Here is a 121,896-nt window from a genome sequence, read left to right as displayed (position 1 = left end):
GGACATCTGCTGGGGGACTGTCACCACCACCAAATACTGTTGTCCCCACCCGTCACACCATGGTCTGTTGCTCTCCTGCCCACAAGCATCCTCCCTGTCAACATGACATAGGCTGGGTGATGAAAAGAACAGTGGATGGCTTTCCACCATCCAGCTGTTTTATTCTCCTCTCTTTCAACAGACCTACTGGCTTGTGGTTAGGATAGATGGTTAAAAAAAAACAACCCAGGGCTCTATTAACAGAATTAGGAACCAGGGGCAGGGGTTAGAGGATGTATTTCCCAACCTCCAAGGTCAAAAAGTGAGACCAAAATTCACTTCAGCAGCATACAATCTTTCACTCCTCTACCTGGGTCTGACAGCAGATTGCCAAAGCTGAGATGAGCAGTGGCAGGAATGTTGCAGCTTAGAACTACCCCAAAAGTGAAATGGCTACTAGCCCTATTCCCAGAAGCCTGCTACAAAGGGTGAAGCAGCTATGTGTATGACTTCATCAAGCACCAACCCAGGCATGAGAGTACAACAGCCCTCACCGGCCTTCGGTCTGCTGCAGCTCTCCTGGCTCCACGTGAAGAATCTGCCATCCTATGTTACAAGTAACAGGAGAACAGAAACCAGAAAAGGAGCCTGAGCAGCATCCATGGCTCCTACGGTACGTATTGCTCCTGTAGTGATGGATTTCAGGTTAACTGCTCACTTTTGCTGTAGACAGACAGGACCCAGGTCTCTACAAACCACCCTGAGGGTTTCTTCTCCACCCAGCCTCATGCTGTGAAGCCTCTATACCCTCTTCCTTCCCCGCATCTGACAGCCAACATTCACCAAGCGCCAACATCCTCTGGATGGGAAGATAATCCAACTGAGCAGAGTGGTCTGTGGGATGTCTCTGCTATACAAATGGAAGCAACAAGGCCAAAGCTATCAGAGTTTGGGGTTCTCCAGTGCTGTGTGTGACATGAGGGGCAAAACTCAGAAGTCATGAGCAAGAGTTAGCCAAGATCATCCACAGAAAGGAGAAACTGAGGAGCTAATACTGTGTGTGCCCTGCAGGAAGCAAAAGCCTAGAAACAGATAACCTGTATTGTCCAAAAAAGGCAAGGCCAAGTCAAACTGACTGGTTTAAAAGGAGCAGCCTTTCAACAGAGGAAGTGGGGATGCAGGATAAAGGCAGGGCTGGAGTGGCCAAGGATGCAAGGCAGTGAGGAAGGTGGAAAGCCTACCCCCAAGCTTTATTTTTGTCTTCCCTAACTTGGTGGGTTTTCCAATTGCATTCACAAGATATATCTGAGCAGAGAGGCTCGAGGTGGAAAAGAGAGGGAGGAGGAGAGGAAGAGAGACTGTAAAGGGCACCACAGTGCCAAAGTGCAACAACATAAAAGAAAAGAAAAGAAAAGGAAAGACAGGACACTCATTCTGCACTCAGGGCTCATACCATGCAGTAAGAGGGGCGGCCGGGGCTGCTCCCCACCAGTAAACAGGGAGTTCGCTCGCTTTAGTAGATTGGTTTTTCAGCCCACAGAGTAGGGTTGCCAATGAGCAGTGATGTTCTTCAGTGAGACTGGCCGGTTGGGGAATGTGCTGCTACAGAACGGGCCTGTTAGCAGGAGCACCCGCTCTCCGTTACTGGCTGCTCAGGAGGTTTCTCTAGTTTGATATCAATCACTGCAGGAGACAAGTGAAGGAAAACCCCCAGTTCAAGGAAAAACAAGAAATAAAGAACACAGAAAAGTATCAGTATCTGAAAAGCCTGTTAGGTGGCCCTTCTTAATAGGGGCAGGGGGTTAGCAGAGCATATCCTGCCTACAGGATTAACTGCAAAACCCACAGACTGTATATCAAAACTACTCAGAGGTTAGAGCTGAGTCAGGCAGGTCTGCACACAAGACAGCCCTGTGTAAAAAAAGTATGGTGTTTTAAATCCATGCGAATTTCTATCCTAAGCTTAAGTGGAGAAAACAAAACTTGTGCTTGCCATTATAAATAGCTGTGTATGTTTATACACAGACAATCAGGATACTCAATTTATGACCACAGGTAAGCACCACACTACAGTGGCAGTTCTAGCCCCATCTCTGCAAAACTCCAGTAAGGCTCACCCCCACAATGTGCCAAAAAGTCAGTTAGCCCAACCTATCAAATGATAATTGTAAAATTCTACAAGAACAGGGTAAGTTACTGCTGAGAAGCAAGGATACTGTCTTCTTTGCTCTTCTCTGGTGTGCTGTCCATCCCAGGTAAGGCAGCAGCCACACGACGGAAAAGCTGAAAAGTGGCAACAGGAAAGTTGAAGGCTTGTCAGAAATAAAAATTCATGTTAAAACACACTGCTCTGCAGCACGTCTTGGAACCAGAGTTGTACAAACTTGTTAAGTGGGTACTTTAGCAAGCAAAGCAATGATTGACAAACGCCACAAGAATTTTACCTAAGAAATTTACTCAGTAGCGGCTTTATTAAAGCAGTTATTCAATTCCTACAAAACAGTTTTATTTTACCCGTTTCTGCTTGGACAGAAAATGAAATTAATTAGTAGCAGTTCTTGAAGGGACATGCAGAACAATTCCCTCCTGCTCTAAGCAAGAATATCATTTGCCATTTCCAGCCTCAGCTTCTTTTGCACACAGCAATGTCACAAAGCCAGCTCAGGACTTCTGATGGCCTATCTCAAAAGAGACCAAAGTTTTAAGAAGTCTATGGAATACCTGAGGTTTTACAGCCCATCTTTTCAGTTCACTCCTGCTGTGAACCAGCCATTTCTGAGGAGGACAGTTGGCTCAAGTGAACTGGTTTGAGCTATGAAGGATGCGCTAAGGGCTGGGAAGGGCTATCACAACCCCCCATAAAAAAACAAAAACCCCACAAAAAAGAAACACAGAAAAAGGTTTTGCATAATTGTTCAAGTCAATGCTTAGAGCTCCTCCTGCTGACACGAATGCAGCAGCTAACACACTACGCACACTACCAGGCAGCTAGGTGAGAAGTGCTCCACATAGCACAAGAGGAATCATCTGCTAATGATTATTTTCTCACAGTAGCTAGGCAGGGATTCCTCATCTATGCCTCCAAATTGTGTTATTTGGAAAATCCAGCTGCTGAGGTACCACCGAGGTGCTGCAGTCAGCATCCTTTTGCTCACTGCAAACACCCGCCAGGCAAATAAAGCAGCTAAGTTAGAACCAAAGACTAAAGTGGTTCCTTGGTCTTCAATCCAGAACAGCCAAAAGAAACAAACCCAAAGCTTCCTAATACCATTGCGAGGTGCTCTTAACCAGTTGATGTACAACAAACTGGTATGTTTCCCAGTACACCAACAGTACTCATGACCCCTGCAGACCCCTGCACCTTACAGCTGCCTTACTCCCAGTGTTCTGTCACACTTCAGAACGACTGCTGAACTAGTTTCTAGTTCAGGAACTATAAGATCACAAGCTTGTAGCAAGAAGCTATGGATGCAAACTGAAGCACAAGAAATCCGGATTAATGGCAAGGAGCAAGACGCATTTCAGTTCACTGTTCATTCATATTGTTCAGCTGACACTGAACAATACAAGCAAATATCCAGTGGAGCATGAACCCCAAGCAGAAGCATATGCGTAGAGAGCAGTGAAGTACAGATTTCCTGACTTTAGAACAGAACATTGATCTACCTGTTTCACATTGTATCCAGTCTTTGCACTGGTCTCAATAAACATCACATTCAGCTCTTTGGCTCTCTGTTCACCTTCTTCTGTGGTGATTTGCCTGGAAAAAGATGCAAACAAGCAGAAAGACAGAAAGAACAGACAGGAAGAGTTAGAGATATCTGTGACTGAGCTGCTCTTCAGCAGTGGCCTGCTTCACCACTCTTCCACTCTTACAGGAGTGCACAGTGCACCAAGGGAGGCCTCAGGACCTCCGTGTCTTTAAGAGCCCAGATCCTGCAGCTACAAATTAATCAACCTCAGGTCATTTACCCAGGGAATACCTGGACTTATGACTATTAATGACAGATGACCAGCACAGGATGAAGTTTGTGCAGTACATTTGAGCCTCATTCACAGTATTCTCAAGGGAAGGAAGAAGCCCCACACACTGCACCAGACACAAAAAGCAGTTTCCAAATAGAAAGGAGCTCCGTGAGATTACAGAAAGGTTTCAGAAAGGCTCTAGCAGCGAGTACAGGGCAGCAGCAAGTGCCAGGCTGCTGGTTGTGAGCAAGCACCTGCAATTGCATCTCCAATCAACACCCTGTACATACCTGTTTCACATTATATCCTGCTTTAGCACTGGTTTCAATATACATCATATTCAGTTCGTGGGCTTTTCTCTCACCCTCCTCTATAGAAACCTGTCTACAGTAATGAGAACAAATCACAGAAAAGAAAAACCAGAACAAAGAAAAATAGTCCAAAAATGATAAAAAGAAAACTGCAGGAAAAAAAACCCAGCCACCAACTGGAGCAACATTAACAGGGAAGTAAAATTTAACAGACTGTACCAAATAAGAACAGTGCTATTTTTAGCTCAGCTTTTTGGGCTCCGAACTTAACTCACATCATCACTTTACCATAGGATGAATGGCTTCCAACACACTATTCTGTTTCAAAAAATGTGACTAGGCTCAGGCTGACACTGTGGCTTTGTCCAGCCTTAAAAGCCCCAGTATTTCAGCCTCACAGAAATCTAACTCCCTTTTAAAAGAAGAGCGAGGCAGCTTCTTTCATTGGTACCTGCATACAGACTGTAATTCCAAATTCTAGCCTAGACCAGGACTACTGTTACTTACATGAAACTTTTAAAATCAGAATTTCTAGTGCTACATGAATTCCAACTGTAGCTACGATTCAACATTCTGTTATTTTTAATCCTTATGGCAGTGCTGGACCACACTACTTCATTTATGGACTACCAGGAAATACTCCAAGGCTGAAATGATCCTGTTTGGTTTTCCAGTTACACACGAAACTGGATTTGTATAGAAATTAGAAAACCTCAAATCTAAATGCCAGCTTATTCAGTTAGGGAGCTGCAGTTATTTCATGCTCCCAGGAGGGCATAAGAGATACTAACTGGTTAACATCCAGAACTGGCTCAAGTAGAACATGCTGGATTTTGCTCTTCTGCAAGCTGGTTTCAGAGATTAGACTGAGGTGAGGTCTTGCCACCTGAATTCAATCCAAATCAGCTGTACACATTTTTATCATAGTTCTGAAGCTCTGAGCACCAGGTTTTACCACTACTTCTAAAGTGAAAGGCACTGAGAACGGCCTCCCACTGGAAGTGGGGAAAAGCCAAATAATTGTCAAGACTAAGGTGGTCTGCGTGGAGGACACAGAACACATTTCTGTAAGAACCACTGGTACAAAGCCCATACACAGTGGCCAGTCAGAGCCTAAGTTTATCCTTTTCCCCACTGACTCAAACCCCTTGCTGTATTAGAATTGGCTATACTTTTCCTGCTAGGCATTGCAAACTGAAAACTAACTAACAGCATGACTTGGGCAGGGACAAAGGGCAAAACACATCTCCTGACCCCAGTTTGTGCAGCCAGGGATGCTGGGTATTGTCTCACATGAGCATTTGGACAACACCAAAACCACAAGGCAAAAAAACCCACATCACAATACATTCTAAAGCAATATATGTACACTGCAGGAGTGAACAAAACAAGGGTTAGAATTTAAAACATGGCAGCATCAACGAATTAAACAGTCATTCTGATGTGCCTATCAGGCACATCATCCCAAGAAACAGAGGAAACAAACAGGCAGTTCAAATAATAGTGCAAGGTTGGTCTGAGAAAACATTAATGTTCCACCTGTAAGGCTTTTCAAGCTGCTAGCTTTTGATCAGAAATGTCTCATGAAAAGCCAAAGGATAATGGTCTGATTTGTAAGACCTCACTTCACTGTGAGATCCAGATCTTCCCCAGTCCTACCTTCTTGAGATGCTTTCTTTTGCATCAGATAAAGTTTCCCCATCATTTCAGTACTTCCCATGTCCTATGATACATGAAGCACACATTTCAGAGTGCCCAGTGTACACAAAGATGTTTCAGTTTAAAGTACTGGGACTGTAAGGAACTGCACAGCTTACTCCATCTTCCCTTTGCCAATTACTACTGACACTAATCATTCAAATAAAAACCTTTCCTTATCTACACTCTGATGTCTTCAGAAAGAATGAAAATCTCCAAAAACATTAAAATTTTTACGAGATCAAGAGAAGAATTTGAAATAGAAACACAGACTTCTAAAGAAGCCATTACATTGATTACATTGCTTGAAGTGGTGTTGTAGGAATGAACTTTAAAAGCCAAATGCTTTACTATGTCCAATGTGTCCCAAAACATTCAGTCCATGTGATTTTAAGAGACCAATTAACTTTCTATGTCTCTTGGGGAAATCTGCTTTTGCTAATTTAGTTTCCTCACACATCCACAACAACAGTTTCTGTTAGGTATGACATGAAATTTATATGTAAAGGGAAACCTTTTATACTGACACTGTAAAGTTCATGCTGCCTCTTGTAGCAAGAAGAGGCTGTACTGTGAACTTACAGCTGCACACACAGAGTCATGTAAATAGAATCATTGAAAAAAGGCACATTTACTAGCTTTTGCAAGACACCTTTCTGTCTTTATCTCAGCATGGACATAAAAAAATCAGACAAAATACACTATTGGGAAACACGGTATAAAGATACTTCAAGGATTTTTTTTTTCAGGTTGGTTTGTTTTAACCAGAACTATTTGTAGAACAGCAAAAGGAAGTAACTTTGCATATGCTGAAGCCAGAAATGGGAATTTCATGACAAGCTTTTTATGCTTCACTTAAATCCATGACTGTTTTGAAGACAGACTAGTTGGACACTTCGTTGCTTTTACTGGTCAGGGCAGCAAGGCTGCCAGCCTCCATTACCTCTTGTCTGCCAGGTCAGTTTTGTTCCCCACCAACATGATGATGACATCGCTCCCTCTCTCTGTCCGAACGTCATCAATCCACTTGGAGGTTTGCTGGAAAGAATTCAAGTCTGTAGGGAAGAAATAAAAGGAGTGTTGAGGATAAAACTTCTTTTCAGAGAGGGAGAATGCTATGCCTGTACTCGGGTGCTTCTCCAAATCTCCCCACACCACATAGAAATCACCCATAAATTGTTTTCTGCTCAAGACAGAAAAACAGGGCTGGGGAGAAAGGGGGGAACATTCCTAATGTTAATCATCCTTTTTGCAGAACTTCTGGTTGTAACTTATTCATTCTGCTAACATGTAGTATTTCAAATAATGAGACACCAAAGCATCACTCACTTGTAATGTCATAGACTACCACAGCAATAGTAGAGTCGCGGATGTAGCTGGGAATGAGACTGCGGAAACGCTCCTGGCCTGCCGTGTCCCAAAGCTGCAGCCGAACCTGCTGGTACCAGGCCAGAGAGAGCACAAAGAAAGAGAGAGACAGCAAGAGAGAAGAGAAAGGAGGAAACTGTCCTTTAGAGAAAAGGCCATTTCTGGAATTAACTGTATGCAGCCCCATGCGAGAAGCCGAAGGCTGACCTTGTAGTCTTGCCCCAAATATCCAAACATCACAGAAGTTGGCTTTTCTGACTCTGTGTGTAGATAATTTGCTTTAATGACCTCCTTTGTCCAGATGTTCTGCTATTCCCAAAGAGGTTAAGTCTACTACCTCATTACTGACAGAAGTAGCTAGTAAGTCATACAGAGCTGGTCTTCCTGGTTCACCCAAGGTTAAGCATGGGGTCTCCACAGGACTCCTAGGCTAAAGCATCAAGACTTTTTGAGGCAACTCCCACGACAGACATGCAATTCCCTCAGCCCATACACCATGTGGTAAACCAGCACCCATTCTACAGTATCAAGAATTCAGAAGATGGCAATGGGATTTTTATGCAAGATTAGGGCAATCAGTAACTTAAGTTCCAGCAGATAAAATGCTATACACCATAGGCTTCATGTGACAGAGGGCATCAGGTTCTCCCTTTTCAGATAAGCACAAGAGTCAGAAACAAGCACAAATGCTGTGAGAGGTACAGCTTGTTCTCAAGAGCTGTGCCTGAACACAAACTGATCTACCACATACAATAGCTCTAAGATCTGGTACCTGCCTATTTGAAAGAGCAATGGTCAAAACATGCCCAACTACCACAGTGAAGGCTAAACAAAAGCTTTTCACAACTAGGAGTGATACCATTTCCTTCCAAGTCATCACCCCAGGCAACTAGCTCTACAAACAGTGCTACACTGCCAGAAAACAAGATTGCTGTTGGCATTCTCAACAGGCAGGAGTTTCATGGAAGGGCAGACACTAGTTCCCAGCTCAATGACACAAATTGGTCAGATGTGCCCACAAAGCCACTTGTTCAGCAGTGAGGGAGAGCAGCTGAGCAGCACAGAACAGCAGTTAATAAGGCAGCTTTTAGGAGACTGGCTACACAGGGGAACACAGTCTCAGACGGACTGGTAATTGCTTTGTTCAGAAGAAAAACAGAAGCTGGACAGAGTAACATCTGCAAAGTATCTTGCTACCAGCAAATTCAAAACAACATCCTATGTACATCAGGGTATGTAGATCCAATGCCCTGGGGCTTAAGGAAGATTAGGGCTTATAGTTAAAGCAATTAGCTCATGCTTCGTTTTGAAGGTAGCCTCGATTACAGTAGCAAAAGTCAAGGCTCTTTCCTACCCCAAGCAACTCAGGGTGACAAACTCCGATACTGGACAATACTACACTTGTGCTGGAAGATCAGACTGATAATGACAGCTTCTGGCTCTTGTTTCTGGACTTTACAACAAGCTTCCACACAGTCCCCCCAAGACATTGCTGCTACACTAGACTATGCAGCCAGAAAGTTTATCAAGGTGGCGACTTAAATACTCCAACCTTCAGTTGCCTTCAAAAAGGCAACCAGAAGAAGTACCGCAGAGCCAGCTCTGGTAATCTTCTTGTAGTGAAGGGTAACACTATCTGAGGCCTTCAGCTATGCAGGTACCATGCAGGCACCCCTGAGGTGACCTGAGAAAACTGCAGTATTTCTGTGGCTTCTCATTTCTAGAAGTCAAAGTTTACATGCACCCATTTTGGAGCGGAAGGAAACCCACTCAAACACGACAGTGTGCCAATGACCCCACCAGCCTGGAAAGGTAAGTCCTCAACCAACGAGAATTAACCCAGCCCATCTTAGAAACTAGGCAGCTTTGTTCAGAAAGGGGCCTGAGATGCAGTATGGGCTTTCCTCATGGATCTCTCCACAGGCTAGCTGTGTATTTATTGTTAAGCTGTTGGGCAACTTGAAATGCTGTTTGTTTTTTAGTTCTCAGCTCCCCACATGCTAGGTAACAGTTTTTCTCCATTAGTTAAGAGTACCTTGGCTGGTACTTAAGTATGTCCCATGGGACTGTCCCTATTTTACACTTCTATGACCAGCAATGACTTACAGGAGGCTGTTCGAGGTTCCCAAACAGTTAGCACTAAAGACAATGCAAACATATAGCTCTTTCAGAGTGGTAAAGGAAACTGTGTTTTCCTAATTGCACTATAGTGCTTACCATCATCATGCAATCAGAAGTACATGAGCATGTTCTTTCAGTAACACAAGAAAACCAAAAGCCTCTCAGTCACTAAGAACAGAACAAAGAGCAGTAACAAGAAAAAAAATGAAATTATCTGAAAAGATCAGACCATTACCAAAGTATGAGATTAGATAGCACTTGATTGTTTTTGACATCTGGAAGCTGTTTAAGACTGGCAGGATTCTTCCATGTGTGTGGATAAACAATACCTGTCACAACAGTGGGGAGAAAAGATGCCAAGCTCTGAAGCCTGCCACAGTGCCTCCCCTTGGTGAGTTCCCAGCATCAGCCATCACATGCACATCTCAGCACTCCCTAAACAGATCACTTTAGTTTTAGATTAGTTTGCATGAAACCAGGAATCCTGCCAGAGTTAACCACTTAAGCTACAGGACTGAGAGAAAGACAATGTAATTATCTGCTCACAGTATGCAAGATAAATCCTAACAGAAGTCTTATTACTTGTTAAGCACTTTAGTTAATCAAAGGGAAACAAATCCCTGGGTCCATAAAGCCTAATGATAACCTAGAATTTGTGACAGAATAAAGGTGGGCCAGAGGATTTCATCTGCACTATGTTCTTTACTTAATCCACATGGTGTTGGCTCAAAGGTGTAAATCCTGTCTAAATAATTCTGCTGATACTGTAGCTTAAAGGAAAAAGCCAGATAAAGTGGAGTCAATAACAAGAAGTTATAATGAAATAACTGTATTCATATCTTCATATCTTATATTAAAACATTCATGCCAAGATTTACACAGTATTTCCCTTCTAAGCTCATTTATTCCTTAGAAATTATGGCAGTTACGTCTTTCAAGAGCTCTGTTGTGAGAGAACAAGAACTCACATGAATCACCAGCTCTTTTCTTGAATGAAATGGGAATCTTGAATCGTCCTAAGCTGCTACTTAGCTTTTCTTTAAATGATTGTTGTACTATTTTACCTACCCTGACAGTGTTCCTTTGCTTTGGCATCTGAAGTTGTTACTTGTATTACCCCTCTAGTTATCCAGAAAGGAAAATTCTCATTCTGAGGGCTTTTTTAAAACAAACAACAATAATAAATACACAAACCCCAAACCAAACCCCCAAGCCAAAACAAAACCCCCAAGTCCCCCACACAGACCAGAAAAACAAGAAAGCTTTTCAAAGGCTATCAATCACCTGACATTACCATCAGCACAGACATAGGAGAAATTACAGTCTCTACTCACCTACCTCCAGTTCCCCAGTTTCTGGATTATGGGACGGAGTTACCATTGGTTGTGGGGGAAGATGCTCAGCTACGTTCCCTCAGCCCATGAAACACTTACAGTCCTAGGGCCAATGGCCTATCTAAGCTCTTTTCAGACAACACCACCACTTCCAAACATAAAAGGTACATGTAAAAAGCAAGGTCCCTGCAGTCACTCCAGCTCAATACCTACTTGTAATGTCAAAGACAATGACAGCCACAGCAGAGTCACGGATGTAGCTGGGAATGAGGCTGCGGAACCTCTCCTGCCCGGCTGTATCCCACAGCTGCAGCCTGATCTGGGAAATGGAAAAGCGTAGGGGAAGAGGAAAGGGGGAAGAGCAGGAAAATGGAAAACAAAAACCAAACCTCAAGTGAAATAAAAATTAAAATAAAAAAAAAAGCAAGGCAAAAATAATGCAACAAAAGAAAAGTCAAAATGGAACAGAAATGTGAAAAGAGCCAACAACACTCCTATCCACATTCTCACAGCAGCCTCAGCCCAGCACGTCTGAGAAATCTCCCTCCCTCCACAGATCCATTTATAACTCACACATGCAAACACATTCTTCCACTTAATCATAAACCCAAGACATCCCTAAGAAAGTACCTTCTCACACCATCTGTTAACGGGGGAAATAAGCATACATACCTCGGTGCATCCTGCCATGCCAGAGCTCTGGCTATACTGGCCACACAAGCAGACTGCAGCCTACAGCTAGCTAGATGTGGTCACTTCCAACCATAAGGACATCACCCAGATACCGATTAACTCACTGGAGAGCCTGACGTGGTGGTATACAGTAGTGGGGTATAAGCCAGAAGAGCAAACACCTTCTAGACTGGCTTATCTTGTGCTGAAATTCGACAAGCCTGGGAAGATACTGAGTCACAGAAAAGGAAATACCAGGTCTTTTAAGAATGAGGTTGCAGCTGTAACATGGGACTGGCAGCCCGACAGCCAGGACTGAGGACAAGGTGTCTCGTGGCCTCAGTTGACTTAATGCCACAGGTTCCACTGCACTGGCAATGTGCTGGAAACAGCACACTTAGAGCTGCCCTCTGCGGGAGGCTGCTGGAGGCAGTTTTGAAGAACCAAATTCCAGTGTATTTCCCCTTCTTCTGGCTAGTACATGCTACACAGGCCATTGTTAGAGCTGAATGATCTAGCACAGGTATGTCTTCAGGATATATTCTTTGGTGTAAGGACATATCAAGTATGGCAAAGCACACACTGCAGTTAGAGGCTCAGCGTTCTTAATTTCCAGCCGAGCAGTGCAAGCCTATTGCAGAACACAGCATTAGCCATAGCTGAGAAATTATTTCAATGTCTGAATCTTCCCAGCTTGTGTGCTTGTATTTGTCCCTCCTTTTATCTTCATTCAACACCTCTCCTTTGTTTATACAGGCTTTATGAGCTGTGGACCACTTACGTAATCAAGAAACTAGCAGTATGCCCAATGAATATGGTATTTTTGGGATAGCAGGCCAGCAGGTGAATGACATCCTGACCTACACAGCCACAAGAAATCAAGACTACACTGCTGGAAACCAAATACAGGCATTCCAAGTTGCTTTCACAGGTGTCAAGCAGCATTTCCAGGATCTTTTTCTTCTGCTACTGCCAGTACCATTGAAGAATGTTATCCAAGCAGTTTCTCCCAAAGATTAAGCCAAGGTCTTTCCTAACAGTGAATCACTGGCAAGATGGCAGAGAAGCACTTGGGAAACTCACCACACACACTGGGCTGAGACTTCCTCAGAAGCAACAGACCCAAAGCAACACAAACGACTTCTACTGCACCACTGGTCCCTTCCTTCCCGCACCAGCATCACACTTCTTAGCCAGTAGTAAAACTAGCAAAAAAGGCAAGTACCAGCAAAACATAAATTAATGAAAAGACAAATACTGAAAGACAGGAAAGGGATGTGAGGGATCTCTTTATGCAAAGAGGAATCTCATGCAAGCTAAATCCAAAACTGTTTTATTAACAGTACATTAGAACTGTATTACAAAAGGAGCCTTCCTACAAGAAGAAACTACACCACTGCTGGTAATCATGAAAGACTTCAGCCCTGTAACTGCCTCAGCTCTGCTCAGACCCATTTATACAGACAATTCCAGAGGCAGAGCTGCAAATTCTAGAGGCAAACTATGCTTAAAGTACATATAACAGACAGCCCACTCCTCGGGATTTGGACATTAGCTTGCCCCAGTTTTGCATGAAAGATTTTTACTTCATTCTAGAGGTATCGGATATGAACAAATATTGGAAACAAGGAAAGCTGGCCAGTGACAAAGGCTGTCCCTCTGAAGGCTGCTGTGGGATTTTAGCAGCTGTTGGAGGAACGGCCAGTGGAACAGCGTGCACAGTAACCACTGCTCCCAGGACTGCAGTTGCCATGTTATCACAGAGATGCCTCACTTACCGTGCGGTCTTCCAGATACATCGTTTTTGACAGGAAATCAATTCCAATGGTTGCCTGGAAAGAAGAAAAGCATTAGGAACTGCAAGCTTCCTTCCAGCATCTGCAAATCAGAGCTGTCTTCAAAAACTCTCAGGAATGTTCACCAACTTAGAATTAAGCTGCTGAAGTCATCTGCCTTCAATGCAGCTGATAACAACAAAGCAACCTGGATACCTGCACCACTGTCATTTCATATCATTCTTCCAGCACTTCTCAACTGCAAAGAACCTCCGAGTCTTGATTTTAGCCTCAGACATTCATGCATCTTAACACAGATCGCATCTGAACTGGGATCACCTGCTCTTCTGGTGTACCACAATTCAGCCTGGTAAGAATTATCTCACTAGGAATATCTAAGAGGTAAAGCAAATTACAGATGTAAATTGCGGGCAACGGTGCTGAAAGCTTAAAAGCAATGTTTATTCAGGCTTTCCATTTCAGAATGTGCTTCCTTTCCAGTGACATTCAGACGCTTCATTTCACAGCTCCTTCCAGTCACGTTTCTATTGCTGCACAGCAATTCTGGTACAAAGACATTTAAAGTAATTTACCAAGCTAGCTGTGCTCCCAGGCACTTAAATCAAGCAGATGTCCTATCATAACCCCGGGAACCAGGAGTCAGGTTACTGATGTAACAGATTTTTGTATTTTAGACAGACTAGCTCCGGTCCTAACAAACACAGGGAGCATTTAACATGTTCTGGAAGATCTCCATCAGAATGTGAACCACTTAACATTAGAAGAGACCACAACATTCAATTTCTGTAGCTAGCAGCAGCCAGGACACAGTTTGTAACAACTATAATAAGCAGATAAATCTACAAGAGCACCTTTCCAAAGACAGTTCCAGTGAATGACTTGCCACCAAGAAAACAATCTTCTCTTCCTTTTTCAACTTAAAATAACCCAAATCTAAACCAGTAACTCTTTCTGACCCTAACTACAAGATAACACCCTAGTCTTATCTTCTTTAAAGATATTTGGTATTTCCTTGAAATACTGACAAGTGCTTTTGACATAACTAATTCTTCCTGAAATCTTCAGGCCTCTTACACATTTTCAGATTTCCATCTGCACCTCTTCATCTCTACCACACTCCTTCCCTGTTGAGACTTCATCAGCTCCCTCTACAGCCTTTTAGTTAAAAAAAAGTAGTAATAATAAAGAAAAAAAAAGAAAGAATATGCCATGCTCGCTTCTTGCGGATCTATCTACACACTTTGGATTCAACCATTCCTATTTAAATGGAAAGCTTCTAAAGACGCCAGAGACCAAGAACAATCATAAGCATGTTTGTACCTTATTCATTGTGTTTCCTGAGACTCCCATATGCATTGTAAGGCATCCTGACCCTTGTCTTCCCTGTTCACCACCCCATAAACCAATGTTTATCCCCCTTTTCCTCAAGGCTTCTCACACACATACAGGATCTAAACCTTGCTTCTTTTCTGTACACTGCACTTCCTGGCATCGTATTAGATGCTTGGCCTTAATTGTGAAGTCTCATCTGCATTTCAAGGCACATTCCACCCTTACAAATGATACTGAACTGACAGCTCATGGGGAAATGTGCTTGGCCCTAACAGGTCTCACAGGCACAAATACTAATAGAGGGGGATAGATTTATACACACACACATATACATATATATCAATACCAAAACAAAACCCAAACAAATCAAAACCAAAAAGCCACGCTCAAAACCACATACCTGGTAAGTATTGTCAAAACTGTCATACATAAACCTGGTGATCAGAGAGGTCTTCCCAACTACAAAAGAAGAGAAAAATTACTTTCAAGCAGCAGTGGGAAAAAAACCCAAACCACCACTGCTTTGGGAGGAATGAATCAGAACGAAGCTGCCAATCTAAGGCCATTTCCCAGCCACCCCCTCCTGCGAAATAACCACCTAAGAAAGTCATTCACAAAATGACAGAACTATGTTAAACCAAATCAATCTCAGTAGGTCAAAAATAAATCATGACAATCACTTGATCCTCAAATTAGATATGTTGTGATGCATCTGACAAAGAGCTATTGGTTTGCTTTAAGCAAGCAATAATCTGCTTTGTTACTCATATTTTGCTACTTATGTAATCACCAGGTCTAGGACTTACAGGCATAAACATCAAACCAATACACACTGATGTCCTGGACACTGTTCAGCTGCCTCTGGCTGGATGGAAAAGCAACATTCAAAACTTACATCCTTTCCTCACAATGAGATTTTAGATAGAAGGTAAATTTTGGTGGCTTGATTAAAAACTTTACATTTGCGTTGCCAAATATTATCAAAAGACAAAGTGCAGAAGGGACAAGAAACAGGAACTAAAGATAAGAGCTCAGATTCTCTCTCAGGAAGCTGGAGGAAGCCAAGAAAAATTCAAAGGCCATGGATAAAAGAAGAGGGTAAATCACCCAGAAAGGTTGTGAAATTGTAACCACTAGGGAAGGTTAAAAACGGGTCAGTCAAACGTCTATCCGCATACCCCTGATCCCACCTTGGTAAGGCAGGGGAATTAAGACAACTTCTGGAAATTCCTCCAAGACCTACAGTTCTGGGACCGAGAAGGGGGGAAGCAATTAAAGATCTAAAGAGAACAATGCAGCAAATACCACCATTTCAAGAAAATGATACAACTCACCCATATATTATGACGGCAGGGGTACAAAAGAGAGTCAACTTCAGGTAAAACAAAACAAAACAAAACAAACGAAGCTCTAGGCAGCAGCCACACTGCACAACCACCGTTTTGCCATGTACTCTCCCTCCGGTATTTGCCACGCGGCCGGCGTGGACACAGCCAGAGATACAACACCCGGGGCGGAACAGAAGCAGCCCGAGAGCCCCCCCCCACGACTCCTCCCCGCCCCGCCAAACCCCGCTGCGGGCGCACTGCGGGCCGGGCCCTGTAGAAGGCCCAGTCCCGGCCAGCGGGAAGCCAGGCCCGAGGGGAGCCAGCGCGGTAAAGACGGGAGCCCCGGGTGCTCCCCAGGCCCTCGCCTTCCCCCAGCGGAGGCGCAAGGCCGGAGCACGGCGAGGCCGCCTCTCCCTGGGGCGGGCGCCCTCTGGCCGCCGCCTCCCGCGTGGGCCCCGGGCGGCTCGCTGCCGCCTCCCTCCTCAGCAGAGAAATGCGCTTGACGGTTCTGCCGCTGCCAGACCCTCACGGGTCCCCACCCAGCGGCCCTCGACGGATCCTCACCCCCCCCAACCCCCTTCCCGGAGCGCCTTTAGCGCTTTCTGCCCCCAACACACGCTCCGAGCCTTTAACGGGCGCTCGCCGCCCCCCGCAGCGGAAGGCCCGTGACGGCTCCTCACCCCCCCCAAGCCCGGCGCCAGGCCGCAGCCGCCCGCCGCGCCCCCGCGCCGCTCACCGCTCTGCTCGCCCAGGAAGACGAGCTTGAACTTCCTCAGCGGGTTCCCGAACTCGCCGCCGCTGCTGGGCGCGGACATGGCGGCGCGGGGGGGCCGAGCCGGAGCCGTGACTGAGGAGAAGGAGACACCGCCGAGCACACACCGGCACCACCGCCGCCCCGCGCGTCACGTTCACGGCGTCACCGCCACGTCACCGCGCACCGCCTTCCCGGGGCGGGCGGTTGCCACGGCGACGGGAGCGGTCGCCCCTGAGGCCTGCGTGTGGGGCCCGGCCTAGGGCCGCGTCCTGCAGCTGCCCCCCTGCCCTCCTTCCTCCGCTTCGAGGAACCGCCCGCTCGCTTCAGGCTCGTCCGAGGCCCCGGTACCACCACACGGAGCCTGCACCGGGCCACTGGGGCGGGTTTATTGATAACTGTGTCACAGAGTATTGCAGCACGCAGGCAAACGACAAACACGCTGATGCCGGTGGGCTCCGGCCCACCCTCCTCGTCCCTTCGCTGGCGCCTATGGGTGAAGGAGGTGCGGGCATCGTCCTGCACGCAGTCGGGCTTTTCCAGGGTTCCGGGAGGAGATGCAGCGGCTCCTACCGCCCCAGCCAGGGCTTGGTGTCAGGGAAGGAGGTGCAGCTAGGGGAACACATGGCGGGGTGTGCACCGCGTGTGGTACAGCGGGGAAAATGCTATGGGCATCTATGCCCCAAACCAGGGCGGGTGAGACGGGTGGCTGTATGTGCGAGCAGGCAGCAGCTTAGCTTTCCTCTTTGTCAGCCTCCTCCTTCTCATCTTCATCGTCTTTCTCCCCCTTGAGTTTGTGGCGAGCGAATTCCTCGATGACGATGTCCTCCTCGCTGGAAGGGAGAGCAGAGTGTGGTGAGCATGGAAGGGTGGCCATGGGGAGCCCACTGGCTGGCTGCCTGGACACACCACAGTGAAGAGGGCAAAATCTTAGAAGACTGAGACTCCCTTTTTACAAGGTGTCACATGGAAAAGACAAGGAGTAATGGGCACAAGTTAATCCTGGGGAGATTGAGATGGACACAAGGGGAAAAATATTCCCAGCGAGAGCAACCAGCCATTGGAATAATCACCCCTGGAAGTGGTAGATTCCCCAGCACTGGACACTGGTAAGATTTGCCTGGCCAGTGTTGGGATATCTAGACTAGGTCATTTTTTGCTTAGAAAGTTGGACCAGATGATCCTTGAGGTCCCTTCCAACCTGGAATTCTATGAAAACCCTGCCGACACCCAAACACCCACATCCTAACTCTGCTCCTACTAGGGGATAATGCAGTGCTCACCTTGCCCTGTCACCCCACACACTTCGGGGGACAGCAGGGTCACTGCGCCCCACAGCCTGACCTGAGTACACAAACCCAGGGCAGATCACTGGCTTGACTGTGAGCATGTGCGACTGGAGGAGCTGGGCTGCTGCCTGTGACTTTCACCAGTTTTTAAGGACAATATTATGTATTGTCAAGGGAAAAAAGAGAAGGAAAAGAAATTGAAGTGGAGACAAAGAGATTAGTTACCTTCTTGCGAAAGGCAAGCAGCAGATGACATCAAGGAAGAGCCGCATAATGAGAAGTGGGCAAAGAAAACAGAAAAAAAAACAGTCAGCAAAACTGATTCCAAAAGCTTGAGAATGTGAAACCTCTTGACAAAAGTTTACAGGGAGTGATGGTGGGGACAGGCCAAGAGACTTCCTCCTCTGGAAGTTTAAATATCCTCGCTGAGCTGGGAAACCGATAGGCTTTGGTGTGAAAGCCTTGCAGTTGCAGTCTGAGTTTCCAGGCCCCAAATCCCAGTGCTCATGTCCCATTGCAGGGTGTAACCAGACACTAAAGCAGCCTTTGGGGGCTTTGCAGGCCAGGGCCGGCTGTGGGGCTGGTTGGTGGCTGTGGCTGCCAGGCATGGCTGCCAGGAATGGGTTTGGCATGCTGTAGTTTCCCAGAGGGAAGCAATCCCAGCTGTGGCTTCAGCTGGAATAAGCTCGTGTAGTGGGAGGAGGACTCTGGCAGTGAGGAGTGCATGAGGCCATAACCAGTCCCGCTTCCAGCAGCCCAGGGACCTCAGCATGGGGAGGATGGGGACCAAGGCCATAGGGGACATAATGTCCACTGGTGGCACTTGTGAATGGGAGACACAGCACTGCCAGCTGCTTCCAAAGGACAAGGCAAGGCTGGGCTTGCTGCAGAAGATGCTGCGTGTTTGGAGCAGGGAGAGTTGCAAAATAAGCACTGCCTGAACATTTGCAGAGCATGTGCCAAGCCCAGCATTTGAGTCCTCCTAGACTGTGACGATGCTCCTGCTGCTGTGGGGGCTGTCATCCTGTCTGCTGTTGCATGGGGCCTGGATGATTTAATCCAAGGATGTAACCTCAAACTGGAATGAGGCGTCACATCTATTTGTGATGGGTCTCTGTGGTTTATGTGTTAGAGGAAACACTGGCCTGAGTTATAAATGTTTCTTTACCTTGGCTTATCTGTACTCCATTGATAAGCACAGCACAGGGAGGCAAGGATTGGAAGAGAGACAGATGTTAGTTAGTACAGAAAGGACATTTCAACTGACATCTCTTCTTAATGCTCAGGTGTGTTTCTGGAAAGAGCTGTTGGGATGGGTGGCAGCTGCTCCCACACTGGTCCTGGACAGAGGCTGCCACACAGCCAGAGGAGCTCTGCCTGTCACACAGCCACAGTCACACAGTCCCATTGCACAGATGCACTGCTTTTACAAATCCGCCTCCAAATGGGGACTGCCTTTTCCTCCCGAGTGTCAGCAGCATCCAGGCACTACTTACCATCCTCAGGCTTTGGGTGCATCAGGATGACAGGCATCTCGACACCAACATCGCTGGAAGGGAAAACGCTTGTTTCAATAAACCTACCTGGTGCCACATCGTGCTCAGACCCACGGGCAGCTCTCCCCTTACCTGGAAGTGAGATCCCCCAGGATGCTGTGGCAGCAGGAGAGAAGGAACAGAAATCAGCCAAGGCAGAGGAGGGGAGTGTTAGACTTTGCTTTATAATAACGTAGAAGATGATGTATAATAGGGGTGAAGGGCAGAGATGACGGGGCTGGAGGAGTGGGAGTCAGAGGACAGCGCAGTGCCCAGCTGCTCCATGGCCCAGGGAGGAGGGGAGGGGCCAATGGCGTGAGTCCCTTTGCCATCTGCCCAGTGGTAGAAAATTCCACAGCACAGCCCAAGAGGATACTCCCTGACCTCACGCCCGCAGAGTCTCACCCTCCTCGGGACACCACCAGGTTGACCTTCACTTTGTAGGACACCAGGATGCCCAGCACCTCCTTGTCCATGCCAGGTCTCAGGCTAGGAAAAAGGCAGAGTGGGGTGGTGAGGTGGGCAGTGCTGCCCGCGTACCCTGTCTGCTCCCCTCCCCAGCAGCTCCCAGGGCTGTCTCTGTGCCCTGTTTCATGTGGGTGCACTGGGGTATAGCACAAGAGGACAGCACAATGTAGTAGGAAAAGAGAGGTGAGGGCAGGTCATTTGGCTGAAGCCACAGAGCAGTTTCTGGAGGTCACTTGAGATGTGTGAGCTAGGATTTACTCCTGAAACAAGACCTGATGCAACTGTGTAGAGGGACAATGGTTGGGACTGGGAGGCTACGCCTCTTCTACAAGATGAAAAGGTGGGTCTGTGGTCATGTCACGAAATCCCTACATTTTCCAGCTGGGTGGGCTGGGTTCAGTCACAGGAGGTGTGGGGGATCCTTGGTGGGAGCCCAGAGCATCCTGAGAAGCGGGAAGCTGCCACTCAAGGCAAGGCACAGGTCCAGCTGTGGTGGGGAGCAGAGGGAGCCCACCTGGCTCTTACATGGTACTGGAGGCCAGGTTGGTGTCCTCATGCTTGAGCTTGCCATCGAGAGCCAGGCCTCTCTTCTCACGGTTGGCCGAGAGCAAGGGGGTGACGGAGTATGTTTTGGAGAAGGTGGAGTTAGCTGCCACGTTCTCACTGGAAGGGGTTGGAAAGGAGAGCTCAGAGCCTGCACCAGCCTGATGGGTGCTCAGCACTCACTGGGGATACTCAAACATCGTGCCAGGCATGCAGGCAGAGCCAGACATCCCACCCTGTCCTCCCCACGCAGCTGCCTGGGCCTGTTTCCTCCTTTCATTCCCATGTACAACCACTTTTTCCTGTCCCCCACCTCTGCCCTGGCCCTCCTCGCCCTCAGAGGTGCAGAGGCTGTGGCTGGCCTCAGACATGCAAAGTGAGGAGAGGAAGTAGCCAGGGGACAGCTGTGCACTGTCCCCCAGGGACCTGCCCAGCCCAGCTTATGCTGGGGGCACAGTGTCCACAGCCTTCCCTCTCCTCTGCTTCCTCTGCATCTGCACTGCTAACCCTGATATTTCTGCTGCCTGATGTAAAACCATCACTCTCCCCTCCTCCTCCTCCTTTCTCTTCCTCCCTCTGGCTGTGATACTGCACCATCCCCAGCCCCTTTTTACTTACTTTATCTCCTCAGCGCACACAGTCTTCGTGTACTTATCCAGAGAATAGAGGACGACGTCTGTGATCTGCTCAACTGAGGAAAGACAAGTGGGAGCAATTTTGGTGATGTGGCAGAGGTCCCCATCTCTGACAGGGAGGCCAGGATGTGGTGGGTGCTGTGCCCCTCCTGCCCCTCTCACCTGAGATCTTAATTTTTTTCACAATCTTGTTGGTGGTGTTGTTGATATTGACGGTCACGTTGATGGGGTCTCCATGGTAATAGATCTGCAGTAGGAAGAAGCTTGGTTGTGTGATCAGGCACCCTGGTCACCATCCCTGGGGATGCACATGGTGGCACGAGCCAGGGGATAGGCTCTGTACGGACCTCCTTATCCAGGGAAGCTTCGAGGTGCAGGGGCTTGTCAGACATCATGAACTGCCGGGTGGTCTCCGACTTTGGGGCTGGCCCCATCTTCAGGGGTGCAAACTGGATCTTGCGGATGATGAGGCGCACCGAGTTCCTGCAGGACAAAAAGCAGTCACCCCCAGTCTCCTTGGCAGGGGCATGTCAATACAGCCTTCTAGGGGGGCACTTTGGCCATCTTTGGGGACATCACAGTGTATCCAGCCAAAGGATGCAAGCTGCAGCCTGCTCTTAGAACATGTTGGGTGTTGACATGGGGATCACTGCTGCTCCTTCAGGTGAAGTGCCTCGCCCAAGCACGGCACAGGCTGACAGCACGTCCTTGGCCCAACTCCTGAGATGGTTACCCCAGAATGATCCCATGGTTTGGTTTTAGGGTCATGGGGCAGGAAAGGGATCCCCTGCAAATACCTCTTGTGAATTTTCTCCTCCAGATTTTCAGCGCAAAATCCTTTGACCTCAAAGTCCACACCACAGGCCTGTGGGGACATGTATGGTCACTAAGCAGGGGGAGCTCAGAGCTACTCCTCCTTTCTCCACTGCATCCCTGGAGATGCTGGTCCCAAGTCCATTCATCCTTCCTCCCCAACCCTCACCCATGGGCCATATTGCCATGGAAGAGAATCAGCTCTCATTTTTTGCACCCCACAACTTAACCTTCTGCCAGGGGGAATGGGTCCAGGGACACGGGTCAGGGACAGCAGCTCACCTTTCCCACATCATCCGGTCCTGGCTGGAGGGTGACCGAGCAGGGCAGGTTGGTGGCAATCTGGGCAGAACAGGGAAAGAGAGAAAAAAGTGAATAAAGAATGTGCCCAGCGATGAGCCCTGGTGCACACCATGGGGGGGGGGGGGGTGATCAGGAAGGGTAGAGCATCCCCTACCTCAAAGGTGAAGGGGTAGGCATTCTCCCCAAGCTTCTTCATCAGCTTCTCCTGCAAAGGAGTGAGGGTTTTGGGTGTCTGGTCCGGCACTGGTGGGAAGATCTGGGTGGTGAGGACATAGAGGTCCTTCCTGAAGGTCAGTCCGATAACGTCAAGGTCGTCTCGGCCATAGCGAAACGCGCAGGTCAGTGTCACGTACACTGAAGTGGGATGGAAACAGAGAGGAGAAGGGTTAGGAAGAAGGTAGGATAAAGGGGAGGCATGGGGAAAGCGTTAAATAAAGAGGAAAGAAAGAAAAACTAATATCTCTTCAGCAGACACAGGACTGTTTTGAGGACCTGGACCTCAAGCGCTAAGTTTACAGATTCACTTCATTTACAGATTAACTTGATGAAGTTAACACATCTTTCTGCAAGGCACAAGTAGCTTCAGAGCCGGTGCCCCATGCAGAAGAGATGAGAAGAAAGAGGCAGCCTTCCCCTCCAGGTCACCTTCTAGGACCCTGATGGACAAGCAGCTGTATATAAACCCTTTAGACATGGCAGCTTTAACCTGACTCCAATCCCAGGTTGCTGAGGAGCTTTGCACTGGTTTCCATTTCTTCCCCTTAAAACACGGTGTTTCTGTATTAATACCTTTTCTGTCCTTTAGGTACTCCGGGTCAATCAGGCAGACACCATCTGCAAACAGAGAAGGGCCGGTCAGCTCAGCTGCCTGGGCAGATCCTTGCAGAAACACAGCATTTCCTAAGTTCCAGCCATCTGCCATCTGCCCACCAGCTGGGAAGGTGACCAAACATTGCCTGTGCTTCTCTCTCTGTGAGAGGCATGGCTCCACTCACCTACAGAGTCCACTGAATCCACATGGTCCACAAAGTCTCTCTTCCCCAGGTAGATGGATAGCTGGAGGCAGCATGTGGTTAAAAGAAAGAGGGAAATAAGTGTTTGCCATTGAATTAGCCAAAATGTTCAATCTTTAAGTTGTATTGTGGGGCTCCTTAACCCTGCTGATAACATGTTGGACCAGGCCTTGCATTTAAAGGTTCATATAGTTGGGGTTTTATTCATCTCTGTTTTGAAAAGCGAGCCCTATGATGGCATCAGAGCAGGCACAGCAGGAATCAGTCAAGTTTCAAAGGGAAGGGAAACCCAGCCTATGTCCTGTCCAATGGGCAGAGCCACCTCAAAGGAGACCCAGCACAGCCCACACTTAGGTTGACTCACACCCAGGGATGGGGCACATGGTGCCCTCTCTGTGTGCATGGACTCACCTTGCTGTTGGGGCTGGTCTTCTTGAACACCCTGCAGAGGAGACACAGACAGACATGTTGGGAAGCCTGGATGAGGCTGGATGAGGTGGCACATCCCACTCCCAGGTCAGGGAGGGAGGGGGATGGCCATTCTTCTCCCTGGAGCAAGGAGGAGCAGGCTTTCCTGCAAGCCTGCAAGCGTGGTGCATCTCCAAGACCTGTGCCAGAGCACGCACAGGGTGTCCTGCCCTTGGGAATTTTGGTATCCTGCAAATTCAGAGCCAAACCCACCCCATTCACCAGGCCACCCAGGGAGATGTCATGCTCCTGAGCTCCATGCATGACCATTGAGGAGGGGGTGCGTTAGCTGTCTGTGTCTTAAGAACAAGAAAGCACCAACGCACAGAAGAAAAGAGAATGCGTTTTGTTGGCTCTACAATGGCTCACTCAATCTCTCTACAGTGAGCTCGTGTATCGGCCATGAGGGGAGCCAGGGGGTTCCTTTTCTCCCTCTGCTCCTGTCCCGCAGCACACTCTGCTCCATCACAGTTAAAACAAATCAAACAAAGCACTTACTTTGCTCCATCTGCCATTTTAAGTCAGTGGCTGTGCAGGTGGGGATCTGTGGGGAGATGGAGAAGAGGTGCTGGGTGAGGCGGTGGGGAAGGGGCAACTGCAGCAGGACAGAATCATGTGCTAACACACTTGGAGAGCACTGCTGGGCCTTTTGCCTCGGCAGAGCTCAGATGCTCCAGGTTCAGCTTCGAGACAGCACATGAGGCACACGGTAGTTCTGTGACCCAGTGGGGCAGCCAAGCTGTGGAAACCCCTTCCCCCTGTTGAAAAGGCGGCGAAGAGGAGGTGGAAGAGAAAAGGGGAGAGCAATGCTCCAGGCAGGCAGGCTTCAGAAAATAGGAAGCTCACAAGTGACTCTGAAGGGAGCCAGATCAAGTCTGGAACAGGCAGGAAAATGAACAAAAGAGCTTACAGAGTTTCAATTTTATGAATCTCTGTTGTCTGCAAGAAATTGGTGGCATGGCTGAACAGCAGGAGCAGGCTTGTTTTGTCCCGTCACTCACCAGTGAGTGAGGAAACCGTAAGCAGAAAGGTCAAGGGCACCTTAACGTTCACCCTGTGGGCAGGGGGAGTCTCAGGGTGCAGAGCTCCTCCATCCCCATTCCTGGTTGGCAGTGCCAGTGATGGTTCCAGGAGGGCAGCTCTTGCAGCTCTGCCTTCATGCTGCCCAGCCCTGCCCAGTGGTGCTGCCTGTGTTTTGGTTGCTTGAGCTTGATGTCCAGAATTAAACCGTAACTATCACACGGATCACCAGCTGATCACCCAGATATTAGATGGGATGAACTCAGCTTCTTAAAGTTAGGTAGCTCTTGACGTTAGCAGAGCTTAAGCCCTGTCAGGGTTCTAAGCCCCAGGGGCATGTGGGCACATTGCTTCTTTATGCAACCACAGGGATGCTGAGGAGAAAGAAGTTGATACAGGGGGGAGGAGATTATCCTCTTCCCCATGGAAAAACAAGGGATTAGTCCCAGACACAGGATCTTTGATGCCATCAAGTGCTTCAGGATGTGAAGCTTGGGCATGCTCACCTGCACGGTTTCTTGGGCAGCAGCAAGAAAAGTTGTGAAGGGAGTGGGAGCAGCAGAGCAGTGCCACAGGCTCAGCCTTCTCCAGAATCCAGGAATTGGAGATAAAGTGATGAAAGGTGGAGAAGAGCTGAACTCCTCATCTCCCAAGATCCAGAGAGGGGACTTGGCCCCTCCTACTTTGCTAAGCTCTCTCTTGCTGCTACTGAACCCCTTCACCCATGCCCTCTGGCTCTGCCAACACTGAAATCCTTTTGGCCACGTTTATCTCCCTTCAGCCCCAAACCACTCTCCTTCCAGCCCCAGTCCAGCACCAATGTCCCTGCTGCCAAGTGTTTGACCAAACAGCAGAATCAGTGCCCCAAAGCACCTGCAGGGCCCAGGCAGCAGATCAGGCAGCACTCACCCGGCAGGTGGACAGACAGACAGGCAGACAGACGCTCTCCTCTTCCTCTCCCACCACGTCCTGCTGCCACGCAGTCACAACAGGCTGCTCCCAGAGCTGAAGCTTCTTATACCCCTCTGGTGGTCCCTCCCCTGGCATCTGATCTTTGGCTGGAGATGCAGGGGTGTGTGTGTGTGTGTGTGTACCTTGGGAGAGGTACTTTCAGGAGGAATCCTATTAGTTTATTAGTTGGAGAGACGCTCCGTAAGTAAGAGTGAGCTATAAATACAGCTTCTGCCAGAGTCCTGGGAAAGCTGCTTATGGAGATTGGCAAAGCAGGCTTAGGAGCAAGGTGATGGTAATTGAGGTGGAAGCTCTGCTCCTGGTGGGCAGGGACAGATTTCCACAGTGGCTGTCTGCAGCTGCTCCCATGGCAAGGGGAGCAGGGCCAGCCCTGGGCACAAGCATGGATGGAGATGGCAGAGATGGATGTGCCCAGTTTTATCCCTCCCTCATGCACTTTGCTGGATGGCCAACTGACTGACAGGAGGTGCAGGCAGCTTCTTGCATGGCCAATATGCCCATGTGGCTAGTCACCTAACGGTGATCCACTGTGGTCCAGGGCACATGGGACACCCTTGCTACAGGGATGCTGCTGTACAAGATCAAAGACACACATGAGGCTCAGGGCTGCAGTGGCAGCTGCCACACCAGGCTGTTTGACCCTGCAGGCAGCAGGAAGGGCCAGCCATCCCTCAGTGGTGGGACACAGACCTGTCACCATCCCCCAGCACCACTGGGCAGGCCCCACATCATTTCATAACACCACAGGCTGTCCTCACCTGACCCTATTAGCACATCATTAATTCAAGGTTTGCTGCTGCAAATAGAAAACTCTTGAAAGCACGGAGTGGATTTGCCCTATGCCAGCCAGGAGAGCAGCATTCCTCACTATTGTTCTTCCTTGGCTGCAGCCAGTGCAGGGGATCCCACTCCCAGAGAGGTGGCTGCAGGATGCTCATTGACGCTGCCCCTGGGCTGGCCCTAGGGACAGAGCACAGACTACAGGGGCAGCCCAGGGCAGCCTGCAAACTGCTCCAGCAAGGCCCCTCTCATCTTCCTCACCTCCAGCATCCCTCAAGCTCTTGCCTGCTCAGCCAGACCCTTTACTTTGAGCACACACTTGGTCCTGGCTCAGACCCCAGAGCTGAGCGCTGAGGTCAGGATGCTCCTGCTCATGGCTGTGCCTCAGGACGAAGACACAGCCATAATCTCCTCCCTGCACTCTGCATCAGCCTAACAACCTTCATCACCTGGGTACCAGCTCCTCTCAAACGCAGCCCACCTGTGTCCTTATTCCTATGGGCCACTGGTAGCCACCAGGAGCCACCAGGGCATGCCAGCCCCACTGCCCAGGGCTTTAGCTGTCACACACGTTGCACAAAGGCCGGGACTTGTGATCTCTTTAATTGCACACAGGAGAGCTTCTTAGTTTGCAGCTTAGCGGGTGCTATTTCTGCCAAGGTCAGGGGGACACGTGAACTGTGACCTCCCCCCTGGCGAGTGGAAGAGGAGGAGGCAGCCCCACCTGGACACGGGGGGACAGGGAAGTGCCCACCCCCAGCGCCATGCCCCAGGCACCTAATCCTGAGCTCTCTGTTTGCTGCTCTTCATTAGGCTCTTAATAAGGCCCCTGAGACCGGTGCTGTTCACAGGCGCTCTGGCCACGGGGTCTGTGGAGCAGGGTGAGGTTGGAGAGCAGATTTCATCACGGGAGGCTTCAGCTCGGTTTAATCCTGACTGGGTGGATTCAGCCAGGGCGACCTTCCTTGCCAATGTGGGGGGAAGAGATTTCCCCTCCCCAGACCAGTGGTGAGACAGACAGGCCACATCCCTTCCCTTGCACTGTGCTCTGAACCAAGCACCGGGGAAGGAAGCTGGGGGATGCAGCACCTTGTTAAAAATTATAGGGAAATGAGAGAGGGCTTCTTCCTTTTTCCTGTTTAATAAATAGCCAAAGGCTCCTCTCATATGTCTCATCCCACTTGTCCCTCCAGGTCCAGGTGCTGTGTGATGCGCAGCTCAAACATCTGGTTTATCCCTGGCATCCAGTGCCCTGAAGTGTCCTGCCTCCCCAGGGAACAGCCACGGAGCTTCCCACATCTTTCCCACTTCGCCTGCAGGGTCTGTCCTCTGAATCATGGAATCGACCAGGTTGGAAAAGACCTTTAAGATCACCAAGTCCAACCCACACTGCCAAGGCCACCACCAACCCATGTCACTGAGGGCCTCGTCTGCACGGTTTGTGAACACTTCCAGGGACGGTGACTCCAGCACTGCCGTGGGCATCATGTTCCAATGCCTGAAGGGAGCCTGGGGGGAGCCGGAGCCACCCAGCAAGCTGGCACTGGTGAACCCACATTGCCTTCCAATATCCAAGTGTCCCCGGTGCTGGCAGGGCTCCCTGAGCGCTGGTGCATCTGGCAACGTCCCTGCTCAGCACCTGGCACTGCAGACCGCAGCCACCTTACATAAACACAGCCAATGCCGCTGATTCCTCAAAGCCCCTCAGAGCTCCAGGGCTTCCTTCCCTCATCCAGATTAGGCGGCACAGACGGCATTAATCTGAAGCCAGGCACCTCCGCGCTGCGGGGAATTACTGCCGCTCTGTTAAGTAACAGAGAGCAGTGCTGGTGGGAGCAGGTCTCTGGCAGGATGTGGGTCTCTGACAGGAATGGGGGTCTGCTGCTGCCATCTCTGCACAGACCTGCCATCACTGCATGTCCCCATGGCAGGCACTGGTGAGAGGTGCAACCACTGCCGTGTGGCCCAGAGCCTCCATACCAAAATCAAGCAGGCTGCCTGACTTCTCAGTGGGCCCTACCACCGGTTCCTCTCGAGGCTGGGAGCCCAGTAGGAAGCCTTGGCCGGGGCTTTTGCCATATCTGCACCAATGGGCTGGTGGCGAGGAGCAGTCCCTTTGCATGGCTCATGGCTCCTGATGCCAAGAGCAGCAGACAGCCAGGAGCATGGCTTGGCAGGGCACTCCATCCTCAACCTCATCCCCCCCTGGCAGGAGCCCATTGTCCTGTCTCCATTCAGAGCAGCCCTCATGCTTCTGAGTGCTCTGGCAGCAGACGGTGCTACTTATCTGTAATTAACTTGTGCTAATCACCCCAGCAGCAGCATGCGCCACAAGGAGCAAAACCTCTGGGTCTGTACGCAGGAGGTACCAGGAGGGAACCCGGGTGCTGGTTACAGCCCTGTGCTGCCAGGAAAAGCCTCCCTCCTTCCTGACCCCTTCCCAGGAGCCCCCAAACCCCATTTCCCTTCTGCCTGCAGGCATTGCACTCACAGCGTGACATGAATGCCACTGTGGGCGCCTGGCTCGCTTGGCCACCCGATGCCCGCAGCACCTCTGCCTCCAAGCAGCCAGCAGCCAGCAGCAGAGCTCAGCCCCAGCGCAGGCAGCAAGGTTTCCAGCAGTGGGCAGCTCGGTCGCTGCATGCAGGCTGCTCGCCTGCCCACCACCGCAAACACACTTCAGGGGCTTGCTGTTGTCCCACACCACTGTCTGTCCCTTCTCTCGTGGTCCTGCCCAAAGGACTGGGCTCTGCCCTTCACTGCCCCTTGCCCCAGGGTACGATGAGCAGCGGGGGGCTGAGCCCCTGCTCAGGACTGCTCCTTGCCTGCACCCGGCCGTGCTCAGCCACGGGCTTCCCCCCGTAGCGGGGCTGGAGCTGGAGGAGGAGCGAGGAGGCTGGTCCCGGCAGCGGCGAGAGCAGAGGAGGAGGAAGAGCGCGGCGGCCGCCGCGGTGCCGAGCGAGCAGCACGGGGCACGGAGCCGCGGCCCCGGTGGTGGAGCCCCAGGCTGGGTCCATCAGTGTGGGTGCTGCTGACCGCCTGCTGCCGCCCCGCCGTCAGCGTGTGACGGGCAGAGCGGCCCCACGGGAGGAAGCCCCAAGCGGCCGGTGCAGCATCACAGCTCCTCTCCTGCTTGGCTGCACCCCGAAAGCTCGGCTCCCTGCCCGCAGCACCCCGCACTGCACCTGCGGGGGACGGTGAGTGTGCTGGGGGAGGTCTGGGTCCCTGCGTGCTGCTGGGACACCAGCATGGCCTGTCCTGGCCGTGCACCGAGACAGGATGGGGACACTGGGTGACAGCAGGGGGTGATCCCCCCTCCAAGGGGAAGATCCATTCTCTGATCTCTGCTGCTGTACACCCACAGGCTGGAGCCTCCCTTGATGAGAAGTGTTGGGACCCCCAGCCTCCAACAGCTGCTCCCCTGGCCCTGCTCCTGCAACACAGCCTGGCCGCGGGGTACCCCATCTCCATGAGCATCACCTCGGTGGCTGCCCATCACCTACTGGGACCTGCAGCCAGCAACTCACTTGGGTATCAGGGAGCTGGTGTCCCACATCATCCCCCGCCTTCGCCTTCTCCAGCCCACTCCATGGGCTAGCTGATGGCCAGTAGCTGCTGTTGAGCCCAGATGCAGGGCTGGGAGAGGGACACAGCACAGCCACTGTCCCTCTGCTTCAGAGGATGGCGGCAGCAAACTGGTACCACCGGGACATCAGCCGTGTGATGGCAGAGGAGCTGCTGGCCAAGGCCGGGCGGGATGGCTGCTTCCTGGTGCGGGACAGCGAGTCAGTATCAGGAGCGTATGCCCTTTGCCTCCTGTAAGTCACCTGCCTGGCTTCTGCTTGGGGCTTCTCTCTTTTGTCCATCACCGGGTCCCTCCATCGCTCTCCCTGCTCCTGCTATGGCCAAAACCTGCTGCAGGGTTGCTGGTGGGTGAGCTGGCTGCCAGACTCTGGCACAGGGGTTTTGGAGCGATGCCCATGTCAGGCCAATGGAGAACCCTGCATCCTTGGGAGCAGGCAGGAGCCTGGGCCCACAGCCCTGCCCAGCACCAGCATTGCTGAAGGGAGAACCCGAAATCCAGGGCACGCCAAGCCATTTTGGGCTGCCTGCTGGCTGTGGGAGCTGGAGAGGCTGACTCAGACCTCTCTCCCTCTGCAAAAACAAACATCCCCTCTTCCTCCAACCCCCAATGGCCACATCTGCACCGTGACGTCTGCTGTTAACATCTCAGATGCTGGGACTTCAGGGTTACATCCCCTGCCACTCACGGGTCCGTTGCCATCCCCACACCCTGAAAGCACTGCTACCAGGGCTGCCTGCACCACTGCTTGCTGCCTGCACCCTTCCTGCAGCTGAGCGACATGTCTGCAGCATGTGGGGCGGTGCCTGGTGGGTTTGGAGGGATGCCACCCCCTTCCCTACCGCTGGCCTGGCCCAGTGCACGGGACAAATTGCAAACACATGGTGCTGAGGGGAGCGGGGAATGCCGGGAGCTTAGCCGGCATTCGCCAGCATCCCAGCACTGGTGCCGGACAGGATGGTGGCACAGGCAGGGATGTGCAGGGGCACCAGGGCGAGTATGACCATGCTATGGCAGCCGTTGGCTGTCATGAATTGGGCTGCCATGAAACCCTCACTGCCACACAGTGCCATGGGGTGCCCCACTGAATGCTGGTGGAGATGTGGCTGAGCTCCCGGCCGTGCCCATGCAGGCAGAGCACTATCTGGAGATGAGTGGACACTGCGCATCCCCCCCGCAAACCGGTACAAACTCAGAGCTGAGGGTGATGCTTTTATGAAATGAGAGTTCCTCTCTCTGCAGAAGGAATGGGGTGTTTGCATCAGGGCTGGGTGCTGCCACACACCCACAGTGTCATGGGGGGTGTGATGGGGAACCCTCCTCTGCTCTCTCCCAGGTTCCAGCGGCACGTCCACACCTACCGCATCCTCCCCAATGATGAGGGGCTGCTGTCTGTCCAGGTGGGTGCAGCGACGGGTGTCCAGGGGCTGGGTGCCACTGGGGTGCCCTCCCTGCCTTGGCTAATGCCCCTGGGTGCCTGCCTGGGGGCACAGGCAGGATGCAGGTGCAAAGGGCAGGGATATTCGCCTCCTCACAGCACACAAAGATGTGGCATCCGCCTGCCCTCCCCGACATGCCAGCACTGTGGTTTGCACAAGCTGCCTGCAACATGCAGCACCGCAGGATGTGAGCGCTTTGCAGCCACCCCCGGGCATGTGGGGCTATCACCATCCAGCCCAGGGCAGCACGGCAAAACACTTGTCCCTTTCCTGCCACTGTCTCCTGCCCTAGCCTGGCCACACAGGCCCCATCCCCATGTCTGTCCCCATGATGTCTGTCTTGACTGCCTGACAGCTCAGCGTTGCTTCCCCTCTTTTGTGCCACTTCACAGTATCTCCTGGCACCCAGCTCCCTGCAGCTGCCCTTCCTAGCCCCTAAAAAGAGCATCCTGAAGGTCCCTAGGGAGCAGATGTTTCCATGCTCCTCTCCTTGCTTTGCTCTCTGCTGCCGTGCAAAGGGCTGGGGTGAGCTTTCCATGGGTCTGGCATCCTGCTCGCCATGGGCTCATTCTGGGGGACAGACCCACTTGAGAGAGCAGGTTGGGCCAGCGCCTGCCCAGGAGCTGCTTCAGCACATGGAGCCAGTGGAGGGAGGGACATGATGGTGCTTCCCTTTCTCTACCTCCTCAGACCATCCAGGGCATCCAAGCCAAGTGTTTCCGCACCCTCCCTGACCTGATCAGTGCCTACCAGCAGCCCAACAACGGGCTGGTGACACCCCTGCTCTACCCCGTGCACCGGGCAGGGCAGGCGGCCGGCGAGGACTCGGGTGAGCCAGGGAGGGGACATCGGGGCCATGCAGGTTGTGAGCATGGAGGGTTCCTGCTGAGCCGCTGTGCTCTGCCCGCAGACAGGGAGGACACCCGGGGCGCTGGGCACATGGTGAGCGCGGTCCCGGCCGGCGGAGCCGCAGCAGGCTCATGGCTCAGCGCTCCCATTGCCGCCCAGACCCACATCTCGCAGCAGCTGCACCAGAGGCTGCAGGAGCAGGTCCACAGCAGGTAAGGCAGCCCTGTACATCCTGGGCTGGTGGAGGTGATGGGGCAGGCATGGCCGGGGAGGGATGTCCCCATTTCGGAGCACTGCGTGCAGTCCTGGTGTTCTCAGAGTAAAAGGGACATGGAACTGTTGGAACAAGTCCAGAGGAGGCCACGAGGATGATCAGGGACTGGAGCACCTCCTGTATGAAGACAGGCTGAGAAAGTTGGGGCTGTTCATCCTGGAGAAGAGAAGGCTGCGTGGAGACCTCAGAGCAGCTTCCAGTAGCTGAAGGGGGCCTATAGGGATGCTGGGGAGGGACTCTTCATTAGGGACTGTAGCGACAGGACAAGGGGTAACGGGTTAAAACTTAAACAGGGGAAGTTTAGATTGGCTATAAGGAAGAAATTCTTTCCTGTGAGGCTGGTGAGGCACTGGAATGGGTTGCCCAGGGAGGTTGTGAATGCTCCATCCCTGGTGGTGTTCAAGGCCAGGCTGGGCAGAGCCTTGGGTGCCATGGTTTAGTGTGAGGTGTCCCTGCCCATGGCAGGGGGGCTGGAACTGGATGATCTTAAGGCCCTTCCCAACCCAAACCATTCTATGGTTCTAAGATGCCCACCTTCCCTTGCAGCCCAGCCAGCGACTTCATGGGCTTCATGGCTGAGTACCTGAACCACCACGTGCAGCTGGACCTGGAGGCGCTGCGTCACGGGCACCCGCAGCTGCGTCACCTCAGCACCGCGCTCGTCACTGCCTGCCGCGCACTGCACAGGCGAGTGCACCCCCATGTCCATGTCCCCATCCCCTTCATGGTGGCCGGACACCACCACCGGGGCTCAGCGCCATCTCTCACCCGCTCCTCTCCTCCCCTCTGCAGTGAGATCGACTTCACTCTGGCTGGTCTGGAGACACTGGCCAGGGCGTTCGACCCCCCCATGTCCCCTCGCAGCCCAGCCAGGGAGCAGGTGACCCCCCCCGTGGCCACCACAGCCCCCGGCCACCCGCAGGTGCGTCCTCACGTATGGCTGGGTGCCCCTGGTGATTGAGGAGGTGGTTGGGCTGGTTTCAGAGCCTGTCGGCACCCAAAGGTGCTGCACACCCCACAGGACTGCCAGCAGTGCTGGGTGCTGCGTGCCGTGGTCCCTGCAGCCAGTGGAAGGCACCTGGTGCTCTGTGGCCTGAGGGCAAGCAGGGATTCATTCCCGCACCCAGTCTAGGATGCAGCAATAGAGGAAGCCGCTTCCCCTGCCAGACCCCAGGGACCCCCATGTCTCAGGGTGCAGCCCAAACCCACAAGGAGGAATCCACCAGTCTAGTGCCACTGTGCTGCTCCAGGAATGTCCATCCTTCTCCCCAGGGTCTCCTGACCAGTGACCCAGACCTTGAGCTGCTCCTCAACAAGATATCCACTGTCAACCATCTCCTCTCTTCGCTGGAGAAGAAGGTGTCTGCCCCATCCTGCCGTGCTGGGCTTGGGAAGCGCGACTGGGTGCAGGCGGAGGCATGGCTGCTGTTAACGACAGCCACTGCCCAGCTCAGAGGGTGCCCCAGGCTGGGGAGCCTCACTGTGCTCCAGTGAACCCCTCACCTAAACCAAACCCTCTGCCAAAGCGAGCTGTCAGAAGCTGCGCAGCCCCAGGGCTCCCAGTTAGCCCAGTGCCCCCTGACCAGGATCCATCTCCCGGCAGGTGCTGAAGTCGCTGCAGGAGACGGTGTCAAGGCACAACCTGGCACTACCCAGCGTGGCAGCGTCCCCCCCGCCAGCTGCCAAGCCCCTGGCTGTGCAGAGCTTTGAGGTGAGGGTGGAGGATGCGGTAGGGCCCCAGTGTTGCTGCCCACGCTGGGCAGGCCTGGGGCCAACCCAGGATCCACGTCCCTGCCTGCAGGTGAAGGTGGGCAAGTCGCAGCGGGCAGCCCTGAAGGTGGACGTGCAGTCGGGCACAGTGGCCATCACCAAGCAGGGCAGCGGGTCCCCGGAGGAGACCATCCCACAGGACAAAAGTAAGGGGTTGCTGACCCGCCACTGGTTGATGGTGATTGGACTGTGGGGTTCCCTGGCGCAGGCCTGATGCCAGGGTGATGGGCTGCAGACCCGGTCTCATCCCAAGCCCCCATCCCACACTACCTGCTGCTCCCATGGTGGGAGGCTGGCAGCCACCGTTGACCCCCTCACACCCAGCATTCAGTCCTGCAGCTGATCAAATACCAGAGCGTGCAGAGCAAGGTGAGGCTGCTGTATGACCGGGAGCCACAGAAGAGCCTCAGCAGAGACTTCATCTTCTCCAGCGCGCGGGTAAGTGGCACCGGCTGCACTCCTTGGCTGTCCTGGGGGAATACAGAGGTGTTATACACCAGTACAGCAAATGGATGGTCTCAGGGCTGAGAGCAAACTGGCTCCTGTGTCTGGGGGTGATGTCCTCCTGATCCCACCACCAGCAGCTTCTGGGTGCGCTGTGGCTCCCAGCTCCCCTTTGGGACCCTAAGACACTTGTGTTGTCCCACAGAAGCGAGAGGCCTTTTGCCAGCTGCTGCAGCTGATGAAGATCCAGCACTCCAACCTGGACGAGCCTGACCTTATCTCAGTGTATGTTGGGACGTGGAACATGGGTAAGGGGTAAGATAAGGTCACATTGTCCTGGGAGGCTGCCATGGCTCATTGTGAGCCTGGGTGGGTTGTGGGGGGGTGAGAGCTTCAGGGACCTGCCCCAGGAAACCTGAGGTCTGAGCTGGTCCCTGGTGGGAGGAGGAGGCTGGAGAAGACTGATTGCTTTTGTGTTTGTCTGTCCTGTCATGATCTGCTCACCCAGTGGCTGTCAGGGAAATGGAGGAGCTGGGATACCTGGGAGGGTTTTGGGTGGTAGCAGTAAATCCCACCATCAGTCTCGGATGAGCATGGCTGAACTGTAGGGCTGCCATGAAGCTTCTTGTCCTGGCAGCTCCTGGAGGTGTACAGGGTCTGTGGTTGGGGACAAGCTGGATGAGCCTGGCACGCTGCCCATCCCTCCCTGGTGACCCGCTGTCCCCTGCCCGCAGGCAGCACGCCGCCACCCCGCTCCATCGCCTCCTGGCTGACCTCGAGGGGCTTGGGGCGCACGCAGGATGAGACCACTGCCTGCATCCCCCATGACATCTACGTTATCGGCACCCAGGAGAATTCCCTGGGTGACCGCGAGTGGGTCGAGTTCCTCCGCGCATCTCTCAAGACCCTGATGGCCATCGACTACCAAGTGGTAACGGCGGGTGCAGCCTGGACCCCTCTGGCTGTGCCTGGAGAGGCACCCGGTGCTGAGCACGCTAAAGATGTCCCGCAGCAGTCTCGGGCACTGGTTACCAGCAGCCATCACCCCAGGGCTCCTATCCCCAAAGCCAGGGTCCTTTCCCACCCCAAATGCAGCCCAGGGAACCCCTTACACCCTGCAGACTCTGTGTGCCCTCCCCAGGAGCCACCTTTCAGGGATGGGTTGGCTGACCTTGCTGCTTCTCCATCCCCACTGCTCTTGGCCGTGGGGTGGTATGGGGGGAGCAGGCAGGCTCACCCCCTGTCCCTCCATGCAGGTTGCCCTGCAATGCCTCTGGAACATCAAGATTGTGGTGCTGGTGAAGCCCGAGCACGAGCGGCGCATCAGCCACGTCCACACCTCCAGTGTGAAAACAGGGATTGCCAACACGCTGGGTAGGGATGGGGTGTGGGGTGCCCCAGAGTGAGGGGACATCCTGAGGGCCACCCCAGGATGCCTGAGATGCTCCAGAGCTCAGTGCCCAGTGCATCCCTGCAGGGAACAAGGGAGCTGTTGGTGTCTCCTTCCTCTTCAATGGCACCTCCTTTGGCTTCGTCAACTGCCACCTGGCCTCTGGCAGCGAGAAGACCCACAGGTGATTGATGGAGGGGCTTGGGATGGGGCTGCCCCACGGCAGACAGGTGTTTCAGGGGGCTAGGGGAGCCCTGAGGGGCTGTGAGGGTGTTCCTGTCCCCACCACGCAGAGGCAGGGTGAGGATGAGGTGTCAGTGGCGTGGCTCACGTGGTGCTGCTGTACCCATCCCACAGGCGTAACCAGAACTACAGTGACATCCTGCACTCCCTGGTCCTGGGGGACAAGCGGCTGGGGGGCTTTGACCTCACCCTGCGTTTCACCCACCTCTTCTGGTTCGGGGACCTCAACTATCGCCTGGACATGGACGTGCAGGTGGGACCCCATGGGCACCGCAGCGGGATGGTGGCACACCGGTGGCAGTGCTGGTGCAGCTGCAGGGATGGGAGGAGCTGGGGCTCACCATGCCTTCTTCCCCGGCACAGGACATCCTTGCCCACATAACCAAGAAGGAGTTTGAAGCTCTCCTGGCTGTCGACCAGCTCAACCTGGAGCGGGAGAAGAACAAGGTGTTCCTGCAATTCAGTGAGTGTGGGGACACGGGCACCAAGATGGTGGCACCCAGGGTCTCTGCAGACCTCTCCTCTGGTCCACCTCCAACACATGGTGGACCCCTGGCCTGGCATAGCCCTGTGCTGAAAGGCTGGGGATGTGCAAGCCCCAACAGGGCAGGTCCCTGGGCTCTGCATCCCAAGAGTGTGCAAGCCCAGGGACAGGCAGAGGTGGCCATGGCCATCAGCCATTGGTGTGAGCGCAGGATGACGCTCCATGGGGCATGTCCCGGGCTGATTGCAGTGGTGCTGGCCCCTGTGCCACCTCCGTGTCTTGGTTCCCAGGTGAGGGTGACATCTCCTTCCCCCCCACCTACCGGTATGAGCGGGGCTCCCGGGACAGCTACATGTGGCAGAAGTTCAAGCCCACAGGGGTGAGTTCATGGAGCCTCTGCCAAGCTCCAGGACATCACTGTGGGATGGGGACGGCCGGCTCAGATGGTGCTGGGGAGGAATTGCATGGTGATGTTCAACCCCACACCTCCACCAGCCTGTTCCATCTGCAAAGCGGGCCTGGATGGGAGGGAGCTCACTTTTTGGGGTGCACCCAAGGGGACACTGATGCTGGCTGCTTGCCTGTTTTCAGATGAGGATCAATGTCCCCTCGTGGTGTGACCGCATCCTGTGGAAGTCACATCCGGAGACCCATGTGGTCTGTAACTCCTATGGTTAGTGAGAGCCTGGGGCTGGGGGCAGCTCTGGGTGGCCAGCGCTGCCCGGGACCCTGGGGCTGGGGGACCATCACCCAGTTGCTCCCTGCCACCATCCAGGCTGCACCGATGACATTGTGACCAGTGACCACTCGCCCGTCTTCGCCACCTTTGAGGTGGGAGTGACCTCGCAGTTTGTGCCCAAGAAGGGTAAGGGCCTGGGGCCTGTCACCCCCGTGCCCTGTTTGGGGTGAGCCCCGGCCATGGGCTGACCTCCGGTGCCTGCCTGCAGCTCCCTGCTCCAGCCCCGAGCCCCTGGCCTGCATCGAGTGGGAGAGCATCGAGGTGATCGTGAAAACCACCAGCCGCAGCAAGTGCTACATCGAGTTCCACTCCTACTGCCTGGAGGGTGAGGTGGCCCTGCGGGGTGCTGGGGTGGCAGCGGTGTGCCACGGGGCTGAGCCAGCCCTGGCTGGACCTATGCCCCCCGCTCTCCCCCGCAGAGGCCCAGCGGAGCGGGGAGAACGCTTTCCAGAGCTGTGACATTCCCGGCTTCCTCAAGCTGGGCTGGTCCGCAAAGCATCTGCCTGTGGTACAGCCCCTGAGCATCCTCCTCCCTCCTCTTCCGCATCCCTCCTGCTGGCTCCATACCCTGACCCCCAAGGGGTGCTGGGGGCTGTCACCGTCTCCCCCAGGACAGTGCCAGCCTTGTACCACCCTACCTTGCAGCAGCCCCCCCCCCGAGCACTCCTCTCTCTGCATGCAGCTGAACCCCATTCTGCCAGACTTGGAGTACCTGGTGGACCAGCACCTGCTCCTCAGCATCAAAGGTGTGGAGAGCTGCGAGTCCTATGGTACGTGCGGGACGGTGGCAGGGGGGAACAGCCTTCTGGGTGTGTGGTTTTGCAGCTGGAGCTTGGCAGAAGGGACCGTGGAACTCACCCTGCTGTGTGCTGTGCCTGCAGGTGAGTGCTGCATCGCAATGAGGTCAATGATCGGCAGCATGGCCCAGCGGTTCGAGACCTTCCTCTTCCACCGTGGCGAGGAGACGGGCTCCATACGTGGCTGGATGAAGGTCCGGGTCCCCAAGGACACGTGCGGCACCCGTGAGAGGCTCTACGGTAGGGGTGGCCTCACACCAGTCCCCTCCTGTCACCCTGGGGTGGGGGCACAGTGCACCCCAGAGCTGCCCTTGCCCAGGCTGCCCTCCCGGACCCCAGCAGTGGTCAGGGGCTGTGCAGTGCCTGGTGGGGAGATGCCAGACTTCAGTGCTCTTGCAGAGTGGATCAGCTTTGAGGAGGAGGATGCTAAGCCAGCGGCACACACCCCGATGTGCCCCAAGCCACCCTGGCAGCCCCTCAGGTACCGCAGCCAGGCTCAGCCCCACCACAAGCCCCGGTTGTGGGGTGATGCTGGGTCCTCTCCCACTGTGCCTTGCAGGAGCCGGCCCCGCAGCCTCCCGGAGCCGGCTGCTGGCTACACCAACCCAGCCTACTTCATCTTCGAGGGGGTCCCCAACACATGGGTGCTGGCCACTGGCACTGGTGAAGCCCACACCAAACAGGCAGAGAGCCCAGCCAGCGGCCAGCAGCACCGGAGCCCCCTTGGAGCACGGGCCCCTTTGCCCTCGGAGGAGCAGCGGTGGGGCAGCCAGCACCACCATGTGCCAGGGGGTCCACCCCGTGGGTGCCCACTCAGCCCCCTTCGTGTGGGCCAGCAGAAGAGACCCAAATCAGCCATGCTGGTGAGGGACACACCAGGGCTGGGTGACTGCTCACTGACAGCGCTGCACATGGCCTCCTGCCTGAGCCAGATGGGCTGGGCAGCCCCCGAGCACGGAGGGGACAGCCAAGAGACCCTGCTGCACCCCAGGACCCTGCTGCACACAGACCCCCACACCCCACGGCCCTACCAGGAGGTGTCGAGGTGCCCGCCGGGTGCTCGCCAGCACAGCCACTCCAGAGAGGTACCACTGTGGTCCCTATGGGGCTCTGGAGCTCAGCTGAAGGGCTCGGGGAGCTCAGGGAGGGAGGGGACCTGCTTTGGGCCATGGGGTCACCATCAAATGCAAGGTCCCATCCCCATGGCAGTGTTCTGCCTGATGGAGCCACCATGGCACAGGCAGTGGGATAGTGGAAGGTGAAGGAAATGTGCCCCATTGACCTGGGGTGAGGACATGAAGGTGGGGACTTCACGGTCCTGGTATGACCCTGCTGGCATGTGTCCCTGTGCTTGTTTTTCCAGTGGCCTTGCAACAGGGGTGAGTGGTTCTGCAGCATCAGTGGGTGCCTGGGCCACCTCAGCTTGCAGCAGGACAAGGAAAGGCTGCAAGAACATGGCCTGGGACCACCAGGAGATCTTCAGGTACCCCAGGCCCTGGAGCTCAGGAAGGGGGCACCGTGCAGACCAGCTCCTGTGGCCCCACAGGCCCTGGCAGAGCCCTGTGCCCTGGTGGGGAGGAGAGGTGGGAATGCGGCAGGACAGGGGCAGGAGGATGTCAAGCCCACAATGGATGCCCCGGGGCTGCGTGGGCTTCCTGCTCCCTCCCCGTGGCTCCCCCAGCACTTGCTCCCCCCTCACAGAGATGTCACGAAGCGGGACCTGCCGGAGGCTGGGGTGCTCAGTCTGACCCATCCCCAGCTCATCCATGGCAAGCTCGGTGATGGCACCGTGGTGAGCCTGCCGCAGAGACCCAACCTCGGACCCAGCGCCTAGAGCATCCATCCCCACCCCAGCACCCGTGGGCGCTCTCCTCTGGAGCTCCCAAGGCAGGCAGAGCTGCCGAGGAGGACGGGGCAGGAAACACCCAGGCCATGCCCCCAGCATGATTGGCCTTACCAGCAAGTGACTCAGCTGGGAACCTCAGGAAGCTCCTACAGACACTTTCCGTGTCTCACTGCCTGTTTCCATCCTTCCACCCCAAAGCGATGGAAGGACCATGCTGAGCCCCACCAGCAAGGAGGGATGGGGACATGGCAGATGTTAGGGCATTTGGGAAGTAGGGACCACTTTGGACCTTAAGGCTCAGCCTTTTCAGGCAGCCTGCGAGGGCACAGTGGCACCTGTGGCCAGCCCAGCTCCGTACACCATTGTGCCTTTGGCCTCATCCCTCCTCCCCAGGCTCAGCGATGGTTGGGCAGCATTCCCAGATGACTTCTTCTACAGCAGCTGCTCCTAAGGCTGCTGCACCGTTTCCTTATGAGATGCCCCTTGCTATTCTCATCCAGAATAAAGTCTCAGGGATGCTGGGGTGCGTGTGTGCAATGCCTCATTCTGTGCACAGGCAAAGGGAGAACACCAGAACATTGCCCCCTGCCTTCCACTGTTTACTCAGGGACCCTGCAGACCCCAGCCCTCGGGGCTGCCCTCAGTGGCACCGTTCCCTTTGGAACGCACGGATCTACCTGCTCATCCCAGCACGCCCAGGGTCCCCCGGGCTCTCCCTCTGTGTTCAGGCATCCCCGGTCTGCCCCTGCACCACCCCTCACACCTCTGCTCCTCCCCAAACCACCCCGCTCTTGGCCATGGTCCCCAGCATGTCGGGGTGCACCCGTTCACGGCCGGCGTGCCCGTTCATCCCAATACCAACACTTCTGAACAGCGCACACCTTTAACCCGCCTGCATGCTCGCAAAGGAGTTAAATCCCCCGACCAGGCAGTGCTCTGCAGGCAGTGGGGGCACACGGCCCCCCCAAAACACAGGGACACCCCAGCCCAACAGGGCTCCGGCTGCTGCGGCGCCCAAGGTGGCCCTGGTTTTGGGGACACTATGCCCAGGCTGGCCTCAAGGTGGCAGTGGCCACCTTTGTCCCTACTGTTGCCCCTCAGGGCTGGGATGCCACCAGGGCAGCACCTTGGGATGCGGGCACTGCGGGACATGCGTGGACCCGGTGGGGCAGGGGGGGCTGCCGTGGGGTGGGCAAGGGGCCACGGTCCCCCACTGGCAGGGGGATGCGGTCCCTACGGATGAGGGGCTATGGCCCTCATGGCTGAGTGACTTCGGCCCTCATGTGCGAGGGGCGCTGGTCCCCATGGCCAAGGGTCCTTGCCTCCCACAGGGCTGTGGCCCCATGGGGGAGACCCACACGTCCCACGGTTTGGGGGCTGCTGCAGGGGCTGCAGATGGCCCAAGGCCTGCGAGGGCAATGGGCGGGATGGGAGCAGAGCGGGGCTGAGCCCTGCGGGCAGCCCCTGGGGCGGGCAGGGACACGGGCAGGGATCGCTGCGGGCTCCTGCCCCTCCTCTGCCCGCCTCCAGCCCTGCCTCTCCCGGGCACTTTGCTCCCAGCGGTGGGAGCGCAGGAGCGGGCACAGGCGCGGCAGGGCACGGCGGGGGCCGCCCGCAGCCCCTCCAGCATGGACCCCGGCCCCGCGGCGGGGCCCCGCTGCTGAGAGCCGCCCCACGCAGGTCCGCAGGTGAGCCGGGGCACCCAGGCTGGGCAGGGAGCAGCAGCGGGATGGCCGCACCACAGCCATGTAAACGCAGTTGGGCACTGGGGGGACGCTGCGAGGGGCAGGTTCGGCCCTGCAAGGGATGGAGGTGGGAGCCCAGGGTGGGTGGGTGTGGGTCAGCCAGATCTCCCCATCCCTCCAACATCCCCAGATCCCTCCGTGCATCTTCCTCCTTCACGCGCCACTGCCTTCCTCCATCACCGAGGGCCGCTATGTGGCCACCTCCGCTCCTTCATCTCTCTCCTCTTCCTCAAATTGCTGTTTCCCTGCAGGGCAAAGCTGCCCTTGGGCTGCTGTGGCTTAGCCAGATGCTCTGTGCTCCTGCCCTTCCTTGGGGAGGCAGAGGGTCAAGGAACGGCCCACCCAAGGGTGAAAGGAAACCCTCACCTGCCACCCAGCTGAGAAAGGGGTCACCTCAGAGCAGGGGATGTGGTGGGCAGAGACAAGCACCCGACCCCACTGGTGTCCTTGGGGAGGAGGCACCGGCACCCAGGCAGCGCAGGCGGGTCGTGCTTTGGCTGCTCTTGCAGTCAAAGGGAAGGATTGAAAAGAAATGAGGTCACGCTCCCCTTGTGCCGGGGCTTTGGCTGCACCAACCCCGTGGCGATTAGGGACAAGGGTCCTGCTGCAGGATGTTTTGCACAATTTCCCCTTGTTTTGCAATTTCCGAGCGCTTGGGTGAGAAGCAAAGCCCTGTTCTTCCCGTGCTCCAGCGGCAGCCGGTCCCAGGCTCACCCAGCCACGAGTCCCCCAGCGGCTGCTCCCTCCCCTCCAAAATCTACTCTCTCGTCCCTCTCCAAAGCTCCTGCTCGCTACACCACGATCCCCGACCCCTATCCGGTCCTGCCGCGGGCAGGACTTTGGCTCCAGGGCAGAGTCTGCCATCAGCGCTGCCCCACTCATTCATTTCATTGGTGCCTTTCTAACATCCCAGAAATCCACAGCGCAGGAATTGTTGGCCAGCTGCAGGGGCACCGGGGCTGGGGGCAGCCGCTGGCTCCCACTGGGGCCAAAGGACGGGTTCAGGCTGGGCATGGCCGTGGGGCCAGGAGCCAGGGTACAGCTCCTGTTCGTGCGGCAAAGGGCCAAGGGCAGCATGTGCCCCCCAGCCTATGGCCCCATGCCAGCTCCTGCTCTTTTCCAACGGTGGGTGGCCACGCAGGGGGTTTGCAGGACTGTTCATTGCTTCCCAGGGCACTGCAGTGGCCAGCCTCACATCTATCTTCCCAGGAGGTTGTGCTTGCCATGGGGAAGGGATTTCCCAGCCTCACAGCCCTCCGGCATGCATGGAACGGGCAGGGGGGGAGCTGGCATCACATCCCCAGCTCCATGTCCTTTCCCTGCAGCACCTCCCATCTCCCACTCTGGCAGTGACTGCTTGGCTCCTCCAAGATGTCACCTCCTTGAAAAGCCCACCCTGGAGAGGCCATGGCCAGGGAGGGCCTTGCTGGGGACATCAGCAAGGAACAGGAATGGGCCTGGTGGTGACGTGTCCTTGGGTGCGCTGGTGCAAGAAAGAAAACCCCTGCAGGTACATTTTTATGCTGGCAAGATTCCACCCCAGGTTGTTCTTACACAGCTGGAGTTTGTTTTTTCGGGGGGTTGGAACTAGGTGATCTTAAGGTCCTTTCCAACCCTAACCATTCTATGGTGCGAATCAGCAAGTTAAATTGGATTGTGATCACGACTAAGATGAGGAAGCAGCAAATCTGTTGTGATAAAGCTTGTCAAGTGTCATCTTCTTTTGCATTTTTATTTTTCGGTGGTTATCCTCAAAGGAAGCTTACTTGGGAATGGTGAAACCATGCTGCTGAGCACTGATGATGCTTGGGCTTTATCTGCTGCCAGAAGCTGTGTAGATGCACTCTCCTCCAAGCAGCCTGATACCACAGAGCTGCCCAGGCTTTCTCCTTATGCATTTCTCACACCAGATTTATTTGTTGCCTTCTTCATACCTTAGCTGTTTGTTGACCTATGTCATGGGCATTGACTTTGGACACTGAACCCTGCAGCGCCTTCGGTCTGGTCCTGCTCAAGGCTTCGTGCTCACTTGCACTTAGAAAAGGCAAATAAATCCCCTGGCGCATCATTTCTTCAGCAGCACCACAGCTTGCAGAGGCGCAGTCGCTGGGCTGGGACCAGCACAGCACCCCAAGGGCCACTGCTGGCACTAGGGGTCAGAGGCTTGGGGTTTGCTACGAGCTCTTTTTCCCTCCTGGCTCTGGGAAAACAGAGGGAGTTCTTCCCATTGTTAATGTTTGATCAGGACCTGCCTGTTGCTCTCTGAACTCATCCCTGTAATAAAGGAGGCGGCTGCCTGCACCAGCCGCAGCAGGAAGGAAGCTGCAGGGTGTTTGATGTGAGCCTGAAGCTGTGGCTCAGCCCACTCCTCAAACAGAGTACAGAGAGGTGCGTGTGGCACAGAGGGGCTGGCCCTGCAGCCTCCTGCTTGCCCATCTGCCTCCTGACTGATTTATGATCATCTCTGTAAACCCAGGGATGTCTCTGCAGGTGAGGCTGTGCAGGGACATGGATCACACCTCAGCTGACCCCATGGGTACACCCTATGGGATGTTCTTGCCAACAGCGCTTGCCATGAGAAGCCATCCACCTGCACATCTCCATGGGAAAGGCAAAGGGCAAACAGGAGGGGGGGTGATGAGGGAGCCAAAGGATCAAGGAGGCTGAGAGGATGCATCCTGATGCCCATCACCTCCTGGGTGAGCTCTGGACCAACGGCAACTGGAGACACCCCAGCGCTCCCTCTGTCAGATACGGTTTGGGTACACCCTCGCCTCTGCCGGCAGCATGGCAGATGCTCCTGCTCCCAGGTTACACATCCAGGTATCCACCCTTGGCCAGCAGAAGTGGCTGATCCAGAGCTGCTTTGCCAGGGATAGTGAGAGGTGTGGAGCAGCCAATGCACAGGCAGCCTTCAGCGGTCCTTTGCTGGACACCATGATGGTGGCAGAAGCTCCTTCTTCCTTCAGGTAGAGGGGGCTCTGAACTCCAGACACCCTGAGACACGAACGCGACCCTTTGCCAGCTCACCCTCCTGCCTCAGCGCTGGGGCCCAATTTGCCAGGAGGATGAAGATCCCAGCCTTTGATCCTAACACTGAGCAAAAGGAAACCTCCTGCCTGCCCTATGAACTTGCACTGTCTTGAGCTGGGACTTGGCTCCGGCGCAGCTCCTCTCTGCAGGGTTTACATCATCCCTCTCCTACGGAGAATACCCGGCAGCTGGAGGCCCCTCACCGTCCAGGGACACTCACTCCCAAAGGCTCCTTTAACAGCCCCCCGAGGATTTCTCCGGGCCATAATATTCCCCCAGACAAGCCTTTCTTCTCCTCCTGCCTTTCTTCTGTCGAGGAGCCCTCTGGGACAAGCAGCATTGTCAGGATGGTGCCAATTAGGCTGAGCCGGCTTCCAAGAGGCTGTGCTGGCACCGGCCAGGGGCTGCTGTTGCTTATAAAGGTCTCATTGTTCGCCGCGCCGTGGGGCTGCTGCCCTGCGGGGCCGGCGTGGTCCTCTGTCTCAGGCACGCTTCCCGGCTCCACGCGGCGCTGGTGTCACTGCGCGCTGCTCAAAGGGATGATTAATGGGTGTCATTGCAGGGGCTGCGAAGGGGAGGATTTGTCAAGTCCCCCTCAGCTCCCCGCGAGGCCCAAACGCACAAGCTGAGAAAAACCAGAGAGCCATCAAAGTGGCCGAAGCTCCTGGAGGGGGGGAAAATCTGGCATCTTTGGCTCCCTTCCGCGCTTTGTGCCTGACAATGGTCGGGATCGACGACTAATGCGCTTTTATTAACTGCTCCCCTAGATCTGGCTCGGAGAACATGGCCACTTCAGTGCGGACGTTCCCAGTTGCCCTGTGGACACCGACACCAGCTCCCTGGCTAGGAGGAAACACCACCGCAGCGGCAGAGGCGAAGTGCGTCTTCAATGAGGAGTTCAAGTTCATCCTGCTGCCCATCTCCTACGGCATCGTCTTTGTGGTGGGGCTGCCCCTCAACTCCTGGGCCCTGTGGATCTTCGTGTCCAGGATGAGGCCCTGGAATGCCACCACCACCTACATGTTCAACCTGGCTGTCTCTGACACACTCTATGTCCTATCCCTCCCCACCCTGGTCTACTATTATGCTGACCGCAACAACTGGCCCTTTGGGCAGTGGCTCTGCAAGATAGTGCGCTTCCTGTTCTATGCTAACCTCTACAGCAGCATCCTCCTCCTGACGTGCATCAGTGTTCACCGCTACGTGGGCATCTGCCACCCCATCCGCTCCCTGAACTGGGCGAAGACCAAGTGTGCCCGCATCATTTGTGTGGGTGCCTGGCTTGTCGTCACCATCTGCCTCATCCCCAACCTCATCTTTGTCACCACCAGCTCCAAGGGCAACACCACCCTGTGCCATGACACCACCAAGCCCGAGGAGTTTGACCATTATGTGCACTACAGCTCCTCCGTCATGGCCCTCCTCTTCGGGGTCCCCTTCCTAGTGATCGTCCTGTGCTACTGCCTGATGGCCAAGAGTCTCGGCAAGTCCAGCTTCTCCAGCCCCAGCCCCCGAATGCCTTCCTACAAGAAGCGCTCCATCAAGATGATCATCATCGTGCTCACTGTCTTTGCCATCTGCTTTGTGCCCTTCCACATCACCCGGACCATTTACTACACCTCCCGCTACTTCCAAGCCAGCTGTCAGACCCTCAACATCATCAACTTCACCTACAAGATCACTCGGCCCCTGGCCAGCATCAACAGCTGCCTTGACCCCATCTTGTACTTCATGGCTGGGGACAAGTACAGGGGGCAGCTGCGCCGGGGGCCAGCCCATCGCCTCCGGACCGTGCCCACCTGTGACCTGGCCCTGGTGTCCCCCTCCATGGAGAGCATCCTGGGTGGCAGCCACACTCCCAGTGACACCTACGGGACTGGGACAGCACGGAGCAGAGGCGGGTGCTGAGGGGCCAAAGGGAATTGTAGTAACCTCATCCCTGGTCTCCACAAGTTGCAGCCCTCCAGGGCTCCATGCGGGCATCCTGGCAACCCCAGGTCCCCAAACCTGCCCTGCCCAGCCTCTCTGGGGGCAGACACTGCAGGGCTGAGGGCCGGTGGCCATGGGCCTTGTCCCAGCCCTGCCCTTGAATGCCATAGGAAGAGGGTGCTTGTGCCAGGCGGGGCATGACCACCTTTGGGGGACCAATGAGAATGGGAAAAATGCTGAGAAATCCATTTTGGTGAGGCAGCCGGTATCCCATCCAGGGGTGCTCCTGGGATGTGGGGCACCAAAGAGAAGGGACACTGGTCCCTTCCTGGGCATGCACAGCCCTTCCAACCTGCTCAATAGGAATGTGGGGGGACCAGACCGAACCTGGGGATGAAGCCAACACTGGGCCCCCTGAGTACCTGGTGGAGGTTGTCAGAGATGCCCCTGTCACACTGCTGGCTTTGGGAGAGGTAGGGAGGGATGCAGCATGGGGTACTTGCTGCCCATCACCCCTCAATAAAGCCCCTTCCCTTTTCTCTATGCTGTTTCTTCCTATAAGAGGAGGGAGAGGGACCTTAACCCTTACCCCCCTTACCCTATAAAGTGTCTGAAAGCGAAGGAAAGCCACCACCAATCATCCAGAGAGAGGAGTCAGAGCAGTGACACCTCTGGTGACGAGAGTCCTCGGGAATCTGCCTTCATGGATGTTTGCTTTCCAAATGTTTACTCAGCCCTTTTGTTTGACCAAGTGCCTACGCAGACAGCAGACCAGAGATGGCTATCAGTACTGTTGACTCACACACCATCCGGGATGGGATGGGGTGTCCCTGTCATAGGGAGCCCAGGAGGGACTGTCTCCCATGACTCCTGCCTGCACTTGCCTAGGGAAGGGATGCTAATAGCACTATTGGGGCATCCCCCCCATGGCACTGGCCACACACAGCTACATCCCACCAAGAGCTGCCCAGGTCACCTGGGGGGGGGGGAAAGGATGCCATGTCCCAACCCCATTCCCATCCCACCAGACAGTGACACACAGAGAACCCCTCACTCACTGCTGAAGTGGAAGCAGAGAAGACAACTTCCCTCCTAAGCCCATTTAACACCATACAAGCAGCTGTGGCAACTCACCTCCCATTATACCTGATGCCACCCAGGTGGACCCTGGGAACTGCTTGGTTACACCTGAGCCATGCAAGTGTCCCCATTAAGCACGGCCCCAGCCCTGGAGATGGAACTGCCAGCGAGGGGACACGGGTGGCAGATTCACCCACATGGGAAGTGCAGGGTACAGCTGCAGCACTGCTGATCCTGACCCCACCACACACATAGGAACAGCTGCAGGGTTGGAATTCTGTATTGGGTACAGAGGTGGTGGAAAAGGCTCATTCGGGGCCAGAGCAGCACCCACTGCTCGCCCAGGGCCACATGGTACCAGCTGAGGCCACTTGTCCCCAGGTCCTGGAGTGCCCCTCCTCTTCCCCAGGGGGGATATCTCCCCAGCCTGGTCCCACTCACCATTGGGATGCTATCCCAAAGAGCCCATCCTGTCCCCTCCTCACATGACACCTCTTCCCTCAGCTCACGGTGTCCTGGTTATCTTGAGGGAACCATGCCCAGCACTGGCCCCCAGCCTTTCTCCATCGCCCCCCCCCATCAGCCCCACATCCTCAGGGAACACCCACAGCCCCTCCAAACCCCTTTCAAAGAGGACTCTTTCCCAAGTTCCCCTTCCCTTTGCTTCTTCCTCTCCTGCTTCCTGCTCAGTTTTTTTTGGCCGGAGTGGGGACCGTCCCCTGTGCATCCCCCATGTGTCCCCCATGCCGGGATGGCTGAAATCCCCACCCACAAGAGCACTGCCCTTGTGAGCCAGGATCTGGCCGCCGGCGCCAAGCCGTGCTCAGAGGATGTGCAGCTCATCCGTCTCCAACAGGCCATACTTGGTCTTGTTCTCGTTGAAGAGCTTGAGCAGGGAGCGGATATACATCTCGTGGTACATGTCCACCACCTCACTGCTCGGGTCCTCGATCTTGGGCACTGTCACTGGCTCCCCCACTGCGGGGAGAGGAGGAAGGTCAGGTTGGCCTGGCTTATTGTGGCTACAAGCCTTTGTGCAAGACATTGCCTTCCAACACCACCCATTGCCGGGTGTCCTCCTCCTCTGCCCCTCCACTTTTCGGATATCCCCTCCTCCCAGGCAAAAGATGCTCACCTACGGTGGTGATGGGTTTGGCATAGGGAAGGAAACCCCGGGACTGGATGGAGGTGAGGCCCCGACCGTAAAAGACACAGGGAGCGAAGCCCATCATCTTTTGGAAGCGCTGCTGGATGCTCCTCATCCAGCTTCCCTCCTCAAAGACCACCTGGCGAAAGAGGTCATTCTCCCCGAAGGAGAAGGAAGGGACGAGGTGGGCCCTGTGGAGGGAACATGGTGGGTGGTGATGGGATGCCAGGACCCCCAGACTCCCACAGCGGCGGTGCCCGTGACCCACCCGTGCTGCAGGGCCAAGCGGACGAAGCCCTTACGGTTCTTCAGGGTGAGCGTGGTGATGCCGGGACGGCAGGAGAGTGACTCGGCCGCGCCGCCGATGACGATGGCCACTGCGTTGCCGGTGCCGTTCTTGGACAGCAGGTACCCGATGGCGCGGCGTGTCACTGGGCACAGCCCTGCAGCAGAATGGACCACTGGTGCCGTGGGACTGCCAGCCTCTGCAGCACTCGGGGACCCTCTGAGGGACCCCGCAAGGGACCCTGCCTTGTGGGACCATGCAAGGGACAGAGCAAGAGCTCCCCCTGCTGCGGCAGGGCTCCTGGAGCGGTTGGGTCTGCAGGAGCAGGCAGGGAGCAGGCAGAGCACAGAGGACATCAGACCCGGGCTCCCCACAGATGGAACTCCCCAGAGCTCCTTGCCCATGGATACTGCACCACCTGGGTTCTGCCTGGCAGCAGCAGAGTTGGGCAGGAGCGGGGCAGGCAGTGGCTGCATCCCTCAAGCCAGCACAACCAGCCATGCCTGCAGGGCAGCCCATGAGGTAAGCAACCACGGAGCCTCACCCCCACTCATCAGGTACTCCCTGAAGATGGGCAATCGAAAGTTGCCCGCCAGGGTGGTGAGGAAGGGCCGGATGCCTGGGAACATCTCCTCAAAGCCCGTGGAGCCCGTGATGAAGTTGCAGAAGGCACCAACACAGAGGATGCCGTGAGGGTGGGAGCCAATGATGTAGTTGTGGCTGGGGGACAGGTCGTGTGTCTTCACCAGCTGTGGGGATAAAAGCAATTGCAGGGACATAACAGTGGCATGTTCTTATAGCTGGTACCACCACCACCTGCATGAACACCCCATCCTGGCACCCTGGCTCCCTGCACTGTACCTTCACAGGGAAATAATCCCGAAAGTGCCTCCACACGGTCCATCGACGCAGGCATGGCAGCCTCCTGCCACCTGCAAACCAGGGAGGGACCACAGGAGATGATGCCCACCCCAGTAGGCAGCAGGATCCATGGGAAACACTACCCACAGACCCACTGCATCCCTCTTCCCACCATGGGGATGATGATGGGGCAGAGGAAGGAAGGAGCAGGTGGAATGTGGTGCTCTCCAATTGCCATGCTGGGATGGACCCAGGGAAAGAGGAGACCCCACGCTCCATCCTGCTGCAAAGCAGGAGGAAAAGGGGACCTGTGCCCATCCCCACCTTTCTCCGGTGTGTCCCAGTCAAAGATGATCCAGGCCAGGTAGAGAGCAGAGATGGGCCAGAAGCTGGTGAACACAAGGTAAATGAGGAGCATCAGGCTGACGATCCCTGTAGGAGCAGGAGGGGGTGAGTGGGTGCATTCCTGCCTCATGGGACCCCCTGCAGTCCCCTACTCACTGACCCAGCAGCAGGAAGCTGAGCACCCACTGAAGGACGGAGAGAAGCTGGAGCCAGGAGTGGATATCCCGCTGTGAGGGCCAGGGTGCTGCGAGTAGGGTGCGCAGGGTGGCCTGGACGCTGGCGCGGCTGCCTGTGAAGGGACACGGCACCCAGCCCAGAGCAGCACAGGCTGGACCAAAGATGCTCCAGTGGGCTGGCAGGGGGTGAATCCAGGGGCACCTGTGGCTGCTGGGGCTTTGGGGGGCAGCAGTGAGGTGAGAGGTAGGATGGAAAGGATGAAGCAGTTGGGTGAGGAGGGATGGGATGGAGGATGCTCATCCTGAGAACTCTGGACCATGCCGGCTGCTCTCGGAACAGCCCTGAGCCGAGCAGGGGGCAGGCTGGGCACCCCTGGGCCCAGACATGTCCATGAGCTTGGGTGCAGCACTGGAGCAGAGTGCAGTGGCACATCCCACACCGTGCCCAGCTCCCCAAAGGCCAGGACCTTGCCCGTGTTCAGGCTCCCAGATGATTCGTGTCTTTCCCAGCTGGTGCAGCTGGGAGGCACAGGGCAGTGTCCAACCCCAGCAAGTGCCAAGGACTGCGGCCAGGCACCGAGCAGGGTGGCCGAGGCTGGCTGGCCCCACAGCCGTCCCCATGGAGCCTTGCCTGCAGCAAGGGACAGTCCGGCAGCCGCAGCAGCTCCACTCCCCCCACCGCCCCCTTCCCTCCAACCGACCTTGGTGAACCATTAACTGCCCCAGGCCAGGAGCCAGGATCCAAACTCCATGCACGGCCCCATCCCTCCTCCCCAAAACCTGCCCGAGGCGCCTGTTCTGCCCACACACTGCTCCTGGCCAAAGGTCCACTGTGCCTGAGACCACCCGGCACAGCCGCTGCTGCGAGTGCAAGCGAGCTACCTCTTGTGCCACAAGAGCCTTGTTTTCTTGGGAAAACAACTCAAAACCAGCATGTTGGCTGAGACAGGAGCAGACCTGTCCCCATGGCTCCACAAGCTGGAGACCCTTAGGTATCCTGTGGGACCCCCATCTCAGAGGAGAACCACCAAACCCCGGGTTCAGTGGCTGGTTCCACTCATCCTGGCTCAATCCAAGTCATGAATGGGACAACCAAAATAAACCCCAGAGGCATCACCAGTATTAAAGAGTTGTCTCCTCTCTCCCCCGAGCGGTCCCGCCTGCCCATCCCTGATCACCCTCCAGAAGCCCTGCTGCGCTCACAGCCCTGCCTATGTCAAGTTTCCAAAGCCCTATTCGTTTTCCAAGGAAGATGCAAAGCCCTGCCGAGAAAACTCATGCCTACCAAAGCGTTGCTTTTCTTAGTTCCTTTTTCCAGCTCCCCTCCAAGCTCTCCATGAATGACCAGACCACAGAGAGAAAACGGAGAAGCCCCATGGGCTCTGCTGCCAGCCCCATCTGCAGTGAGAGGAGCCTCTTCAAACCCAGAAAGTTGGACTCTACAGTCCAGAGCAGCAAGGAAAGACAAAGGGGAGTTTGCAGCACTCTGGAGCACGTTGCAGAGTAACATTACTGACTGCATTGTGAGAAATTAATTCCTATTGAGCAACTGTATGTTTTCCTCTGGTGCTGCAAACCCCAAATCGCTCCAAACATCTCCCTTTCCCCTAAGCCTAAAGCAGACAGACAATACTGACAACAAACGGCAATTGCCTGACCAGCTCCTCGCATCTCCAGAGCATCAGAAACCATTCAAACACATTTTGGAAATATCTTACCACTAAGATTTTGAGAACAGGCTGCAATAATTGTTTTCATGGTGGCAGGGAGTTCTGCGCCAGCCCCTGGATCTGCAGGTTAAAAGGTGAGTTTGGAAATGCTGGAGGGCGACTGTGTATCCAGTGGCTTTAACCAGCTGATCCAAGGTAAACCGTCCACTGTGGAGGGGAGCAGACCCGCTCTGGCCCTGGCTTGCAGAGCAAGAAGAAGAGCTGGTGGTCCTTGGGAGGGCGAGGAGTCACGCTGAGCGGTGAGGTGCTGCCGTGGCGAAGGACATCCACTGCTCTTCAGAAAGGCACTGCTGCCGGCACCAGCGGCAGCTCCGTGGGAGCCGTCTTCCCCTGGTAATGGTACCGTCCGTGTGTTGGGTATTTCACAAACCCTGTTATGCTCTAAACGTCATCCCAAAGCTCCCCCTCTGTGGTATGGGAAGGCAGCCTGCCTGACAGGCCTTGACCATCAGCCCCAGCATTGTCCCCTCCTCTTCCACCCCCAAGAGGGGCACTGGAGTCAGCCAGCCCAGCCTGCTAGCCCAGCCAAAGTGGAGAGGAGTGGGGGACAAAAAAATGAGAAGAAAATGAAACAAGAACAGCACAAAAGCAGCACCGAGATGGGGCATCAGGCCAACAGCTAAAGGAAAGGTGAAAATCAGCAGGAACTAGTTCACTGGAGCTACTTCTCAGGATCTACCTCTCCAGAAGTACTCACGAGGAAAAGCCAGCCACCATCAAAAGTAGGAAAGGAGTAAGTGCACGTCTAGGACTGGGTGTGTTGTTAAAGTCTAAACCATGTTTCATGGGAGAGGTTTGGAACCCACAAAAACTCATCACCTGCTCTTGGAAGGGCTGAGTGTCCGGAAAATAGGGTGCAACGGCATTCACTGCAGGCTACAGCTTCACAGGGGCAGGTTAGTTAAGAGCTGAGATTGCCAAGTATAAAACATCCGAGCTCTCCTGAAGCCTAGTTGGTCCCTCAGGTGTGCCTGAGTCATGCTAATAGGAAGGAAAACCCCCAAATTCCCTCGGAATCTCACTCCCTGGACACAAGAGAGTGCTCTGCTGATGAACCTGACTGCACCAAATCACAGTAAATGCCTTGTGTCCTGCTCCAGGTAACACTGCCACACATGCAAGTAGCAGTGATGATTTCTCTGGGGTTTTATCCCAACATCTGTAAGACATTTAGAATAACTGCAGCCTCGGCTGCTAGTCCCATGCTGGGCAACTCCAGGTCTTCCAGCCACGATTCCTCACTTTCTTACCCAGTGACGTGCCTGCCGCACACCAGGTCAGTGCCATGTAGGGCAGAACGCTCATGCTCTCCCTTCTCACTCAGTTCAGGATTAGTGCCAGCAGCTATTTAAACCAGTTTCAGAGGAATCCAGAAAAGGTTTTCACCCCTTCAGGGTTATTTTCCAAGCACGCTGACCACCAGTGCAGTACTTCCTTTTTGAATATGGCACTGTTGGCCCCTGTAGGGCTCCCTGTATATCGCACTGTGTGCATTATAGCCATGCAGCCCCCATGTTACTTTTGTTATGAGCAAAAGGACAAGCATTTCTATTAAGGCATTTCTATAACATGTAGTATCAGCATTTCAAGACATTGCCCTTAAATTACCTGATTTACTTCACATAAAAATATCCCCAACGCTTCAGTCTGCATGCTCAGGAACAGCAGAATTTGCCTGTGCAAAGCTCATGGAGGACCCAGCTGTGCACGCAGACCTGCCTGCCAAGGTGAACACATCCAACATTGACCATCTTGCATTCCCAACACCCCTGGTTGCTAGCAACCAGCTTTACAATTTTGCTCTGGAAGAGCCTGGGATGAAGAATGAGGGATTTTAACAACAGGAACTAGGCAGCACAAGAGATTTTATTTTTCTTATTAAATATTTATATATACATATTATTTTGATGAGGTGAGCAGCTCCAGAGAGGACCCTTCAACACCAGAGTGACAGGAAACACCACGTGCAGGAGCCTCAGTTCTGAGCAGCAAGAGCCACCCAGGGAGCCTCAAGCCCTTGCCTGGCCTTGTCCAGATGCCAGCAGCTCCGCTGAGGCGAGCAGCCTGAGTGGGAAAAAACCCAGGCCAGGAGCTCAGCGAGCAGGGCATGACATGGCAGTGTTGCCTACCAGGGGCTCTGATCAGGGATGTTCCTGAGAGGCTGCCTGGTCTAGTAAGTCCTGTTGACACCCACTACTCAGGATCCATGTGGGTGCCAGTGATATTGACAGCAGTAGCCTGGGAATCATTAAGAAGGACTACAGAGCCCTGGGAAAGGTGGTTAGGAGCTCAGACAGTTATTCCACTGATCCTCCAGGTGAAAGGGGAGGACCTTGAAAAGGCCAGGCAGATTTGGCGGTTAATAAATGGTTAGAAGAGTGGTACCATAGTCAGGGGTTTGGTTACTTGGAACATGAGACTTGAGTTGGGAGGCCAGGTCTACTGAAGACTGGTGCCGCTAAAACCAGCTGCTTTGGTAGGAGACTTGCCAGGCTGGTCAAGGCAGCTTTAAACTAGATGTGTTGGTCAGGGGGGGCATCATTCCATCCCAACACTCCCAAGTCAATTGCCAGCACCTTTAATAAATGCTTGAATCGATGCAGAGCTATTTCAGCCACTCCAGCCAATGAGTCAGCTTCATTTGGAGCTCAGCTCAGATGCCTCTATACAAACACCTGCAGTATGGGCAACAAGGGGAATAAAGAGATGTGCGTATGGCTACATGGATATGATATCATTGGCATCACAGAAACATAGCGGGATGGCTCCTATGATTGGAATGTTGGAGTGGAAGGTTATAGGCTCTGTAGGAAAGACAGATCCAGCCGACAGGGAGTGGGAGTAGCTATTTATGTCAGCCACAGGCTGGAGAGTATGGAACTCTCTCTAGGGACAGGTGATAAGTCAACGGAGTTTGTGGGTCAGGGTCAAAGGGAGAACAGCGATGGGGGACATTACTGTGGGGATCTGTTACAGACCACCTGATCAAGAGGATGAAGCACTCTATAGACAGATATGAGCAGCCTCACAGGCCCTTGTCCTCCTGGGAGACTTCAACCATCCTGACATCTGTTGGAGGCATGGTACGGCCTGACACAAGCAATTCAGGAAATTCCCTGATTGTGTGGAAGACAACTTCCTCTTGCAAGTGACAGAGGAGCCAACAAGGAGACATGCCATGCCTGACCTCATGCTCACCAACAGGGAGGGGCTGGTTGTAAATGTGATGCTCCAGGACAGCCTTGGCTGTAGTGATCATGAGACGGTTGAGTTCAAGATTGTCAGGACAATGAGAAGGGCATGCAGCAAGCTCACTGCCCTGGACTTCAAGAGAGCAGACTCTGGCCTCTTCGGGTACCTGCTTAGTAAAGTTCCACGGGCTATAGCCCTAGAAGGCAGGGGGGCCCAAGACTGCAGGTTGATATCCAAGGATCACCTCCTCCAAGCTCAGGAGCTCTGCATCCCAACTAGAAAGAAATGCAGCAGGAGGGTCAAGAGGCCTCCATGGATGAATACAGAGCTGCTGAGGAAACTTAGAGGGGAAAAAAGAATCTCATAAAAGGTGTACGCAAGGACAGGTGGCTTGGGAAGAATAGAGATGCTGTCCAGGAAGCTAGGGACCAGGTCAGGAAAGCTAAGAACCAGTTAGAATTACACCTGGCAAGGGATGTGAAAGTTAACAGGGAGGGCTTCTGTAGGCATGTAGCAAACAAAAGACAGACCAGGGATAATGTGAGCCCTCTCTGGAAGCTATCAGAGCTGGCTGCCCTGGATTTGGAGAAGGCTGAGGTTCTCAATGACTTCTTTGCTTCAGTCTCCACTGGCAAATGCTTTGACCACACCGCCCAAGTCTTGGAAGGCAGATGGAGGGACTGTGAGAATGAAGACCTTAGGCCCGCTGTAGGAAAGGATCAGGTTCAAGATCATTTTAAGAACCTGAATGTGCACAACTGGAAAAAGGGAAATATAACTCCCATTTTCAAGAAGGGGAAAATGGAAGACCCAGGGAACTACACCCCAGTCAGTGTCACCTCTGCCTGGCAAAATCTTGGTTTAGTGTGACCTGGTTTAGTGTGTGGTGTCCCTACTCATGGCAGGGGGGTTGAAACTAGATGATCTTAAGGTCCTTTCCAACCCTAATCCCTATGATTCTATGATATAGAGGGAAAAGAAAATAAATACATCCACCCACAATACAAAGTACTGTTTCCAAATTCATGTACTTTTCTTGCAAGGACTTCCTCTGACTGGGAGAACAGAGGCAGTCTGACCCCTCGGAAAGAGCTCCACCTGACAGGAGCTCTGTGGCGTCACTGTACATAATCAGTGCACTCAGTCCAACATTTAATGTAAACCAAAACAAGCGGTCATGTTTACTCATCCAATTCCCTGCCTCCCAGAGAAGCCATGGATACCTCTGCATATGTACAGTGTCTTTACTCCTGTACTGCCAGGACACTGGCTATTCTTACAGATTTCCAGGACATGCTCCCTCTGCAGCAAGAGCATCAGCCCATGTTATGCCGGTTGCCATAGCCTCTTGGGTGTGTATCTTTCCAGTCATCCATGTTCCGAGCTTTCTGAAGAGCTTCCTCATCATCCTCCTCCTCTTTTTTCTCCTGCTGCTTCTGCAACTCTTCATCAGTTAGATCTGCTGAAGACAAGAACATGAGTGAGGGGCAGTAGGACAGTGGAAGATCCACAGTCAGGCTCTCAAAAGCTGGTCTGGACAAAAAGCAGGAATTGCCAAATGAGCAGTCCAGTAATCCAGTTATTCTCACAGCCTTATGAAGCCAGCTCTTACTCTTCCTCAGTCAGCGGGTGCTTTACGCTCTGAACACATCCCCATTCACCCTCCCCCCAAGAGACTTCCCAAGCTCTCCATTCCAATCTTTGCTTTGCCACTCCATACCTGGAGGTGTGCTCTGACCAGACACCACTCCTTGCCTTCTGCGCTGGTCATACCAGTCATCCACAGTCATTACAGGCAGGCTGGGATAACCAGCACCGAACACTCTACAGGAAGAGATGGACAGTCAAAGGTGGCACTTGATATTGCTATGAACAAGCAGAAACATAGACAACCCTGCACAGAACTACTCTGTAATCCAATCTGTACTAACAATACAAGGCATATTATCAAAGAGGGCTTGAGAATATTTTTCTACAGCCTGGCTCTTCAGCAAGGCTTGCCAGTAACCCAGCCATAACAGCAATTAGAGAGTTCACCCTGCTAATTTAGAGAGGCAAGGATTGTTCTATTCACAAATCACCAGCCCAAAGGAGTCTGTACAGCTTGCTAAGGAGGCCCCAAGAACTGAGTTAGGCACAGCTTCGCTAAACAGATTAATGGAAGGCTCAGGGCAAATGACGTCAAAAGCATGACAAGAAATCTGGTTTCTATCCCAACTTGTGCTTTAGCTGCCATATTCCTCACAAGAATCTCATGGTGTCACAAAATATTAAGATCTGGATAACCTGTAAGGCTAGGGAAAGACTTACAGTTGAAAACCATACTACCATGACTGATTATTCTCTGGTAGGCATCACATCTTCCCAGCCCCCCAGATCACTTATTTGAATTCACTGAAATATTCCAGAGTTTACATTAGATTAAGAGATCACATGTGCTCTTCACTACTGGGCTCTTTATTTTAAGAGTGAAGAGTAATCCTCTTCTATCCCATAGAGGTTAGAGGGACAGATAAACATTGCCTCTCCACAGCTTACCAAACACATGGCCTATAAATTAAGAGTAATTATCTGCTAAATACAATCTCCTCTGCCATCCCAATAGGAGGAAACAGTATCAGCCAAGACACTGCAGCATGCTGGTAACATAAGAAATCAGAAAAAATTCAAGAAATCCATTAGATGTTCCCCTCACCCGCTACCCAGATGCAAAGCCTGAAGGTAACAACTGGTTTTATGCATTTCAAAGAGTATCTGAGTCTTAACATGAGGACAGAGCACTGCCTCTAAAATAATCAGAAACCAACATACTTATTCTGCAGAGCATCCCGGGTGAGAATGAAAGGCTTCATTGGAGGCCTGACTTGCCGAGAAGTACCGTGTGGTGGTGCTGAAGACTGAAGATGTAAACAATAGTCACAAAATAATCCTGAAAATGAAAATCCCTTTCTCTGCTTCCCACCCCAAACAAGTCATTTGAGGTCTTGTAGAAGAGAAACGCCTCTGCTGTCAGAGCAACATCCCAATATGGACAATTCACACCTTAATCCAGTTTAAATCATGAGCTCCATCTGTGAGTTGCTACAAATCACTTCCTTTTGTGCCTTTGTTACACCCGCTCTGATCAAAACAGAAAGCTGACAGAGCTAAGCCAGATCAGTTCAGATCAAAGCATGAAATACAGCTTATTTTTCCCAGGGATCAAACACAATACATTCTGAAGCAAGCAGAGCTCATCATTCCCATCGATATCACCCAGGGCACTAGAGAGTGGCAGAGGTCTGCAACACGAGTAATGAACTGCAAAAACCAGCTGCGCCAACAAGGCTGGACTATGGTCTATGTCAACACATTATGATTTTTCATTTCTAGACAGACGTTTTAGATGAGTAACAAAGCCCAGGAACACTATCCTACACAGGAATTGCAGGTCTATGAGAAGCTTTCATCATTCAGAACAGGCATTTCTTTCTGTAACACCTGGACACCTTGTACATCAGAAGTATAGGTCTGAAAGAAATCACAAGGGTCTCTTTTAATTTACAAATGTAGTTACTTCTTTAGAGTTAAGGGTCTGGCAGAAGACAGCAAAGGGGAGAAAAGCCTTTGCACGCAGACTGATTCAGAGCTGATACTCAATGCTCTATCATTCTGCAAAATATGACTGTCTAGAACATGGGGCAGGAGTAGCCAGTGACCAATTAAAAAATCAGACACTGCCCATTCAGAGTGAAACCAAATCCCTTCTGCTTGTGCTGTGAATGACCAGCAGCTCAAGAGGGATCTCATACCTGTTTCACTGTACCTCTGCTCCTCAATATGACTATTTCTTGGTCAACACTTTCAATTTCCTCCAGGCTGGTGTTGATCCACTTCTGGGTTTGTAGGATATAAAACGCCCGTATCTGCTCCTCATCTGCTTGCCCGCTGTCCACAGAACTTTTCATAGAGGCCAACCTGTTCTCCAGGTCCTTCTTCTGCTTATATCTGTCTCAAAGAGAAGAGAACTAAATCATTAAATTACCTTTCTATAACCCAGCCCAGATACTGTGATTTCTAAAACAAACAATTTCCTATTTCTTGAAATTCAGTCAAATGTAGGCAGAGAACCAACTCCTGCCTCAATTCAACTCAAACTTGCCTACCCTGTCTAAATGCTCTTCACAGAAGTGCCAGCTGCTGCTCAGCTCTCCTCAGGGTATGCAAGTCCCAGACATTCATAAATCTCCTCATGTCTTTGACTAATTTCTTGGTGTAAGGAGAACTCATTTAACAACTGAGTAAGACTCCTGTAGAAATAAAGCAGACTTACAGGAATGTACCCATTAAGAGGAAGAGGAGCACTGGCAGCACCAGATGATGCCAGCTGTCATTTACTGATGACCTACTGATGACAATGCATAAGCAGGAGGCACTGTGGGGATCCATCTCCCCACCTCATCTGATTGACAACAGAAGGGTTTTGACAAATGAAATCTACAGGAATCAGAAGAGTTTCAATCTGCTTAAGAAAGGCTTTGAAAATGCACAGTTATATACCTACATGCATCACCAAAATACTTTGTTCCCATCTATGCCATCACTTCCATCTGTCAACTCAAATTCAGACATTACATAGGGTATTTACTACTCTGTGTAAGAGGTTAGACATGATTTCATGTATTTAAAAGTAAAATTATATAAAAAAGGGGAGGTTGGGATGAATTACTGTTGTAATTGAAGTATCTCCTGTCTATAAAAAGCAGCTTTAACATACTTTTAATGTATGGGTGCTTCTGTCAATTTATTTTCTTTTTCCTCCTAAAAGTTGAACAAACCTGGAAAATTAAACCTCCCAGGTACAATTCTGCAAGCCTGGCAACATTTGCCTCCTAGAGAAAACAGTGAAGGAGCCAGCCAACGATGAGTTAATGACCTTGTAAAAGCAATGCCATAGTTATATTGAGTTGCTTCTACATGACAGAAAGACTGAGCTTGTAAGGCAGATCAGAACACTCTTCTGTTTCTGTCTTGGGCGTTTTTGTGTGCGCAGGTACATAATACACTTCCAGGGTAAACCCTTCAGCTACACTGCTACCTGAAGAACGAAGAGTAACAAACAAGAGTTGGAAACCTACAGGAGCTGAAAGAAAAAGGAGCATACCAACGGCCTTCTAAAAACCAAACCCATTCAGAACTGCTCCAGAAGGATGCTGAAAAATACATCTTAACTGGCCAGGCCCATCCTGCCACACAGCAAACCGAAGGGATGATACAGGCCTACGTTTTTCATGCAGGCCATGTGTTTTACTGGAAACAAATAGAGCTGCAAGGTGTCTCACCCTGATCAAGCACCAACCTGCTTGTGACAGAACTCACAAAGCAGGCACCTCCCATTTGCCTTCCAGGGGACAGAGTCACGGTACAGGCAACCACCAGCCCACAGCAAGAGGGGACTTCACAGGTAACCAAAGCCCAACCTGCAGCACTAACAAAGCTTGCCTGGAAGGAGATATTCAGCTCTGAAAGGCTTTGCTGCGCTGATCCCAAAGGTCCTGACATGGTCTAGTACCCCAAACCTACCTCAGTTAGGTTAATATCTAGAATATAAATCATATCTTTGTATCCATGCAATTCAAACAGCTCTCCAGCCCAGCCTGGGCCTTTCAGTGCTACCACAATAAGCAACAACTTGTCAAAATCCCCAGCTAAAGCATAACAAAGAGACATCAACCACCTCTTTTTTAAGGACATAATAAGCCCTTTGGTAGGTGTCATGGGTTCAGCAGTAGCAGTCATTTTTCCCCTTCTTGGTAGCTGGTGCAGTGCAATGTTTTGACTTTCAGCTCGGGAACAGAGCTGATAACAAGCGATGTTTTGGTTTGGCCAAGGACTTTGTGAGCCTCATGCTCTGCCAGGGAGGAGGGGAAGCCAGGAGGAAGCAGAGACAGGACACCTGACCCAAACTAGCCAAAGAGGTATTCCATACCACAGCACGTCATGCCCAGGAGGTAACTGGGAGCCGGAAGGGCTGAGAGACGGCAGGGTTGGAGGAGGTATCGGTCAGAGCTTGGTCGGGCTGGGGGTGCGAGTTATCGGTTGGCTGGTGGTGAGATGATGTATTCTCTTCCCTTGTTATTTCCTTTATCATTATTATCATTGGTGGTAGCAGTAGTGATTTGTGTTATACCTTAGTTACTAAACTGTTCTTATCTCAACCCGTGGGAGTTGCATTCTTTTCGATTCTCCTCTCCGTCCCTCCGAGAGCAGGGGGAGGGCAAGAAAAGGGGGGGGGGAAGTGAGCGAACGAGTTACCTGACTGGGTTTAAACCACGACAGTTCTTTTTGGCGCCCAACGTGGGGCACGAAGGGTTGAGATAACGACAGATTTGACTGGATTAATAGTCACTCATCACAATGACGATTTATTGGCTCTCAGAGTTGTTTCGCTTGATCTCACAGCTTCAGAATGTTGTAACTTACGTAGAGCCGGTATTTGCTGTGATAGTGTTTATCAAGTATGGGGCTTGGGCTAAGGTTCTTGTCTCACTGTGCTTTATGGCAATGGCTTGTAATACGGACGGGCTCCAGCAGCAGGGCGGGACGGACGTGGCCGTGGACTTGTACCTGGCCGTCCGGCTGCTCTTCACCGTCCTGGCCCTCACCCTACTCTCCATCTTCGTGAGGCTGCGGGGAGCCGAGGGGGAGCGGCCCCGGGAGCCGGCGGCAGCCGAACCGGCCCGGGAAAGCGGCCCCGGCGACCAAGCGGCGGCGGGAGCGGGGCCGGAGGCCGCGAGGGGACGGCTGCCGGTGGAGGAGGTCGGGGCGGTCGAGGAGCAGAAAGAAGCGGCTGCAGAGCAGCGGGAGAAGGCGGCGGAGGAGCCGAGCCCCGCGGCCGAGCCGAGCCCCGCGGAGGAGCCGAGCCCCGCGGCCGAGCCCAGCCCCGCGACGGCCGAGAGCGTTTCCCGGAAGCCGGCCGCCGAGCCCCAGGAGGATGCAGGAGACCACGCAGCATTTCCCAGCAAGGCAGAGGAGGAAGAGCTGGACTCAGGAAAAGAGAAGCTGGTGGTGGGAGAGCCGGCAAGCACAGCAGCTACACCAGCCCCAGTGACAAGTACAGCAGCATCAACTGAGAGTTCTGAAGGTTTTGAATGGCCTTTGGGTGTCCTTGGGACCTGCCTGCTGATTGTGATGGGGATCAGCATGCTGGCACACACACAGGCTGTGTTCTACCCACAACCGTTTTGTCTGATCTCAAAAGTTAAGCAGAGTCAGGTTTGGGTCTTGTCTGGGGTTAGACGACAATATAGGGGGACCAAGAGGTTTTCCCCAAGGCTGGACAGTCATGAGTGGCAGGGTGTGTGGGACACTATGGGCAAGTATCTAGTCCACTGGGCCCCTCCAGTGCTTTGGAAGCATCGGAGATGGAAGGCAGCTGTATGGAGTCCCCAGCAACAAGCTGCAGAAACTGCTTAAGGGGACAGTGAATTATTTTAAGCCTGGTGGGCCCATGGCACTTCAGGCCATCAGAGCAGAGATGCAACACAGAGATGGCCTCATGATCAAGGGGTGGACCTAGCAATGGACACTATTGCCCAAGTTATTCACGAGTGTGAACACTGCACACAGTCTCTCCTGCTCTGGAAGACTGTTACAAGAGATGGAGCCTGACATCATGGACCAGATGGACTCAGCAGCTTTATAGGGACTGGTCCATGCACTGAGATAAGAGTGATGGTATATTGAAAATGTGGGATCTGAGCATGACGTGAATGGTATGGAATAAGGGGTGGATAATGTCATGGGTTCAGCAGTAGCAGTCATTTTTCCCCTTCTTGGTAGCTGGTGCAGTGCAATGTTTTGACTTTCAGCTCGGGAACAGAGCTGATAACAAGCGATGTTTTGGTTTGGCCAAGGACTTTGTGAGCCTCATGCTCTGCCAGGGAGGAGGGGAAGCCAGGAGGAAGCAGAGACAGGACACCTGACCCAAACTGACCAAAGAGGTATTCCATACCACAGCACGTCATGCCCAGGAGGTAACTGGGAGCCGGAAGGGCTGAGAGACGGCAGGGTTGGAGGAGGTATCGGTCAGAGCTTGGTCGGGCTGGGGGTGCGAGTTATCGGTTGGCTGGTGGTGAGATGATGTATTCTCTTCCCTTGTTATTTCCTTTATCATTATTATCATTGGTGGTAGCAGTAGTGATTTGTGTTATACCTTAGTTACTAAACTGTTCTTATCTCAACCCGTGGGAGTTGCATTCTTTTCGATTCTCCTCTCCGTCCCTCCGAGAGCAGGGGGAGGGCAAGAAAAGGGGGGGGAAGTGAGCGAACGAGTTACCTGACTGGGTTTAAACCACGACAGTAGGTAACTTCCAGCATGGGTGGCGTTATGCTCTTAGCAGCAATTAAAGCACCAGCCAGAAGAGCTTTCATGCAGTTCTTCAAAGACCAAAACCAAAGGTAGAAATGCACCTCCGCAGTCACTAAATAATATGTGCTGCATATCTTAAAATGAGTGCTTCGCAATCAAGTGTATTCCGGTATCAAGGAAGGCCCTTCTTTCCCGGCAGTCCTCGTCTGTACAACCATGCACTGCCCCAGGCTCTCCCCTTCTCTGAAACCGATTCCCAGAAGCCTTTAAAGGCCACAAACCAAGAACCTACCTTTCAATTTTGGCTTGCCTGCTCGACGCCATGGCCACCAGCTTGTCCTGGACGGCAGCAGGGCTCCTGCGGGGCGGGCTCCTGTCAGCCTCCTCTGCCGGGGGGCTGGTGGCGGGGGGCAGGTGGAAGCTGCCCAGCCCGTAGCTCTTGCAGAGCTTGAGGAAGCTCCAGAAGTGGGCCCGGGCGCTCTCCAGGTGCTCCAGCCTCTTGTCCAGGTCCACCTGCTTCAGCGTCATGGCCCCCAGCAAGGCGGGCAGCAGCAGGTACTTCAGGTCGGCCGAGGCGATCTCCTCCAGATCCTCGTTCTCACTGCAAGGGCAGAGACCAACCTCACGATCCCCGTGCCCTCTCCACCTGGGCCTGCCCAAGCCCCGAACCGTGGCAGACCCTCGCCCCGCCTCACCGGGTGCTCCCAGGCTCATCCCTCCCCTCCGCTCACCTGAACAGCTCCAGCTGCGCCACCATGGCGTTCGCCCGCCGCAGGACGTCCAGCCCCTGCCGCACCTTATCCTGCACAGCCGGGCTGCCCGAGGACGGCGCGGTGTCGGTCTCCAGCTCTTCCCAGAGCTGCCAGCCCACCGCCAGCAGCTCCGCCAGCTTCTGCCCCTCCTCAGCACCCTCCGCCATGATGGGCTGGGAACCGGCTGCCAACAAATCCCTTCCGGCGGTTACGAGCGACCCCGCCCCGCCCCGCCCGCCATCTTGTGAGGGCACAGCGGGGGTGTCGCCATCTTGGTGAGGGCACGGCGAGGGTGTCGCCATCTTGGTGAGGGCACGGCGAGGGTGTCGCCATCTTGGCAGTTGCGGCTCAGCTGCGCCGGGGGCTCCCCGAGTTTGAGCTGCTTGCTTAGCTCCTTCTTACAATATCTCCGACGTTTAAAAGCGAATAAGGCAGGCAAAGGTTAAAGCTGGGGATTTAGGATGAGATAAACAAGCAAATAAAAAGAAACTGACAGAGGGGAGGATTAGCTTAGACACTTGGAAGTTGTTCTTCCCTGTGAGGGTGCTGAGGTGCTGGCACAGGGTGCCCAGAGAAGCTGTGGCTGCCCCATCCCTGGCTGTGTTCAAGGCCAGGTTGGACACAGGGGCTTGGAGCAAGCTGCTCTAGTGGAAGGGGTCCCTGCCTTTGGCAGGGGTTGGAGCTGAAGGAGCTTTAAGGTCCCTTTCAACCCAGACAGTTCTGTGATTGTTTCTGTGATGTTGGTCCCTTAGAAACACAGCTATTTGACCTACATGTGAGAAATGTAATAGTAATTCAGGGCCTGCTGGAAGCACTCGGACTCCAAGAGTGAATCAGTTTACTCTCTTTTCTTCATACCTACTGAGATAGGTCAATAAGAAGTCACTCATAAGAACTGGAAGAGCTGTGGGTTTAGACGCTTGCTCAGTGTGCCCTGAGTATGCCCCAGTGCTGTGAGTCTCCTGTCGGTACAGCAAGAGCTGACCCTCATCTATACTGCTCCTGCACACCAGGCAGGAGGTGAACAGCAACGCTGTGTCCAGCAGTGTGATAAGTAATGGGTATTATGATTGGAAGTGGACTGGGGCCAGGAATCTGCAGCCTTTTGTTCTCCACTAGCATGCTTTGGCATACCCAGCAATTGCAACGAGCTCACTTTCATCAGAGTAATACCCCTCTCAACACAGCACACTTTACCTTCGTATGTGTTAGTTAAAAGCTACAGTACAACAATCACATCATCACCCTCTGTAACCACAAAGATTCAACACTTCAGCAGCACTTGTAAGGATCAGAGCAAAAGAGACTGCTGGAGTGAACTCCTCCGGAGTGTTATCCTTACTGTTACACAGAGACTGTCAGAGCACTTCACAGATCACCCTCCCATAGGATATCCATGTTTAATCTTTAGCAAACATCTCCTTAGGGTGTTCTCCTCAGGGACCTCCACCTCTCCGAGGGGCTCACAGGCTTGCTTTCCAAGTAATTGTGAATAGGTTGATGATGGAGCAGTGTATCTCAGCTGCCCTCTCCTGCCCTCAAAAGTAGGGGTGGTGGGAGCGGGGGTAGTTTTGACCCAGGTTGCTGGAGGCAGCACAGGGCAGGCCTTGAGCAGCACATTACCGTGACTCTCCAGGGAAGCCAGACCAAAAGAACAGGAAATCCATGTGAGGACTGGTTTCCTGTGAGCTGCAAAATCTTTCCCTCTAAGACCCAAGTGGGTTAGCAGGTTGGAAGCTGCTGAATCTCCTTGCTAGGAGCTAATCAGCCCCTTTTTTGTCTGCTGCCCCGACTGTTCAAGAATAGGTTTCATTTATACCTTGGGAGCATGAAATGAGTAAGGGTAAGGGACCAGATTTCCTTGCAGCCTGCTCTCTGCACATACCCACATGTGTTGTTCTCTTCCTGCTTGAGGTCCACCTGGCAGAACATGGATTTTTGAGCTGCCCTTTCTAATTACAGAGTTAATGTTCTCAACAGGAGGGAAAAATAAATGCTTCTTTGGAAGGCATAATTACCCAGCAAGTCCCTATTGACACCACAGTGGGCCTCAAGCTGGAAACTACAGGTACAGTAGCTGTGATTAGTCCCACTGCATGTGAAAAGGGGGAGTTCCCAAAGCATTGGCAAGCTGGGACCAGTCCCACTCCCAGGTCTGCCAGATGTCTCGGTGAGGGAGGTGGGAGATGATCACCTACAGTGGTCATGGGCGTAGGGATGGAAACCCCGGGACTACATGGAGGTGAGGCACTGGCCATAGAGGCGCTGGCCATAGAAGACACAGGGAGCGAAGCCCATCATCTTTTGGAAGCGCTGCTTCATCCAGCTTCCCTCCTCGAAGACCACCTGGCGAAAGAGATCATTCTCCCCAAAGGAGAAGGAGGGGACAAGCTGGGACCCTGCAGTGCTTGGGGACCCTCTGAGGGACCGTGCAAGGGACCCTGCGTTGTGGAACCATGCAAGGGACAGAGCAAAAGCTCCCCTGCTGTGGTAGAGTTCCCAGAGTGGTGGGGTCCCCAGGAGCAGGTAGGGAGCAGGCAGAGCACAGAGGCCATCAGACCTGGGCTTCCACAGATGGGATTGGGGAACCCCCCAGAGCTCCCTGCCCATATCCTGGGTATCCCACTGTGAGGGCCAGGGTGCTGTGAGCAGGGTGCACAGGGTGGCCTGGGTGCTGGCACAGTTCCCTGTGCTGAGGGACACTGCACCCATCCCAGAGCAGCACAGGCTGGACCAAAGCTGCTCCACTGGGCTGGCAGGGGGTGAATCCAGGGGTACATGTGGCTGCTGGGGTTTTGGGGTGCAGTGGTGAGGTGGGAGGTAGGATGGAAAGGATGAAGCAGTGTTGTGGTTTAAGCCCAGGCTGTAAGTCAGCCACGCAGCCCTCTTGCTCACTCCCCCGCTTTCTTCCACCTGGAGGAACGGGGAGGAGAATCGAAAGAATGTAATTTGGACAGGCTGAGATAAGAACAGCCTAGTAACTAAGGTATAACATAAACCACTGCTGCTACCACCAATGATAATAATGATAAGGGAAATAACAAGGGAAGAGAATACAATACCACCTGTCGAAAACCAGCCCAACCGAGCAGTGCCCTAGCCCTTCTGGGTAACTCCCAGTTTACATCCTGGGCATGACGTGCTGTGGTATGGAATACCTCTTTGGCTAGTTTGGGTCAGGTGTCCTGTGTCTGCTTCATCCCGGCTTTCCCCTCCTCCCTGGCAGAGCATGAGACTCACAAAGTCCTTGGTCAGAGTAAACATTACTGAGCAGTAACTAAAAACATCATTGTTATCAGCACTGTTCCCAGGCCGAAAGTCAAAAACACAGAGCTGCACCAGCTACTAAGAAGGAGAAAAAATGACTGCTACTGCTGAACCCAGGACAAGCAGTTGGGTGAGGAGGGATGGGATGGAGGATGCTCATCCTGAGAACTCTGGACCATGCTGGCTGCTCTTGGAACAGCCTTGAGCCGAGCAGGGGGCAGGCTGGGCACCCCTGGGCCCAGACATGTCCATGAGCTTGGGTGCAGCACTGGAGCAGAGTGCAGTGGCACATCCCACACCGTGCCCAGCTCCCCAAAGGCCAGGACCTTGCCCGTGTTCAGGCTCCCAGATGATTCGTGTCTTTCCCAGCTGGTGCAGCTGGGAGGCACAGGGCAGTGTCCAACCCCAGCAAGTGCCAAGGACTGCGGCCGGGCACCGAGCAGGGTGGCCGAGGCTGGCTGGCCCCAAGCCGTCCCCATGGAGCCCTGCCTGCAGCAAGGGACAGTCCGGCAGCCGCAGCAGCTCCACTCCCCCCACCGCCCCCTTCCCTCCAACCGACCTTGGTGAACCATTAACTGCCCCAGGCCAGGAGCCAGGATCCAAACTCCATGCACGGCCCCATCCCTCCTCCCCAAAACCTGCCCGAGGCGCCTGTTCTGCCCACACACTGCTCCTGGCCAAAGGTCCACTGTGCCTGAGACCACCCGGCACAGCCGCTGCTGCGAGTGCAAGCGAGCTACCTCTTGTGCCACAAGAGCCTTGTTTTCTTGGGAAAACAACTCAAAACCAGCATGCTGGCTGAGACAGGAGCAGACCCGTTCTCCAGTTCCTTCTTCTGCTTTTATCTGTCTCAAAGAGAATTGATCAATTCAAAAGCCAGACACTGCCCATTCAGAGTGAAACCAAATCCCTTCTGCTTGTGCTGTGAATGACCTGCAGCTCAAGAGGGATCTCATACCTGTTTCACTGTACCTCTGCTCCTCAATATGACTATTTCTTGGTCAACACTTTCAATTTCCTCCAGGCTGGTGTTGATCCACTTCTGGGTTTGTAGGATATAAAACGCCCGTATCTGCTCCTCATCTGCTTGCCCACTGTCCACAGAACTTTTCATAGAGGCCAACCTGTTCTCCAGGTCCTTCTTCTGCTTATATCTGTCTCAAAGAGAAGAGAACTAAATCATTAAATTACCTTTCTATAACCCAGCCCAGATACTGTGATTTCTAAAAGAAACAATTTCCTATTTCTTGAAATTCAGTCAAATGTAGGCAGAGAACCAACTCCTGCCTCAATTCAACTCAAACTTGCCTACCCTGTTTAAATGCTCTTCACAGAAGTGCCAGCTGCTGCTCAGCTCTCCTCAGGGTATGCAAGTCCCAGACATTCATAAATCTCCTCATGTCTTTGACTAATTTCTTGGTGTAAGGAGAACTCATTTAACAACTGAGTAAGACTCCTGTAGAAATACAGCAGACTTACATGAATGTACCCATTAAGAGGAAGAGGAGCACTGGCAGCACCAGATGATGCCAGCTGTCATTTACTGATGACCTCTAATGATGCATAAGCAGGAGGCACTGTGGGGATCCATCTCCCCACCTCATCTGATTGACAACAGAAGGGTTTTGACAAATGAAATCTACAGGAATCAGAAGAGTTTCAATCTGCTTAAGAAAGGCTTTGAAAACGCACAGTTATATATCTACATGCATCACCAAAATATTTTGTTCCCATCTATGCCATCACTTCCATTTGTCAACTCATATTCAGACATTACATAGGATCTTTACTACTCTGTGTAAGTATCCGCATTTCAAGACATTGCCCTTAAATACCTGATCTACTTCACATAAAAATATCCCCAACACTTCAGTCTGCGGGCTCAGGAACAGTGGGATGTGCCTATGGAAAGCTCATGGAGCACCCAGCTGTGCAGTCTTCCCTGCCGAGGTGATCGCATCTGACATTGCCCATCTTGGATCCCTGACACTCCTGGTTGCTAGAAACCAGCTTTACAGATTTGCTTTGGAAGAGCCTGGGATGAAGAGCGAGGGATTTTCACAGCAGGAAATAGGCAGCACAAGAGATTTTATTTTGCTTAAGATATTTTTATTTTATATATTAATATATCGATTATTGATTTCGCCGAGGTGAGCAGCTCCAGAGAGGACCCTTCGACACCAGAGCGAGGGAGACCCGCGTGCAGGAGCCTCAGCTCTGAGCAGCGAGAGCCTCCTAGGGCGCCTCAAGCCCTTGCCTGGCCTTGTCCGGCAGCCGGGAGCTCCCCCGAGGCGAGCAGCCTGAGCGGGTGAAACCCAGGCCAGGAGTGCGGCCAGCAGGGAGGGCAAACAGGGCGCGGCACTCGGGGCGGCCCTGGGCTCCGGCAGGCAGGGGATGGTGAGCACCCGACCCAGGGACAGGACCCGGGCTGGGAGCTCTGCTCTGGCTGCCCCGCGGGGGCAACGTCGGCAGCAGACAGAGCCAATGAGAGGGGAGGCTGCAGCACAGAGCTCGGGGTGTAGGGAGTGCCTGCACTGGTCTGGTGAGGGGAGGGTGCACAATGGGCAGGGCTGCGCTCGGGGCTCCCTGGTGGAGGTCTGTCAAACATCTGTGGGATGCTGTCAATAGGCTGAAAGATGTCAGGGAAGCCGAGAGGAAGCAGGACTGCTTGCTCCAGGCCCAAACTGTGCAGGGGCCACAAGCATCCATCCTAGTGCATGCAGAGAAGGAGGGCATTAACCCAGGAAGCTAGGAGCTAATAACAAACAAACAAACAAAAACAACAAAAAAGGAGGAAGAGGAAAATTAAAAGCAAGGGGCTTCCTCTAAAATCTGATATCCCCACCCAGAACAGCTTCCCAGCTCTGCAGAGGGCTAACGAGGAAACACACACCGCACCAAATGAACAACCTGCTGATGCACTGGTAAAGAAGATCACTATTGGTGCCTCCAGGAGAAAGCAGAGGGTCACAGCAGTAGGTGACTCTCAAAGGCACAGAGGCACCCATCTGTTGGCCTGACCCAGTCTTGAAGGAGGTGTGTTGCCTGTCAGGGGCTTGGATCAGGGATGCTGCTGAGAGGCTGCCTGGTCTAGTAAGTCCTGCTGACACCCGCTTCTCGGGGTTCATGTGGGTGCCAGTGATATTGACAGCAGTAGCCTGGGAATCATTAAGAAGGACTACAGAGCCCTGGGAGAGGTGGTTAGGGGCTCTGGAGCTCAGACAGTTTTTCCATCGAGCCTCCAGGTGAAAGGGGAGGACCTTGAAAAGGCCAGGCAGATTTGGCGGTTAATAAATGGTTAGAAGAGTGGTACCATAATCAGGGGTTTGGTTGCTTAGAACATGGGACTTGAGTTGGGAGGCCAGGTCTACTGAAGGCTGGTGGCGGGAAAAACTGCTTTGGTAATAGAGACTTGCCAGGCTGGTCAAGGCAGCTTTAAACTAGATGTGTTGGTCAGGGGGGCATCATTCCATCCCAACACTCCCAAGTCAATTGCCAGCACCTTTAATAAATGCTTGAATCGATGCAGAGCTATTTCAGCCACTCTAGCCAATGAGCTGGCTTAATTTGAAGCTCAGCTCAGATGATTCTATACAAACCCCCGTAGTATGGGGAATAACCAAGAGGAATAAGAGATGTATACACAGCTACAGGGATATGATATCATTGGCATCACAGAAACTGCCTCTAAATAATCAGAATCCAACATACTCATTCTGGAAAGCATCCCGGGTGAGAATGAAAGGTTTCAGTGGAAGCCTGACTTGCCGAGAAGTACCGTGTGGTGGTGAAAGCATAAGGCAGGTCTGGAGCCAAAGTGATGATACAGGCCCACTCGGGAAAATGTTTTTCATGCAGGCCATGTGTTTTACTGGAAACAAATAGAGCTGCAAGGTGTCTCACCCTGATCAAGTACCAACCTGCTTGTGACAGAACTCACAACGCAGGCACCTCCCATTTGCCTTCCAGTGGACAGAGTCACGGTACAGGCCACGGTACATGCAACCACCAGCCCACAGCAAGAGGGGACTTCACAGGTAACCAAAGCCCAACCTGCAGCACTAACAAAGCTTGCCTGGAAGGAGATATTCAGCTCTGAAAAGGCTTTGCTGCGCTGATCCCAAAGGTCCTGACATGGTCTAGTACCCCAGACCTACCTCAGTTAGGTTAATATCTAGAATATAAATCATATCTTTGTATCCATGCAATTCAAACAGCTCTCCAGCCCAGCCTGGGCCTTTCAGTGCTACCACAATAAGCAACAACTTGTCAAAATCCCCAGCTAAAGCATAACAAAGAGACATCAACCACCTCTTTTTTAAGGACATAATAAGCCCTTTGGTAGGTAACTTCCAGCATGGGTGGCGTTATGCTCTTAGCAGCAATTAAAGCACCAGCCAGAAGAGCTTTCATGCAGTTCTTCAAAGACCAAAACCAAAGGTAGAAATGCACCTCCGCAGTCACTAAATAATATGTGGTGCATATCTTAAAACGAGTGCTTCGCAATCAAGTGTATTCCGGTATCAAGGAAGGCCCTTCTTTCCCGGCAGTCCTTGTCTGTACAACCACGCACTGCCCCAGGCTCTCCCCTTCTCTGAAACCGATTCCCAGAAGCCTTTAAAGGCCACAAACCAAGAACCTACCTTTCAATTTTGGCTTGCCTGCTCGACGCCATGGCCACCAGCTTGTCCTGGACGGCAGCAGGGCTCCTGCGGGGCGGGCTCCTGTCAGCCTCCTCTGCCGGGGGGCTGGTGGCGGGGGGCAGGTGGAAGCTGCCCAGCCCGTAGCTCTTGCAGAGCTTGAGGAAGCTCCAGAAGTGGGCCCGGGCGCTCTCCAGGTGCTCCAGCTTCTTGCTCAGGTCCACCTGCTTCAGCGTCATGGCCCCCAGCAAGGCGGGCAGCAGCAGGTACTTCAGGTCGGCCGAGGCGATCTCCTCCAGATCCTCGTTCTCACTGCAAGGGCAGAGACCAACCTCATGATAACAGCTCCTTGCTAGGAGCTAATCAGCCCCTTTTTTGTCTGCTGTCCCAACTGTTCAAGAATAGGTTTCATTTATACCTTGGGAGCATGAAATGAGTAAGGGTAAGGGACCAGATTTCCTTGCAGCCTGCTCTCTGCACATATCCACATGTGTTGTTCTCTTCCTGCTTGAGGTCCACCTGGCAGAACATGGGTTTTTGAGCTGCCCTTTCTAATTACAGAGTTAATGTTCTCAACAGGAGGGAAAAATAAATGCTTCTTTGGAAGGCATAATTACCCAGCAAGTCCCTAGTGACACCACAGTGGGCCTCAAGCTGGATACTACAGGAATAGTGGCTGTGATTAGTCCCACTGCATGTGAAAAGGGGGAGTTCCCAAAGCACTGGCAAGCTGGGACCAGTCTCTCCCATTCCCAGGTCTGCCAGATATCTTGGTGAGGGAGGTTTTGGGCATGAAGTCAATGTCTAGGGATCAGCCTCAGGTTCTGGACAGTTCTTACATTTCCATCTCCAGACATGAAACGTGCCTATGTGCTTTTCATTATCTAGATAGTGAAACCTACCACCACAGTATATTGCATTTGATGCACATGTGTAGAACATCTGGCTGTGTACATCCAGAAGGCCTGCCTGGTGCTTAGCAAGAGCTCCAGCATGATGGATGTACATCAGTCTTCCTGAAGGTGTTAGAGCTTCTGCATGTTGTCCTACAGCACACAAGTGCAACTCCAGCGCTACTCCAGCCAGACTGAAGGATGCCTGGAAATTCCTTATTCCACCACACAGCATATGGATAGTGGTCACAGCCGGCATATATGCAAGATGAGAAAGTCCTTAAAATCTGTAGGGCCCCAGTTCCAGGCTAGTGGGAGGATGCTTCTGTGAAAGCCCACTTGGATGGCAAACCCAGGGTGCCTCATGGTCCCATGTCAGCTTCTGCTCTGGGGAGGAGACTGTTCTGCAGCTCCTTCCGTGCCTTAACTCACCTTCTGATGGACCTCGCAGCCAGCATCTCCAGGAATGCACAAAGGGAAGATGCTACTATTGAGTGATTCAACAAGGTGTCCAGGGCACCTTGGTGTCATGGGATCCCTCCACTCTGATTGGGCAACTTGCTGAAATACAGGGTTCAGAGACAGAAGGTATGCCAGCCTGGCCAGCCTAGGGGAAGGGATGTAGATCTGCTTCCCTTCTGAGCCTCACTCAGCCGTTGCTGCAACTCTCCTTCAAGCTATGCCCAAAGGCCCTCAGTCAGCAGCGTATTTCCTCCTCTGGTCTTATGACCCTTACTCACCTATGCTGATTTGTCCCTGTCCCTCAGCTGAAGATCCCTATAAGGACAATCCCTAGTATTAGCTGTCATCCTTGGGGCATCATGATGTAGCTGAACACCCCAGAAATAAAGGAGAACAGAGATGCAAGGGGTTTTCCTTATATATAAGCTGTTCTCATGTTTGTGTGTTGTGTAAGTGTAGGCACCAAGCACATCAAAGATCAAAGCAACATCCCCCATATATTTACAGTAGTACAGATGTTGATCAAGAGCTGAGCCCTCAGGCTATGGCCCCATCTCACACCTCCTCATTCTGGCTCAGCTTCCTTTGTGAAGAGCACAGGCAAAAAGCAGGTGGAGGTCCTGACCCATGGTCTGGTTCCAGCTGCAATCCGAGGCTGTGGGGAAGAAATGTCACACAGAACAGTCCTTGAACACAGAGTCATTCCTCCTCCAAAATGCTTACTTGATTACCAGTAGTTTGCTGCCCTTGCTCAGATTATCCTCCTGGAATAAGTTAAGCAGCATCCCTTGAGGATTAAAGAAATAAAAGGGAAAAAAACCCAAACAAACCAGCAGCAAACTCTGCTCTTTAGCAGCAGAGTCAAAAGAGTCCATGAAAATCACTCACCTTTCTCCAGACTTTATTGTCTGCACAAGTCTGCACAGCAGGGAATGATCACATTCATACCAGCATTACTCCTTTGAAACCCAAATTAAAATCAGTAGCAGAGAGTAGGCTTTTCAGAGCAAACCCATTGCCTGGTTCTCACCACATTTCATGTAGAGGGATGGTTTTCTTCTATGCACAAACCATTTCAGGCCATCTCTCCCATGTCAGCTCACAGAGCCAGAAAGTGAGAGACTTCTGCGATGGCCATGGAGACTCTGGGGAGTCTCATTTCCAGAGAGACAGGGAAACAAAAAGCCACGAGACATTGGGAAGAATGGCTAATGACAGGAAAGTCAAAGAGGTAGATCCATCACATTAGCAGCGGGGCCTGCGAGGGCTGATGAAGCAGGGGTAATGACAGCAGCCTTCCACAGCATAGAGAGGACTGATTGTGAAAGCAGGGCAAAAGCAGTGTGCGACAAAGTGTCTGAAGGGCTGCAAAGCCACAGCTGTTACAGAGATGTTCTGGGTTTCAGGGATATTGTACTGTCCTTGCCTAGGTGCTTCTGTGTCCTGAAGGGCTATCTGCCAGAACTGGAGATGTTTTGGGGTGAAAGCAAAGGTGCAGAAGGTTAGAGAAAAGCCTTCTTGCACCAGTTTCTCTGGCACAGTGTTGCACTGACTGGTGCTGGATTTGTGATAAAAGGGACCAGATTTTCCCATCTTTCTACCTCAGAGGGTGCCTGTGCTAGCCCAGGCTGAAGGAAGGACTCCGTGCTCCCCTGGCACATTCCTGCTGGCTTTTCTGTCCGGAGAGGGCTAGAGAGAGAAAATGCATCCAGTCAAATGGATCCCCTAAACTCCTGGGGCCAAACGTGGGGTTTCTTCCCTCTCGATGCATTGTGTAATGCCAACTCCTTGCCCTGCCTCTGGGTCCCTGGGAGGCTCTTCCAGCCCAGCATATCTCACAGTCCTGCTAAATCCAGGTGTGGGCCCAGATTACAACACCTCCCACTCAGAGCATTGTCACTTAACTGTCACCCCACCACCATCGTCCTTCCTGCCAGCCCGACCCTTTGCATCCTCCAACTAATCACAGTGCCTTCCGATTTCCAACAGGACACAAATAGAACCAAAGGTCCTTGCTGATGATTGACCTCTCCAGTCATTTCCCAGCTCTTCCCTGTTGGGCTTGCAGTGGAGATGCAAGAATCAAGAGGAGGAGAGGACTCTGCATATTCAGCACTTGACCCTGCTTTTTCCCAGGCAGAAACTCAAATGAGACCTCTCTAGGAGGGGATCATGACATCTCCCCAGGGCATTCCTAGCTATTGTGCCTCCTCTTCTCTACCCCAGGCTATGTGTGTTTGTAGTTACCAAATGCAAATCACATTTCCCACCCTCCTGGCTGAATCTCTCACTCCACAAGATCCTTCCCCTGTTTTTTTTCTCACCAGCTAGTTTTGCAATGCTCTGTGGAGTTCACAGCCCCTCCCGGTTTCACTTCCCTCTGATCTGGGATGCATAACGAGGTGGCTATAGGGAAGGTGTTTAAGCAATCCTCCTCGTTAAGTACCTGCACCACCTCTCCTGGACACAGGAACTGCAGCTATTTTGCAGCCTGGCCGCTGAAGACTCTTTTCCGAGGAATGCTGGTGACGAACCCCTAATTCCATTTTAAAAGAAAAAACTCAAGATAGCTTTTTGGCCTTGGGCAGCTGTGATGGAAGCCTTGCAGCTGTGGCTTTACTGTCACTTTGGAAAGGCTAGATGTCAGCAGCCAGCTCAAGTCAACGGCACATTAACAACTGATAATGATGGTTAACTCACTTGGTTCATAGGCTTCACCTCTGAGCATTTCAGCTTCCACCTCCCAGGCTTGTCTCAAGCCACCTTTGACTCTTGACTTTTATTCACTGTTAATCCAGAAACCTGGAGCACATTAAGTGGAGGGGACAATGAAATGGAGGTTTGCAATAAAAGCTCATGAATTGATTCCGTGACCCAGCAGAGGCTATTAAAAATGATTGAATGAATATGGAAATGAGTAATCCTACAGCTGGACTTGGGGCTGAATGTGGCCAACCCCATTCAGTGCAAACCACAAACAAGCCAAGGCACATGCAAGCAAACCAAAGCTGCCAGACTCTTAAGGTCATGGTGTGAGCTGCAGGAAGTTGCTCTTGGATTTCTGTTTCATTTACCTGTCCTTGTGCTGTGGGCTCTCCTCAGCGCCTGTGTGTTTAGACTCATCCTTTCTCTCCAAAGACTGCCTGAACAGGAATCTCTTATCCCATGCAAGTGCTTGGCCACATTCCACGCTAGGGGAAATGGGGGCTGTCAGAGCCGCCATCCCTGGTTCCCAAGTCCTTGCTGTTCCCACATGTATGCTTGGCTAGTCCGGCCCACATTCACAAGGACCTTAAAACAATCCTGGACTGCCTCAGTTTCCAGCCACCAGTTCTGAAACCCAAGAAGCTGTATTCCTTGCTGCCTAGTCAGAAACCTGAGGAAGTGGGAGACAACCTTCCAACAGGTTTTCCATATAGGTACAGTAGCTGAGGCTGAGGGATACCTGTAATTAAAGGAAAACCTGGGCCAAGGAGCAGCAGAAAGGGTTAAAACTGAATCGGTCCCCTGCTGCAATGTAAGGGCATGGACACAGGGCTTTATGCTCTCCTTACAGCCTTGCTTTCTCTGTGGTCAGCTGAGAAGGAGATGGAGAAAGGAGGTCATCCTAGGAGACATGCCATAGAGAAATAAGATATAATACATTTATTTATAAAACACACACCAGAATCCCACTTACATTAAGTATAGAGACTAAAGGTTCATTCTTATTTCACCAGCTGCATCCTCTCTCCAGGCCAGAGTGCCAGCATGCCTGGTATTAAGGGGGTGGAAGGAGTGGGCTGAAGACCTTAGTGGGCTAAAACAAAAGGGCAGGACAAACAAGCCGTGAGCATGCCATGCACTGAGTAGGCTTCCACCTCCAACAGAAGCTCAGAGGGCACAAGCCCTGTTACTACAAGGCTGCTGGGCACAGTTTTGCCATGCTGCCCTGCTTCAGCAGTCCCCAGGACCACTCCTGTCCCTAGATGTGTTTGCTATCTTCACTTAGCACTGAGAGCAGCAGTAATCTCAATGCAGGTCATGGGGAGGATCAGTGAGCTCTGTTTTCTGAAGCATTAACTGGTCCTGCATGTGTCAAGCCTGGTCTTCATTTCAGATGCTGCAAAGGGAACTGGACCAGTGTTTGCCCCTGAGGAGGAACAGTCAGTAGTATTGGGTGAGCCCACAGTGGAAACCTTCCCCCAGAAGAGTTGCCCATGACCCCCTCACCCAAAGCAGCTTTGTTCCCCTGCAGCCTTCTCCCAGTGGACAACTTGCTACCCCCTTTCCCATCCATCACTCCTGGCTTTCAGGCCACTGTCAGAAGCCTCCTGCAAAGAGACAATGGCAGCCCAGACTCCCCATTCACCCCTGGAGAAAAGGGCCTGTGCATGTGGAGTGATAAATGGTTTGTCCCCAGCTGGAGACGGAGGGTTGGACGCTCCTGATCAGCTGCAGGAGGGCAGCCCTTTGTCTTGCTCTGGAGAGGTGGAGCAGAGGTTGGCCTCCGGCCTTAGGCTTCCTGGCATCTCTCAGTCTGAGGTCTTCCATGGTAATGCTGCTGCACAGGCTTCCTGCATTCCCCCTTCTTGCCACAGCTCAGAGTATCCCTCGTGATTGGTGTTTGGTCTCCATCTGTATCATCTCCAGAGGATGCCAGGGCAAGAGTCCTACCTGCCACGACGCCTCTGGTGTTATTTACAGACGTATCTCTCCACCTTCCGCCGACACTTCTTGCACACCACGTAGCAGCACCAGTGATATTTACAGTGACATCTCTCCACCACCTCCTCCATGTAGGTGTTGTAGCCGCGGCCACAGCACATAAGGTTACAACTGTCGCTGCCCACGGAGGTCTTGTTGCATTGCCTGCCAAAGGAGGATGCACAGGTGGGAGCTGAGGGAGCATGCCCATGGAGGGTGCTGACCACAGCTATCCGCCCAGGCCTCCTCCCAGAGCTCACTTGCCCATACCAGGAGGCAGTGAGATGCACAGGTCTGCTTGCAAACTGGGGTTGATATCAGCTCGTGCTGCTGTGGCTGTGTTTGAGCAGCTGTGGCTGAGATTGGGCACACTTGTGTATCATGCTGGGGGCAGGAACTCCCCATGGAGAAGGAAGGGTGGATGGCCAGGACCAGGAACTGCTGTTACTGCTAAGCCTGACAGGATTGTAAGCCACAGGCCTGAGGCAGCCCTGGCTCAACCTCCAGGTTTCCTCATCCCTCTAAAAACTCCCTGCTGCCTGGCAGTCACTCCAGAAGGAAGACATTTGGGAAGCACCACAGACTCCAAGGGCTGCTGAACCGTTCTGGTTACTGGCAGACAGCACCCAAAGGTGCGCAGGGAGAGGAGACATTTCCCTTTCTGACCTCGCAGTGGATGTATCCTGTCCTGGAGAGTGGGCTGACAGCCTTGCAGTGAGGGCTCTCCCTTTGCCTTTACACCTGCGTAGCTCTGTAAGAATGACATCTGCCTTCCTACCCTCCCTGGGGCTTTGAGATGCAAAGCGTTCACAGCGGTCCCTGTGCCTTCCCCATCTAATAGGGGTCTGCCCATCCACACCAGCTTCCCAGAGCATGATGGTGGTACAGACAGTAATGAAATTAAAGGCTGAATTAGAGTATATTTGCAGCAGTTTCTTACCTATCCTGTGTCCCCAGAGACCCCAGGTGGAGATTCGGTGTGCAATAGTCAGGAGAGTTGATGAGATAAACCAGATTCGTCTCTTCCATTGGCCTGACCTCCATTTCCTTGGGTATCAGCTGCTTCCTGGGCCCTATGAGCCGATGGGTCACCTTGATGGCTGCCAGGTACTTGGACTTGAGGTCAGAGGCTATTTCATCCAGCTTTGCCAGTCCCTTCCAACAGGTCTTCACTGAGCAGGAGCCTGAAACACCATGGCATTTACACTTGGTATCCAGGGAGTCACTCAGCACCTGCAGAGGACAGGAAAACAGACTAATTTGTTTGTGCACCCTACAGATTGGCATGCACCCTACAGATTGATTTGCAAGAGCATCCATGGGAAGTTTCAAAAGCTCAGCTGCTTGCTGCCACCTTTAAATGAATATAATGGGGCAATCAAGGACTAAGCCCTGCTTCATTCCATGTATGATTAAAACCTAACCTTTGGGGAGCTCCCAGCTGGAGCTTGCAGAGGCAGTGGTGGCTGCCCTGGCCAACATGGGTGCAGGACAGCCATGGAACGGGCATGCATGAAAGTGCAACACCCTGCAGTTCCCTGTGGGGCTGGGGAGCCCAGCTGTAGTGGAGCAGGATGGGCCTCTGCTTCCCATGAGCAAATGGGCAAATATCTTGTGCTCGTTGTGGAGAGGGTGCAGGGATGTTTGGGGGGGTGGGTAGCAGTGGGGGGTGTCTCTGCAAACACACATAACTCTGTTTTAACCAGTTAGTTGCCTCCTGACTTTAAGGACAGCATCCCAACAGCCTGGCTGGAGTCTACTGCCTTACATTAGGCACCTCTGCCCCCAGGCTTTGTAGGGTGCCTGAGCTGCAGCAGTGGGGTGGACACGGTACCCACCTGCCGACCCACTGCACTGTTATGTAGATTCATGGCCTTGAGCGCTTGTGTCCCCAGCTTGCTGGATTTTAAGGGACTGTCAGCAAAAGCGGTGCCGAGCTGGAGGCCATAGCTCAGGTTGTCCCCACAGCCACCCCATCTGAAGTCTGGCCCAGGGACCTCTGAGGGGACGGAGCCACAGGAGCAGAGAGGGAGCTCTCCCGAGGCACAGGCTCGGGCGATGGAGTGTGTGATGGTGGCGGCGGCCAGCGCGTAGACAAAGGCAGATTCGCGGGTTCCTGGGAAGAAGAGGGGGAGATGTCCTTCCTCCCTGCCCAGCCAACACTCCTCGCAAGGCAAATGAGGCTGGGTTTTTTTTGCAACAGGATATACCCAAGTCCCAGTGTTTTTAATCTGTGATACCCATTATATTACATATTTTAGTGTATTATATCCCCTGCTCTTAGCCCCCCCCCCCTTTTTTTTTAAGCCTTCAGCCGCTTTTAGTTTGAAATGGAAGTTACTGCCTGTCAGATGGTTTAAGTTGCACAAGGTTAGCACCAGTGTATGGCAGTAAGTTTTCTGCAAAACATGTATCTAAGGCAAAACTGAACAGCAGTGCTGCCTGCCTGGACAGCTACATGGGGCAGAAATTGGAGTACCAACACAGCAGTTGAAGGGTCCTTTACCTCTCAGCAGGTCAGGCCCAAAGCTGGGTGCTTGCTGGATGGAGGAGCAGTTCCACCTCATGTCTGCAAAGGTCTTCTGGCAGCTGCTCTTGGTGTGGCGGGCGGCCTGGACGATGCTGGGCATGACCTCGAGGTTCCTGCGGCACATCTGGAGCTGGTCGGGCACCAGCCCGGCGAGCAGCCGGCAGTGGTGGCTTTCGTTCCAGGCCACCCCGCTGCCGCTCTCCATCAGCCCGCTGTGGGGAGAGGATGGGTGTCAGTGGGGGGGGGGGGACCACGGGGCACCCAGCCGGAAAGGAGAACCCCAAAGGGGAGGGTAAGGGGAGGGGGGGTATCCCCTTTGGGGCTACTACTCACAGCCACTGGATGGCCGCGGAGAGCCCCAGCTGGCAGAGCAGCGCGGCGGCGGCGGCGGCGGGGCGGCCCATAGCCGGGACCGGGGCTGGGGCTGGGGCTGGAGCCGCCGCCTCCTTTTATAGCCGCGGGCGGTGCGGTCCTGCCCCCCGGGGAGGGGAACAAAGGCGGTTTCGGTGCCATTCACAGCGGGCTGGGGCCGGGGAGTGGTGGTGGTGGGGTTCAGCTGTTACTAGCAGCGCCTGGGAAGTGATGCGGAGGTGATGGGGAGCTAGAGCCAAGCACTACCAAGTGCTCAGGTGCTGCGTACCTCTCCGTGCTCCCCCATCCCCGCCCCCGGCTGGAGATGCTGCACACAACAGGCCCCCATATTCTCACCTTTAGCATCTTCAGGAGAGCCACTGGGTCACAAAGCAAATACACGTGTCTGCTCAGCATGTAACAGCTCATCTATGTAGCAAACTGGCAGGAATCACAAAGGGAGCACATTAGTAAGGGACAGAAGGGATTGGTACAGGCTGATTGTAATTTCTGCTTATTTTCTCTGCAAGAAGCTTTAAAAAATACATTTTCTTGACCCAGAAAGAGTGAAAGTCTCAGCTGTCTGCCTCTGTCTCCAGAGCCCAAGGACAGCCAGGATTCTGCAATAACCAAAACTCCAGATGTACATATGTCAGTCAAGGGTGTGGACACTTCTCACCAGTCTGGAGCAGACCCAGCCAAAGGCTGTGCTGGGACTGAATGTGGGGAAATCCTGCCCCTAGACACCAACTTCACAGCTTCAGCCCCTTTTCTTGCACAAAAACCATCTTGCTGAGCCATGTGCAGTCAGGGCATCCACAGCTGCTGGGGTTTCATAACTGCAGAGAGAGAGGGTGAGCAGAAAGAGACATGTGGAAGGGCTCTCAGCACGCAGCACACAAGCACATTTCAGAGTAATTGTGTTAAAGTAACCTCTCCTGCTGCAGGAAGGTGCTGGGCTGCAGGGCCAGGGCTCCCTCCACCACAGTCCAGTCTACACCCCTGCCGCTCAAACTTGAGAAACAGCCCTAAACACAACACACCCATTAGAAAACATCTGGTATGAGCAGGATCTAACTCAGCATGGGGCTGTCTTTAGCTTGTCAGCACTTCCCACCCCTCTCTATAGTTGGCATTGGGCTTTCTGTAGCCTCCAGCACCCCAAAGTGCATGGGGGCAGGAGGGACAGCTAAAGAAAGGACTTGGCTTTGACTCTGTTACTGGGCTTTGCAGGTCAGGACTAAGTGCTGATGTTTACTGCTAATTCCAGGTTCCTGAAAACAGCATAACCAACTTCCACAGCAGTTTGCCTCTCCAGGCCAAGAAAATGAGTTAAAGTCCACTGGCTGTCTCACAGACAGCCCAAAAGGGGAGTTTGCCTGGTGCTGTGAGCAAACTGATGTGTGCACGTCCATAAGCCAGCACTGGGCATGGGCATCAGCTGCAGAAATGCCGTTTCATTGCAGGGACCATCTTACAGCTGGCAGAGGTGATGCAGCCAGGAAACTGGTGTCTGCTTGGACAGTAGCATTCCCATGGCTTGCACATGCTTGTCACGAGGTGTATTTTTCTGAAACTTTCCATTCCGTAAGAAGAAAACCAAAAGTACAACCTTGCTGCTGTGAAGCCCTTCAGGAACCAGGTAGGCTGATGCTCTCCCGCAGTGGAAGGTGACGTTTGAGACAAATCTAGCTGACGCTATCTTCTTTTGGAAGCAGTCATAGGTTGAAGACCTCTACTTAGGGCTTTCACTTTCTCCCTCACTGTGCGACTTCCCCTCTCACTAGAAGGTGCTTTCCCTTTACAGGACATAACTGGGTGGTTCATTAGCATCCCCTCATGACCTCCTTTTGACTCGCTATCATGTGCACTAAAAGTAGGACACGCAGTTTGAATTGTTGACCTTTCCGAACTACTCTCTTGGGATGAAAAGGCCAAGGTGCATTGTGCTGGAGCAATGGCCCATGAGGAAGGGTCCTGCTAGGAAAGCACTGAGGTCACTCCCAAATCCCAAGCAGAGTTACAAGGGGCTTAATTAAAGGACAGGGAGAAAAGAAAGAGATGTGTCCCTGGAATTGGCTGGCTCTGATCCCTTTAACCTCCCTCTCCCTACTGCCTGTGGACTGACACCAGTGGGTCTAAAGTTATGGCAAGCTGAGGAATGATTTTTCATCAAGAGTAAGAAAGACACAGGATAAAAGCAAATTTCCTGACCTGTGAGGATGAAGGCAAGGACCCAGAGGTAGAGTGCAAGCTGGATCTTGAGTTTCTTTGGAGGTTCTAGCAGGGGAGTGCAGCTACTGCATACCCGTGACTGATGAACGGTACCACCTGTTTCAGGGAAGGTCGTCCTCTTCGACCGAGCACACAGCTTCGGGAGGGCCGCACGTGGAGCAGTGAAGGAGGAAGGGGACACCCGCCTAGCCAGCCAGATCACCCGAATCAACCCTATCGATCAATGGGGTGACAGATGTCGCAGCCAGATTGCCCTCACATCCCCTTGACTACACATTCTTTATCTTAAGCATCCTCCTGTTTCCAAATGTACAGTCCTCAGAAATTATCCTGATGCTCTTTCTTTGGTTCCACCCAATGTTCTTTCTCCAGTTCTTCCCGATTCGTCCCATTCACTTCTTCCAAGGTTTGTGGCTGATGAGTCCCGATGTCCGGACTCTCATCCAGGTCTACTGGCGCAGCTTCTTGTGCAGCATTCCCCACACTGACCTGCTCATCAGGGCACACAGCTGGGATGTCTCTGCAGAGGGCATGTGGAGGCCAACCACCACCATCCATGGATGTCTGTTTCAGAGTGCTCTGAGCAGGAGCCTGCCTGGCTTTGGACACCTCACGGGCTGCATTGCCACCACTGGAATATCGGCACTGTTTGCTGGGACTCCATGGTTTAGGGCAAGAGGGGCCTTTTTTCACTGCAACCAGTACTTAGAAAATTATCTGTGAGTATTTCGGAGTGGGAGATGTTCTCCTTGCAGCAGAAAGCAGAGCCCCTGCTGGAGAGCTCAAGGGGTAATGCAAGTCTATATTCCCTGAACACCAAATCCTGTGTTTTGGTTTGTCTCCACAATGAGGACTAAACTGATTAAAATAACAACAGTCTGCCTGTTTTTAGGGGGCAAGGTAGCAATGAACATGCCCTATCCTGTAGCACATGCTGCTCCAAACCCCTGCAGACCAAGCATTGGGTACAGCAGTTCTCCAGCCCCTGTGGGACACCAGGGCAGGTCCTGCCCTACTCCTGCCTTCTCCAGACCCAATTATTGCCCTGTGGAGGAAGATGTAAGGGCAAGTCAGACACTAGCTAGTGCAGTTTGTGATCCCCAGCTGTGGGATGTGGAACTCACAGCCTGCAGGAGGTGGAGCACAGGCAGACTCCATCCACCCGTCCGTCCATCCATCCATCCATCCATCCATCCATCCATCCATCCATCCATCCATCCATCCACAGGGCATCCATCCTGGGAAGCCACTAGAGCATCTTTCACTCTCTAGACTTCCTTACAGTCCCAGACACAATTCAAGCACCCTGACTGTTTCCAGAATGCAGTTTCCTTTTCTTTTATGTCACCAATAGGTGATGCCCATGAAACAACTCTCAGAGAACTGCACTTGGCCTCAAAGTACCTGTGATAAAATCCACAAATCAGCCTGAGACACAAGTGTGTGCAAAGGGCTGGAGCTGCATCGTGCCATATGGAAAGAGCCAGGCAGAACTGACAGGGAAGGGTCTCACCACTTCCCAGCCCACATACCCCAAATGTTCTGCTGGAAAGACCCACTGCACATGCCAGTCCTGAGCTTTGAGACAGCCTCAGTGCATGCTCCAAGGGCCAGAACCAACCAGCACTGTAGAACAGGAGGCAATTTTCTCAGTTTTCTGAAAGCCCAACTCAGCTGCTCCCTCCTCAGCCCAAAGTCTCCTCCAACCATTCCTGCTGTTCAAGAAAGCTGATGTTTGTTTTGCTCCAGTGGTACCTGAGGCTTGGTACTGCTGTCCTATGTAAGATCAAACTCTCTCTGGCTCCAGTCCAAGGTGGCATGTGGCAAAGATGAACCTGATCTCTGAATCTGGTCTGCTTCTACCCAGGGCACTGCAACGAGAAAAAGTCCCTGTTAAGTCCCTATTTTGCTTATGCACATCACAGGACCCCAAAGATGGAGGTAGAAAAGCCTGATAAAGCAGCACCTGCTGCTGGGGCCTGATGTTGGTGCTGTGTGGGACAAGGTGACAGCACCCTGGGGCCCTGCTGTATGACTGATGGCTCACTGCTGCAAGACTCCACGGGTAAAACTGAGGTCCTTTGCCATGAGGTGAGAAACTGAAGTCCGACTGTTCTCACCACAGCGATACAGTACAGCTTTCACCTTTCTCGAGCCAGTTTGGCCCTGCGGGTACTCACTGTGTGCTAGAAGTCCCTGGTATTTGTTCGAAATCTCACCTTCCCAATCATGACTGTTACAGATCCTTCTCTTACCTTGACATGAAAACAGATACGGTGCCCATACTTCTCCTCTCACTAAGCCCAAGTGCTCCTTTCACTCTAACCCCAAGGACTTGGCTGTTATGAAATCATATTCTCTGTAAGTTCCTTTTTCACCCTTGGGGAATAGGGAAATGCTTCAGGCCCTGAGGGGGACATTGCGGGGAAATCTGAACAGCTTCTGGGGGATTAGGAATTTTCTGACCAGGAAAAACTGATTTTGTCAGTGTTGGGAGGTGCCTGGGTGCTTTCTTGGGCATCATGTGCTCAGCAGGCAGAAGGAGGGCAGCGGCTCACAAAGCAAAGGTAATCATGTGCTGGGCATGTCTAAATAGACATTCCTTCTTCAGACTCCAGCAGGAGGGACACAGGAACTCCCAGTCCCTCACAGGTAGTCATTTTGCCCTGGAATCCTCTGCAGCAGGTATCCTGCATCCACCCTGCTAGGAAGGGCTGCTTTGCTGGTTGTTGCTCCAGAGTGTCCCACTGCCGCATGTCTGCTGAGGGATGAGGAAGGCTCAGTGGGAATGCAGGAGATGCTAATCCTTCTGGGGGGATTTCTAACGTTATCTCAGCAGCTGCATGAAGCAACCCCACATGGCCCAAGAAGTGACCATCAGCACAACTAAACCATGCAACAGAGGATTTCAGACAAGAGGGTCAGCGGGCCCCTAATCTCTCCTGAGAGATGCTAAAAGGTGGGCAAAGTGCAAACCCACCCATGTGCAGGCTGAGGGGAGGAAGCTCTAAGGTTGCTGTATAGGCAAAGATGCTTTCCAGCGGGGTGGCCCCAGCAGATACTGGTTCCTGGGGCTGTTCGTGCCCAGGACAGGACTTTGCATCCCGATGTGGAACACCCTCCCTCCCTGCTGGCTGTATGTGCTGTGGCATTCACAGCATCAGCACCTGCTCTGGTTGGTGCTGCCTAAGCATCGGGAGATGGACATCAGGGGTGTTTGACAGCTAGAGAGGACATGGAGCATTGTCCTGCCATTGCCCAAGCTATTCAAAAGCGGGTCTGAGTAGGCTTAAAGCTTCCAAACCAAAACGGACCTGTCCCCTGCACAAGGGGCTGACCCCTTCTCTGGTCTGCGGTGTCAGGGCTAGAAAGGAGAGGGGATATTGCCACCTTCTGGCCAGTGGTTTTGCTGTTAAGGGCCACCATCTTCCATCCTGGTCCCTGAAGAACCTGATTTCACCATGCTCCTGCTGGTGTTGATGCTGGCAAGTCTTACATTGCAGCAAGGCACTTTTTTTTTCGCCTATTAAGCATTCCTCCAGGTGTGGATGGCATCTTACTCTGGGACCTGGAGGATATCAAATGGGTTGCCATAGCCAATACATAGTGGGGTTGGAAGGCAGCTAGAAATGCAAGAGCATCTGGATTCCGAGGGGGTTTGGGAGAAGGTGTGAGTAACAGGAAAAGCTGCTGGAGAGCAGGAATGTGGAGACAAGGCACACAAGGACAGTCTGGAGGCATTTCATAGCTTTACAGGTGCTGGAGCCATGATCAGCGCTGGGGAAAAGGGGCTCAGGACCATCCCCTTCCTTTGGAATGTGAGGTCATTGTGGGAGTTGGGCAAGGGCACAAGAAGCCAGTGCCAGCATAGGGAACAGTGTCCAGTGACTTCTGACATCCTCAAGCTGCCTCCTATGAAAGGTGATTTTTACCAATCCTCCTTCACAGAAAAGTTTTGCAATGACTGAATAGTAGGAAAAAAAAAAAAGGGCTTCCTTTTAAAGCAAAAGTAATGCTTCATTTGATGTCAGTTCCTCTTCTTAGCTCAATCCTTGAAACAACTGTAGGGTAAGTGCTAAAAATACCCCTTCCCCTTCCCTCTCTTGGGGAAGGAGGAGGGCAGGAGGGGGTTCCCAGCCTAGGTAAAGGCTTCCCTTCCCCAGCTTGCCCAAGCCACCATGGGGAGAAAGTGCAGCCGTGGTGGTGGAGCTTCATCTGCAGGTGCTGAGCAGAGAGAAAAGCAGGGGAGTAGGCGAGGAGCAGGGAGGAATGCTGGAAAACTTCCCCCCCCCCGAACTGCCTGACTGGTGCTGGCTGCCCTGGGGACACAGCCAAGAGGGGAAAGCTCAAGGGGGAGCTCACAGCAGTGCAAGGAGACCTACTGCCACTGCACATAGAGCTTGCTACTATGACTAAGCTGATTATTGCAGGAACAGTTGTCCTGGATGGCCAAAGTTTCATGTCCCCCATTATGGGGTCTTGGACAGGGGCCAAAGAAACCCCCCATAAATGGCTTGTTACCCGCGTAAGCACACAGGGATCCTTCCGCACGTACCATCCCAGTTTGCAACAGCTTGTGGCTTTCTTTTATATAAGGTCCTTCCAGGGGTTCCCCTGCCATTAGAGTGCCCTGTGTCCCCTCAAGCCCCTGGTGACCTCAGTGCTCCCGCACCCCACGCTCACCTACCTCATGAGGAGCCACATCCTTTTGCCTGGGAAGCCGAGACAGCGCCGGGTCGTGGTGACGCAGGTGGTGGTGGCACGCTGTCATGTGGCACGGATGACGTCCCTCCGAGGAGGCAGGGTGTGCTCCTTGGCTGGATCCAGCCACATCCCAGAGGTTGTGGATGAGATCCCTGCTGCAGGCAGCTGGGAGCATCCCATCCCCTCTGGAGGTGGGGGATGCTGGTGTGGGTCACCCCTGGTACCTTTGCCCTGCAGCAAAACATTGCTTTCCTTTAGTGAAACCATCCTCTTTCCTCTTTCTGATGTAGTGGTGGACTCAGTGACCTCACCACAGGATGGATACTGAGAAGCAGCCTGGGGCTGGTGGGGACCTGCAAGGACTTGCTCCTGCCAGCTGATCTTCTCCAGAACCACTTACACATGATGCTGCCTTCCAGCTTCACTGTGGCCATCCAGTGCCCCACAGCTGGGACCAGGGACCATGGGTCTGCTTGTGGGTTCAAGCTGTAAGAGACAGATGGTGATGCTTCATGTGCTGCTGGCAGCCCTGACAGTGTCCAATGGCAGACAGCACACCCTGCCTCCAGCGTCCCCGGGCAGCAGGGCTGGGAGACCCAGCTGCAGAACGTGTGTCCACATCTGCACCCCCCCACAGCAGCCTGGGACAGCCCAGGCAAACGGTGCTGCAGAAGGCAATACAGGACTTTGTATGGCACGGGAGATGCTGGGAGCTGCCTTCCCCATCTGGCCCCTGCCAGTCTCCTTTGGCTGAAGGCCTGTGGTGCTGGAGGGCTGATGGCAGGTCCCAGCCTGGCCAGAGCCCCACCAGAGAGGAAGAAAGTGTCATGAATAACATGCCCAACCTCACTGACTGGGCTAGAAATAGCTGCCAGGGGAGTTTTGTTGAGTCACGTAGCAGAGGCTGTGGCAGTGAGTGATAATGGAAAGCAGTGGTGGCTCAGCCCTACAAATAGGAAGGACGCAGGGGGTATGTCCCAGAGGTGACATATTGGGACAAGCCACTGCCACCAGCCTCCTGTCCCATCTCAAAGCTGCAGAGCAACTGCTGCGTTAGCCAGGAGCACGTAAACGGCACCCTGCTGTGGGGAGCCAAGCTGTGGTTAAAAGGACAGTGGTTTATGAGATCAGCCACATTTGGGAACATGTATTGCAGCAATATCAGCAAAAAATAAATGAAACAATACTTTGAGGAGCTGTTCTGCTGTGTCTGTGCATGGAATTGGACTTACCTGAGCTCTTTGGGTGGTGAAACCAGGGGCAGGAGCTGCTGGGCAGAAGGAGGGAAACAGCATTCTCTGCTACAGTGGTTTCATGCCCTGCAACAACACGAACACATTATCTGGCATTATCTTATAAGAGAGTTGGGTGGTTTTAGGCTGCCCTGTGCTCCTTCTAAACACAGAGAGTGAGAAGTGCTCTCCTTGCTTGAGGAGCGATACCTACCACCTAGGAACCAGGTAATTCTTCAACTCTTGAAGCAGATGAAGCTCCAGCCCTCATCTCCATGGAAAGAAAGGGGGAAAGGAAAAAAAAGTGCCCTTGAAGTGAAGTTAGTTGCAGACAAGGTAATTTCCACATGAGTTAGCAGAGCAGCTGGTTGGAAATTTTTGATAAAATCTGTTTTTTTTTCTGTGAAAATGCAGATCCAGTGAAATGTGGAGGCTTTCCACTGGAAAGAATGAGTTTGGCTGGATTTCTCAACTAGCGTTCACTAGAAAATTTGTAAACGGTCACAATATTTTAACCACCACTGATGTTTTTTTCAGACCAGAATTTATAGCCCCACTGCCTTACAGCTGTACATGACAATGCATCATTTTTGGCATCATCTCTTTATTTGTTTGAACTTCAATATTCTACAGATCTTTTGCCCTCATTTTAGATCAAGAAAAAGCCCAAGATGCCAAGACATCCCCAGGATAAGGAAACCATTTCCTGTAAACCATGGGAAGCTCAGCCTGAGGAGCAGTGCTGAATGCAAGACATACCCCCTGTACCACCAGCCAGGACCACAGCCCCGTCTCCCTTGACCTCGTGGCTAACTTGTGATGGTTTTTGCTGATGTAAATGCAGGGGCAGGGTCTAGGCCAGCCTGGTCACATCCCGTTGTCCCCTCTGCCAGCACAAGCCCTGGGTGCTCACCCTGTGCCCTGCTCCTGGCCAAGCTGGAAGCATGCTGCTTTTCCTGTCACTGGAAGAAGGGGACATTGCCCTTGGAGCTGACACAGATTCACTTCTTGTAGTACCTGTGAGATCACGAACTGGAATCGTGTTTTTCTTTGACTTGGGAAAGCACATGGACATCGATAAAGATAACAACCCAACATGCCATTTCCTTGGCTCAGTTCCTGTACCTTTGCAACCCTTCTTTGGCCTTGGGGGTTGTCCAGGTTTTCTTGTCAAAAGAAGCTTACCTCCCCTTCCCTTGCACTCTGGCAGCCTCCCTGTCCCTTAGCAAGGCCAGCATCTCTCTTCCACCTCTCTTCCGCTAAACTTCGTGTATCTCTGGGAGCCTTCCCTGCAGGGTAAAACCAGTACCAGGATACTTTCTCCTATTTTTAGTATGTGCTTTAGCAGATGCTCTAAAACCTGGAGAAAACTTTAGGCACCAGCAGCCCACTGTCCCTTCATGGATCAACCATCAGCTGCTGCTGGTCGGCAGGGAACGCAGCACAGCCTTGTGTCAACAGTGCTGGATAAACACAGCTCTGGAGCGATGGGGAAGCCCAGGGCAGTGCCTGGCACTGACTGAGCACCCAGTGTGTCCCCGAACACCCATCTCTGTGTGACTGCAAGGCTCCCACTCTCCACAAGCCTTAACGCAAGGAGGATGCTGGTGGAAGCCGGTGAAGCAGCAGCACAAAGGGCAGGACATCGTATGGTGACATGCATGGAAAGTACAGCCTGGCAGGGGGTTTAAATGAGGAACAGACCACACAAAATGTACCAGAAACACCCACCGAAGGCAACCAGCATTTTGGGCTCTGGCCAGGCAGCCCCAGAGAGTGTCCCTGTAATGTCCCCAAGCGCCTGGGCTGGGGAAGGGGGCTGGCACAGATTTAGGGACTGGCCAAAGCTGCACTGAACTCACTTGGTGGGCACACAGGAAAGCCTGCGTCCCTTCAGGGTGGCAACATGCAGTACCAGGCTCCTCTGGGGTGCTCCGGGCACTTGCCACGATGAGGCACCAGCTCAAAGGGGAAATGAGGTAGTGATAGAAATATGGTGCCATCAAAAGCACTGGGAGTCCATTGGGAGCCGAATGCCCATCAAAGGCCAGGAAGCTGCAGCCCCAGCAGCAATATGGGCAGCATGAGGAAGGCATAAGTTTTACAGCAAAAATGTCCTTTGCTTCATAGTAAAACTATGATAAGCTTGAAAGAAAAAAAACCAAAACAACCAAAAACCAAGTAATTGGGATTTTAAGTGACTTCCAAGCCCTTTTGCACTCACAGCTTCTCACCTGACAGGTATATGGAGAAGTAGGTGGCCTTGGCCAGCTGGGGATTTTCAAGGCAGAACAAAAGAGATGTGAAACATAAAAGGTTTCACTGCAGCCTTATTTTTATCCCTCCACAGAGGTGGCCCCAGCCACTGAGGTGCTGCTGTCATGAGGGGTGCAGCACCACTCTGCTCTGGGATGCTGGACATTCACACCTGGGACACACAGCCAGCCACTGTGCGTGGACTGGGATACCACCATGACAACAGCCATCCCACATCACTGGTACAGCTCACCATCCTGCTTAGCACCTTCTCCTGCTGCCCTCCCTAGCTGGGGTCCTACCCCCCCCCCCCCCCAGTATTAAATACTATGAATATGTGGATGAGATGCTCAGAGGGTGCCAGATGCACCAAGGACCGTGGCTCTGCCAGCACTTACCCCAGCACATCCTGGACCCCCCTTGAAGAGCCAGTGCCCCAGCATCAACCCCAAGACTGGTTTTGTGTCCTTCTCACTATCTCAATGGGTGAGGACAGGGCAGATTTCCTTCTGGCACCCGCAGCAGTGCCCGGGGTCATTTTAAGCCCTGCCAATGCCACAGCACTGTTCAGGTGACAGCCAAAGGCACGAGAGAGATGTGTAGGATCCTGCAGAAACCCTCTTCACACACCGGCATGTGGACCCCCCACTACACCATTCCCTACCACTGCCCATTCTTCACAGCTGGGCTGAGGAATGCTTTTGGGAGCAGGAGCAAGTATTTAGCCAAGCTATTTAAACCTACTTAAGAAGCAAACAGTGGCTGCTGGGAGAGCTGTAAAAGACTCAGGTGGCACCAATGGAGACAATTCCATTTCCACAGGCAGTGTGCTGGGTTCAGTGCGGGCAGATGAAACCAACCAGCTCACGCTCTGGTTTCTTGTCCTGGGTGATGAGGGTGTAGGATGGCAGGGCAGAAAACTCACCCACAATTGCTTGTAGTGTGTTTTATTTCCTGCAGGGAACAGAGCAGATGGGGGGTACCTTCCTTCCCAAGGAGAGGTGGTCCAGAAACTACCTCTGCTCAGCACCAATCACACTCCCTTTATTTGGTTTGCAAAACCGGTGAGGGAAGGAGACCTAAAATACAATAATGTTATTAATATTATCAATAACAATTAGAGTTCTGACCGACTGCAACAGTTCCTGCTCCCCAGGGCTGGGCTACACTTTGGTGACACTGTCTGCTGGCTTTGCCTCGCCTGGCTCCTCTCTTTTGGGATGGTGGGGGAAGACCCCCACGCTGTTGCTCTGGAGTCCTACAAACCCTGGCGACTTCTGCCCTTTCTTCAGAAGGCAGCAAGCCCCGCAGCTGAGAAAGAAAAGGCTCATCACGACCACGAGCAGAGCCAGCAAGCCCATGTCCTTGGGGTGCGGACAAAGCCACCGAGGGCTGCTGGCTATCTTGGCTGAGAAGTTCCTGCTCTCGTCCTGGTAGGTGCAGAGGGCTTCATCCTGGTCCAGCACAGCCACACCAGCAGCCCACAGTGTGTCCAGCCAGGCCAGCGAGCAGCAGCTGAAGGGGTTTCCAGCGACGAACATGTCCTTCAGGCTGCGGGACCAGCTCATGAGCGCCAGCTTTTCCAATGTCAGCAGCCGGTTATTGCGAACGTCCAGGCTTTCCAGAGGGGAGCAGGAAAGACCTGCGGGCAAAAGGCTCAGGTTGTTGCCTGAGAGGTCCAAGACTTTGAGCTTGCCCAGGCAGGGGAGCTCTGCCTTGCCATCGTCCATCTGGTTGTCCCTGAGAGAGAGTTTCTGCAGGGAGAGCTCCAACCCCGCCAGGGCTTCCTTAGGCATAAACAAGTCCTTGTTCCCTGACAGGTCTAGGGAGAGTAGTGAGGTCTGGTTGAAGGCATGGGGCTGCAGCCTGGTGATGTTGTTCTTATAAAGACTCAGATGCTTCAAGCGGGGCAGGTTGTAGAAGCGGGTGCAGGTGCCTCCTGAATTCCGCCCCTGGCTCTCACAAGGCTGGAGGCTGTTGGAGCCCAGGTTGATCGTTTCCAGCTGAGGCAGAGAACCAAAGAACCAGGGTGGCAGCATGCGGAAGGCATTGCCATGGAGGTCCAGCGAGCGCACGGACAGGGCAGTGTGCTCCAGTGGTGTTGGTGAGTGGTCGCTGGGCTCCATGCTGCTGGTGAGTGACTCCCTGGCCACATCCTGGAGGCAGTTCATAGCCAGGCTGAGGCGATGCAGAGAGCCCAGGCTGTGGAAGAAGGCAAATGGGAAGAGCTGCAGCTGGTTATTGCTGAGATCCAAGTCAGCCACGTGGGTCAGAGCAGACACAGTGTGCAAGGTCCTGTTAAACCTCGCCATCTCCTTGTAGTGCAGTACAAACTCCCCCGGGTGGCGTGAGCCTGGGAGCAGGGAAGCAATAAGGTTGTTGGAGAGGTTTAAGTGTGTGAGATAATGGACTTTGGGGAGCTCTGGAAAGTAGAGCAGTCTGTTATGGCTCAAGTCGAGCACTTGAAGCAGGTAGGGCTCTGCTCCCTCCTCCGAGGCAAACAGCTCCAGGGCGTTGTGGCTGAGATTTAAAACTCGCAGCTGCGTGAGGCTGAAGCCAGAGACACAGTGGAGGGAATTCAAAGCCAAGTTCACCACCTCCAGCTCTTCCAGAGCCTCAAAGACTCCCTCCTCTATTTCCATGATGTAGTTATTGCCGAGGTGGAGCTCACGCAGCCGTGGCGTGCTCCAGAAGATCCCCGCCAGCAGCCTGGTCATCTTGTTCCTGGAGAGGTCCAGCACCCTCAGCCTGGTGAGGCTGCGGATGTACCAGCCTGCCATGTGGCTGTCCAGGTTGTTTGCCGACAGGTCCAGGACCTCGATACTCCTGAGCAGACGAAAGGCTTGTCCATTGGCGAGGTAATTGCGATCGAGGTGGTTTGATCCCAGGAGCAGAGAGCGCAGCTGGGGCAGCTGAGCCAGGGCTGTGGCTGACACAGCTTCCAGCTGGTTGAAGCACAGGTCCAGGTACTCGAGCTGCTCAAACCCTGGCATGGAGCTGCCTGACAGGTTTTGGATGAAGTTGTTGGAGAGCTCGAGGTACTTCACCCCTTGGCCAAGCTCCTTTGGAAGCTTGTGCAGGCCAACTCCTTTGCAAGACACCTTTGTGGGGCTCTACAGAGAGACAGGAGAAGCCATCAGTGTGAGAGGGTCTGCAAACCACAACCCCAGCCAAGCCAGCTGCTGTCCAAGATGGGCATGAGCAACATGGACATGAGCACAGCTCCCCTTCCCAAGCCCAGGATGGAAAGGGAACAGACCACCTAAAGCTGCTGCTTAGAGACAAGAAGCTTGTCCCCAGGGCTAAGGTGTGCTTTCACTGCTGAGTTGTTTCTGAGTGCAAGAAGGAACATAAGCCTCGGCCCCGCAGGCTGTCCTCTCATGCATCCCAGCAAGCAAGATGGGCAAAAAAATAGCATAAGCACTCAAGATGCATCAGGTTGGTGGGGCAAACCCAGCCTCTGGAGGGCACTGGGGCAGCCCAGGGACTATTCCAGAGCATCCCTGTCCTGTCTGGGCAGGGGAGGAACTGACACCCCCATGGCAGGGACTGCTGGAAGGTGCCACTGGCATGGCAGGGACATGGGAACAGCTGGGGGCCAGGAACCAGCTCAGAGACAGGAGAGCAGAGAAGAAATCAAAGGTAGGAAGGTTCGAGATGGAGGCTGGAGGGAGGTGAGAGCCATAGAGAGGAGATGCACCCTGCGCTGCACAGAGGGATGCTTCCAGACCCGCTTGGATCCAGCCCAGGGGCTCCTTGGAAAGCAGCCTTACCTGCTGGCACAGTGTGGGTCTGAGCCTCACCTCCCCGCTAGACTGGGCTCTGAGAACGGATGGGAGCAACCAGAGCAGCAAGCATCCTCTTTCAGCCAGCCGGTGTTCAAACAAGAGCATGTTGGGCTGCGGGCACTGCCAGCCCTGTCCCACTCCTCCAGTGCTCTCTGGCGGGCTGGGCAGGAGCCAGGCTCTGTATAAATAGGTTTCAGGATGGGACGGGGGAAGGAGATAATGCATGTGGGTGTCTGTAGCTACGGAAGTGGGAAAAGAAAGACATAAGATTGCAGAGGGGGAAAAACAGTGCAGAAAGCCACAAGGAAGGGAAAGAGAAACATCGGGACAGGAGGAGGCAGGGCTGCTCTGGTGCTCAGGTTGTTGGCTGGTCCAGCCACCGATATCAAATGCCAGGAGGCAGAGGTGGTACTTGGGACAGCCGAGAGCGTTTGGGGGAGTTCTGCTGCATGGACCTGGTTCTTCCTCCAGCTTCCTCTGCCCTATGCCAGGGGCAAGCTGTGCTCTGTACCTGCTATCCCAGGGCAGCTGGTGAGACCTTCCCAACCACCCCAAGCTGGGAACCAAGCTCCGGGCTGCAGCCACCGGGGATCATCATGGGAATCCCAGCACCTTGGGCTGCAGGTGAGCTCATCGCAGGGAGGCAGAGCAGGTTCCTCTCCCTGCGCTGCCGAGGGGACTCTCCTGCAGCATCCTGGGGTTTACCACCCGTTCCCAGCAGGATGTACAATCCTGGCACCTCCCTTCCTCCTCCTCTTCCTCCCCAGGAGTCCGCTCTGCTGCAAGAGCTGGGCTTCTCACTTCCACACCCCCATCTTCCTCCAGGCACAGAGGATGGCTGCTGGGGCATCTCACCCAGGCCACGAACCAGATGGGGACTTTCTCCGCGGCAGCTTCAGGTGGTATCTGGGCTCCCGGAGGGATTGCACAGGGATTTTCCTGTGGCGACATCTCCATGTCCCAGTGCCACCTGGTGCTGACACGCTCCCTGAGGACATGCTCTGCGCACGGTTCATGCGGGATTTTGGCTCACTGCAGCCAATTTCCTTCCCACCTGAAGGAGCATACCCAGGCTGCTGCATGGTTGCCCAAGGATGTGTTTTGCTGTAGTTTCAGCTGTAGAGCTGTTGCTTTAGTCCTAGATGTATCTGGCAGGGAAAAAAATAATTACATGTATGTAGAACATATACATACACACTTATATGTACGTATACACCTGGAGAATGAAGCAGCCTGGCTTCTGCTGCTGTTGCCCCTCGCCCTCATCACAACTGACGTGGTGGGGAGCACTTTGTCACCTCCAGGATGTGGTTCAGCCTCGAGTGAGGCCAACGTCACCAGCCAGCCAGAGCACACACGGCAGTGAACAGCGGCCGAGCTCAGCCCAGAGGCCAGGGCTGGTGGTTTAGGGTGGTGCTGTGGTGGGCCTGGGCTCTGACAGCAGCCAGGGCCAGGGGCAGCTCTGAGCAAACAGCCCACTGCTGTGTCTGCAGGCGCGGGGAGGACAGCACATCTGTGCAGATGTGGAATGTGCAGGCTCTGGATAGGGAATCACTGACCTCTGGATGAACCTTTGCCTCCAGCATCCCTCATCTCCTAACAGCAGCCAAGCCCGGAGCCCCAAAAGCAGAAGGTGATGCAGGGGAGGAACCACACCATGCAAGTGGTGCAGCCCCCAGTGCCTGGAGAACCCTGGCCCCCTCCTCCCTGCATCTTGAACTGCTGGGCATGGCTCTACACTGTGGGCACAGGCTTGAAATGAGCTGAAAAGTCCCTGCTTTTGAACAGGGACTTCTGTGGAGAATCCCCGGGCATTAGCATCCCAAGGCTGTGAACTCCCTTTGCAGGAGCACCTGGCAGAGTGAGCCAGCTACGGACCTAGAGCCGTCTAAGGAGCCCTGCAAATGCCAAGAGGCTTTTCATGGACCATGCTGAAGGCAGAGCCAACCACACAGAACGAATGGGAGGGATTTGGTCCTGCAAATCACAGGGCATCCCGTGCTTCTTGCCTGTCCTGGCTTCCAGGCTGGCTCCTAGGTCTCCAGAGTGGTCTGTTAGAGACTGCTGCTCCTGCTCCCCCACACCAGGCTTTCACATCAGAGGTCAGCAAAAGACGGACGAAGGAGCAGCAGGACATAGGCTTGGTAGAAGAAGGGATAAAGACATCACCAGCTGCACTGTGGGGTGACAGCCTGGGCATTATAAAGGCAGAAGGGTATCAGGTTATTTAGGTACATCATCTATACTTCTTTCCCAGTAAGTCGTGACAGCAATGCTGTTTTCCCCTGACTCCATAGAGCAGCAGGGAGCCGGGAAGACAAACGCTGAGCAGGCAGCAGGGAACCACTGCTTCTCACATCAGCAGTGATGGCCACAACAGCTGCATATCAAATACTCCCCAAAGGATGGAGATGCTTTGCCTTTCAGCTGTGCCCCACTGCACAAGCGCAGTCAACACACTTGCTGTAGTTGTACAGCCTTTCCAGAGAAACTCCTGGTTTGGCTGGGGAAGGATGTGCCAGTGAGTACACAGAGATCAGGAAAAAGCTTTATTTGCAAAGAAAATATTGACAATTTACATAAACTTACATCCTAATTTATATACATTATGTATATTTTATATACAGATAGTGTCTTGAATAAAGATGTCGAAGCACAAAACAGCATCAGTACATCACCGTGCAGCTCTAACAGGTAAGAGAAGAGTTGTGTCTCTGCCCGCAACTCCTCTCCCATTACGCTTTTGTCGGGGAGTCCAAGATGTGATGAACATGGGGTTGGGAGGGGCTCAGGCTTGTGACTGGGGGCAGCTACCATTGTCCCTTCCGCTGTCCCCCAAACCCTGCACCAGGACACCCTGGGGCCAGTGCCACCAGCCTGCAGCAAGAGGGAAGGACTCCCTGCACTCCACCAACTACTGGAAAGAGGGGAAGAAACATGGATCAGCAGATGCACCGTGCTCATCTCCCTCCCAGCACAGCTTGGGTGCTCTTTTCTAAGCACCCAATGTCGCTCATTCAGTGGAAGGACAGTGCCAAGTCTCCCGATGGGGACAATGGGTGGCAGGGAGACCACAGCTGCTTACCTGCATGAGAAAGGCGCTGGAGGGAAGCAGGGCCAGTTTTGGGTAGGGAGCCACGACCTAAAGCCTTTACTGAAGGGAATCATCTTTTCAAAAGGGGCCCTGAACACAAGAGCCTCCCTAGGAATTGTCTCTGTAGAGAGGAGCTTGGGAGAGAAGGTTTCAGATCTGTTAAACACCGATTAGCTGCTCGCCACATTTCTGCAGCTGGAATCCAGCCGAAAGCTGGGCAGCAGAGCCAAGGCACGTAGGTAAGAGCAGAGGCACTGGAGAGGAAGGCTGGCACACGGGAAGCCAGTGGTGACTCGTTTTGTGTGCACCATCTCAAATACACAGATGTTTGTCTATAGGTGAATTGCTTCCTTCCCTGCCAGACTAGGAGCTGAGACACATCAAAATTCAAATGCATCAGATGGAAAGACTGGAGAGCAAGGCCCTGTTCTTGCTGGAGTTTGTTAGAACCTGCTATAACCGTCCTCCTCACGCTCCCCCGAGGAGCCAAGCTGGTTCCAGGCCTGTTGGGCTCCAGTTAAGAGGAAAAGGCACCAAAGATGGTGGGGCACCATCTGGAGAAGCATCATACAGAAGAATCAACACTACACCCTATGTAACCTGCACTGTAATACTTCATTAATGAGAACTTATTGCTAAAGAAGCCAAAGGGTTTCAAGCACAAGGACTCTCCATGGCTGCTATGGGACCGGTGATCTGCCCGCTCATCCCAGAGATGAATGTCTCTTGGTACCAAGGCCACCTGCAGGCAGGTATTCTCTGCTCTCCAACACCGTCTCCAACTCGGCTACACTGAGCTCACGCTTTGGTGCACCATGAGCATAAGAAAAAGCCTGTTAACACCTTCCATGGAAAGAACCCTTCAGCTCCTCTCCCTCATCCCAGGAACATGCCAGAGAAGAAACTTGACAGCGATGCATGAGGCCTTTAGAGAGAGAAGGGATTCTCCCTCTGCCTCCTCCTGCCCGTAGCCATAGTCAGGAGCAAATCAGAGATCCTGCCTGTGGGGGACAAGGAATGCAAACTCCGTCCATTGAGCTTTCCTAAGTCACTGTGTTATTTAAGCTTGCCCCTAAGACTTGCTGTTCAGGCTGTATTCTAAAGCAATTCTGTTAACGATTTGCTTAATGTTCTCACTATACACAGTTGTCCCAATTCATCCTTGTCAGAGAAGCATGTCCTTCTTAATCCATTTTAAAGGAAATAAACCACAAAGACTGGTTAAGTGAAGTGCCCCGAAGGCTCTTGCTAGTCCAACATGTTGAGGCTAGAAAGGAGAACATACTGAAAAAGAAATAGCAGGCAATTTTTCATGCAGCTATTTTACAAACTGCACGCCTCCTGTGAATAGCGAGGCTGTAGCCAAAGCTGGGTGCCCCCAAGAAATAGTTATCTCCCAATGACTGCAATACTTGGCAAGTGAGATCACTCGCTATGGATAGGGAAAAGCAAATGGAGCCAAGAATGCTTCAGTCAGGGTGGACCCTCTGTGGTTAGATCAGTGGCTACAGCACAGCGCTGAGACACGACTGCTCTCATGTCCCTCCAGGTGACCATGGCTGAGCCACCTCTGCTTGGAGATGGAGGATGTCAGTTTGGGACTTACCCTGTTTGCTACATAGGCTGAAACTGCTCTACCATCTTCAGTTTTTGAAGACAAAAACATGCTCTGAAATGAAATCCAGTTAAAAAAACCCACCCAACACAACCAAGCACAAGCCAAGGCATGACACAAAAGAACAATTAGCGCTTCAGCCTCTTCCTCAGCTCAAACACATCTATAGCTTTAGGTCTCCCCAGTTGAGGGGAGGTAACGGGAGAGAGTTGCTCAAGAAGCCAAAAGAAACAATAGTGTCCCAGCACTTCTATTAGTCACCAGAAATCGAGTTATGACTAGACTCAGCAGGGCTCAGAGAAGAGAAAAAGTGGTGACTTCATGCTGGACCAGGCTTTTTAAATGCTGCTTTTTTTTTTTGGTTTGCTAGAGACTCCATCACCACTTATTAGAGCATTTTAGGTAGAAGGGTGCCAAAAGGAAAGGGGGAGGCTGGAGGAAGGACAAAAACCACATCTGAAAGCAGGACAGTTGCTATTAAAACAGAAAAAAAAATCCTGTTTGAATATTTTATTCTTAAACATGACAAACTTCTTCAGAGTGTTTTCACAAGTACTCGTGTCTACGTGGCTCACTGAAGCCTGTAGAAATGTGTTCTGGTTTGCAAAATATTCATTAAAAAGGCCCCCCAAAATCCCCCAAACCAAAACCCCAACAAAACACAAATTGCTGTAACAGCAGCAGTACTTTAAGGCAGCCCCTGTTAGGGCAAGGTATACCTCTGGGGTAATGGCAGGAGCTGAAAGTAGCAGAGGTGCTGGAACCGGGCATCAGCATTTTCTTTGGGGCTTGGTGATTTCTGGAATGTGGAAGCAGTTTCCTATCTGCTAAGCCTGCTCTATTAAGTATTCCTCTTCCTCTCACACTTCTTTTTGCAGCCTGCTTCCAAGTTCTAGGCAGAGGCACTTCGCCTTCCTTGCTCACACTCCTGAGGATGAATGTAAACACCACTGACCCTTCTCTTAGTCACCTCCCTTTGCACCCTGTGGCCATTCCAGTCTGAACTGGGAAGGCAGAAAACCAGAAATCCCCTTTCCTTCTTTCATTAGCATGCAGAAGCAGGAGTGCCTGGATAGGACAATTTGGACATTAGTCTGTCTTCTCCCGCTACCGCCTGGGATGCTCTTGCTAGTGCAACATAAAAGCAGAGACCCACACAACTCTCAACAAGCCTCGTGTGAAGATCACAGAGCAGAGTATCAGTGCAGTAATACTTGAAATACTGAGACAAGGCAGACACAACAGCCTTTCTTTCTCACAATGCTTTTTGATCCAAGTCTCCATGCAAGTCACAGAAGACAATTGTGCTTCCTGCATTCACATACAGGAATAAATAGCTCTGGATCAGTTTTCTTTATGGCCGGATTACAGAACCCCCTGAAATACTGATACGCTTATGAACAGCAGCACTGTGCAGTTCTGTGAGTATCCTTGGACATGCCAAGTTCATCTAGGATGCTGGTGCATCTCCTAGGCGTATGGCCCCAAAGAAAGTCGTGTGCTTGCTCATGTTGATGGAGATGTCAGCATGGACCATTTTCACAGCAATCTTCTGCCTGGCTTTGAGGAGGCAGACCCCAGCTGTATAGCAGGTATTGAAGTTGGTCTTGCCGGTCTCAATACTCCGAGTGCATTGCAGAAAGGGCTTTTCATCCACCACCACCTCATAGCTGGCAAAATCTGTGAAGTTTATGTAGTATACCTGATGTGAAGCAGGAAGAAGAAAGGTGTTAGGGAGTTACTTGTGAGCACAGAACAAGTCCACGTTCCTTTCACAGGTAAATGTATGTTCCCTCTGCTAACAATTCTTTCGTTGGCCCCAAGACACCTATACTCATGGGAGATTGACTTGTTTGAGGTAGAAAGAACCCCAAGCCAACCAAACATGAGGAAACTCTGTATTCCACTTCATGTAACACTAGCATGCAAGAATCTGTGAATCCTTGTATCTAAGGCTGAGCTATGAATGCTCGCTTTAGAACCTGCTTATTACAGGAAAAATTACAAACCTGCACAGGCCTAGTTACAAAAATGTATGGACAACCCTAACTGCCACAAACAGCTTTTCATCCAACAAACAGAAATACTTTAACTGAAGTCCTCTTGCACTTACCTGGCCAGTCCTGCTTTCTGGGTCCCATGAGCCTCCTTTAGTGCTGACATCAAAAATGCCCTAAGATGTACTGAGAGTTGCCTTCTTTGTAATTGGACTTGAGGTGCTTTCAAAGGCATAAGCTACTACAGGGAAGACACCCTCCCAACCTCCACAGCTTGGAAGCAAATGCCCTTGTAGTGTTTCTACTGATTTAATTCTTAGACCTAGTGCCTAAGTCCCTGTGACTCCATTAGTTGTTACTTAACCATCTCCCCCACACTGATTCTGAAGAACTGTGAGATGCATGAGAAAGACCTGTCCAAAGAATTCAGTCCCAGGGAGCTGCTTCTTCCTGATAGAAGAAAACCAGCATGTGCCAGATGCATCTGCCAATTCTTCTTAGCCTAAACCCTGCAACCTCAGAAGCTATACAAGACTGCTTTTCCCTTGGCAGACTACAAGGGAAGCACAACATTGTGGCCAACAACTAGCATTAAGCTTATTTTGCTCAGGAAACAATTATACTTTGGCCCTATACTAACATAGAGTTAGTTTTCCTGTCCCCATCCAAGCTAGACACGTAACCACTTCCATGGAAGAGCACCTAAACTGACAGCCACAGCCCACCTTATCAGACTTGGCACAGTCCCCAGTGGGGCTGCCAACTGAACAGAGGCAAATCATGAGCAGGAGGTAGTATTAGAAGCCTGAAGCAAGGTGGAAGCTGTTGAATTGTGGTTGTTACACAGAAACCCTCTTGTCTTGTTAAAATCCGTCCCAGAAACTGGCCATGTTTTTCAGCCTACAGCTGGGTGGACACCCTGCATTTCTGGAAGGGAGGAGTTCACACTGAACACCACTCAGCAATTCTGTTGAGAGATTTGCAAGACCCTGGGAGCAGAGCGTTACATGACAGTCCATCTCCTGCAGTTTACTTGAATGGGGAGAGGAAATTATGTCTTAATTAGCTTATTACTACATCATAATGCAATAATTTATTACTTTGTTTAGCCCTTCTTGCAGAAGCAGGTCAGTACATCCGTTGTTGGTACCAACTAAAGCAGAGCTGAGCCATCCCACCGCACAATGTGGTGCATCCTGCCAGTCTGCAGCTACACAAAGTAGGTGGAGGCAAAATGGAGTTACCCGAGCTGGAGTTCGGCCAAGCCACCCGGGCTGAGAGTCCTATGCTTACAAAGAGTGACATGGCTTCAAAATGATCACGAGTAGCCAGGGTTTTGGTCTGGCATCTCTTTTAAAGCACAGAGCCAAGCATCCTGCTGGGACCCTTGTTCTGCACAGAGGTTTAGATGGGCTGGTGAATGACTGCACAGGCAACATGGAAGATTGAAAAAAGGCATTGGTGGCATGTGGGGACTGGCTGGGAGTTTGCACGTGTTTTGGGAACTAATCTCTTGTGGCTGGTGTCACGGTGAAACGTGTGACCTTGCACTTTGAAACTTAACATCTTTCTCCGACACACACCTCCTAGAGCACGAAGCGGTTAAAAGTACATACAAGTTCTTGGCATTTGCTAGTTGTCTGGAGCCCTCTCGTGGTTCATGCAAGGCTTCCATTGGAACACAAAAATAGGAGTTAGGCCTAGGACCGTACTCACTTCTACCTGACTATAGATGAAGTATGTGCCGTCCACCAGTACCTCCAGCTCCCCACTGCGTGCATGCAGCTTAAACACCTTGGGATTCATAGTGATGCGAGACCAGTCATTGAGGACTCCACCTGAAAGATCTCAGTATGAGAAAATGGCAGTCACTCAGTACCTGTCAATGAAAAGCGCAGGAGCACAGAAATACAGTGACATTGCAAGGTTTCACACACAACAGCTGCCACAGACTCAGGCTGAAAAGTCAAGTCATACAGTAAGAAAATCCCAGAATTAAAGACCACAGTGTGTTAGTTTGGACTCCCCTCCATAGCTCTAATGGCATCATCACTTGCTGACACCCATTTCGTTCAGTGCCAGCACAACTGGGTTACATCTCTGCTTGTCCTCAACAACAGTGGTTCTCCTCATCCTTGAAAATTCAGCATATAGCCTTTTGTGCTACACTGCGTTCATCCCCTTGCCTCCTCCTGACACTAAGTCAAGCTTACTATCATATTTGAGTGTTTTACAGGCCTGAAAACATGCTCTCAGTATCATCCCCACTCTAGAGCAATGACACTCCAGCACATTCAAATCAATCCTGCTACTGTAAGGCTGCTTGCTAAGACTTTTTAATGCACCTGAGAGGCCAAGGGCTGATTCTTCACACTATTTTTGCATGTTCAGCCACTGATCCCAAAGGACTTACGGCGGCTGTGATTATAACAGCACTTCTCCAGGTGCCTCCTGAAAAGCGTCTGTTCATAGCCCTTGTAAAAACTTTGGTACTGGTGACTTCCCTGATATCATGGAAGAAACTCTGCAGCAGAGGCAGGACCAGGATCCAGTTCTCCAAGAAGGACCCTCCACTGCCATCACCCGCCCTTGATACCATTGAATCTCTTCCTCTACTTCCCATCTCATTTATCCCCCTTCCCACATCTCTCTTCCCAGCTTCCACACTAAATAAAGCAGAGCTTCAGCAGACAGTGTGCTGAAAACCACATCAACAGATACGTCCTTGAGGACTGCAGCAAGGCTAGGATGACAACAGTGATTCCTCACAGGAGTGGGGACTATATGTGGACAATCTCTTAGTGCTGCTGGCCTGGAAGATGCTCTCAGCAGAAGTGTCATGACACAGCCTTCACCCTCAGTCTATGCCTTGAGTTCATCCCTAGAAGAAAACTAGTCCTTACAGCAAAAGAGGCAATAGTGTTATGGGGAAAATTGTGTGTAACTATGGGGCTGCACCATCTGTCAGGACACATCTGTGCATGGAGGTTAACTTAGGGTTACACAATTGATTTTAATTCTGGCATTCCTTGACTTCAATATTCTTGACTTTGTAACTAGCATTACTTTAACAAATGCTTTGTCATTACATTTGCTAGGTTTTTAAAAGCCAAAACAACAGCAACAAAGTACGAAATCGCATCATCTCACACCACATTAACCCTTAACTGGGGTCCCCACTCAACATGGTCAGGGATTTCCTGATCCATCACCCAGTCCTCTGGCACTGGAGCAGATGGACTAACTCACAACGTGAGTAGGCCTCTGTTCTCTGGACAAGGCAACGAGCAGACCCAGAGGACACACTTCACCCCGAGCCCTGAACAGAGCCATTCTCTCTAGATGCCTTGTTCTATCAAATGCAACTCTCTTCCTCCCAGCCTTCATCTGGTTTTCGCTCCCTGCCCCCAGTCACACACCAGCCAGGCTGTCAGCTGGACAGCATTAATGGCTCACAGCCTCAGATTGTTCCCAAGCAGCAGGGAAGGACACTCACAGGGCAATTCCCACTCTTAGAGAGTAGCATACTCTGTAAACATACTGGCTTCTCATTAATAAAGGGATAATTACTTTTTGAACGTAAGCAAACCAGCATCTTTTCCATTCTATTGTTCTTGGGAATGGTCAGTTTCCTTTTTTGTTTTGGGGAGCTTTTCTCCACCCCGCTGTATGCATACTTCCATAACCATGAGAAGTTTCAGCTCTCTCAGCAAATGTCTGCTGAAAGAGAGAAACTGCCTTTCAACAGAAGCAGGGTCCAGCCCTCCTCATCCCATGCACGGGGCAGAAGTTGGCAGACAGGGGGTCCTTCAGTCCTGTCTCTGCTGCCCCAACCCTTGCGAGCTGCAGCCCTCCAGGTCTGGCATGGGGGTACATGCCCCAGGGCTGCTGCCCACATTCCCTAGGGAGCTGCACATGGTGGCTTAGGCAGGGGACAACACAGCCAGCTCCTCTCCCGCACAGCCAGACATCGTGAGCAGGGAAGCAGCAGCTAATGAATGAGACCCAGCTGTTGGCAAGAGGAACTGGAGCACAAATTGGACAGGGATCTGGGAAGGAAAGAGGAGAGAAAGGAGGTGCCTGTGGACGTGAATTGGCTTGGCAGGACTTGAGCTTAAAAGCTTAAAACATTGTTGGTGGGGGTAGAGATGCACAAGGGGCCATGGAGGCTGCATGCGTGCATGCTTGAAGCATAATGCAGGAGGAGCCAGTGGCCATGCACCTCTGTCTCCTCACACTACAGCTGTGCTTTCCCCTGCCTTAAATTACTGGGAACATGCGAGAACACAGGCTGATGGGGCTAAGACAAGAAAAGGATACACTGAGGGCTTTAAATAGAATAGAGTGAGAAAGAAGGCTGGCCATCGAGGGGCTGAGGAAAACTAATGATATGACAGCAGGCTGAAGGAGGCGCAACATCTGACGGGAGGTCAAGGAGAAGGGAGATTCAATGGGACAGAATTACTGGGATGTACAAGGTAGAGGTCACCTGGGAGGTAAACAGGAGAGCAGGTGAAATGGGGATGGAGACTCAACAGAAGACTGGGGTCTGGGAATCAGATTGTCTCCTGGGGAGGCCAACAGCAGGGATAGTCAGGGAGTGGTGTTGCAGGATGGATTTAGACCCAGGTATGAGGCTATGGGTGCAGGATGGGCTCTTTCCAGTAACTGCCAATATAATGAGACCCTTACCATTCTTCACTTGGATTGCTGAGCCTTGGCCTTGGAGGTGGACCACAGCTGGCTGCAAACAAGAGCACAGGGATTTAAACTCAATAGGATACTGCATCATTTTACAGTCATACAACACACCTCCACAGCCCTGGTGACCAGTACAGAGGCAGGATAGTACCTTGAGATCATCCACACTTTTCATAAATGAAAACAAAAGCTCAGACAACAACACGTTTAAGTACTGGAGAAGAGGCAAGAAGCCCAAGACAGATGAACATGGCTTTCTTTTGACCTATGAAATGGATGAGCTCAGCCACTTTGTGTAACTCTGATCTGGCACAGGCAGGAAGGGGTGGTTTTTTTCAGAGCTATACCACTGAACATAACATTAGCAAACATAGGTGGCTATGGTTACAAAAATCCAGCCAAAGCGGAGTTTTTCCCTGGAAAGAAGATAACTAACCTGGATGTCTCTGGAGCCGGCTTTGTCTGTGGCACCTGCAAAATACAGTTTCACATTATTGAAGAGGAAGCTTGAAAGAGCTGCAGTAAACACTCCTATAAATAAAACTTCTCCCAAAACAACCATGAAACCACCATTTTTAACAGGAGGACAACAGTACCAGCAGTATGGGGTGCAGCTTAATGTTAAAAAGTACATAAACAAGAAAGAGTCATCTTACTTTTTCCTATTTATTCCTGCATTTCTGTCTAACATCATCAAAATTCTCCACTATTCAACCAGTTTCCACTAGAAGGAAAAGTTGCACAACCCTTTTCCTGATCAGCAGTGGCAATAAAGCCTCTTGGCTGCAAAGATTACAAGTTTCACTCTGCAGTAACTCAGGTCATTCATTGCATTCAAGCTACATGCTGAAATATCTTTCCTCCGAAAGCCAAATCTCTATTAAAGAGAAGATGCTTGTGGGCAGCACTCTGGAGTGCTAAGGACCTCATGCTGCTCCTGGCTTCTGATTTGACAGTTCCAAGATATAAACTGAGAAGTCAACCAAGTTTTCCCTTCAGAGCCATGGAGCTATAGTGTAATAGTCTTGATTTCTCTGAAGATGCATTTTTTAATACTAGACTGTTATATATACACATATAACATACATGTAACAAACAATATGAAACCTATGTGAACTTCTACAAATCTGCATTTTAAAGAGTTATTAAATTTAGGGAATTTAACAAAATACTTGGCACATGACTCCTTGGAGAAACAGTATGGTGGAGATACAAAGAAACAAAGAAAAAAGAAACCAAGAACTGCAGGAAAAAAAAAACATATTTTCATCTGGCTGGTATGGGAGTCAAGCTTCCTCAGTTTGTGTGGCTCCAGGGCTGGCTGAATGGCTTTGCGTTACCTTAACGGGATTCCCACAGGGAAAAGCCACCTTGCAGCCAGGACATGGATCACTGGCAGACTTCAGTAGGATGCTTAAAAGCATCTGAGGCTCCAGAGGTCTTTGCCGCTCCTTCTCTGCATCCTCATCCAACAGGCACCCCGTGCCCATGGCATCACACCCTAAACCCCTGCTGCCCCTGGGGCTCCTCTCATTTCCCCAAGGACGAGCCCAGGAACACCCGAGTCCCACACAGGGACACTGCACCGTCGCATGCAGGCACCCTGCTGTCCTCAGATGGAAACCCGGAGCTCTGATTTATTTGTACAGCACCAGCACCTCCTGCATGCAAGCAGCGTGCAAAGGCTCTGACCAGTAAAGGGGATAAGTCCCTTACCTGAGGGGCCCTGCAGCCCAGGGGGTCCCTGGGGGCCCGGTGGCCCAGGGGGGCCGGGTGGTCCCATGACGGTTGTGCCGGGAATCCCAGGGATGCCGGGAATGCCGGGGGGACCCTGGGGCCCAGGAGGACCTGGTGGCCCTTGGGGACCATTTGGCCCTGGAGGACCAGCCTTCTTACCTGAAAAACAGAAGGTTAAATGTTAGCTTCTCAGCATGCCAAGGTGGGATGGTCTTTTACCCACAAGAAAGCCCCAAGAACAAGGCAGGCAGAAGACTGGGGATGGCTCATTGGTGACTGGAGGGCAGGGACAAAGAGCAGCACCCAACCGGCCAGGGTGGGGGTCCCACGGCTCCGCACCATGAGGACAATGCTGCCAGCAGGGCAGAAGCAGGTCACCGCTTTGCAGGCTCCTTCCAATGGATATAACTACATTTAAACGAGGCACATGCACTCTCCAAGGCCTCCCAAGAGATGGAGACTCAGATGGTTTCTGCCCCAGAGCTCTGGCTGCAGCCGTTCCCTGGGTACCCTACTCTTGGCACAGGGCTGGGGGGGGTCCTCAGGCAAGGTTGGGACAATCCCTTTAGACCAAGTGTGTGCCACAGCGCAGCACGGTGAGAGGTGGAGTGTTGAAAGTGGAGGTGAACCACTGCAGTTTCTCAGTTTTCCGTTCATTTTGATGGCAAACAGTTGCAATCTTTTCTACCTGCTGCATACGCGTGCATTAGCGTACAACCCCCATGGCTTGGTCTCCTGTCTGAGGGACAGAGGTGCCTCCAGAGGGCAGTTCAGAGCTGAACTTCAGCGGCCGAGTGCCCAGGGTGTTGCAGGAAGCATCCCCACACTGCTTGGGGCCGAAGAGGCACCTCTCTATGGTGTCATGAAGAGGCACTTAACGTGCGCGAAGTTGATGCCTCAAGATCATCAAATGTGCATTCTGGGCTTTGGATGGAGGGGTAAGGGAAGCACTAACCCAACGAGGAGGGTGAAAGCACTGACAAATTGCCACAATCCTCAAACACATCTCACCATGTGGTCCCAGAGGGGGAAACAGCACAACCATGTAAGTGAAGACTCTTAATCCAACTTTCAATCCACACAGTGGACTGAAACAAGGTTTGAATGGAAAGCCTGACCTGTGCTCTCTGGATGTTCCAGATCCCTGATAAAATTATGTTATATTGATGCAGCTTATAAAATGCAACTTTAACAGCTTTTATGCCAAATAGCTTTATTAACTTAGGAAAATTGCTGCAACAAAGTCCACTGCAGGACAGAATGAAATACTTTTTTTGATGACAGCAGCAGTTAGGATATGAAATAATGATCATTGGAATGGTTTCTGAGTACATTTATGTACTTGTTTCTCTCCTAAATATTCATGTTTGTCATGGAACAAAACAAGGCAAACCCCATCTATTTTAGTTAGCACAGAAGTGGAGATCTCCAGATGAACACTAGCCATGAACAAGGACACATGAAAATCGGCACAGGACAACCATGTGGTTTAGTGTCACTGTGCAAAGAACTAAGTTAAAGTAAGCACAGATGATTAAAGTAATGTAGTACCCTCCAAGGATGGGTTTCTTACCTGCAACAAATCATTTGCAGCAGTATTTCTGCCCAGGTTGGTAGCTGTGCCTTCAAACCTGGGCTGGCAACAGGCCAGCTTTCCTCTAATCCAGCGATTCTCCTCCTCCTTGGGATAACGACACACTTTGGAAACTATCACCTTGAATCAAACCCCTTACCTATTTCCCCTAAAGCACACTCGCTAAATTCTTCTCATTCACGTCCCCTTAGATATAGGCCATTGCCATGAAGGATTCACATGCAGCAAGTCAGGAATCCTGCTGCTGTCACTCCTTGCTTTCCTTTCCAAGAGGGATGCACATTACAACGGGTTTAACTGATCTGTCTCAGAAATGGGATCTTCTACTAAATGGGCTGATAGTTCAGTAGTAAAAACAACAGTTTCTAACTGTGGAGTTTGTATCCAAGGACACAAAGTGATCTGATGTGCTATTAAAGTACCACAGACATGCAAAGCTCAGCTGCTCTTCCTGCACAGGTCATGGTGGTGGGTTGGACTGGGAAGGTCTCCTGAGGGATGAACAAAGTGCTGACCACCTAACGCTCCTGTTAATCACAGATACATTGGGTGCAGTAGGCAGTAAGCAGTGAGTTGACATGGCACACGTCAACTATGCTTTGCTGTATAGGCTTGGCCGTGAGCATGCAATGTGTGTTGATGCCTGTGTGAGCCCCTCAGTGGATGAGGCTTCAGGAGCGGCACAGCCTCAAGCTGCACACAGCTCCTGCACTTCTCACAACCTACAAGCCATTGTGATCGCACACCATGTACACATGGTGACAAGGAGCAGAAAGGGGTAATCTGTGTTTCCTTGGAATCAAGACTGCAGCATATTTGTGCTTACAAAGCAACTCAGATTCCCTGACTCACTCAAGGTCCTGGTAGCAAGTAAGTGTATGACCAAAAGCATTCCCCAGGAGTCCTACACAAACAAGGATGGCATCAGACACCCCATGGAAATACGGGTGTGCGTCCTGAATAGACCAAGTCACAACAAGTCATTGATAAGCATTTTAAAAAATACCCAACTACATTGCAAACAGCTTGAGGAATGTAAGGAAGTCAAGACAAAATATCTATGGGCTGACCAACACTCAGAACAGACACATAAAATAATACTTGTGAGGTTAATGCACAAGCAGAAGTAAGATGCAGAGGTTATCTATGCTGACTTTGATGGGTCTGAAGGAGACCCCAACTTGGAGCAAGATGCATGGTAGGATAAGGATGAAAGCTAAAGATGTTTCATTAAAGACAGCCTGGCAAACAGCAAGTGGCTCCTGATAGCTGATATCTTCATCATTACTTCAATACAAGGTAATTGTTTTCTGTTGGTTTTTAAAGAAGGTTTTAACGAGCCCTGTGCTCCGGTTGTACAGCCCTGCCACGGCAATGAGGGTGCACAAGAGCAGCTCATGGTCTGTGTTGTGTGACCAAGCACCACGTTACTCCCTGTCCTTCCTGCAGAGGGAACCTGCTGGTGGTTTCTCCTTTGTGTTGGCTAAAGAGGAGTCATAGCCGGGTAATACAAGCACAGAAAGGAAAATTAAATCAGAACTCAGACTTACCCTTTTTCTTGTTTTTCACTGAACTTGGACCTACAGAGAACAAAAAAAAAAACAAACCCTAGTGAAATTCAGTGATCATCCCATCTTAGACAATCCCCCCGCCCTCAGCACCCACTGATCCAGAGGGTGTTTCTCCAGAGCTGGAACAAAATTCACAACAAAATCAGTAAAGCCAATTTATGTAGTCTCTTGTTTTCTACAAACCATTGCGGTGGAGGTATGATGATTTTACTGGTGCCCAGATCTTTACCCTCTCTCACATTAGCAATCTGTGGCTGGTATGATGCAAGTGAGTGAGTTTTGGTGGGCACCTCTTCCCTGTATTGCAAAGATGAGTTAAACCACATGCCTGTGGCTAACAGCAAAGCTCCGATGACAGATGCTTTTCAGCCTTAAGCCAGAGCGATACTAACTTAATTCTGGCTCTTCTGAACACTGCTCAGACTTTTGCCCAGAGATTTGCTGTATGTATCCCCCCGATGCTGCTGATGGAAGCACAGCACGTCAAACCTTCACACTGCAGAAATCCTGAGACTCAGCAGGAACCATTCAAAACTACAGTCCCTAAATAGCAGATTATTCTTCAAGTGGACAATGGATGCATTTGTGGTCTGTGCAGCCATACACAAATTGTCTCTCTTGGCTTGAAATCACAAAGCTTAACATTTAAAGCTGACATGCTTCCCGATGAGGGCAGGTTAGAAGAAAGCATAACACAGCTCTCAGCTTAGAGCAGTAACCCAAATACTTATGAGCCAAGTTGTTTAAAAATAATAAAATACTTATAACAACAAAAGCAAATGATTAGCATGAACTGGCTTTTTAAAACAATGAAAATACAAGGCTCCCTAGCAAGAAATGAAAATATTTATAGTGAAGCTGAAAAACTACATTACTTTTTGAGCAGAAGCTGAAGTGTGAAACACATCCCATTGCTTCCTCAAAAATTACTCATGGATGGGAATGAACTGCAAAAATCCCCAAATATTCCCTTGCTGTTCACCAGTGAAATCCCTCTAAAACCTGGGTTTAAACACACATCGAAGATGGAAATCACCTTTAAAGGAGATAAATTTGCAATGAATGGAAGGTAATGAGGTTGCTTCAAGTCTGCAGTGGTAGAGAAAGACAAATTACCAGTTAATACAGAAGTGCCATGTTCCATGGCTAGTTAAAGAGGAGAGAAGGACCAGGGAAATGCCCAGCAACCTTACCAATGTCTCAACAGGAAGATTAATTAATTAATTTTAATTCATTAATACATTTAATTAATTAATTAATGCCTACATTCTGCTGTTGGGTCATGGGAAAAATACCACAGAATCATGCGTGTTGGAAGGGACCTCTGGAGACCATCCTGTCCAGCACCTGGCCAAGGCAGGGCCACCCAGGGCAGGTTACACATGTCCAGGCAGGTCTGCAATGTCTTCAGAGAGGGAGACTCCACAATGCTCCTGGGTGCTCTGCCACTCTCAACATCAAGAACTTCTTCTTCATGTTGAGGTGAAACTTGTGTTTTAGTTTATGGCCGTTGCTCCTTGTCCTGTCACTGGGCACCACTGAAAAGAGTCTGGCACCATCCTCCTAGCACTCACCTTTGAGATGTTCATATGCATTAATGAGATCCCCTCTCAGTCTTCTTTTCTCTAGACTAACCAGGCACAGCGCCTGCAATCTCTCACCAGAGACATGCTCCAGACCCCTGATCATCCTTGTGGCCTCTGCTGGACCCTGTTCCACTTGCTCCTTGTCTTCCTTGTACCGAGGAGCCCAGAACTGGACACAGCTCCCAGATGTGGCTTCACCAGGGTTGAGTAGAGGAGGACGATCACCTCCCTCGACTGCTGGCCACACTCCTCCCAGTGCACCGCAGGACACTCGTCCCTCCTGGCTGCCAGGGCACACTGCTGCCTCATGCTTAACTCACCATCCACCAATACTGCCAGGTCCTTCTCAGCTGAACTGCTTTCTAGCAGGTCAGTCCCCAGCCTGTGCTGGTACTTGGGGTTCTTCCTCCACAAGGGCAGTACCCTACATCTGTCCTTCATTAGGTTTATCTCTGCCCAATTCTCCAGCCTATCAAGGTCCCGCTGAATGGCAGCACAGCTTCAGGTGTATCAGCCACTGCCCTTGCTTCATATCATCAGCAAACTTGCCGAGGGAACGCTCTAGCCCTTCATCCAGGTCACTGATAAACAAGTTGAATAAGACCAGACCCACTATTGATCCCTGGGGAACACCAGTGACTACAGGCAGTAATCAACTGGATTCTACTCCACTGATCACAACCCTCTGAACTCTGACATTCAGCCAGTTTTTGATCCACCCCACCATCCATTCTAACCCATGCTTCCTAAGCTTATCTATGAGGATGTTATGGGAGACAGTGCCTCTCTTCCATTAGATGGTATTATCCAATTTATTATTTCTGTTAATTTACTTTTTTTGTTTTACTAATCTATATCTTCACAGTATTAAAACACACAGAAAGGACACCACACAGGTTTATAACAATGCCAGTCCCAGTATCTTGCTAAGGAGCAATACTGAAGCCAACCAGCAGATCCAGCACCAGCAGATGAGCTACAAACCCTCTCATGTTTGGCAAACACCGACAGGCTCCTCTTTTTGCTTCTGTGCTGCCGAATGAGCCACCATCACCCCAGCGATCTCCTGGCCCTCATCTCAGGCACCAGCCAGTTGATAACGTTCTCAGTGAAGAGGAAAAAAACTGTCTGGGGGATGTAATTTAAAAAAGCCCAACACAGCAAGTAAAATGCAAGTGCTGTGTATGTGTCTCTTCAGACCTCGGAGTCACGAGAGTTTATTTCATGTTATATATATCACACCATTAGCGCTATAACCAGAGTGAAAGTACAAATAGCTGTGGCGAGCCAAACACATTTGAAATGGATGGAACCAATTAGCTTCAAAGATGAATGGGAGGAATGAGAACCACATGCGATGTCAATGTTCACAGTCTATATTACAACACACGCATCTGTTCCAGGCACGGCAGAGAGAGATGTTACGGCTGTGCAAGTGAATCTTTCGACAAACACAAAAATACTTCTGACATGAAAAAAACACAGTATTATTAGCCTTGGGAGCTTCTGAGTCTCTGGGGTTTGCATCTGTTCGTCTCCCAATAGGAGGGGGTGGATAATTTAATTGTAGCAGGGAGCCATAAGGTTCATCCGATACACCAGAAGACTGAATTTTCCTCATTTTTGCTCCAAACGGTAAACTCATCAGCTCTTCTTCAATTTAGTCTAAAATGGTAACAAAGCCTCCTACTGAGTTTGGGAAGCAGAGTGCCACCAAAATATCAGATCTATATTCCCCTCAGTACAAAAGGTGCTGAGGCATAAGGCTTGAAAACTTTACTTCATAGGTGTTGTCCCAACACCTGTGTGCAGAGGAGAAAAGAAACAAAAATCCTTTCTGTCGTGCTTTTCTGAGGCCACCCCCCAATATTTAAGCTATAAAGCTTGTTAAACGCTGCTGTGGTTGAATACATCTGACCCATTGGTTATCTGTTAATCGGTGGAGCAGGTTAAATACCTACAAGTTAATCAAGTGTAAATCTTTCCTACATCTTCTACACTGTAAATCCCATCTTGCCATCCCATTCCTGTGGAGAGGCTCCAGGTCTTAAAAACTTCTACAAGATCCAGGTTTATTTAGTGCAGTTTCATGGAGGCCATTAGATGACATGATACCAAGGAAGATCTATGAGAATACATGTTTTTTCCAGCTTCAAGATGCAGATCATAGACAGATGCACCATGTTCCTTTGCAGTATCAAAAGCCTTATAGAAAAACAAGTTACAGGATACCTACTGCTGGTACAGAGCCCACAGGACCTGCCATCTTCATGTAGGAGGAAATTGGTTTGACTTGAGTATTTCTCCACTGATCAACGTTGCCTGCTCCAGCTCTCATCACTGCTTTCAGGGGCTTCACTGCAGTGCATTTGAGGGTTTATTCCAGTCCCAAGGGGATCTGACAACAGCTCAACCAGTCACCCCTTCCCCAGCACCTCTTTTCCCTTCTTTATAAAAATAACCTCAAGTTTGCTTTTCTGGACTTTTCCTGCATCACCTCTGTTCCTTGTGATTTCCTTTAAGTCTCTGTTATGAATGTACTAGAGATCAAGGTCTTGGTCTTGACTGCTGGTATTAAACATGACAGCTACCCAAGCACAGCTATTTTTCTCCATATGTGCCTGTGCTTGCCTTTTGTGCTTTTTTCTGCTAATCCCACCTATTTCCCACCTCCTTTCCACATGCTGTCTGCTCATGTCTGAGGTCAGAGCAGACCCCAGACCTAGGGAAGTCCATCCCCTTCTACATTTCCTGGCTTTCATCTGAAATTAAATTTATGCTTATGCTCTAATCCCTCCTTGAAGAAACTGTCAGATCTGTTCAATCCTTCATTTTAACTTAGCTTTGCAGAGGAAGGAAAGTTGACAAGAACTGTTAATACAGAAGAGGACTGGGATATGAGAGAGGATAGGCTGAATGGCTTTGAGGGATAATAAGCACGGAATGAGATTCAGTCATACAAAATGCATGGTCCTATAAATTATATATACATAGGGTATAATCAACTTTTCTGCTGGATGGTGGAGCTCCTCAGATGGAGCTGCAGAGGACAACGTCTGCAGGCGGCAAGTTCCAGGAAAGGCTAAACCCTAAAATGGATCAGTGGAAATACTTCTGGCAGGCATGGGTAATATTGATGCCTCTCGGTAGGTAGGGGTGAAAATCTTGGGAATAATGCAGTCAGTCCTGATCATCTACATACAGAAAGATGTATCTACAATTTCACAGGAGGCCTTCTGGGAAGGTCAAGAAGAGCTCACCTGATTGACCATCCGTGCTAGGAAAAGGATGACAGCACCACTGGGAAGGGAGCTCCAAGCAATGCCGGTCACTTCCAGCAGAAGCACTATGGCCATGGGTTTTAGCAATGAGCCAGTCTGGATGCAAGCTTCTCACTTAAGCTGAAGAGAACGTTTGCAATAGATAAGTTTTTGTTGTGTAAAACAGCAGCTGTGGCCCAGCAAGCAGCAGAAGATATCTAACTGTGCTTCAGGGAGCAGGTTCTAGCCCCCAGCTCCGGCAGCCCTAGCATCTGCTGGATCATTTCCAAGGGCTTCATAAAAAAACCCCAACAGATGGTGATGCAACTCGAAGATATTATATATGACGTTTGCTCTTAAAAAGATTAATAGAGTTTACTTTCCCCCCTGTGATTTTTCTTTCTGCATGCTACACACTGTTATGATTTATTGTAAATACAAAAATATCAAAAACTTCTATACAACATATGCTGGTATAAATAGTATATTAAACCCCCCTGCTTTCACTTATTAGTTATGTGTGTGGATTGGTGAGAAATAGTTTAAATTCCTCCAAAACTGTTCAAACTGGTTTTATCGAGGGGAACAGATCTTTGTAATTACGCTTACTTTATAGAAAACCAGTGGAAGTTTGACCATTATAGAACTCAGTCAAACAAAGGACAAGTACCTAGGAAGACTCCTGAACTTTCTCAAATTCTCACTTGCCAAAAGCAGAACAAAGTCAAGGGGTGCCACTTACTGTATTCCAGCCGCATTCACATCCAATACAGAACAAAGACATGTCAAGGAATTCAACCAGTTTTGGGAAGGTGCACTGCAGCAACCACCATGTCCACTGTTCTCAACATTAACTGCTTGCCCCCAGAATTATTAAGCGTCCCTTTTCTATTTTCCTAGCACTAGGATATTATGGTATATCATCAATCTTCTTACCTAAGCACCACTCTGGTTTGGGGAATATGTAACACCAGGTAATACAACTGAGCCATCTCTGTATTACCATTACCGTTCTGCCCCTGAGAGATGAGAAGATGGACTCAGAAGTTACCCTCATCCCATATTACAAACAGAATCAGAGACAAAATCTTGATGATTAATGAGATATTAGTGTCTTCCAGAAAAGCCACATCACTTCTCACTTATAAAATAAGCATGAGGTGACCTGAAATCATTAAGTCCACAGCTACTTTCAAGATGAACATCTAATTTTGAAGATGAAAACAGAAATAGGGAGCTCTGTATGACTTATCTAATACACACATTTTCAAAACTATGTTGTCAAAGCTTTGTGCAATAAAAAAAAGCAGCTTTTTCTTTGAAATATGAGCTTCTGGCTGTAGTTGGAAGAAGAATATTAGGTTTAATGATCACTGTACTCAACAGCTATGGAAATTTGTGTAAAGTATTTTTCCAAACTCTGCTAACCATCTGGTTTAACAAAGAGACCGCTTGCTAAATCTCAGACAAAGCTCTGAATACTGCCCAAATCCACCAGTAACTTCTGGAGAATAGATAGCTAACAGAATCTGAAATAAGTTCCTGGACATTAGTTGAGATACCGTTATTAACGGAGAAGAAACAGAAGCCGAGCACAACAACCAGGCTGTGTAGTAGAGCAGATTAGTATCCCAGAACTCAGGTCCTGCTAATCATTCAACCCATCAACACAGGGTGTCTCCACCTCTCATAGGAAGCTCTGATCACCAAATGCCCTCCAGCTGGGAAAGTTTCCACCTCTCCAGGAAGTTCTCTGCAACTTGGGGCTTCCTAAGAAAAGGAGGTGCAAAGCATCTAATAGAATGTTACCATTCCAGAACCATGCCTGCGAATTAACCAGTCCTATCGACTTTCACAGATATTAAGACCAGAAGGAACCATTATGATGATCAAGTATTAAAAGAAGTCCACACTAAGCCTCCCATCAATCCCTCTATCTCTGTTTGACCAATACTAAAAATGGAAGGGATGGAAAGAAAAGCCAAGTGTTAACTGAGATTCCAAGTGATGAAGAATCGACTGTCTTCTTTGATGTAATTTGTCCCAATGAATAAGAACAAACCCCTCCATTTTAATCAAACCTCCAAAACTCATTTATGTCACTTACAAACTGGTGTAAGGATATTTGCTTCATTCACACGGTATGAGATATGTAAGGCTTCTCAAATATTTAAGTGCGGTGTTATTAATGCCAGACCATGGTGGAGTTGGGGAAAGAAGGATGTTAGCTCCCAAACACATGCTTAATCTAGAACATGTGGGTTTGGGGGAAGTTTGGAACCAATATGATTTCAACATTTTCAGGAAATTTGGTCTATCCAGATGAAAGCTTCTTGGACCCTACTGAAATATCAGTCAGCGATACAAACACTGAAACAAGATGGATTTTTTCCCTTCCCTGAAAAAGAAAGTGCCTTTTCACTAATTCCAGAGAAAAAGACAACAGATCTTGAGCAGCTTTGGTCTTATTACTCCAGAATATTTAGAAAGAATGGTAAATTATAGATCTAGGAAAATATCCTAGAAGTAAAACATATTGTGTGCTACTCAAAACTTCTGGCCTGCCTTGTTTTTTTTTTCCTTCTGGGGGGTGGAATGAAGAAGGGAGGTCTTCTGCTAAGTGTGGAGGAACGATGCTGCACACATTTATGGGCAGAAGGGATGCAATGTCCCCTGAAGTCAATAAATCTGAATATAAGGAGTACGCTACGTCACGGAATGGGATGCTAATTGTCCAAAGCAGTGGAAGGATGAAACAGTCCTGCTTTATATATGTATGTAAGGCAAAGCCTGGGGCCATTTCATATTTCCTCAGCCACCATTGTTGCTTTACTCTCTGCTTTTGTTTCAATTTTGTTTTAAACTCTTCAAAATAAATGTGCAAACACAGCCACCCTTAATTGCTTTTTTCTGGTTACATGTTAAATTGAGATGCTCCATGATGACATCTCATGAAGTAGTGTTCCCTCCTCGTCCTACACCTAACAGCATCTTCCTTCTACAGCAATACAAGCGTCATGCCTGGAAGACGATCCCAGCCTGCTGCTCTACCTTCACAGCACTTAAACTCTGCACAGTAGAAACACAAGCCCTGCATTTCAGAAGTCTTTGTTTAGTGCTAGCCTTCATACTCTGCCCAGTCATATTCTGGAGTTACAGGCCACTAAGTCCCCAAGGCTGGCTTGAAGCCAATTTATAGCTGATGCTTCTTCTGATACCCCACCCCTGTGCTGAATTAAACTGCTCAAAGCTAGTCTCCTCCAACCCAAGAGATCAAGCAGAGTTTGCAGCTCATCTTGGACTCTTTTGAGGCACTCCCTTGGCTACCACTACTTTTTGAGGCTATTTTTCATCTCTTTTATGGACTTTTTGCATGTCTCCATGTGTCTCCAGGGGACATATCCCACACTGAGGTCTCCCCCAACACTTGTGGGGCATGACACTGCTTGTTCAGAAGGTCTAAGAAGAGCTTGTGCATGAACACCAAAGGCTGAGAATCATTTCTCTTGTGGTGAGCTAGGTATGAGAGCGGCCTTCTGCTGCCTCACTGCTCTTCTCTGAGCAATGTGTCAAAGGATGAGCCTACATACATGTGTCATCCAGATGATCAGATGCTGCTCTAGGAGCTCCATGGATCAGTAGCTTGCTCCCTCCCTGTTCTTCTGATCCCATACACCAGACCTCAGTTCAAGCTTATCGGTCTGAAAACAAATGAAGAGAAGTCACAGCTCATCCCTACCCTATCTCTGGAGTCCCTGGAGTGACACTAGATGGCAGAGAGCCACAATCTCTCTTCCTCATAGAGCTTCAGATGATGTAAGATATTATCATGTAACAGGTTGGATGGGGTTTTTTTGGGCAATTTTTTCTCCTGCCAACACTCAGGTTTTTTTGCCTGGTTTGACAATTAAAAAACATGACATCACATCAAGGAATAACTTGCTCAAGCTCATAAGGAATGGGAGGACAGTTAAATGTAAATATGCAGAGATAATGGCTAACAGCAACAGTAGGTTGCTTATACCAATCTTTATAACAATCTTTAATAATATTAAAGGGAAACCAATCTTTGGTTACTACAGTTTGAGATTATCAGAACTGAAGTGTGAGCAAAAGAGACAGACCTAAGAGAGCATCACTCTACGCCGTTTCACTGATCCAGGTAAACGTGTCTTGTTGAGCAACCACCTTCTGCCACAGCTGAAAGGAGGGAAGGACTAGGATAAATGTAATAGTTCTCCTGCATTCACCAGGTTTTTCCACCTTACAAAAGATGCTGTGCTGTCATCAGCTGCTGTTTGAAGGGACCTGTGCTGGAGCAGGTAGAGACCCACCAGCCCTGCCTATCTCCTACAGGCTTTTTACATGAGTAACAACATAGGTGCAGGGTCGTAGAAGAGCCAGGCTGGAACAGCAACTGTCCTTTAGAAGTGTGTCACCCCTGCTGTCATCACCTCTGTTGGTCCTGCTCTGGGGGAGAGGGCTGGGTCTAGTCACCTCCCACGGTCCCCTCCACCCTATGTTACTCCCCAACCTCAGCTCTGCTTCTCCAACAGCCAGAGCTCTGCTGAAAATCACTACTCACTGCTTTCTCAAGTAAGGCAGAGGTACCCTTGCTCACTGACACAGAAATTTCCATCTCTTTATAAGGACAACCAAGTTGATTCATCTCCTCAATCCCATCCAGGTCCACTTTGGGATTGGTGTAGAGGTAGCCC

General features: G+C 51.8%; 10 protein-coding genes across 28 annotated transcripts in view; 2 read left to right on the top strand and 8 right to left on the bottom strand.

Moving 5' to 3' along the window:
• Positions 1-399: 399 nt before the first annotated feature.
• On the bottom strand, positions 400-16,837 carry LOC134174799 (ras-related protein Rab-6A-like). Of its 7 annotated transcripts, none has more exons than XM_062640057.1 (9): positions 16,642-16,795; positions 14,978-15,036; positions 13,228-13,281; positions 10,991-11,096; positions 7,284-7,392; positions 6,898-7,009; positions 3,646-3,739; positions 2,196-2,262; positions 400-1,662 (listed from the first exon to the last, which is right to left on the bottom strand). In XM_062640057.1, the coding sequence occupies exons 2-9, from the start codon at positions 15,001-15,003 to the stop codon at positions 1,598-1,600; spliced, it is 633 nt and encodes a 210-aa protein (XP_062496041.1). In that variant the 5' UTR covers positions 15,004-15,036; positions 16,642-16,795; the 3' UTR covers positions 400-1,597. The 7 variants fall into 7 exon arrangements, 5 of the variants coding, with proteins under 5 accessions (XP_062496041.1, XP_062496042.1, XP_062496043.1 ...); XM_062640058.1 differs by having other exon boundaries at positions 7,284-7,389; XM_062640059.1 differs by lacking the exons at positions 3,646-3,739; positions 10,991-11,096 and adding an exon at positions 4,236-4,329 and having other exon boundaries at positions 7,284-7,389; positions 16,642-16,836.
• Positions 16,838-16,971: 134 nt separating this feature from the next.
• On the bottom strand, positions 16,972-27,030 carry ARR3 (arrestin 3). Of its 5 annotated transcripts, XM_062639992.1 has the most exons (18): positions 25,653-27,030; positions 24,222-24,267; positions 23,667-23,697; positions 23,238-23,298; positions 23,032-23,076; positions 22,397-22,596; positions 22,222-22,281; positions 21,924-21,991; positions 21,474-21,609; positions 21,289-21,373; positions 21,110-21,182; positions 20,474-20,611; positions 19,886-19,969; positions 19,574-19,597; positions 19,442-19,494; positions 19,114-19,123; positions 18,171-18,173; positions 17,390-17,489 (listed from the first exon to the last, which is right to left on the bottom strand). In XM_062639992.1, exons 2-18 carry the CDS (start codon positions 24,236-24,238, stop codon positions 17,390-17,392), a joined length of 1,188 nt encoding a protein of 395 aa, XP_062495976.1. In that variant the 5' UTR covers positions 24,239-24,267; positions 25,653-27,030. The 5 variants fall into 5 exon arrangements, with proteins under 5 accessions (XP_062495973.1, XP_062495972.1, XP_062495974.1 ...); XM_062639989.1 differs by lacking the exons at positions 18,171-18,173; positions 19,114-19,123 and having other exon boundaries at positions 16,972-17,489; positions 25,250-27,030; XM_062639988.1 differs by lacking the exons at positions 18,171-18,173; positions 19,114-19,123 and having other exon boundaries at positions 16,972-17,489.
• Positions 27,031-29,667: 2,637 nt separating this feature from the next.
• On the top strand, positions 29,668-40,877 carry LOC134174731 (phosphatidylinositol 3,4,5-trisphosphate 5-phosphatase 2-like). Its single transcript, XM_062639951.1, is given in 29 exon segments — positions 29,668-29,692; positions 29,860-30,313; positions 31,415-31,478; positions 32,208-32,346; positions 32,428-32,578; positions 33,187-33,331; positions 33,437-33,562; positions 33,913-33,999; positions 34,244-34,351; positions 34,442-34,556; positions 34,742-34,848; positions 35,060-35,162; positions 35,589-35,785; positions 36,111-36,228; positions 36,332-36,428; positions 36,602-36,740; positions 36,851-36,950; positions 37,262-37,350; positions 37,563-37,644; positions 37,747-37,836; positions 37,919-38,035; positions 38,130-38,218; positions 38,393-38,480; positions 38,592-38,747; positions 38,907-38,988; positions 39,067-39,592; positions 39,871-39,966; positions 39,968-39,990; positions 40,209-40,877. Coding segments are annotated over 28 exon segments (3,504 nt in total). The 5' UTR covers positions 29,668-29,692; positions 29,860-30,176; the 3' UTR covers positions 40,342-40,877.
• Positions 40,878-41,733: 856 nt separating this feature from the next.
• P2RY4 (pyrimidinergic receptor P2Y4) lies at positions 41,734-47,601 on the top strand. Of its 2 annotated transcripts, XM_062639973.1 has the most exons (3): positions 43,247-44,200; positions 44,234-44,588; positions 45,899-47,601. In XM_062639973.1, exon 3 carries the CDS (start codon positions 45,915-45,917, stop codon positions 47,037-47,039), a length of 1,125 nt encoding a protein of 374 aa, XP_062495957.1. In that variant the 5' UTR covers positions 43,247-44,200; positions 44,234-44,588; positions 45,899-45,914; the 3' UTR covers positions 47,040-47,601. The 2 variants fall into 2 exon arrangements, with proteins under 2 accessions (XP_062495956.1, XP_062495957.1); XM_062639972.1 differs by lacking the exons at positions 43,247-44,200; positions 44,234-44,588 and adding an exon at positions 41,734-42,041.
• An 801-nt stretch (positions 47,602-48,402) lies between these two features.
• Positions 48,403-53,398, bottom strand: LOC134174748 (diacylglycerol O-acyltransferase 2-like). Its single transcript, XM_062639976.1, has 8 exons — positions 52,674-53,398; positions 50,940-51,068; positions 50,759-50,866; positions 50,435-50,505; positions 50,118-50,322; positions 49,556-49,730; positions 49,276-49,478; positions 48,403-49,118 (listed from the first exon to the last, which is right to left on the bottom strand). Exons 1-8 carry the CDS (start codon positions 52,711-52,713, stop codon positions 48,964-48,966), a joined length of 1,086 nt encoding a protein of 361 aa, XP_062495960.1. The 5' UTR covers positions 52,714-53,398; the 3' UTR covers positions 48,403-48,963.
• Positions 53,399-56,890: 3,492 nt separating this feature from the next.
• On the bottom strand, positions 56,891-65,278 carry IGBP1 (immunoglobulin binding protein 1). The gene is given in 7 exon segments (XM_062639982.1): positions 56,891-57,336; positions 57,598-57,701; positions 58,689-58,774; positions 59,669-59,864; positions 64,520-64,828; positions 64,959-65,212; positions 65,215-65,278. Coding segments are annotated over 7 exon segments (1,128 nt in total). The 5' UTR covers positions 65,251-65,278; the 3' UTR covers positions 56,891-57,193.
• A 3,069-nt stretch (positions 65,279-68,347) lies between these two features.
• LOC134174741 (uncharacterized) lies at positions 68,348-74,145 on the bottom strand. The gene is made up of 4 exons (XM_062639967.1): positions 74,119-74,145; positions 72,890-73,245; positions 69,205-69,400; positions 68,348-69,091 (listed from the first exon to the last, which is right to left on the bottom strand). The coding sequence occupies exons 1-4, from the start codon at positions 74,143-74,145 to the stop codon at positions 68,348-68,350; spliced, it is 1,323 nt and encodes a 440-aa protein (XP_062495951.1).
• Positions 74,146-77,871: 3,726 nt separating this feature from the next.
• Positions 77,872-90,343, bottom strand: LOC134174732 (protein Wnt-11b-like). Of its 6 annotated transcripts, XM_062639953.1 has the most exons (11): positions 90,190-90,343; positions 89,980-90,066; positions 89,148-89,233; positions 88,731-88,978; positions 85,799-85,914; positions 82,166-82,237; positions 81,791-82,029; positions 81,434-81,669; positions 80,766-81,043; positions 79,868-80,160; positions 77,872-79,092 (listed from the first exon to the last, which is right to left on the bottom strand). In XM_062639953.1, exons 7-11 carry the CDS (start codon positions 81,859-81,861, stop codon positions 78,918-78,920), a joined length of 1,053 nt encoding a protein of 350 aa, XP_062495937.1. In that variant the 5' UTR covers positions 81,862-82,029; positions 82,166-82,237; positions 85,799-85,914; positions 88,731-88,978; positions 89,148-89,233; positions 89,980-90,066; positions 90,190-90,343; the 3' UTR covers positions 77,872-78,917. The 6 variants fall into 6 exon arrangements, with proteins under 6 accessions (XP_062495937.1, XP_062495938.1, XP_062495940.1 ...); XM_062639954.1 differs by lacking the exon at positions 85,799-85,914 and having other exon boundaries at positions 82,166-82,249; positions 88,731-89,233; XM_062639956.1 differs by lacking the exons at positions 85,799-85,914; positions 88,731-88,978; positions 89,148-89,233; positions 89,980-90,066; positions 90,190-90,343 and adding an exon at positions 83,287-83,325.
• Positions 90,344-93,295: 2,952 nt separating this feature from the next.
• On the bottom strand, positions 93,296-96,195 carry LOC134174745 (transforming growth factor beta activator LRRC32-like). Its single transcript, XM_062639971.1, has 2 exons — positions 96,009-96,195; positions 93,296-95,348 (listed from the first exon to the last, which is right to left on the bottom strand). Exons 1-2 carry the CDS (start codon positions 96,126-96,128, stop codon positions 93,399-93,401), a joined length of 2,070 nt encoding a protein of 689 aa, XP_062495955.1. The 5' UTR covers positions 96,129-96,195; the 3' UTR covers positions 93,296-93,398.
• A 5,032-nt stretch (positions 96,196-101,227) lies between these two features.
• EDA (ectodysplasin A) overlaps positions 101,228-121,896 on the bottom strand; it is a 69,972-nt gene continuing 49,303 nt past the window's right edge. Inside the window, exons 3-8 of one of the 3 annotated variants that reach the window (XM_062639978.1) lie at positions 112,312-112,341; positions 109,147-109,326; positions 107,867-107,901; positions 107,422-107,473; positions 104,446-104,576; positions 101,228-102,434 (exon numbers count right to left, since the gene is read on the bottom strand). In XM_062639978.1, the coding sequence (XP_062495962.1) occupies positions 102,183-102,434; positions 104,446-104,576; positions 107,422-107,473; positions 107,867-107,901; positions 109,147-109,326; positions 112,312-112,341 (680 nt within the window). In that variant the 3' untranslated portion in view covers positions 101,228-102,182. The remainder of the gene's footprint in view (positions 102,435-104,445; positions 104,577-107,421; positions 107,474-107,866; positions 107,902-109,146; positions 109,327-112,311; positions 112,342-121,896) is intronic. The other 2 variants (XM_062639980.1, XM_062639979.1) reach the window with 2 other exon arrangements.

The sequence above is a fragment of the Pezoporus occidentalis genome, unplaced genomic scaffold (genome assembly GCF_034315485.1).
Source record: "Pezoporus occidentalis ecotype Australia unplaced genomic scaffold, CSIRO_AGI_Poc_V1 ctg63, whole genome shotgun sequence".
In the NCBI taxonomy this organism is placed as follows: Eukaryota; Metazoa; Chordata; class Aves; order Psittaciformes; family Psittacidae; genus Pezoporus; species Pezoporus occidentalis.
This window is presented reverse-complemented; position numbering and strand designations above follow the sequence as displayed.

Excerpts from the sequence above, each read along its gene's own strand:
- LOC134174799 (XM_062640055.1), bottom strand. The coding sequence starts at position 16,720 with ATGTCCGCGCCCAGCAGCGGCGGCGAGTTCGGGAACCCGCTGAGGAAG. Across the intron at positions 7,010-7,283 it reads GGTAGTCTATGACATTACAA|ACTTGAATTCTTTCCAGCAA; the intron begins GTGAGTGATGCT and ends TCTTCCCTACAG. Across the intron at positions 3,740-6,897 it reads ACTGACCTGGCAGACAAGAG|GCAAATCACCACAGAAGAAG; the intron begins GTAATGGAGGCT and ends ATCTTTTTCCAG.
- ARR3 (XM_062639989.1), bottom strand. Across the intron at positions 21,374-21,473 it reads AAGCTTCCCTGGATAAGGAG|ATCTATTACCATGGAGACCC; the intron begins GTCCGTACAGAG and ends TTCCTACTGCAG. Across the intron at positions 19,970-20,473 it reads AACCTGGCCTCCAGTACCAT|CCTGAGACCTGGCATGGACA; the intron begins GTAAGAGCCAGG and ends CCTTTTTCCTAG.
- P2RY4 (XM_062639972.1), top strand. The coding sequence starts at position 41,749 with ATGGCCCAAGGCCTGCGAGGGCAATGGGCGGGATGGGAGCAGAGCGGG. Across the intron at positions 42,042-45,898 it reads CGCCCCACGCAGGTCCGCAG|ATCTGGCTCGGAGAACATGG; the intron begins GTGAGCCGGGGC and ends CTGCTCCCCTAG.
- LOC134174748 (XM_062639976.1), bottom strand. The coding sequence starts at position 52,713 with ATGAAAACAATTATTGCAGCCTGTTCTCAAAATCTTAGTG. Across the intron at positions 50,506-50,758 it reads CTGGGACACACCGGAGAAAG|GTGGCAGGAGGCTGCCATGC; the intron begins GTGGGGATGGGC and ends CCTGGTTTGCAG. Across the intron at positions 49,731-50,117 it reads GGAGTACCTGATGAGTGGGG|GGCTGTGCCCAGTGACACGC; the intron begins GTGAGGCTCCGT and ends ATTCTGCTGCAG.
- LOC134174741 (XM_062639967.1), bottom strand. The coding sequence starts at position 74,145 with ATGAGGCACCCTGGGTTTGCCATCCAA. Across the intron at positions 69,401-72,889 it reads AGGCAAGCCAAAATTGAAAG|ATATAAGCAGAAGAAGGACC; the intron begins GTAGGTTCTTGG and ends TCTTTGAGACAG. Across the intron at positions 69,092-69,204 it reads GCAGAGGTACAGTGAAACAG|ATAAAAGCAGAAGAAGGAAC; the intron begins GTATGAGATCCC and ends TCTTTGAGACAG.
- LOC134174732 (XM_062639954.1), bottom strand. The coding sequence starts at position 81,861 with ATGGGCCGCCCCGCCGCCGCCGCCGCCGCGCTGCTCTGCCAGCTGGGG. Across the intron at positions 80,161-80,765 it reads ACAGTGCAGTGGGTCGGCAG|GTGCTGAGTGACTCCCTGGA; the intron begins GTGGGTACCGTG and ends TGTCCTCTGCAG. Across the intron at positions 79,093-79,867 it reads TCTCTGGGGACACAGGATAG|GCAATGCAACAAGACCTCCG; the intron begins GTAAGAAACTGC and ends CTCCTTTGGCAG.
- LOC134174745 (XM_062639971.1), bottom strand. The coding sequence starts at position 96,128 with ATGCTCTTGTTTGAACACCGGCTGGCTGAAAGAGGATGCTTGCTGCTC. Across the intron at positions 95,349-96,008 it reads GACCCACACTGTGCCAGCAG|AGCCCCACAAAGGTGTCTTG; the intron begins GTAAGGCTGCTT and ends GTCTCTCTGTAG.